The following is a 144,179-nucleotide window of genomic DNA, read 5'->3' on the forward strand; positions in this document are numbered from 1 at the left end:
AGTGGGCATACCTGGTATGAAAAATCATCTTTGGTACATCCTATGATTTAACTATCACTTGATGATACTCAGATCACGGATCAATCTTGGAGAAGACATGTGTGCCTTGTAACTGGTCAAACAGATTGTCAATTCGGGGTAACGTGTATTTATTCTTTACTGTAACTTTATTAATCTCTTTGTAATCGATGCACATTCTCATCGACCCATCATTCTTCTTTACAAATAACACAGGTGCTCCCCAGGGTGAAACACTCGGTCTGATAAATTCCTTGTCAAGAAGTTCTTGTAGCTGCTCCTTTAACTCTTTTAATTCCACTAAAGCCATTTTGTATAGAGCCTTAGAAATAAATGCTATCCCCGGAAGCAACTCAATGTCAAATTTTACCTCTCGATCAAGAGGTAATCCTGGTAAGTCCTCTGGGAAAACATCTGAGAACTCCCTTACCACGAAAATATCCTCTAGTTTACGTTCCTCTCTCGGTGCCTCTTTTATGAATGCTAAATAACCTTGACATCCCTCTAGGAGTAACCTCCTCGTCTACACATCTGAAAGGATCCATGGTGGAGAGCGCACATACGACCCGACAAATATAAACTCAGCCTCCTTAGGAGGTCGGAACACTACCTCCTTCCAGTGGCAGTCAATACTTGCATAGCTGGCTGCTAACCAATCCATCCCCAGAATAAGATCAAAGTCATGCACGTCAAAGATAATCAAGTTAGCAGGTATCAATCTCCCCTGAATTTCTACTAGGCAGTCTCAGATCAATTTACTACACACTACCACTGACCCTGTCGGTGTGACCACTTCTAAATTGGCATCTAATAATTGTGTTTCTACCATGCCCAATTTAATGAAACCCCGAGAAATAAAAGAATGCATTGCACCTGAGTCAAACATTACAATGGCACTATTTGACAAAATGGAAATTGTACCTGTCACCACGTCACCAGCGTTCTCAATGTCGCCAGGAGTTAAGGAATACACCCGCGCCTGGGTCGTACCCCTCAAATAGTTTCTGCGTGGTGCTTGATTACCTCCCTGATGCTGCTACTGTGGAGGTGCATTGTTCCACATCGCGCTGCAATCTCGCGCCAAATGCTTGGGCCTACGGCATCGAGCATCCACCTGATCTTGCCCTGCACTCTCCTGAATGCCACTTGCCACACTTAAGGCAACCAAGGTGTGATGAAGTACCCTGAAACGCTCTACCTCCCATATCCTGTAGTTGGCCTTTGCCACTACCATACCTCTTCCAAGGACCTTGCCTCGCCCTCGTATGTGAACTAGAAGGCATTGGCCTTTTCTTTGGATTCTAAGCTTCCATATCACCCTATAGACTCGTCTCTGCTATAATGGCCTTATCCACCAGTGTAGCAAACTCTTGCACCTGCAGTACAACCACCTGCTTTTTAATCTCCTGCTTCAAGCTCATCTCGAACTTCCAAGCCTTTGCTGGCTCGTCTAGTACCATGTAAGGAGCAAAGCGTGACAGCTCCACAAATTAGGTGGCATACTGCTAAACAGTCAGTTGTCCCTAAGTCAGACTCAGGAAGTCCTCTGCCTTTGCTTTTCTAAGAGAGGCTATAAAATATCGATCAAAGAATACTTCTCTGAAACAGCTCTACGTCATTGCCACCAGTACTAGTCTCTGTTCCTCTAGTAGCTTTACTACTTCCCACCATCTCTCTGCCTCTCAAATTAGTTTAAACATAGCATATAGCACCTTCTGCTCATTGGTGCATCACAGTATGACCAAGATCTTCTCGATCTCCCTAATCCAATTATTCGCAAGAATCGGGTTGGTACATCCCGCGAAAGTAGGAGGATAAAATCTCCCAGCTTAGAAGTGGGATGATCCTGTCCCCAAGAATTCTGCGTAACCTCGGCCATAAACTACTGGGAGAAATCCTGAAATGCCACAATAGAATCACTGCCACCCTCATGGGCAGCTCCCTCACTGCTACTTCCTCCTACAACAACATTACTGTCCTTGGGATCCATCCTGAAGATAGAACCAAAACGAATTTAGAATCCTAATATCCTACCACGTCTAGTGCAATCATAAAACTAAAATGATTACTTTAAATAACTTCCAAATACCAGCCTAAATCTTCTTCTCCTAATTGACAACATACTCTGCCAATTTCATATTCCCACTTAAGTTTTCAAGTTCCCGCCCCTCCGCTCGAAAACAAAACCATCAATGGTATGTTGTGGTTTTCTGAACCCGTTGACTCATCCAAAAAAAACACAAAAGTCCGTTAAGGAATTTCTATCTCTACGCTTATGAAGCAAAACTCAAGATTCCTATTCTACCAATTCCTACCCTTGTCCTACTTAATGCTTTTCCTTCTTCTTCATCTTCTCTCTCTTTTTTTTTTTTTTCCAACAATTTGATGAACAAATACATGCCACTTTGGTATTCTTGCCATTGCTACCCAAATTTGACCATTTTTTTTTTTTTTTGAATCCCAACACAAAAGAAAGAAAATGCAAATTTCACACTTAGTATACACTTGGAAATAAAAGAAAAAGGTAGAAAAATCAGTGTATAAGCTATACTCCAATGTGAAGAGGCATGGATGATGTGGGCATACGAAAAGAAAAAGTTACATGTGTTTATTAGCTCAAAGTTGGCTACTAGGGGTTTATGATGGAAAGGGTTAGCTTGAAAGGCCCAAACATTGATCCTAAGTTGACCTTTGTCATATCCCAAGTATATCCGCCATCTTACCACAAACCATGTAATGATATTCTCAAAAGAAGTGCCCAATTCAACAAATCAATGAACACTTATCACAATTTACTACATTTGAAGGCTCTCAATCCTCTTCAAAACTCACATGAATACTTAAGTAAAAGAATTCTCTAGCTACATGTGTCAAACCACCATCTTACCATAAAGCTTGGATGAGTGCATTAGGGGTTCTGTGAATGCTTCAGCAAAAAAAAAAAAAAAATGATTATGGTGTGTTTGGTGAATTCATGAAGATGGCTATGAATGAGAATGAATACACATGTGAAGAAAGAAAATAGAGAAAACATAAATAAAACAAATAAAAAAAACATACCTGCGTGGTGTGGTCAAGGTTGATAGACCGGATCCACAAGTGGAATGTCTTCCACTTCCGGAGCTCGTCTATCAATCAATGTTGACCATTTAATTTAAAGATCCAACCATCCTTAGGATCCTCTATTTCTATTGCCCCATTTTCAAAAACATTCTTCACTACAAAAGGGCCGGTCCACCTAGATCGAAGTTTTTCTAGGTGCTTATGGAGTCTAGAATCATATAAGAACACTCGATCATTAGGCTTAAATTTTTTTCTCAAAATATTTTTATCATGAGATGCTTTAATTTTAGCCTTATATATTCTAGAGTTCTCATAAGCATCATTTCTCAATTCCTCTAACTCAGTCTACTAAAATTTTCTAAGCTTAACGACTTCTCTTATGTCAAAATTGAAATGCTTAATGACCCAATTAGCTCGATGCTCAAGCTCCACTGGTAAGTGGCAAGGCTTTCCAAAAACAAGCCTATAAGGTGACATGCCCAAGGTAGTTTTGAAAGTTATACGGTAGGCCCAAAGTGCATCAACTAATCTCAAAGACCAATCTTTGCGATCCAAGTTGACTATTTTTTTTTTCTAAAATTTGCTTAATTTCCCTGTTTGTAAGTTCTACTTATCCACTTATCTGGGGGTGGTAAGCAATAGAGATCTTATGTACCGCCCCATACTTTTTCATCAAAGCCTCAAAATAACGGTTGCAAAAATATGTACCCGGATCACTAATGATAGCACATGGTGTACCGAATCAAGATAACACATTCTCTTTGAGAAATTTAATTACTGTCCTATTATCATTGCTCCTACAAGCTGCTGCGTCTACCCATTTTGACACATAATCTACTGCCACAATAATATATTGATATCCAAAAGAATGAGAAAAGGCTCCCATAAAATCAATACCCCAACAATCAAAATTTTCAATCACTAAAACTGGGTTTAAAGGTATCATATTACGATGATACATAACTCCTAACTTTTGACACTTTTCATATGAGCGACAATAAATGTTTGCATCCTTAAACAAGGTGGGCCAATAAAATCCACACTATAGAATTTTTGCAGCGGTTTTTTTCATTGAAAAGTGGCCCCCACAAACTTGGGAGTGACAAAATTCTAAGACTCTAGCAATCTCTTCATTAGGGATGCAACACCTTAAAATTTGGTCAAGGCAGTATTTGAAAAGAAAAGGGTCATCCCATAGAAATTACGTACCTTAATAATGAACTTCCTCTTATCCTGAGTGCTCCAATCCACTGGTATCTCACCTGCAAACAAATAATTCACAATATGAGCAAACCATGGTAGAGAAGTAATAGAAAATAAATGATCATTGAGAAAATCATCCTTGATTGACAAGTGGTCAAAGGTGTCCTCAAATGTGAGCCTCGAGAGATGGTCAGCCACTACATTCTCCACTCCTTTCTTTTTTTTGATGGTGATGTTAAATTCCTACAAAAGTAAAATCTACCATATTAGTCACGCCTTAGTTCCCTTCTTTGTAAGAAGGTACTTAAGGACTGCATGATCTGTGAAAATAATAATAGGAGAACCAATAAATTAAGCATGAAACTTATCCAAAGCAAACACTACAACTAGCGGCTCTTTTTTAGTAGTGGAGTAATTCATCTGAGCACTATTTAGAGTTCTACTAGAATAGTAAATGACAAAAGGCTTTCCCTCCCTTCGTTGTCCAAGAACAACACCTATAGCAAAATCACTAGCATCACACATGATCTCAAATGGTAAAGTCCAATCAGGTGGCTGCATTATGGGTGCCGAGGTAAGCTTGCCAATTAGCATTTTAAAAGCCTCTTAACAAGCTTGTGTCCACTCAAATGGGGCATCTTTAGCTAGGAGGTCACATAGTGGTCTAGATATGGTGGGAAAATTATGTATGAACCTCCTATAAAAACCCGCATGACCAAGAAAGGATCTCACATCCTTTACTGTCTTAAATGTAGGCAATTTAGAGATTAATTCAATCTTAGATTGATCAACCTCTACCCCTCTAGAAGAAATAATATGCCCTAAGACAATACTTGAAGGTACCATAAAATTGCATTTTTCCTAATTCAAAACCATTTCCTTCTCCTCACAACAAGTCAACACGCACTCTAAATTCAATAAGCATGTCTCAAAAGAAGATCAAAAAGCAGTCAAGTCATCCATAAAAACTTCCATGCAATTTTCAACGATGTCACTAAAAATGCTCATCATGCAACGTTGAAAAGTAGCAGGTGCATTACACAATCCAAATGACATTCTATGAAAAGCACAAGTACCAAAAGGACAAGTGAATGTGGTTTTATCCTAATCTTCTTATGCAATTTCAATTTGATAATAACCAGAATAATCATTCAAGAAACAATAGAACAGATGACCAACCACATGCTCAAGAATTTGATCAATAAAAGGAAGAGGAAAATTGTAATGACCCGAAAATTAAAACTATCAAAATAATTAGGAAGTATAATAAATGAAATGGATTAACGGATAATAAGGAAAAAAAAAAAGATTTTAGAGGAAGGAACAGTAGGCCTCATTGACGAATGTTCTGCCTTCGTCAATGAGTGTCCTTCTAGAGATCGTGGACGAACCCCAGTCTCTTGTCAACGAAGAAATCCCAAGAAAGTAATTTCAAACTCTGAATTTCATCGACGGATGTATTTTCTCGTCAACGAAGTCTCTTCATTGGCTCATTGACGAACCCTGCCTTCTCATCGACGAATCTACTTGGCAGCAACGTTTATAAAAGGATCCAAGGTTGCTTCCACGCGAAGAATTCAGGAAATTTCCGTTTCTCTCTCTAAAAGTCATTTTCTCTCTTCTCTCTTCAAATCCGGCCCAGATTCAGCCTGAATGGCTGAACAGAAGCCACTACGGTGTTCTAGGGAAGATTCTCTACACATTTAGTGAATCAGTTTCTTAAACTGGGCTTTTTAGGGAATGCTCCTAAGTTGAGGTAAGGGTCTGAATTCCTAATTTTGGGTTTTTATAAGTTTATTTAAGGTTATTAAGTTGAGAAAATGTAGAAATAGTAGGTTATTTGAGGCTTATCTCATCAAACTAGGGTTTTGATTTAGGGTCTAAGTGAACGTCGTGGGTATCGGTTTAGGGATCCTGCCGGCATAGTTCAAAAGTCAAGGGGAAATTATATATTAAATCAGGTTTTGTGAAATAAAGATAATGAATTATGTTATACTTATTTATATGTTTTTGGGATGGGTTTAAAAATGGCAACCATGTAAATTATGTTTTCTGAGCCTAGGTCTGCTTATTTAGCTATGTAAATGTGAAAATGGACTGATGAAAGTAAAAGGTATTTTCTGGGAAATTATGTAAGAAATGGAAATTATATTTTTAGTATTTAAATGCTAAATGTGGGTTGACTTATTTTACAAGGAATATGTATGAATTTTATTGCTAAATTGTGTGGCATGAGTAAATGTAAGTTCTATGCAAATGTACGTTATATTTATGAGATGCAAGCCAAGTAAGTAATGGTGGAGATGGAAAAGGCTGCGGAGGATTTGAAGTTTGCATTGGTGCTTAAATTTCTTTTTGCAAGGCCATCTATTGATGTCCTTCGGAGGCATATTATCCAATCCTGGGGCCTCTTTGAAGTTCCCATGATAAGTTTCATGGATAACTACCATGTTCTGTTGCATTTAGTAAATGAAAAGGACTACTTCATGCATGGGCACGAGAAGGAAGATGAGTGGCAGGGTTCCATATTCGGCTTTTTAACTAGTCCGTGAATTTTGATGTCAAAAGGGAGCCATCAATCGCACCTCAGTGGATTTTCTTACCAGGTCTGCCTTTACATTTATATAGAATGGACTGTTTACAGAGTTTGGCCACTATATTTGGTCGATTCTTGGGAATGGATAATGCCACGTTATATAGAACACGAGCCACAGGTGCGAGATTATGTGTTGAAGTGGATTTGCAGAAGGATCCTGTGGAGGGTTTTCCGTTGGTGGTAGGACAAAAACTAGAATTGGCAAAGGGTAATATATGAGAAGAGGGGTTTCTATTGTAAAAAATGTTGTAGGCAAGGTCACACTGAACTAGTATGCCGGTTTGGAGTTAAGCCTAAGGATAAAAGGAAGGTAGGTATGAGGAAGGAGGTAGATGGGATGGTTTGGAAAGAAGTGGGTTGAAAAGAGAATATGATAGTTGAAGAGGAAGGTCCTGTTTTGAAGAGTTAGGAACAACGGGTGGAGGAGAAGAAGGATGGAAACGTGAATGGTCTGTCGAAGGTGATTGAGAAAAATAAAGAAATTGTGAATGAGGTTAATAATGTGGGTACTAAAAAAGTAGAGGAAGTTAATTTGGTAGAGAAGAATAGTGGAGAGAAAGCCAATCGTTGTAAATACCAGAAGTCAGGGGTGGTAGGGGTGCAGGTAGAACTGGGAGATTGTTCTTAGTCTATTCAGGAAATCAGAGTTGTTTATGAAGGGAGGAGGGGAAAAGTTAAAAAGGATAAGGATGGAGAGTTGATTTTAGTGGAGGAGGTGGATGAGAGAGAGGGGGAAGTGGAGGGTGGAGTGTGGAGGGATAATTATGATGTGTTATCTGAGGGAGATTTGGAGGATTGATACTCAAAAAGAATATTATTCTGATCCAAGTAATGTGACAGTGGGTGAATCGGAAGGAAGAAATAAAGATGATGGACAAGTGAGAAAGTCTAAGAGGTCTAAGGCAGTACCTCAAAAGTTGAACCTATGATTGACAAAATTATGTTTTGGAATATAAGAGGGTTGGGCACGTCAAAGAGAAGATTGAAACAAACCGTGATGGATTAGAAAGTTTCGATTTTGGCAGTCTCGAAACCTTTTCAAGATATAGAAAAGATACAAAGGTGGGCGATGTATTTGCAATGTACTAACTTTTGCTCTAATGTAGACGAAGGTGGGAAGATTTGGTTGTTCTAGAAAGATGATGTTCAAGTGGATTAGGTGGGTACCTTAAATCAATGTGTGACAGTTTTGTTAACAGATGATAGAGGCTCCCTGCTTCTTACTTTTGTATATGCTAAATGTTATCATATTGAGAGAAGAGATTTATGAGATCAATTTCAGGGGATGTCGAGTGTTGATGTGACTTGGGTTGTTATGGGAGATTTTAATGTAATTCGGTCAGATGAGGAAAGGGTGGGAGATAGACCTCGCTTGGGTTCGTCTATGGCTGAATTCAATGGTTGTATTAATAGTTATGGGTTATTGGACCTCAAATTCGAAGGAAGTGAATTTTCATGGTGTAACGGCCAACAAGGTTTGAGAAGAAGTTGGGCGAAACTGGATAGGGTGCTGATTAATAATGTTTTTTCTATAAAATATGGTGAAGCTAAGACTTCTTTGTTGAAAAGAAATACTTCATATCATTCTCCTATCTTATTACAGCTGTGTGCGAGTATGGAGAGGTATGGGCCAGCGTCTTTTAGGTTTCAGAACATGTGGACGTCACATGGGGATTTTTTGGAAATGGTTGAATCATCTTGGAGAGAACACATTGTGGCGGATTCAGGATTGTGTAAATTGGCAGGTAAATTAAAAAGGTTAAAAAAAAGGCTTAGGGTGTGGAACAAATAGATTTTCGGTCATGTTGGTAGTTTTATTCGAGAGTTGGAGGACAGGGTAGAAAAATATGAGAATTTACTACAGACAGAATACTCGGAATCAGTTGAAAAAGAGTTCCTTGTTTCTAAGGCTGAATTGGAGGTTTGGTACAGAAGGGAAGAGGCTAGATTGGCCCAACAAGCAAAGATGAAATGGTTGATAGATAGGGATCAGAATTCAAAGTTTTTCCATGCTGTGATTAAGCAAAAGAGGCAAAATTCTTGTGTAAATTCAATGACGCTTCCTGATGGTTCGGTGTTAGAAAATATGCAGATGGTCCATGATGAGGCTGTGAAGTATTTTGAGCAATTCTTGGGGCAAAATAGTTTGGTGGTCAAACCTGGAAGATATCATCCATTCGGTAGTTTCTGAGGAGTCTATAGGTCAGCTGAGGGAAGAACCGACTGAGGAGGAGGTTTATGAAACTGTTTCGTCTATTTCTGTGAATAGTTGCCCGGGACCGGATGGGTTTTGGTCTTCTTTTTATATTACCTGTTGGAAGATTATTAAAAATGATGTGATGGATGCTATAAGAGAATTCTTCAGAGGTGATATGTTGCCTCAATATTTTTTTTCCTCTTATATAGTGCTTATTCCTTAGGTAAAGGATCCTCAGTCTTTTGATAAATTTCGGCCGATAAGCCTTTGTAATGTAATCTATAAAATTTTCTCCAAAAACCTTGTTGGTAGGCTTTCATTGGTGATGGGTGATTTAATATCTTTAGAACAAGGTGCTTTTGTGAAAGGGATGAGTATTTTTAAAAATATAACGCTTACTCAAAAGATGACAAAATTATTACATAAGCGGGTGAGAGGAGGTAATATAATGCTAAAGCTTGATATGAGCAAAGCGTATGATTGAGTGGAGTGATAGGTGGTAAATCAGATTTTTAAGGCTCTTGGTTTTCCAAATTGGTTTTGTAAGTTGATTCAGAATTGTATTTTCACTCCATGGTTTTTTGTCATGATGCATAGCACTTATAGAGGTTTCTTCAAGTCAAAAAGAGGCAAGGGGATCCGTTGTCGCCATATATTTCCATCATCATGGAAGAAATTCTTTCTAAATTAATTCAAAAAAAGTTGTTTGAGAAGCGGATTTTACCATTTGCACACCCGTGTGGCGCACCTATTATATCGCATTTAATATACGCGGATGATGTTGTTATTTTTGCTAATGCTGGAAAAAAAAATTTGTTAGTTAGTTAATAGAGGTGATTAAGGAATATGAAAACTGGACTGGCCAAAGGGTGAATAAAGATAAATCAGTTATTTTTTTCTCAAACAAGTTGGGTGTTCAGAGGAAAGGAGAAATTCTTCAAGAGATTGGTTTTATTGAGGGTAAATTTCTTTTTACGTATTTGGGTGTGCCAATAGTGGATGGTAAATTGAAAGGCTGTCATTTTGACCCTTTAATCCAAAAAATCAGTAAAAGAGTTGAGGGTTGGAAAAGTAGACTGTTATCTCAAGGAGGTCATCTTGTTTTGTTGAGACATGTGCTTTCAAGTATGTCATTGCATCTGTTAGCTATTCTAAATGTACCGAAACTGGTGATTAAAAAGATACAAGGTATGTTTGCTTCTTTTTTCTGGGGATTTAAGGATGGAAAAGAAAAAATGAAATGGAGGGCTTGGAAGAAATTGTGTGTTCCTGTGGAGGAGGGGGGCATTGGGGTAAGAGACATTTCGGAAGTGCAACGGTCTTTGTTCATGAAGTTTGGTTGGTATTTATTAACTCAAAATTCTTTATGGGCTAGATTTTTTTAAAGCTAAATATGTGAAAGGAGGACATATTGCTCTTTGTAGATCGCATGGATCAGATTCTTCCTTTTGGAGGAAAGTTCTACAGGGTATGCCTGAACTGTTAAGTAAATCTAAGTGGAAGGTTAGAGAAGGAGATGTAAAATTGTGGTATGAAAAGTTTCTAAATTCGAGACCTTTGTTTGTAGATTGTCCAAATGGTGCACAATCTTATATCAAATTAAAAGATTTGGTTATCAACAATGCATGGGGGGTGGAAAATTTTTAGAGGATTGAGATTTAGTAAAGCGGATGAAGTGATGGAAAAGCTGGGAAATCTTAGAAATTCTTCGGACATTCTGTTATGGCTCCCGGAAAAGGATGGTTGCTTTAATACAAAATCCGCATGGGATGTTATCAGAGTTAGAGTTCCAAAATTTGATTGGGCTAAGTGGGGTTTGGAACAAATGGTAACTGAAGAAAATTTCTATCTGTATATGGAAGGCTACTTTTGAGTACCTAAGTGTTGATAAAAAGGTGAGAAGGGTGGGGGTTTCACTTGTTTCGGTGTGTAATTGTTGTGAGATGAGACAATCAAAAGATTTGGAGCATGTGATAAATAAGGGAGACCTTGCTTCTAAGGTTTGGAGGAAGGTTTCGGTGGAGGTAGGTGTTCCTTTCCTTAGGCAACAAAGTTGGAAAGAAAGAGTCCAAATGTGGTTTAATAGGGCTTCCAGGTTCTCTCAACTAGGTTCATTGATGGGTTTGATTCCTTGTTTAGTAGTTTGGAGGCTATGGAGAAGGGGATGTGTGGCTAGAATGGGAGGAAAATTAGAGAGTAGTATTGATGTGTGACTTTCCATTAAGTATTGGGTGGGATTTTGAGTAGGAACATGACAGAAATGGTTCAATTAAAGGATGCTGATTTTCGGGTATTGTAGAATCTGGAAGTGCAAATTGTGAATAAAAGAATTAAAACTATGCAAAGTGTGAGATGGCTAAAACCGAGGCAAGGGAGGTTGAAACTAAATTTGGATGGGAGCAGCTTGGGGAACCTAGGGCCGGCTGGTGGCGGTGGCATCCTTAGAGACCATACAGGTTCTTTTGTGTTTGTTTTTTCGAAATATTTTGGTTCTTGTTCAAATAATGAAACTGAATTAAGAGCTGTGTTGGAGGGAATAAAGATTTGCAAACATATGGGCCATACCTGTATCAATATTGAATGTGATTCGAATATTGTAGTTAATTGGATAAGAGCCAGGAAGTGCTCCTTGTGGTATTTGTGGGATTTTTGGGAGCAACTTATTGGTTTATTGGAGGGAGTGGATTTTTCGATAAATCATTCGTATAGAGAAGGGAACAAAGTGGCAGATGCCTTGGCTCGACAAGGTGCTATGGGGAGGAATAGTTTATTTACAAATAGTAGTCAACTCCCTAAAGTTAGCAATGGTTTGTATAAATTGGAGAAGATGGGTACGACTTATATGAAGTATGTTTAGCTGATTTGGTTTTAGCTTATGCTTTATGCTGTTTATCTTTTGTTTTGTTTTGTTGTGTGAGGTTTGTTTTGTAGGTCCTGTTTTGTTTTGTTTTGTTTGGACTTGTAACCCGATTTTGGCTGGATGTTGGTGTTGTTCTTTGGGAGGTTTTTAACGTGTTGTCTTTTGTTATCTCCCATTGATTGTCTTGTAACCACGGTATTCCTCCGCCAAAAGTGAGGGGTTATCAATAAATAAATGGAGATTCTGCCCTTCTTTTTTTAAAAAAAGAAAAAAAAAGTAATGCATTGAGAATAAAATATGAAATGAACTATGCTACTTATGTATGTTAATGCAACCATGTAAATGTATGACAGATGAAAGTCGTGTTAGCAAATTCTAGCACATTTCTATGTGAACTAACTTATGATAGCCAAAAGGAGCTGTGTCAGCAGATTCTAGCTCATCTTTATGTGGACTAACAGATGACGGCTAAAGAGCGGTTGTAGTACGAATGAATGAAATGAAAATAGAATGAAATGACAATGGAATAAAATGTGAAATGTGAACAACGTAAATGGGAAAGAGTTACTTAAAGTGAAATGCAATGCAATGTTTAAGTTATGAACATGAACAAATGTGAATGGTTGAATAATGACAGAAAGAATAATATACAGTTTGTACTTTCTTGACTTTTCAAATAACTTTTTCAACACCGCAGGATGTTCTTTATTTGTCTTTGACTTTGTAATGATATCATCCACATTTACTTCAATTTCTTTATGCATTATGACATGGAATAGTGTCACCATGGTTCTCTTGTAAGTTGTACTAGCATTTTTTAACCTAAAAGGCATGACTTTATAATAGAATGCTCATTGTGTAATGAATGTAGTTTTTTATTCCTCTTCTGCTATCTTTATTTGTTTGTACCTAAAAAGGTCATCCATGAACGAAAACAATTTATGTCTACCTGTATTATCTACCAACATATAAATATGAGGTAATGGAAAAACATCTTATGAGATAACTTTATTCAGATTCCGATAGTCAACACACATCCTTACTTTACCATCCTTTTTGGGAAATTGGAACAATGTTAGTTACCCATTTCTGATAGGTGCATACTTCTAAGAAACCTACATCAAATTGCTTCTTAACATCTTCTTTGATTTTCACTTGCCATTTTGGGTGCGTTCTTTTGAGCTTTTGTTTCACAAGCTTGCAATTCGCCTATACTAATATTTGCTGAGTCACCATATCTATGTTTGAACCTAGCATGAAGACCAAATGAATATGTCCTTGTATCTATGGAGCTTCTTTCTCACCTTTCTTGATTGTCAAACATAAAAATGTGAATTCCTTAATATTTTCTTTTTCTTTCTGTAATATTTTCTGAATTCCAAATTAAACGTAAATGACATAGAAAAATGAATTGGAGTGTGTTAATTAATATACATAAATGTGTAAATTTTTTATGCATTGTTCAAGTTGATAATAGACAACCATAATATTGCATTGGTTAATATATCTATGGACTAACCACAACTAATGAAATAGTCAAATTATAGAGAGTGATCACAAAAATGTGGGGGTACTTAGTAACAATGCGATTAAAATTTGAATATTGTAACATTTGAGAAACAATTGTTGAAAAAGAACCTCTTGACTCAGAGGCTAGTTAGAAAGCTAATAGAAGAAGCAACAAGTGGGATGGGTTTGAAGCCCTTATATACTACTAATCCAATCTATGTGATTGGAGATACTATGAATTAGGCTCAATGGAAAATAACAAGTCATTGAGTAGTTTGTTTAATACTATCATTTGTTTTGATCATCCCTACGATTTTAGAATAGTGCAATTGCAACAATTATAAGGTTGAGTTTATCTCTTAATTAATCCATAGCCTCGAGATACCATGAATTAAGTTTAGTGAGTAACAACAAGTCATTGAGTAGTTCATTGAATACTATTATTTGTTTTACTGATCCCTTTGTTAAATGGTATTTAGTTACCTATGTGAATGTGGAATTGGGGGTCACTCCCTATGAAAGTTTATTGGGTTAAAATTTTTTAAAGCATTCATGAAAGTTTAGATATGGTGCGTGAACTATTCATACCAACCAGCAAGATTTTTGTGTGTAGAGATGTTATGCGAGTGATGTGTTTATAGCGTTGCACTAAAAGGATCTGATTTAAGAACTTAACTCACCAAATTCTTGTAGCACACGACACATATTCCCTTAGTGCAATTCAAAAGGAAAGGTATCGTCACCCAATGCATTATATCTCGTGATTACCCAATATTGGCTTTTTTCTTTCTTTCTTTAATTTTTTTTTTCAATTTGATCCTTGTGGGGGGTTGTTTATGTTAATGTTTAGTCGTTTAAAATTAAAAATATATATCTCATGCATATTACTTAACAGCAATTAGTTTTATTTTTTAATTAAGTATATGCTTTTTAATGTTTCAATTTTGTAATTGTTTATAATATTAAGAATTATTTTTATGATTTCATGTTCATTTCGTTTGGAAGTTACTCTAGTTTAGTTTATAAAAGGCATGATTTAACTTCAAACCAAAGAGATGAGTTCTCTTCTACTCTTCTTAAGTTTTAAACCTTTTATGGGATAATCAAACGCCACATATCATGTACTTTGGGTATTTATAAGTGCACATAAAATTGAACTTGTTGAATAATCTCAAAGGTTGTGCATGCACCAACTATATGTATCGAAATATGACCTCTGAATTCGTGAAATCGATTTTAAGGACGATGATCCTTGCATGCCTCAAGTTTTTATTAGTATTTTATTATTATTATTATTATTATTATTATTATTTTCTCCTCCTATTAGTTTGTATAATTCTTACCATCAACCCATATTTAATTTATATATACACGTGCACAAATTAAATAATATAGCTACAGGCAGAGCCAACCCCATCCTAGAAATGAAATCCGCAATGAGTTGATCCATAATGAGTATTAGAGTCCAGAGTTCTTAAAGAAGACTGCCAACTCGTATCCCATGCACTTCAAATTTCAGATATCAACAAATACAAACTATCTGCATATTCACCTACTTTAATGTGAGATTGATAGCTCAGATTACAAGCAATATATAACAGGCAAATGCAAGATTCTTGCAGCACCAACCAACAATGAAACCACGCGCAAGCTAGCATGTGCATAATTTTTAGCTTCTAACCCCACAAGCAAATCTACAAAAGAATAAGCAAACAAATTACGTACAACAATTAAACATCTTTATCGGAGCCACCTTCGCTTTCCTGCAACATATTCATCAGCATTGATATCTGGTTTTGCAACACCGCATTTTCTCTTTCTACCTCAGCACGTTTGCTCCGCTCCTCCAACAGCTGAATTTGCAGATGTTCCAGGCACCGTCCATCCTCTTCCAACTGCTCATTAAGCCCATTAATTTCCTGGTCCTGCACTTAAAGCAGAGGTTTATATAACATGGTATCATCTCTATCTGGCTGGATGTGCGTGCACGTGAGTTTGCATAGGAGGTGATATGTTTGGGACAGCACCTTTCTGTTCATTTCCTGGATAGCGATCCTCCGCATGCTCTCGACAACATCCACATTAACCAGCTTCCTCTTCTTTCCAATAAGCCACCCTTTTGGATAGCAGGTAGAGTCGAAATCTGGGGGAGGAAGTAGCATCTCAGCCAATGGTCCTGGACCATTAATATTCTTTATAGGTTCCAATGGCTCAAAGAGGGCTTTTCGACGCTCAGATAGAATGACTGTTGAGTCCTGCATTTTCTCTTCAGTTGGAGATTCTTCCTGTTTGTTTGGTGTTTTATTGGTGTCATCTTCAGTTATGTTGTCCAAATTCCAGCCACTTGCGGCCAAAGCTACCATTTCAGTTCCAATCATTGTCAATTAACAAATAAACTGCAATAATAATGCATTCAAACACCTCAACATGAAAATCCAGTGTGTCCTCTTTGCAAGGGTAGGAGGGTCATTCTAGTGTACAGTCTTACCCCTGCTTTTATGCAAAGAGACTGTTTCCTTCAAACTACTGAGTGAAACTACTTATTCATCCAAGCTGTATTATCATGGTCAAAAAGCTGGCATCTGTAGTCCATGGTGAACATAACAACCGAGACCTTGACTCAAAGTGAAAAAATAGTGAAATTGACTATTTTCAAGCCCACAAACCAACCCATCTGCAGTAAATAAGCAATCAACCTGCTTGATTCATTGGAATTTATTATAGGCAGTGTAGTGAAAACGACCTATAGTACCATGCACACAAAAATTAAAGGAAAAAAAGCCACATGCGCACGCACAACAATTTTAGATGATTTGCAAGTATCTCTACTGTTGGCCTAACAAGGCTTACAATTCTTATTTTGATGATAACAAATCAAGATAAAATTGATATGGTTTCAAGTTGAACTATTGCAAGAAGCAGATAATAGAAAGTTCAAGTGTTTCAAAGCTAAACTCAATGATAAAAGCTCAAGATGAGCATATTCCATAAAAGCTTGAAGAATGAAAGAGTATTGAAAGCTCAAAGAATGCTTAATGATAAAGGAAAGAACTCAAAGCAAGGACTGTCATGAAGACTTGAGAAACTCAAGGGTTTAGAGTCTTAAGAAAGTCTTTATGTAAGTACTTCATGTAAAGATCAAATATGTTTTCCTAAATTAAAATAATAAAGGTCTCAAATGAGAAGAAGTTTTCAAAGTTAAAATTTAGTTTTCTGAAAGCCAGGTGACTGCCCAACTCAAGCAAGTGACTGGTCATTTTAAGAATTTAAAATATGGTAGACAGTAGGGTCCCAGGCGACTGCTAGGAACCTGCCAAGCAACTAGGTGGTCAAGCCAGGCACCTACCTGTGCTTTGGCAGGCGACTGCCTACCTTCTGAGTTTCAGCTAACCTTGGCAGGCGACTGCCACTTGATCAGGCTATTTAAAACTCCAACGGGAAATTGTTTAAATTTGGTTTCTTGGGCACTACTCTTGTTGAAAACTTGGTACATGCTATAAGAAAACTAGGGGGACAAAATATTAACTTTTAAACATCTATAAATAGCCCCTAAAACAAGATTTTTACACACCAAGAAAATTTCTCAGCAATCAAGAATTCTCAAAGTGCTCTAAATCTCTCTTGTTCACATCTTACTTTCACTACTGAGTTGTTGTTGATCCTAACTCTGAATTTGTGTCTTCAAAGTCTAAATCTTTCAATCCAAGGAAGATAAATTTGGTGATTTAATTCAATCGAGCTTCAATCTCTTTATATTGAATTACATTGAAGTATATTGTGCTAATTATTGTACTAACCTGCTTTGTTTGAGAGCGTCTCTTGTACACAAATTCTTTCCTACTTCTTTGTTGTTTCTAGATGATTCAAGGCTGTTAGATCGTTGTAGCCAAGCGAGGGGATATCATTTGGAGAGGTTTCTCTTCCTGAAAAAGAGGGTTTTGTAAAAGGTTTGCTCCGCTCGGAGGGAGCGTTCATAGTGGAATCCTTTGGTAGTATTTGCCAAAGGCGAGGACGTAGGCTAGGGATAAGCCGAACCTCGTAAAATCTTGGTGTCTTCTCTCTACCCTATACTTTTATTTTCTACACTATATATATTGTGAATGAAAATTGCTGATTGCGGGGCTTAAATAAGAATTCAGAGAAGACTCTTAACTCTAGAAAGTACGTGTAAATTAATCTTTTGCGGAAACCCATAAGGGAGTACGTTGATTAATTTTCGGAAATCTTGGTTAAGTGAGTGCATTACAAACAATCAAAACAGAGCTTGCACATACTTACAGGGTTTATTACCAAAAGCATTAAGTGTTTGATCGATTGATTTCAATTTTGTTGATTGATTGGATTGTTTATCTTTCAAGTACTGTGTTGAGTGTTTGGGTTGTGATTGTTATTTGGTTAACTTAATTAAGTTTTCTATTGTAATTAAAATACAAAAAGTTTTAAAAAGAACATAAATTTTTAATTAACCCAATTCACCCCCCCCCCCCTCTCTTAGGAACGCTATTCTATTTTCAATTGGTATCAGAGCCTAATTATAACACATCTTAAAAAGTAGTTATATAAAGATCTTAAATGGCTCATATAGGAGTAGCTCCCTTCGGAGAGGGCCAATCATAAACCTGACCACCAATCTTTTGTGGACATAATTATACCTTTTGGAAAAAATATATGCAAATTTGTCTACAAACTATGGATTGGAAAGCTTTGGAGGTTGTCACGGATGGTGATCTAATTCCTCTCAAAATAGTAGATGGAAAACATATCCCAAAAGAGAAAAAAGACATGACCGATATAGATTACAAAATGCTACAAATAAACTCAAGTTTTATCAATGCTTTGTATTGTGCTCTAGACGCTAATGAATTTAACAGAGTCATGACCTACAAAACAGCCAATGAGATATGGGATAAGTTAGAAGTAACCTATGAAGGAACGGTCGATGTTAGAGATAATGGAATTGAAAAGCTAACTAGCGAATACAAGGCCTTCAAAATGAATTCCGATGAATCCATAATTGATATGTTTACTAGGTTCACACACATAATAAACTCCCTCAATGCTTTAGGAAAAACTTATTCAACATATAAGATGATCCGTAAATACTTAGAGGGCTGCCGCCTATTTGGGAACCTAAAGCTACAGTCATTACGGAAGGAAGAAACCTTAAAAACATTTCCCTAGATGAACTTATAGGATCTCTTCTAACTTATGAGATGGCAATAAATGAACGAAATATTAACAAGAATAAAAAATCAATAGCCCTCAAGGTAGCCAAAGGAAACTCCAGTGAAGAAGAGGAAGAGTCAAGTGACCTAGATGAAGAAGAACTAGCATTCATTACTAAGAAGTTTGGAAAATTCTTTTAAGAAAAACAAAAGATTTGCTACAAAGTTAAAAGGATCAAAATCTGAAAAAGGAGAAGGTAGTAAAAAGGAAAACAAGAAAGAACCACCTACTTGTTACAATTGTAAAAAGGTAGGTCACATTAAGCCCGATTGTCCACAGCTCAAAAATGATGCCAAAAAGAAGAAAAAGAAGGCAATGAAAGCTACTTGGGATGACACCAGCTCAAGTGAATCGGAAAGCGAAGCAAGTGATCAAGAAATGGCCAACGTATGCTTCATGGCGCATGATGATGAGGTAAATTCCTACTACTCGTCAAATGAGTCTAGTGATAGTTCTTGTGATGATTCTAGTGATAGCATGTCATCATACGAAGAAATGCAAACTGAACTCTTTGCCTTACACAAAAGATTTGTAAGAGTCACAAAAAGGAACATTGCTCTAAAAGAACAAAATGAAGCTTTCAAAAATCAACTTGAGGAATTAAAATCAGTGGAAACATAAAAAAAGTCACACATTGATGAACTAATGAAGAAAATAAATGACTTCTCTCAAGAAATAGTCAAAATACAAGCAAATGAACAAAGTAAGAAAGATTTAGAAATCAAGGATCTTAGAGACAAAATAGAAGATAAAGAGAAAATCATATACAATTTTACCAAAGGAAAAGAGAACTTTGAAAAATTGCTTGGTAAACAAAAGATGACGCTAAATAAGGAAGGAATTGGATAAAATGGACATAAAAACAAAAAGAAAAAGGGTCTTTATATGGGATATTTTGTCAAAGAATCAAAATACTATGCAAGCACTTCCTCAAACAATATCTATCAACACACAACATGTTTCCTATGTAAGAAAAAGGGACACATTAAAATTGATTGTCCATTTAAAAGAAAAGGTGCAAGAGTAAAGAAAGTATGGAAAATCAAAGAAAATAAAGATGAATCAAAAAGTTCTAAAAAGGTATGGATTCCTAAGAATAACATATTGAATCCTTCTTGTAGGTTTGCCTTAGGACAACCACAACAAAGGACAAATGGTACTTGGACAGCGGGTGTTCCAGGCACATGACTGGAGATAGGTCCAAATTCACCTCACTCACGCTAAAAGATGGAGGATACGTCACTTTTGGAGACAATGCTAAGGGCAAAATCATTGGAATTGGTAAGATAGGTAATGAACCCTTCCTTACCATTGATAATGTATTATTGGTAGAAGGATTAAAACATAATCTCTTAAGCATAAGCCAGCTAAGTGACATAAGATTTGATGTAACCTTCAAACAAGATAAGTGTGTTGTTGAGAATAGAGTAAAACACAATGTTTTCTTCACTGCTCAAAGAATTGACAATGTATATTGCATAAACTTTGAAAAGCTAAAATCTCAAAAAATTACATGCCTAGTATCCATGAACAAGGTTAGTTGGTTATGGCATAGAAGACTAGGCCATGCTAGTATGGACTTATTGTCAAGGTTAGCCAAAGAGAACTTAGTTAAAGGACTCCTAATAAAAGGTTTGTTAAAGATAAAATATGTGATGCTTGTCAATTAGGAAAATAAACTAAGTCCAGTTTTAAGAAAAAGAAACCTATCTCCACTAGCAGACCCTTAAAACTTATTCACCTAGATTTGTTTGGACCAACCAGAACACAAAGTCTAGGAGGAAAGCAATATGCTTTCGTTATCGTTGATGACTATTCTAGGTTTACATGGGTACTCTTCTTAACCTCAAAGGAAGAAGCATGCAAAATGTTAATAGATTTATGCAAAAGACTTCAAAATGAAAAAGGATATAGAATTACAAACATTAGAAGTAATCAAGGAAAAGAATTCAAAAATAGAGATGTAGAAAAATTTTGCAATGAGAATGGAATAAGTTACAATTTTCCAGCTCCAAGAACTCCACAACAAAATGTAGTTGTTGAAAGAAAGAATAGGACACTACAAGAAATGGTTACGACCATGTTGAATGAAAATAACTTACCTAAATACGTTTGGGCTGAAGCAGTTAACACTGCATGTTATGTTATAAATAGAGTATCTATAAGATCAAGTTTAAATAAAACTCCATATGAATTATGGAAAGAAAGGAGACCCAATATAGCTTACTTTCATGTATTTGGATGTAAGTGTTTTGTGCTTAATGACAAAGACAACTTAGGAAAATTTGATGCAAAGTCGGATAAGGGTATCTTCCTAGATTATGCAGCAAACAGCAAAACTTATAGAATCTACAACAAAAGAACACTTACTATTATTAAATCAATCCATGTAACATTTGATGAAGCTAATCCTTACACCAAAACAAATCAAATTGATGAGAATGATGACACCTTACATAAACTAGAAAATTTAGACATTGAAGAAGTAAAAGAAGATAAACAAGAAATCATTGAAGAAACTACAAATGATACTCCTACAGAAAATTCTGAATTACTGAAGAAATGGAAATACATAAGAAACCGTCCTAAAGAACAAATAATAGGAGAACCATCCAAGGAGTAACTACAAGATCATCATTGAAAAATCTATGCAATCACTATGCATTTCTATCACGAGAGGAACCCAAAAATATGGAAGAAGCATTAAATGATGATTCATGGATTATGGTTATGCAAGAAGAGCTCAATAAATTTGAAAGAAGTCAAGTATGGCAATTAGTGCCCAAACCTAAAGATCATTTAATCATAGGAAGTAAATGGGTCTTTAGAAACAAGAAAGATGAAAATGGGATAGTTGTTAGAAACAAAGCTAGACTAGTAGCTCAAGCATATAATCAAGAAGAAGGTATTGATTATGATGAAATTTTTGCCCTTGTAGCTAGAATGAAAGCAATTAGAAGCTTCTAGCCTATGCAGCCCATAAGGAATTTAAGCTATATCAAATGGATGTAAAAAGTGTTTTCTTAAATGGGTATATGAATGAAGAAATTTATGTAAAACAACCACCAGGTTTTGAAGACACAAAACATCCCAATCATGTATTAAGATTAACCAAAGCCTTGTATAATTTAAAACAAGCTCCTAGAGGTTGGTATGAAAGACTAAGCAAATTTCTACTTAATAATGATATTTCAAGAGGAAAAGTTGACAGCACCTTATTTATAAAGAATAAAAACAAACACATGCTAATAGTACAAATATATGTGGATGATATCATTTTTGGAGCTACAAATGAAGAATTATGTAAAGAATTTGCACATTGCATGCAAAAAGAGTTCGAAATGAGTATGATGGGAGCGTTGAATTATTTCCTAGGGTTACAAATCAAACAAGCCAAAAGTGGAACTTTTATAAATAAATAAAAAATACGTTAAAGATATGTTGAAAAAGTTTGAGATGGAAGGAAGTAAACCCATAGGAACTCCTATGAGCACCTCAACAAGCCTTGATAAAGATAAAAAGAGAAAACCTGTAGATACGAAATATTATCGAGGCATGATAGGAAGCTTGTTATATTTAACGGCAAGTAGACCGGACATTATGTTTAGCGTATGTATGTGCGCTCGATTTCAATATGCTCCCAAAGAATCTCATCAAATCGTTGTCAAAAGAATACTAAGATGCTTGATAGGAACTATAGACCTTGGATTATGGTATCCTAAGGACACTAATTTCAAAATAATTAGCTATTCCGATGCGGACTATGCAGGGTGTAAAATCGATAGAAAAAGTACAAGTGGAACTTGCCACTTCCTAGGACGGTTGTTAGTATCTTGCTTTTCAAAGAAACAAAACTCCGTGGCCTTGTCAAATGCTGAGGCAGAATATGTAGCAGCCGGGAGTTGTTGTGCTTAAACACTTTATATGAAACAACAATTGAAAGATTTCAAACTTGAATATCAAACAATCCCAATTAAGAGCGACAACGCAAGTGCTATAAATATTTCAAAAAATCCAATATCTCACCAAGAACAAAACATATTGACATTCGACATCACTTCTTGAGAGATCACGTACAAAAGGAGGAAATAAATTTAGAATTCGTTAATACAAATGATCAATTAGCGGATATATTCACAAAACCACTCTCTTCGCAGGCGACTGCCACCTGAGTGTCAGGCGACTGCCATGCTACTGACTTGGTGCCTTTTGGGTTGCCAGGCGCCTGCCTCCTACATGGCAGGCGACTACCTCGCGGCGGGTAGGGTTTTAAAACCCTGATTTTCTTTATTTTAACCTCCATCAAGCACCTGCCATTCCTCATTTCACACCCGAAAGCCTCATCACTATTCTTATACAACCCTATTACTCCTAAAAATTCTTCTAAAATCATAACACCACATCAGAAGCCTACAGTGCCATCATTCAAAATCTAGGGTTTCTCGGTTTCCATCTCCAAACAATCATGCCACGAACAAAGTCGGTTGGAAACGAGGGTTCTTCCTCCTCCTCACGTATCAACAACGATGAAGTTAAGAAATGGCTAACTACCCCTCAAGCCAAAACTCTTTATCGAAATCAAATCGCTTCATCAGAACCAATACTTGGTAAAAATATAAATGTCTCCTTTTTCAATTCTGACTTTCCTGAAATTCTAGAGCTTTTCAAAGAAATTGGATGGGAAAGGTTTATCTTATATCAGGCCAAAGGGCATTATCCAAATTTGGTGAGGATTTTCTATGCAAACATGGAGAAACAAGATGATAGGATAAAAACTAACCTTTTAGGGCAAAGTATACACATCACTCCATTGTCTTTAGGAAAAATCCTTTGTGTCAAACCTGGAGATTTTGAAGTTCAACCTGCAGATAAACAATGGATTATGACACAAGGGTTTACCCCAGAGGAATTTTTACCGTTTGTGATGACCGATGAACCTACCTATTTTGGTAACCCACCTATTTATAAACAGCTGAACCTTCAAGCCATAATTTCGCATAAACTCATTACCTACAATATCCTACCACGCACCGGATCACATGATCATGTCTCCTTTCTCAATTGTTTCGTCATGTGGTGCATTTTGAAAGGTAAAAAGCTGGATCTTCCTAGTCTTATTATCAGATGGATAATTATGAAGGTTGAAGTTCCTCGCATTATTCTTCCATATGCTAGGCTATTGAATATGGTGTTTGCTCATCATAACATCATCACACCATCTTTCAACTTCATTTGAAGAACCCATTATGACATATTTACTGACACAAATCTTAAGTGAATAGGTTATAAGAAAAACACTTAAGGCTGGTTTCACAAAGCTCGTCGACACCTCACATCAGAGCCTCCTCAGCCTTCTGTGCCAGCTACTTCAGTTCAACCAGACACGGATACTCCTTCCTGGTTTCTGCCATTTTACACTCACTATCTAAAATTCAATGAAAGAATGCAATCTAGCATTGGTTCACTTCAAGAAAAGGTTTCCACTGTAAAATGTCACTGCTCCTCCCTTGCTCAACGTGTAGACAAAATTGAGAAGCATGTGGCCCGCTTTTCTAGTGACACTGAATCTGATGAACATTCTAAGGATCGGGAAGGCGATGGATTTGCATCCAAAGATGATTCATAATAGAGTGATTGCTCCTAGTTGTGTTTTGCTATTTTCTCTTATGTATGGTATTGAGTACTTGATGTTTTTATGTATCTCACCAGCCAGCATTTTTGCTTGTTTATTCTAGATGGCTTTAGTATTTTGTAGAACTTGAATATTGCTTATGGTTGTTAAAGCTCTTTGCCTTTTTGATTGATGTCCAAAGGGGGAGAGTATTTGTGAGAGCAAAAGAAGAATATAAATATGTTTTATGCTTTATCTTACAAACTTGGTTGACAACTTTATGCTTGAGAATTTTATCTTACATTCATGCTTATTGAAAGGGGGAGCTATGTTTATTGTAAAGGGGAGTACTTTATGGAAGTATTCTCTCATTTTGCTCCAGATTTGTCATCATCAAAAAGGGGGAGATTGTTGGCCTAACAAAGTTTACAATTCTTATTTTGATGATAACAAATCAAGATAAAATTGATATGGTTTCAAGTTGAACTATTGTAGGAAGCAAATAATAGAAAGTTCAAGTGTTTCAAAGCTAAACTCAATGATAAAAGCTCAAGATGGGCATATTCTATAAAAGCTTGAAGAATGAAAGAGTATTGAAAGCTCAAAGAATGCTTAATGATCAAGGAAAGAACTCAAAGCAAGGACTGTCATGAAGACTTAAGAAGCTCAAGGGTTCAGATTCTTAAGAAAGTCTTTATGTAAGTACTTCATGTAAAGATCAATATAAATTAAATTGAAGCTCGTTAAGAACAAGAAACTAAGAAACCAATTTTCGAAGACCTAAAAATATGCTTTCCTAAATTAAAATAATAAAGGTCTCAAATGAGAAGAAATTTTCAAAGTTAAAATTTAGTTTTCTGGAAGCCAGGTGACTGCTCATTTTAAGAATTTAAAATATTGTAGACAGTAGGGTCCCAAGCGACTGCCATGAACCTGCCAGGCGACTGGGTGGTCAAGCCAGGCACCTGCCTGTGCTTTGGCAGGCGATTGCCTACCTTCTAAGTTTCAGCTTTGAACCTTGGCAGGCGATTGCTAGATCGTGGCAGTCAATTGCCACTCGAATAGGCTATTTAAAACTCCAAAGGGAAATTATTTAAATTTGGTTTCTTGGGCACTACTCTTATTGAAAACTTGGTACATACTTCAAGAAAACTTGGGGGACAAGGTATTAACTTTTAAACATCTATAAATAGCCCCTAAAACAAGATTTTTACACACCAAGAAAATTTCTCAGCAATCAAGAATTCTCAAAGTGCTCTAAATCTCTCTTGTTCACATCTTGCTTTCACTACTGAGTTGTTGTTAATCCTAACTCCGAATTTGTGTCTTCAAAGTCTGAATCTTTCAATCCAAGGAAGATAAATTTGGTGATTTAATTCAATCGAGCTTCAATCTCTTCATATTGAATTACATTGAAGTATATTGTGCTGATTATTGTACTAACCTGCTTTGTTTGAGAGGGTCTCTTGTACACAAATTCTTTCCTACTTCTTTATTGTTTCTAGACGATTCAAGGTTGTTGGATCGTTGTAGCCAAGCGAGGGGATATCGTTTGGAGAGGTTTCTCTTCCTGAAAAGGAGGGTTTTGTAAAAGGTTTGCTCCACCCGGAAAGGAGCATTCATAGTGGAATCCTTTGGTAGTAGTTGCCAAAGGCGAGGACGTAGGCTGGGGATAAGTCGAACTTCGTAAAATCTTGGTGTCTTCTCTTTACCCTATACTTTTATTTTCTGCACTATATATATTGTGAATGAAAATTGCTGATTGCAGGGCTTAAGTAAGAATTCAGAGAAGATTCTTAACTCTAGAAAGTACGTGTTAATTAATCTTTTGTGGTAACCCACAAGGGAGTACGTTGATTAATTTGCGGAAATCTTGGTTAAGTGAGTGCATTACAAACAATCAAAATAGGGCTTGCACATACTTATAGAGCTGTTACCAAAAGCATCAAGTGTTTGATCGATTGATTTCAATTTTGTTGATTGATTGGTGCAAAAGCTCCTCCTTAGTAACAATATTTTACCAATATATATGTTGAGTTCTCCATGGTACCCACATTAACAAGCTGAATATTGAGCCGTTTTGTCCTCTTTGCCTCCATGCAAAACCTTTCCATTTCAGACTTCAAGTGTGTTGGGCTTTTGTGGAGCCTAGTTATGTTTTAATTTGGATGACGACCCGACCTCTATTTAATTAGAGATTTCTATCCTAAGGCTTAGTCCATGGAGCGAAGGCTTGGGCGCAACATATAAAAAGGATTGCTTTCGGGTGATTAGGGTTGGCGTGGTTGTACCAGCGAGAGAGCGAGAGGGAGAGCATTATATCACCGCACTCTCTGTGTTTTCTTCCTGATAATATGGAAATCCCTGCAACTCCGTGGACGTAGGCAAAATTGCCGAACCACATAAATATTGTCTTGTGCGTGTGATTGATTTTTCTTTGGCGTTATTTTTAATCTATTTTGTTTCTCACAGGTTTGGGGAATTTGTTCTTTATTCCCAACAAAGTGGACCAAACATTATATAAGTCACCCCCCAAAAACTGCCTCTACTCCCCCCCCCCCCAAAAAAAAAAACGTAAACGTAAACAGTTGATGTTTCTTTAGTCCTACAAACAGCATCTTAAATGCACTCCATCCACACCTAGCAGTGGGAGTATAAAAAGAAAAATTAAATAATTGGCACTGTTGACACGCCCTGACCATGATCATGAGGTCATTGGTTCAACCGCTCGATGAGGCTCCCCATCCGCTCCCCCTCCCCCTCCCCCTCACCTTCTCCCCCAGATGAGTCCCTCAGATTGTAAAAAATAAAACCAAATTGCTAGCAATTCCAAGGGCGTATATAATGTCCCATGCAAATTGAATGATTTCATTGTTTTTCATGAAGCATTTGCAATTAAACTTTAATCATAGAGAGAACTTGTTCAATGAAGGAAAAGAAGTGTACAATTCATAGCCATAGGTGAGACAGATCCTCCTCAAACAGACAACAATATTAACCAAATATCGACCAGTGCTACCAAGCAGTTGGATATATATATATATATAAAATATCTATGTATCAAACATTGATTCCATTTTCGTAGCAGCTCCCACTTAAGAAAGTTGTTTTTCATCTCCATTTTCCGCTGATTCCGATGTCTGATTCAGAAAGTGGCTATTTAAGAGGCATTGTGGACAGTTTCCTCCCCTGCAAAAATTACATTGACGAAAAACTTATATGGAGCTGAGATCAACTGTTTTTTTTTTTTTTTTCTTCAGCTACTTTACTGCTCCCTTGTCTCTTTCATAACTAGGATGAAGAATTATGTAGGCTTTCCTAGGAGGCTCTTCTGCTGTAATCAGCAAACTTACATGGGTTGTCCCATCTATCACATGTGGAAATCCAGAAACTATCTGATTTTTTAACAAACTTCTTTAAATCCGGATGCTGTTTGGAAAACGATTATTGACGATGTTAGGACCCCTGGTGTAGATGGTTTTCTAGATTCTCTTGGTTCTTGCTTGTGATACTCCGCACTACCCCATTTTTTCCCTATGTATAAGATGCGGGACTTTTCCATATTGCAAGAGTCCTAGGGGCATACATCATCTTATGATTCTACTTTGTATTAGTATGATTCTTTTTTTTTTTTTTTAACTTAACATTTTTGTCACATTGATGTTGTATGTTTCGATGTTAGTTTACTCATTAAATGCTTTTGTATAAAACGAAATCAAATACATGCTTTTGTGACAGTAGGTGGCTAGTCCTCTTTTTATTTTTTAAAAAAATTTCCTTGCTAAGCAGAGAGCTAATTCAATAAAAAAAAATTCATAGAAATTCTCAGGGATTTTAAGTGGTACAGAAATTGACATTTCCAATCAAATAGATTCCTACACCCTGTGTTTGTGGATATTTTTTTTTTCCCGGCAATGTATATGGAGAATTGTTATCCTTTTATGAAACATGGTTTCGTAGATAAATACACCTTATAGGTATTCAAGACATCTATCTCCTAATGCCCTGATAGGTTATCGAGGAAAAAAGTAAGACATGACAATAAACTAAAATTTTGAGCCACAGTTTTTTCATTATTTGGTACCAAAAAAAAAAAAGAACCACTGAACTTAGCCTATTAAAAGTTTAACACTAGTTCACTTACTTGAAGAAAGTTTTCATTTCTTGGGAAACATAGTAGCATGGTAGTAGGGAAAATGTCATTAGGTTATGGTAGTTAGCTTACTTGAACAAAGTTTTCATTTCTTGGAAAACATAGGTGTATAGTAGTTGAGAAAATGTCCTTAGGCTATGGTAGTTGTCTATGGGTTCTTTGGTGGCATTTGTGCTTGTTAGTTGTTATATAAGATTGTATGCTAGGTAATTATATGATGAATTTTTACTGTTTAGAATTACTGAAGATTTCCTGCTTGAGTGCAGTGTACCACTACATGCAGTATGGATCAACAGCCTTGGGGTGCGTTCAATTGAACAAAAGTAGCTTTAGTTTTGAGGTTCTAATTTTGTGAAATTTGAAAATTTTCAGTTCTTTCTTCTTTACGTACAATTATTCTTGTGAATCTAAGGTAAGGACCAGAGGATCTCAATTCGATTCCAGCTCCATTAGTATATATAAAGCAATCAGAAATTAAAATTTATGGGTCTTGGCTCCAATTCCTAGGCCAAGAAGCTCCCAACTCCACACTCCCAAATCTGACACAGGAAAAATTTTATCCAATGTGATACTTGAAAATTTTTAAGTGAAACTGAGGTTGCAAAAGGGCTCCAATTCTCTTGTAGTGAGGTCTAATGTGGATTTTAATAGTAGTAAGTCTCATTTGGCAAGCCAATATTGTATTTCCTTTTTAAGTGTTTTTTTTTTCTTTATTTATTTATATAGTGGGAGTCGTGGTCTATTATATTCTATTTTTTTTCTTCCAATAAATTATTTGTCTTGAGTAATGTTGAATCTCTCCCTCATGTTGTTGACAATAGACAAAATGGTTGCATGGTTAATGGAGCAACCCAGTGACAATCAACATATTGGCCAGAGAAATCAAAAGCTTCTCAATTTCTTTTTGAAGCAATGCATCAAGAGCATTTAATTTATTTATTAAGGCTTGTTGATTTCTTTTTAAAGCAATGCATCCAGAGCATTTAATTTATTTATTAATTATTTTAATTAATAGATTTATTTTTCTAGGTTGATGTCATTACTCAAAGTAGATTGGACATATAGAGTGGTTGGGGCGTGTGATGCAACTTTGAGGCAAGCAAGGACTCTGCCCTCCTTCCCTCCTTATAAATATATTTAGTTGATGACAACCAAAAGAAAAAAAAAAACATTGTGTTCATCTTTTAAAAATTTTTCATTTATTTTTCCATTTTTATTTAATTTTTAAATATAATTAACCCATTGCATTTATTTGCAAACTATAAAGAACACATTCAATATACAATACATAAATGTTCTTAATATTTTCTTTCTATATTTTTTATTATCTATTTTATTTAGGCCCCTCCAACTGTTAAATTCTAGCCCTCATGGCTTCCCATATCCTTGGTTTTCTAGCATTCACTTTTCAGAAGCATAGCAAAAATTTTGCATTTGCATTAACACATTGGCCTTTTCCAATAAATTTGGCGTAGACAATTATTATCTTTGTGCTTTTGGCTTCACCGAAGGCATGCAACATCCAAGGAGAAATGGATAGACCATGCTCATCCCTAACTTAGAAATGTCATCAAACATTGTTATGATAATTTGAGGGCTAGATTTCCAATATTGAAGAAGATGGCTCCTTTTGTATTAATATCCATATAGAGTGAGTGTTCTTGCAATTCAAATTTTATAAGGAATCATTTAAAAAAAAGGGGTGGGGGAAATCATCAAGCCACAAGGTTCCCTGCTTTGTGAGGGTAGGAGGAGAGTTGTAACATTTTTATGCAGCCTCAACCCTGCTTTTATGTAGAGAGGCTGTGTCTATGGACTCAAACCTACAATCAGTCAGTCATGGGGCAACCTTACCATTGATCCAAGTCCTCCCCCACCACAACACTCTAATATTGGCATATGAATTTTTTCCACAATGTGATCAACCTAATACTAATTGGAATTAAAGGTAAAACTGATAATTCTCCTTTGTACTGCTAAGGAGAAATTATTTATGACCAATTTGCGCACACAAATTGCTCATCAATCAAAGCGGGAACAAAGTTGTTGTATCAGATAGTAGCAATGGTACATTTGTTTCTACATGCAATACTATATGTCAGATGAAATGATTTATTTATTAATTATTATTGCTTTTTTGTTAAAATTAAAATGAACTTAATCTAGTTAAATTAGTAAAATGAAAATAATAAATTTTAATTGTCTATAAACAAAATTTATTTTTAAGAATATCGTAATTATACAGAAAAATATAAACATTAGAGATATTATTTTTGTTAAAATAAGGAAAAGATTATGTTTGTAATTACTGCACTATTTTATAACAGCTAGTTTTGTCGTGGTTGTTTCAAAGAGTTAAAATCAGAAAAGCTCATCAATTTATATATTATTTACCACAGAATTAAACACTGATTCCAGTCTATATTGGGAAGTCATTCCAGATTTAGAACTAGACGTTTTATTTTACCAAAAGGCACTTTAGGCGTAAAGCGGGCAATCTGAACGAAGTCAGATTCGGGGGCTGAAAGAAGTTCAGCTATACATCTAGGATTAAAAGCCACAGATAAAGTTCGTAGTGGAACTTAAGAAGTGGGAAAAAAGAATGAGAATATTTGGTGATTGTTGAAGCTGGAAAGGAGAAGCGATATCGGTTGGGAGATTGGATGTGTGAAGGGAAAAAAGGGGGGGGGGGGGGGGAGAGAGAGAGTATGAAAAGCCAGACAACAGCAGCAGCAGTTAGTTCGTGCAGCCCAGACAAGTCAGCAAGCTTCAAACAGAAAATCTGTTATGTATTCAAGATTCTTACATGAATCTGTTATAGCTGTTAAGCTGAGAGTATATATATATATATATATGCAGTTGTATAGTTATCAATTCAATTAATGAAATCAGTTTTTTTTATCAAGATTGATTTCTCATATGGTATCAGAGCTCTATTCTCCATTATCATCTTCTTCTTCGAGTTTTTCTCAAGATTTTCACATTGTTGTGTTCCACAAGCTTCTCAAGCTTCTTCAATGACGGAAACAGTAGCAGCTAATGCTTCCAACACAGAGGCTTCATCTTCTTTACAAGATTCATATAATCTTAGTGATCCTCTGTTCTTGCATCCTGGAGAAAATCCAGGAGCAATTCTCACTTCTCAACCATTGATTGGGGGAGAAAACTATCCTGCTTAGGTAAGATCAATGAGGAAATCTCTAATTGCCAAAAACAAATTAGGATTTATTGATGGATCTTTAACCATATCTTCACCATTGGTGAATTCTCCAAATGCTGTTCAAGCATGGGTTCGTGTTAACAATATGGTAGGTACATGGATCATTAATTATGTATCACCAAAGCTTCAAGGAAGCATTATCTATAAAGATACTGCTTTAGAAATTTGGACTAATCTTCAAGACACTTCCATTCAAGGAAATGGGACCAAGATCTTCAATATTCATAAGCAAATTGCTGAGATTCATCAAGGAGAGCAGTCACTCACTGATTATTTCACTCAGCTCAAGATCTTGTGGGATCAATTGCAGAATTTGAATCCATTGCCTCAGTGTACTTGTGGTTAGTGTGTGTGTGTGGGATCAATCAAAAGTTGCAGAATCTTCAAGCCAAGGAGTCCCCCATGAAATTTCTCATGGGAGTGAATGATGTTTTCTCTCAAGTAATCCTTTGCCTTCTGTCAACAAGGTTCATTCTTTGTTCATTCAGGAAGAAATGCAGAGGTCTGTGCATAATGTTGTTAGAGTTGAATCCACTACTCTAGCAACCAAGAACTCAGGAACTAATTTTAAAGGCAAAGAAAGGCCTTTATGCACTCACTGTGGAAAGTTAGGCCACACTATGGACAAATGCTATAAGCTACATGGTTTCCCACCAGGATTCAAGTTCAAGAACAATAAAAATGTCACTGCTCATCAAGTTTCATTTAATATTGAACTCATTCAAAGAAATAATTCTACTGGAATTAATAATTATGCTTCATCAAAGCTTGTATCTCAAGCTCCAGCTTTCACTCATGACCAATACCAACAACTTTTGACATTAATTGGTTCTTGTTCTACTCCACAATTGCCTAAAGATCAAGAACTTCATGTTGCTAATGTTGTGTCTTGTCCATCAAATGTTGTTGCAGCTAACTACAAGCATTCTTTTTTTTTCTGCTAAAGTTGTTAACAGACAAGCTTATGATCCTCATACATGGGCTATTGATATTGGTGCAAGTGATCATATAGTGTGTTCCATTCAAATGTTAACTTCTTATATTGAGATTTCACATACTATGGTTAACATGCCTAATGGGGAAGTAGCTATTGTTACACATATTGGCACTATTCAACTTTCTTCCCACATAATCCCTCACAATGTTCTTTGTGTACCCTCTTTTGCTTTTAATCTTTTATCAGTGCATTAACCAAATCTCAACCTATATGTTTTGTTTTTCTATCACAATTTTGTTTTCTACAGGACCTTACATGTTGGAGCACGATTGGAATGGGCAAAATGCATGATGGTTTGTACCTATTACAAGATTCGAGCCTTTCTCAAGCCACTGCATCTTTTTCTGATTTCTTTTCTAAGCAGAATCTCAAGGCTTTCTCTGCTGTTTGCTCTTCTTCTCTTTCTTCAAATGTGTTTTCACTTTGGCATTCAAGGCTTGGGCACCCTTCTGATGTAAAAATTCATTCTTTGGGTAGTGTTTTACCTTTTCTTAAGAATTGCTGTAATAAACTTTGTTTTGTTTGTCCTTTGGCAAAACAGAAAAGAATTTCTTTTCCTTTCAATAATAATAAATGTGCCTATCCTTTTGATCTTGTTCATATGGATGTTTGGGGTCCTTTTTCTGTTTTAACCTCTAATGGTCACAAATATTTTCTCACTATTGTTGATGATGCTTCTAGAGCAACTTGGGTTTTCTTGCTCAAAAATAAATCAGAAGTTAGACCACTTATTGTATCTTTCTATAACATGATTCTCACTCAATTTGGCACCAAGATTAAATCAATTAGATCTGATAATGCCTTAGAATTTTGCTTTAATGATTTTTACAACTCTAAAGGAATTATTCATCAATTGAGTTGTGTTTACACTCCACAAAAAAATTCAGTTGTGGAGAGAAAGCATCAACACATACTTGCTACTGCTAGGGCATTACAAATTCAATCCAATGTTCCTCTCTCTTTTTGGGGTGATTGTGTCCTCACTGTAGTCTATTTAATAAATAGACTTCCATCCCCTTTTCTAAATCATAAAACACCTTTTGAACTTCTATTTCACAAACCTCCTTCCTATTCACATCTTAGGATTTTCGGTTGTTTGTGTTATGCTACCATTCTTAGTCCTCATAAACACAAATTCACTCCTAGAGCAAGAAAGTGTGTTTTTCTAGGATATCCCTTCAATGTCAAGGGTTATAAACTCTTTGATCTTGATTCTCATACAAATTTTTTGTCTAGGGATGTTGTGTTTCATGAGTCAAGTTTTCCTTTTGCTTCAAACAACTCTTCTAAATGTGACAATCTTATTCCTTTACCTATTTTTCCTTCTATTCCTCATTCTGAGTCTCCGACTATCTCTTCTTCTTCTTTACCTATTTCTACTGACACCATTGCTCAAATTCATCAAGATTTTGATGACAATATTCATGAATTTCCTAATACACATGGTGTTTCTGATACATCTGACCAGCCTATTATTCTTAGAAGGTCTACCAGGCATACTAAACCACCATCTTACCTTGACGCTTATCACTGTAATCAAGTCACATCAACTGCCATTCCAAGATCTTCCATACATGCTTCAGGTACTTCTCATCCCATTCAATCTTATTTGTCTTACAATAACCTATCTCCTTCATGTAAATTTTTTTGTTGTGCCATCTCTTCCATTTTTGAACCCATTTTTTATCACCAAGTTGTTGGTAACCCCAAGTGGCAGGCTGCCATGGATGCTGAAATTTCAGCCTTGGAAGCTAATTATACTTGGACTGTTACTTCCTTGCCACCTGGTAAGAAGCCCATTCGTTGTAAGTGGGTATATAAAGTGAAATACAAATCAGATGGTTCTGTTGAGAGGTATAAGGCCAGGTTGGTTGCCAATGGTTTCACCCAAAAGGAGGGACTAGATTAAATTGACACTTTCTCACCTGTTGCTAAGATGGTCTCCGTCAAAGCTATACTTGTTGTGGCTACTGTGAAAGGCTGGTTTCTCAGCCAACTTGATGTAAATAATGCATTTCTTCATGGAGATTTGAATGAAGACGTTTACATGTCTTTTCCACCAGGTTTTCACAACAAGGGGGAGCAATCTCAGGTTGTTCACAGCCAGGGGGAGCAGCCTCAATTGGTTTGTAAACTCAAACTATGGTCTTAAACAAGCTTCTAGAATGTGGTTTTCTAAGTTCTCAACTGCCTTAATTGATCTTGGTTTTGTTCAATCCAAGACTAATTACTCTTTATTCACTAGGCAACAAGGAGATTCATTTATTGTGTTCCTGGTTTATGTTGATGATGTTCTAATTGCAAGCAATGATCAAAAGGGCGTTAAGGAGTTTAAAGTTTTGTTAAATCAGAAGTTCAAGTTGAAAGATTTAGGGAGTTTGAGGTATTTTCTTGGTTTGGAGGTAGCAAGAACAGCCAAGGGCATTTTCTTGTGTCAAAGGAAGTATGCTCTAGAAATGAAGGTGATGTGTTAAATGATCCAAGTCAATACAGAAGATTAATTGGCAGGTTATTATACTTAACTATTACTAGGCCTGACATTACATTTGTTGTTCACAAGCTCAGTCAGTTCATGGCAAAACCTAGAAAGCCTCATTATGCGGCTGCTCTTAAGGTACTTCATTATATTAAAAATGAACCAAGGAAAGGAGTATTTTTTTCTACAAAATTAAAACTCCATGTCAAAGGTTTCAGTGATGCAGATTGGGCATCATGCTCAGACACAAGACAATCTGTTACAGGATATTGCATCTTTCTTGGAGATTCATTGATTTCTTGGAAATCAAAGAAACAAGCTACTGTGTCAAGGTATTCAGCTGAGGCAGAGTACAGAGCTATGGCTGTAGCAACTTGTGAAATCATGTGGATTCTTTATTTGCTAAGGGACTTGCAGATTAGGCATGATAGAGAAGCAATGTTATTTTGTGACAGCCAATCAGCTTTGCACATAGGGTCCAATCCAGTTTTCCATGAAAGGACCAAACATATAGAGATTGATTGTCACATTGTAAGGGACAAGGTGTTGGCTAAGGTGATTAAACTGAATCATGTGAGAACTCATTGTCAATTGGCAGATTTGTTAACTAAGGCATTGGGTTATAAACAATTTTCAGAATTACTATCCAAGATGGGACTGTTTAACATTTGTTCTTCATCAGTCCATCTTGAGGGGGAGTATGAAAAGCCAGACAACAGCAGCAGCAGTTAGTTCGTGCAGCCCAGACAAGTCAGCAAGCTTCAAACAGAAAATCTGTTATGTATTCAAGATTCATACATGAATCTGTTATAGCTGTTAAGCTGAGAGTATATATATACAGTTGTATAGTTATCAATTCAATTAATGAAATCAGCTTTTTTTTTATCAAGATTGATTTCTCATAGAGAGAGAGAAACTGGTATGCTAACTTGAACAACTGAAGTGACATGGGACTGTAGGGAGCAAAGCTACAGCACGCCAGAGCTTATTAATTTCTCCATCTGACGCTACATTAGATTATCAGAGATTTTTATACGAGAGAGAGAGAGAGAGAGAGAGAGAGAGAGAGAGAGAGAGAGAGAGAGAGAGAGAGAGAGAGAGCATTTCAAGAGATGGGTTGTTCAAAAAATGCAAGAAATACCATCACAATTCACAAATTAAGCAACAATTGAATCATGCAATTGAATCAATAACAGATATAGCTTAATGGCTGTGTCTAAAACCAGGCAAATTTCAGACATGCACCACAATTCCTCAACAATCTCAACCCAAAAGGGCGCAGAGAGAGAGAGAGAGAGAGAGAGAGAGAGAGAGAGAGAGAGAGAGAGAGAGAGAAATGAAGTGAATACCTGATCTCTTGCGAGACTTCCAGAATACCCGCGTTGAAGAAATAGGAGAGAAGCCTTCAATAGTTCCCTCCACCTTCTCCCGATGATACTTCTTCAGTGGCTGCTCCATTGAAGAAATGCTTTATCCTACCCAATTCACACAACCCAACATCAGAGCCTCTGCACAACCTCTAAATGAAATTGCAAGGAGAGAGAGAGAGAGAGAGAGAGAGAGAGAGAGAGATTGGCCCTGCAACTCGCCCCGGCTAGCAGCTTTTGAACGGAAGTCAATGATGGTCCACCTAGATGACGTTATGATCAACATTTTGGACGGTTCAGATTTAATATTTGGTAGAAGATTTTATTGCCGAAGTTGTCAGTTAGTCGGCACTGTGGGCTCCCACGCCATTGCTTGCATTTAGAGCATGCACCATTTTATAGATATATATATATACATATGGTTGAACCCACGTGCAACGCACGGAGTATTTTTAAATAAATAAAAAATTAATTAAATTATTATATTATAGGAATTTCAAATTTCTAACTTTACAAAGTATTGATATTTAGACAATATTTGGTAGATATTTTCGAGAAAAATTAGCACAAAATTATCAAAAAATAATTAGATATTTTAGGAGAGAGAAAAAAAAAAAAAAAGCCGTTGCAAAACTAAAATATGCATGTGTGGGAGGTTAAGAAGGAAAGAGGGGAATGAAATTGTTTCTTTCAACGACTTGGCAAACATCATCAAATTATTATCGACAACAACAAGAAGTTTCAAGCCTCATTAGGCGAGGTTGGTTACATGAATTCTCTTTTTCCAATTCATCTGATCAAGAACATTTTCTCTACTAAATTAAAAACTATTAAATTTTTTCTCACTATTTCATTCTAAGTTATTTTAGACTTACCTTTACTCTTCTTGGTGTCAAAAACAATAACTAACTCACTTCTCCTAACAAGTGTTCTATTAGACCTATATTTAAATTCCCAAACAATTTAAGCAATCCCTCCCTTACCTTGTTTTCCACCAGTGTTATGCCTAGATATTGTATATATATATATATATATATATATATATATATATATATATATATATATATATACTCGTTCTTTAGTTTTGACGGTTTTTACTTTTTGTATATATTATTTCTTAGTTGCACAACTTTTTGAACCATAAAACATAATTGGTCTTATATTCATCTTACAAAACTTTCCATCTTATAAAACTTTCATTTTAATTTTAAAGGTATCTTAAAATCACACATGTATGACGCACTCCTTTATTTTACTTAACCTACTTTAATTCTATGTATTACATCTTTTTTCAATTTCCCCTTCCACTTGCATGATAGATCTAAAATGTTAAAATCTATTAGTGTTAATAATTTTTTTAATTATCAAGTTTAATCTTCTCTCCACTCCTCCTTATGTTACTAATATACATCTTTTTTATATTATGTAAGTCATGTAGTATATATTTTATACATATATTTAATATTATATATACTTTTTCTAAGGAAGAATTAGGCACCAATATATTAATATGAAAAGGGGTGAAAGAAAAAAAAAAGGCGTTTCAGTCCACTAGAGTATACGATTGAGCAACTATCATATAAACAAGCAAAACTATTAAAAAAGTAATGACAAAATTGATCTAATATATAAAGATGAATTCAAAGTCTTTTAACTCCTAAGCAATTAAATTTGAAATCCAAAAAATAATTGCCTAAGCCAAATCAAGTTATCTTTTCAATATTATGAAGCACATTAATCATTAAACTCTGAAGGGGAGTTTAGGCGCAACGATATGATTTTCGACGTGTGACCTGAAGGTTACAGGTTTAAGGCGTGAAAACAATCTCTTGCAAAAATGTAAGGTAAAGTTGCGTACCATAGACCCATTGTGGTCAGCCCCTTTCCCGAATCCCGCATACGCGGGAGTTTTGTGCACCGGACTGGCCTATTAATTATTGAACTCTGAAGTAGTTGTCATCTATTCTCCTATGAGCTTTTAACTATTATCTCTTAGAAATCCAAAACCTTTGAACTCCAAGCCTATAATTGCAACATCATTAACAACTTGATTTGCAATCAAATCAAAGTAAGTTGGTGTACCTTCAAAAATCAAATCATTTCTAGCTTTTTAAGAATGATAAATTGTTATTGCCCAAGTCATTTTACTATTTCAAATTTTCCATATAAGATAATCTTGTGAGATTATCATCCCAATTAGCAAAACTCCTTGTAGGTTTAACTTCTTATGTGATTTTTGATAAACTTGTCTCATACTGCACATTCAAAGAACATGTAACTCCTTGTTTTAGTGTAATCTTCACAAATACGCATTTTGCATCATTACATTTGCCTTAAGCTAAAATTCTATCTTTAATATTTAGTCTATTAAGCATAGCTAGCCAAGCAACAAAAGCATGCTCCAAAATACTTATCTTTAGCCAAGCAACATTAGACCACAAACCAAGACTTTTTTTTCTCTAACACAGTCTCATGCTAAGTGAAATTATATATATATATATATATATATATATATATATATATATATACACGCACACACACATATTCGAGTTGATTTTAGAGTTTCAAGAACTTGTAAATGAATTGAGTTCGAATTTAATAATTTTGAAACTAATTAAGTTCGAGTCGAATTTCAAACTTAACAGTTTTGAGTCAAGTTGAGTCGAATTCGAGTATGCCACTATATCGACTCGGCTTGACACCCCTAGGGGTGTAACCTGATGGAGCCTAGGATCAACACAATGGTTACAGTTAATTAGCCTACAGTCTAGCATCTAGAAATAATAGCTACTGCTACTTATCATCATCACCTATGATTTTTTATTTTTTTTTTGTTGCTTAAACTTTAATTGATCATTGAGAACTTTCCATCATTCCTTTTCTAGCTTTGAGAACCTTAATAGTATAGTATTAACTATTAATTGATGAGTTCGTTTTCTATTTTGTGGTAATTTCATTCCATAATATATTCATATTGTACAAAGGAGTTTGATTTCTTGGCTAACCTACTGTATTAGTCATTTTAATTTTAATTTTTTTTTAAAATTATCTTCAAATTAATTTTTCTAGATTATATTTTTAAAATACAAAAAAAAAAAAAAGGAGAAAGTAATAAGAGGAGAATAGATCTCACATCTAATAGCATATAAATACTTCTCTTATTGGACACAAACAATATCCTCTTTAATAACGTCCGAAAAGAATAGATTTTCTATCACATGCTTGGACAAATTCGTCACACAATTGCCTGGAGAGGTTCTTCGTCTTGTAACCATGGCTTTTGTTTAGGTGAATCAATGATGGCTCGTGATCTTGACATAATATGTCAAGCTGTTCCCTAATGTTTCAACATTTAATGCTTGAAACTACAGTTTTAAGACTTGAATCGAACCAACCGGATCCGGCCACAATGGGATCGAATTGAATTTTGAATAGCTCCATCATGTTTTTTAGGCAATAGCTCTTGGTTTGAAGTTGTGTTACAGCTTGGATTTTGCATACTTCATCACCTCGTCATCATGACTATTAATATCAACTGTGGAGAGATACCAACAATTTCAATTGAATCCCCAGGCTGCGAGATCAGGAGAGAGAGAGAGAGAGAGAGAGAGAAGTAACTCTACAAATAATTAACTGTTGTGAAACAACGATAATAAAAGAGGAAAAACCAAACATCGCGGAAAAGACAATTAGAGAGGGAGAGGGATGATGTTTGCCAAAGGTTTTTCACATAAGACAGAGACATAACAGAATTTTTATTTTCTTGGCCGATTGAAAAGACTAGACTGCAGTTTGCACGACAGAAATCCTTCGCTCGGTATCCTTATCCATCCTTCCCATAATTCGAACGTATGACACAACGTACCTAGATTTTTTTTTTTTTGGATGATTGAAAAACCTGAATCGCACAATGAAAAATATCACGTCTTCCACCTCATATCCCTTCCCATCCCCCGGGTTTGAGTATGGATCTTTAGAACCTTGGAAGCTCCAGCTCCTATGCTTAGGATTGGCAGCATGGGGCTACAAGCCTCGTCTTCCACCCAACCATCAAGTGGAAGGATTCCAATACGTTAATGGATCATAAAAGAACTCTCATGTTCACAATCCTTGGCCCTCGCAACACATACAAACAACAAAACAGTGAAGTTTAGTGCCTTGTTTACCATAATCCCATGGCCATTCCCGTTCAGTGCTCACTCAAATCAGACAAAGCAACTGTTTCTTGAAAAAACAGGTTCACATTACGTTTACGAAAAAATTTAATTAGGTCTCACAAACATGCGCCAGCCACATGAACAATACACTCCCCAAAGAGGAGAAAAGAGGACATTTTTAAGAACATTTACCAACTATAGATTGATGCTGAATCTTCACCCAAAACGAGGGAGAGAAAAAATGGTACACAAGGGGCTTCTTTCAGTAGTTACACAAAAAACTGAATTCTTCAGTACCAACATAAATAACCAACATTAATACACTCTGGATCATTTAATCATTGGAGCACAGTGAAGTCATTCGTAACCTACATAAACAAACTACATCTTGCGACAGTATAGGATGACGTGAACCAGAATTTCTCTGAAGAGATGTTTCCTGGTAAATGACATATTCCTGTCATAGAAGCTTGCCACAGATAGTACTCAAAAGCCCAAATCCACCTTTAATTCAAATGATATCAGTTTTTTCCATTGTCAAATCATCCCATCCCAATTTGGAAGACATGAGACAATAATCAGGTCATTCAGATTTGAACATCCTTCATTTGCAGTGACTGAGTTGCCCTTCAGTGCAATGCAATCCAATGAAACTCACTTCACTCGTTTTCTTCTCTCCCTGTCCCTATCTCTGCCTCTATCCCTGTCGTGATCATCCCTTTCTCTACTTCCACTGTCCCTTCCCCTTTCACTTTCTAGATCATGAGCTCTGTCTCTGTCTCTCTCCCTGTCACGGTGCCTTTCCCGATCCCTATCCATGTCATTTTCCTTCTCCCTGTCTCTGTTTGATGACTTGCGCTGTGGACTCTCGCTTCTGCTCTGACTACGGTGCCTCTTTCTTGAAGACTCACGGACGTCATCTTTCCTGTCCCTCCTCTGTAAGGATCTCTCTGCAGTTTCAAGAATTCAGAGGGGGCAAAATCATTAAACATCATTAATATAAAATATCGAGTACTAATTGCTAGCGTCCATAAATTTCATGACAAAATTCATGAGAGAGAGAGACGCTACAAACAATTTAAATACAAGACAAACATCAAAATATATCAAGAGAACTGCAAAAATGATGCTCTCTGTCCCTGCTAAATCAGTTTACCTTCTACTTCACCTTATGATTATATAATGATTTGAAAACTTCAATGAAGTATTATTTGAATGTAATTTATTATCTCTTATCGTTATTTAATGCACTCACTGCTCACAAAGTGTGATTCTAAAATTTGGAGTTACATCTTATACACCATCTATGCACAAGAGAAGGGCATGGATCCTTGACGTAAAATAATCAAAATATGGGTCGAGAACAAGAAAGCTAGTAAGCCTACAGACGCACCATAAATGATGATGGCCCAATACACAGGAAAACTAAGGCTCTTATAATTTTTGCTGTGAATTTTCCGCTGGAACACTAAAATCAATGCATCTTACAACATTCAAATGACAGGACTTTTGTCCAGTTTTTAATAATATCATAAAAAATTTTGGAGACAATGGTGTTGGAAGAGGCATACAGATAAAATTAACACAAATCCATGCACGCAATTACAATGGATTAATTTGATATTGAGAAGAAAAACATAAATAAATATAATTAAAAAAATCTAAGTAGCAAAATTCATTTATAGGCATGCACTGATTCTCCCACCCAGTGAAATACCTCACCCTTGGAAGCATTTCTAAACATGAACACCCTTTCTAGGCTATGTTTGAAACAATAAACTAATACTATGCAGTTATACAAGAATGAAGGCATGAAAACACATGAAACTTTATGGATTGATCTGTACTTAAGCCTCATGTTGCTTTCAAGTATTAAGAGAGTGATGCGACTAGTTTGCATCTTGAGAAATTGAACCAAACAAGAATCCTAATATCTAATTTTCAAAAGTTGATCGACCTAGAGAAAAGGACTTAGGGTAATGTCCAATGTATAAAAAATGAGGATGATAGTGTCTTGGTTAAAGAAGACACAAAGATGGCAAACTTACTTTAATAAGTTATTTAATGAAAACCAAGTAAAAGACTTGAATTTAAAATTGATAAATGAGGAAAAAGCTAAAAAATTTGAGATTTACTCACAAAATTAGAGTTAATGAAGTTAAGTTTGCATTAAGAAAGACGGTTAGCATCCTAGTTCAACTTTGGAAACGGCTAGGTGATAACAGAATTATATGATCAACTAATTTATTTAACACAACTACAAAAATTGAGAACTTTAATACCTATACACAAAAATAAAGGAGATATTCAAAATCATAATATTTATTGTGGAATTAACCTTATGGGTTATACAACGAAACTATGGGAAAAGAAAATTAAAAAAGACTAAGGCTAGACATAAGGATCTCAAAAAATCAATTCGATTTTACTTTTATGTCTGCAAGATTGACAACATAAACTATTTATCTTTTAAGATTAATGGAAGAGTAGAGGGACTTTCACATAATTTTTATTAGCTTAGAGAAAGGGTATCCAAGGAAGTTCAATGGGAGGGTCTAGGGAATTTCCAGTTAAAATATGTGTACATCAAGGATCTACTTTAAGCACTAATATTTTTGCAATAGTGATGGATGAACTTACTATAAGTATACAAACAAGGTTCCATGGTCCATGTCATTTGCATATGATATTGTCTTGCTTGATAAGACTAGGGGTGGAGTAGAACCTAAGTTGGAACCAAGGAAGAAGTTCTAAAATCTAGAGGGTTAGTATAAGTAGAAATAAAATAGAATATGTGAAATACAATTACAATCATGGTAGGATGAATATTGGAGAAAAGATAAAGCTTGATAGTCAAGAAATTAGCAATACTACTAGATTTTGATGCCTTGGATATGTTATGCAAGATGAAGGATAAATTGAAGAAGATGATACACATAGAATTAAAGCGAGTGAACTGGTGAAGTGCTTCGTGTGTGTTTGACATCATAGAATACTCCTAAAATTAAAAGGAAAATTTTATAAAGCAGCTATAAGACCAACTATGCTATATTGATTATAATGTTGGAAAACTAAGAAACAACATATTCAAAAAGTAAAAGTTGTCGAAATGAGAATGGAGAGGTGGATAAGTGATAAAAATTTAAAAGTTAAATTAAGGAATGAGCATATTCGAGGAAAGTTAGCAAAGCGCCTGCAGAAGATAAGAATTTAAAAGCATAGCTAGGGAGAACTTGATTCTATTCGGTTCACTTATGGCCTAAACGAACATCCCAACCATATTACTTTTATCATACAAATTCTGCACCGAAACCGAATTGTAAACCGTCGATTCAACAAAAACCTAAACCATCAGTTCAACAGTTTGATTCAGTTATTTTCATCTTTTTATATTTTTCATATACAAATTTAACTCCATTAAATCCAAGGCTTGCTACGTTATAATAGCCTTTGTCTTGGCACAAGTAAGTCTAAGCTCAACTCAATGGAAGGCACGTGACTTGGAGGTGCAGTGGTAGAAAAATAAAATAAAAGGAGAAGCTGCAGCCTACAGCAACACAACACTAAAATAAAGACACACACAGAGAGTAAGTGACTTGTCCAGATACTTGAATTCATCAAACCCATTAAGTTAGAATTATAGAGAACTAGGAGCCAGTAACTTGGAGAGAGAGAGAGAGAGAGAGAGAGAGATGAGGGGGGAGGACAGCCCTAGTTACCAAGAGTGGAGCAAGGAACAGAGGGGTTGAACTGTTGCCTTTGACTTGGGGGTGATTGTGTTTTGAAACTGTTGGGAAGACAAGCAGTGGAAATAATTTCTTCTATAGATTGGGCTGCTGTCGGCACCAAATGGGAGAATAATGTCATAGAGATTCAAAGCAATATAGCTCATATTATTTTGGAGCTGTTAGGGACACTAGAAAAAAGTGTAGGACTTATATGCAATTTGGTTTCCTGTATAACCAGCAGTTGGCTTATGCAGCTCATTACTAGCATCAAAAAGGGAAGAAGTTTCTAAAGGAGGCAACCTCCCCCACGCTTGCTTCCGAGCCCCAAAATAAAATAGAATTTAATTCTGGCCTCTCTCTCTCTCTCTCTGAGAGGAAAATAGATGGAGGATGGAGAGGGACAGCTTCCAACTTCCACAATCGGAGCTACGATGGTGGTGTGACGATCAGACAGCAGCAAAGGTCTAAGTTCTCCAAATTTTTTTTTTTCTTTTATGTAAATAAAAATAAGTACAGAAGATAAAAAAGATGAAAAGGGGATTTACCTGATACTGTGTGAAATATGATGTATAATATATGTTAAAGGTTATATATGTCTTTTAGTATTATTATTACTGAGTGTGTTAGTATGTTAATCAGTGAGAGTTGGTAAGGGTATTATTGTCATTAGAATGTATTTAAATTTGTATTATAAATAGAGGGAGAAGCCTATCTTCAAGTTAGGTTATTCATTTCTAATCAAATCTTAACATGGTATCAAAGCAAGGTTACCAAAAGGTCCTAGGCTCTAGTCTTGTTGCCTTTGTTTATTATGTAGTGCTTTAAAAAATTATTGTGTTCCCTAGCATGGGTGTTATTTATCATGTGTTTATCTCTCCACGTGCTTCTTGGCCCACAACCAAGCTTAAGCTTTTAAGTAAAGTGGCAATCTAACATGGTAGCAAAGCATGATCCTCTCTAAACCCTATTTCCCTCAGCTGTCGCTGCAAAACACCATTCTTGCAGCTGTTCTTCCCTAATCCTCCTCCATCCCATACTAAACAGAAACCCCCCCCCCCCCTGGCGACAACCCACCCCACAAAACCCCATCGCCTGAGGGGCCCCCATGCACCGATCAAATGCCGGCAGGGCTGAGCCCACACACTGGCGCATGAGAACAGTTCTGGCCACTTTTTACCTTTTTTTTTTTTTTCTTCTGCCATGCTCTAATTCCTTCTTTAGACTATATTATCAAGCTGTTTGGCCAGTTTTTTGCACAAAAAAACAACCTTTTCGACCATGCACTCGCGGTATTCCGTTAATTTCTGTTCAGGGTTTGTGAAGGCTTCCTTGTGAGTTTTTTGGAGCCATGGCAACATTAGTATGTTCAGTTGTGAGGCTGTGGCGGTGCTGTATCCGTCAATGAGTTGTTCACCTTGTCCGTGGTTGCGTTGGTGCTTCACATGGTTTGTGATTGTTCTGATTATTGATTGTTCTTCTTGTCTTTGGTACGGTTGCTCTTTGTGAGTGCTGTGGCAGCGCTATATCCATCAGTGAGTTGTTCACCTCGCCTGTCATTGTGTCAAAAGTCGGTGCTTCACATAGTTTGTGATTGTCCCGATTAGTTTTGCTTGTTCTTCTAGTTTTTGGTGTGATTGCTGATTTGTGAGTGTTGGGATGGAATCTATGAATCCCAAAAATTTGTTTCCTACATCGCTGCCACAAATAACGACTCAAAAGTTCAAATGATAGAACTATGTTTGATGGTCTAAAGTTGTTTGGACTCATTTAGCAGGATTAGGGAAATCTGACCACTTGCTCCAATCTGAGTCTTCCGATGAGAAGAGAAAAGACGTGTGGGTTTAGGAAGATACCCTGATTGTTTCCCTTTTATGGAATTAGATGGAGCCATAGATTGCACGAACATGTATGCATCTAGATACGTGCAAGGAGATTTGATTTTATGTCAAATTTCTTTACTCCAATAACATTACACATATGTATGATTCATCCCAGGAGTACTTTTAGTTACAAGAAGGAGATAGGATCATGGCAGATTATTTTGGAGAGATGAAGCATACCCATGTGGAGCTTAACATCGTCCAACCTATAACTGCTAACATTCGTGAGATGCAAAAGCAAAGGGAGCAAATGACAACTCTTCGTGTTCTAGCAAGCTCGAGACCTGATTTTGAGGCAATTCGGTCCCAAATACTCAATAGTGTCGAGCCGCCACAATTTGTTGATGTTTATTCTTGTGTCCTTCATGCTTCATTTAGCACGCATTCTCCTGTTCTTGCATTTGGCTCTGAGAGGACAGCCTCTGCTACACATAGTGATTCTAGTTTTCTACCAAACAACTGCAAAAGTTATCGCAGTGGTTTGAGTAGTCATGGTGGTATAGATGGACGAGGTAGATATACTCCTCGCAGGTGCACTCATTGTGGACGAAATAATCATAGTATTGAGTAGTGTTAGGATCTTCACAGCAAACCTTCACGTGTTGCCAATGCAGCCTCCCCTAACTTTCACACCTTTGGAGGCAACCAATGCAGCCACCGCTGACTCCTCACCTTTGGGGTCGAGTGGGGGACAACATACTGTCTCTATGTCAGATGAAGAATATTCCAAGTTCCAGCAGTATCAAACATCACAACAAGCTTCTCTTCCCATTGCATCTCTTGCCCAATCAGGTAAGCACACAATATGCCTATCATCCAGTACTTCTCGTCCTAGTCCTCGGGTCTATGGACTCCACTACCGTTGATCATATCACAAGTATACCTAGCTTTTTCTCCACTTTTCAATATCTTGTAAATTCACCTTGTGTTACTCTTGTTGATGGATCCACTAGTGTAGTCAAGGGAATTGGGATTGTAAATCCCACTTCTTCCATTTCTCTTCCTCCGATTTTATATATTCCCAAATTTCCTTTCAATCTTATGTTTGTTAGAAAAATTACTAAATACAAGAATTGTTTATTGACATTCTTCCTTGATTCTGTGGTTATTTAGGATTTTAAGACGAGGAAGATGATTGGTAGAGAGCGTGAAGGTAGTGGACTCTATCACTTTGAGCTGCTATCTCCTTCTACCGCCTGCACTACTGCTGCCACACCTTTCCAAATTCACTGTCGCTTGGGTCATCCTTTATTTCAAAAGATAAAACTTGTTCCTCATTTGAGTTATGTGTCTAGTCTCAATTGTGAGTCTTGTCAGTTGGGAAAGAATCATTGTGTTTCTTTTTCTTCCCGAGTCAATAAATTTATGTTAGTTCATTCAGATGTATGGAGTCCTAATAGGGCTATGTTCAAGTTGAGGTTCAGGTACTTCGTAACCTTTGAAAATGATTATTCAAGAAAGACTTGGTTATATTTAGTAGAAGATCACTATGAGTTATTTCATGTATTTTGTGCTTTTTGTGCTTTTTGTTCTGAAATAAAGACTCATTTTGGTTTGCCGAATACTTTGAAGTGATAATGCTAAAGAGTTTTTCAGTGCACAATTCACTACTCATATGACTCAATTTGGTATTGTTCATCAATCATCTTGTGTCCACACTCCTCAACAAAATGAGATTACAGAGCAAAAAAATAGACATCTTCTTGAAATCGCTCGCACATTACTTTATCAAATGCAAGTACCTAAAGTGCTTTGGAGTGATGCTGTACTTACTACTTGTTATCTAAACAAAAAAATGCCATCCTCTATTCTTAGTGGTAAAATTCCCTACTCCATTCTCTTTTCTAGTTCACCTTTATTTTCTCTTCCTCGTTGTATATTTGGGTGTGTGTCCTTTGTTCATCAATTAACTCCTGGGGTGGATAAGTAGGATCATCATGCAATAAAATGTGTCTTTCTGGGCTACTCGTACACTCAAAAGGGATGTCGTTGTTATAGTCTTGTGCTGCATCGCTTCTTTGTTTCTGTCGATGTTACCATCTTTGAGTCTACACCTTACTACACCCAATCACTAAGCCTTTTTTAGCTCAATGAGTCTCTTCCTTTGCCTAATCTTCCAAATTCTACATTGTTGTCCTTGCCCAACCAACCATCTAAGTCTCCATGTAGTTCAAGTCCTTCTCCTTGATCATACTAATTTGCAGGTGTATTCAGGATGGCGACTCCAAGGAATAGAGTCCCCTCTAGCTTCTACTACCACGCTTGTGGTTTCCTCATCCGATGATCATACTTCCCATGATGTTGATCCTCCTATTGCTGTTCGTAAAGGTAAACACACATGTACTCAACACCCAATTTCCAACTATGTTTCTTATGACTCCTTATCACCCTCCTATTATTGTTTTGTCACCGCTCTGTCATCTACTACCCTTCCTAAATCTGTTTTGAAGGCCTTAGCCCATTTTGGGTGGAGGGATGCTATGGTTGAAGAAATGAATGTTTTACATGACAATGATACTTGGGGTACCTCTTCCTCCTGACAAGTCTGTGATTGGTTTTTGTTGGGTTTACTTTGTGAAAGTCAACCCTTATGGTTTTGTGGCTCATCTAAAGGCTAATCTTGTTGCTAAGGAATACACTCAAGTATATGGTCTAAATTATTCCGATGCTTTTTCTCCAATTTCCAAACTTACATCAATACACATGTTCATCTCCTTGACCACTACTTGCCACTAGGCTTTGCGTCAGTTAGATGTAAAAAATGCCTTCTTGCATGGTGACCTCGAGGAGGAGGTTTATATGGGACAACCACCTAGGTTTGTTGCTTAGGAAAAGTCAGGCTTAGTGTGTCGGCTCAAGAAGGCTTCATATGGTCTAAAACAATCATCCAGAGCATGGTTTGGTCGTTTCAATGTTGTAGTACTTAGAGTTTGGTCTTCGACTGTGTTGTGGTCGTGGATCATTCCGTGTTTTATCCTCATACTTCATCGGGTAGGATCCTTCTTATTGTTTATGTGGATTATTTTGTTATTACAGGTGATGATGATAAAGGTATTTAAAGTCTCAAACTTTTTCTTTAGAATAAATTTCAGACCAAATATTTGAGACTGTTGAAATACTTCTTGGGTATAGAAGTAGCGAGATCTCGCATCGGAACTATTGTGTCACAAAGGAAGTATGTTTTTTATCTGTTATATGAAACTGGCTTGATGGATCTAAACTGGTTGATACACCCATGGATCCTAACAGCAAGTTCACATATGAGTGATTTGTTACCTAATCCTGGACAATACCAGAGACTCGTTGGAAAGTTAAATTATCTCACAGTTACTCGGCTAGATATATCTTTTGCAACAAGTGTTGTGAATCAATTTCCAGATTCTCAAATGACAAGTCATTGGGACAAAGTAATTCGCGTCTTCAAAAATCTCAAAGGTGCACCTAGGAGAGGTCTTTTATACCGTGATCAAGGTCACACTTATAACTATGGATATACAAATGTAGATTGGGCTAGATCACCTTCCGATAGATCCACCACCGAGTACTGTATTTTGGTTGGTCGCAATTTGGTTTCTCGAAAAAGTAAGAAACAAACTGCGGTGGCAAGGTCAAGTGCTGAATTAGAATATGGAGCTATGGCTCACACTAGTGAACTTGTCTGGTTGAAGAACATGTTGGAAGAATTGGGCTTTCCGAATTCTTAGCCTATGAAGTCTATATGTGATAATCAAGTTGCTTTTCATATTGCTTCCAACTCTGTCTTTCATGAGCAGACAAACCACATTGAAGTTGATTGCCACTTTGTTTAGGAGAAACTTGGGCAGAAGCTTATAAACCGCTTAGTGAAGTTGGACATGCAATTTGTTGATTTGTTTACCAAAGCGTTGGGGGTGCTCGGGTTAGGTTCATTTGTAACAAGCTAAGAGCTTATGACATTTATGCTCCAGCTTCACAAGGAGTGTTAAAGGTTATATATGTCTATTAGTATTATAATTATTATTGAGTGTGTTAGTATGTTAATTAGTGAGGGTTAGTAAAGGTATTATTGTCATTAGAGTGTATTTAAATTTGTATTATAAATAGAGGGAGAGACCCATCTTCAAGTTAGGTCATTCATTTTTAATCAAATCTTAACAATATATACAAAATTAATATATTACATTAATTATTTCGATTTTTTAGTTTTTTTACAGTTCGGTTTTCTATTTGAAAGCCAAACCTCAAACCAAAGACCGAAAAATCAAACCAAATCTGATTTTTTTCAAGTTTCAGTTCGGCTTTTGGTCTTTTGATAACTTTTGCACACCCTTAAGGATAGTGTTAGGGGGTGACAATGTAATGTGGGTTAAATGCGGAGGAGAGATGGCTTTACATGTATTCTACAGGAATTTATAATGGATATCTGAATTACTTGTGACGATGCATGTATGGTTTTTATTTGAATGAAATAAAACAAGTAGTCCTTTTCATTGTCATGTCTTGTCGTCTGAGACTGAGATGTATCCTATTGTGTTATGAATATCCTTTGTACTGAGTGTCTTGCCTATATGCTCTATTGTCGTTTATCTAGACACAGCTCTCATTTCTAGTGGCTGCTGATACTTAGTTGGTGCTCATGTCTGCAGGGTTGAACTTGTGTTTATCAGTTGACTCGGTTGGGGGAGAGCTCTCGACGAGTTCTGCACGGACCTTCATTGAGCCTAATTTGGGGGTCCGTGACACAGCTTTCAAAGAAATTGCCATGGACGTGTAAATTGGCAAAAAAGGAAATATGTACCTGACCCCACCTAGTGGGACATAAGGCTTGGTTTATTGTTGTTGTTTATAGACCTAGAGGAAGAAGGTGGCTTATAAGTGTCAATAATGCCATGACGAATTGAGCAACTTAGGGAAAAATGATGCACAATGGAAACCACGATTGAGCTAATTTTTTAACTATTGAATTAGTGAGGCCTATTGGGGTATATGTGAGGAACATAAGATTATAAGCATCCTCTCACAGCCAACATTTGATTGTATAAGCATATAAGAGGAGAATCAGAAAGTCACGTCACATTGCAATTTTGATCCTAGAAGGTTGCATTTTGAAGCACCAAAAAATTACAGTTTTTCTGTAATTATATAAGACTATTTAGAAGAGTAAAATAGAATTATTTTTAGTATTTATAATCATTTTCTTATTTTTTAGTTCATTGGTGATGCCTCAAGGGGTAAGAGATCTGAGTTAACATAAGTTGTAGCTTAGAGTCTTGATAAACTATCAGATGTGAGACAAATAATATTTTCAATGATGCAGCATTTTATTCCTGATTATTTACTTAACACAAAAATTTATTGCTTTAAATATTAAAGTTTACGTCATGTGCACTCACTTCAGACTATCATCTCTTTGTTCCCTTCAATTCTTTACTAATTAACCTTATGGAAATTAGTTTAGAGAATTTAATTAGTAAGAGAGAAATCACTGAACTGGAAATTTGTAAATGTTACAATTTAGCCAGTAGAACAGTTTTTAAATCATTCCAAATGGTTAAAAGCACAATATATAGCAATAACTTGAATTCTACAATTACCAAGGTTTTAGACGAGCCCAGGAGTTCAAGTTAAAACTAAAAATACGATGCCAAACACACTGCTAAATTGAAAAAATAGCAATGGAACATCTTCGCTCTTCAAGAGCGAAGATTATGTTGGTTAAGCATTAACCAACACTGATTATGTTATAATGCCAAAAGATATTAAAATTCCATTTCCTTAATGAGTACTTACTGCTCCATGGAACATCTTCGCCAGAATCTGACAGCCCATATTCCAATAAAAGTCGTTTCCTGTGAACTGCAACTTTCCTTTCAATTTCCTCTGAACTTTTAATTCCTCGCTCTTCAAGAGATTCACGATATTGTATCAAAGCAACTTCCAAGCGTCTCAACTTTTGCCTGTATGACACAACATGGTCAGGAACCAACAGGGTAAATCACACCACCAGCTACATATGTTATACATGGTGACAAGAATAGGAACAGAGGTAACATTTGGTTTGCAGAATGCCTATTCCTAGCAATAGAGTTGTTACAAAAGAATGATTTGATTATTTATACAAAAAATAAATAAATTATTACTAGAAGTCAAACAACAACACAAACATTTTTATCACTCCATAATAAGGAATAGATAAGTAATAACTATTCCCAAATTTTACCATAGGAATGCCTATTGCTTTCTCAATTCCATGCTGAAATGAAAAATAAGGATTAAACAAGGAATAACTATTACTGAGTGAAAAATAAATCCTAGGAACAGCTATTCAGGGAACCAAATGTAACATAAATGAAAATGAAATCCATATTGCATTTTAAAATCACATGTTACCCAAATTGGGGCAATTGGAAAAAAAAAAAAATTAAAACAAACCCCCCAAAACAAAATTAAAGAATAAATATAAAATTGAAACAAAAATATAGGGATCAACAAAACTAACATCCCCCACTTAATGAAGAACTAATTAGAGCAACTTGAAAATATGAAAAACTAATTAGACACAAAATAAACTAATTTTATTTCCAAATGGTGTCCAATATCACCATCTCCAAAATAAATAAAACTAAGGCATCTAAGTAACAATGGAAGAAAAATCAACCTCTGCTCTTCATTCATTCCACTATCAGAGTGCGATGGAATGCTTGCTTCAGATGCAAACTCCAACTCATCAGCCTTACCAGAAGCATCAGCAGCATTCTCACTTCCAGACGAGGAGTAGCTCAATCCCAGACCTCTAACACCTCTCTTTTGCTCATCATCACTCTCATCATCCTCACGGGCCCATTTAGAAGCAGGCAGAATGGGTTCAACTTTTGCCTTCTTTTCAAAGACATTCAGTTCAGGCTGTGGAACTGGAAGACCAGGGGCCAAAGATACAGAAGCTTTTGCTTGTGACCCAATCTCATCCTCACCATAGTGATTCCATCCCAACAATCCCACTTGCTCCTTTTCAATATTTGTTTCTGTTCGACCACTAGAGTATCTACTTGAACTTGCATGGCTCTGTGCATACTTTAAGTCATCATCTAGTTCATAGCCCCTCTGTTTTTCCGCTTCTTCCAGACTAAGCAACCGTGCAACCATCATTTCTCTGCCACCAACCAGGGATAGTCCATTGTGTCTGCAACGTCTTTCCAACTCAGCCAGCGGAAGATTTAACAGCTCCTTTGTAGCTGCTCCTTTGCCCATTGCTAATGCAGCATCTTGGTCAATCTTATCCCCATCACCCATATCTTCAGAGCTTGCTATCTTTTCCAATTCGGGAGCATCACCGCATATAGAATGGAAAGGGACGACACCAGAGTTCCCAGACCGAAGAAAAGTGGCCCGCAAACCATTGACATATGCATCTGAAAACAGAAACCAATCTGCCCACACTTGTAGAACTTTAAGAACTCGTTCCTGCAGGACATCAGGTCAATAACATATGATATTAGAAACAAAAGAAAAGTAAATATGACCTCCCCTCCAAACAAACAAAACTTAAAAACATGAGCAAAAAATTGCAGGACAAAAGAAAAAGCAGGCACAAAGCAAACAGAAATTACAGTCTGTGACCTTAAGGGCCTCAGCAGTAATCCTTCCAGTTATACTACGATACAAGTCATTAAAGCTCTCCATTATGTCAGGTAAAGTTGTTTCAAATTTGGTGCGATATGCAGATGCATTCTTCACAGGAGCACTGCTATTATGAAGAACATCAGAGACAAGCATGAGCCTTGCAACTTTAGTAGGTATAGGTGTTTCTTTAAGGGTTAAAGATTCGGTTAGAACTTCAACAATCTGCAATGATATAGAATCATGTAAGCAATCAAATCACAGAGGAAAATAATTATTAAAAAAAAAAAAACGAAATCAAGCCTTTTTTTATTTTTATTTTTTTCTTTTCTCATTCATTTTCATATTCATGTGGAAGTAGAGCCCAGCTAATACTTACAAAGATGAATACATATCTCCCAGTGACTCATTACAAATTGTGCGTGCAATTAAAAGTTCAAACCAAAAAAAGAAGTCCAGTAGATGCAATTGATAATCATTATGAAAACTTTCATGCTGACAGGTGAATGCATATAAATTTTAGGAACTTCAACTAAGCAACATAACAGCGCTATTAATTAGAATATCACAGAGTACCGTCAATGTAGCTTAGAACACAAAGTGGTGCAGATATAATGATCACCTCTCCAGCTGCATCTGCATTATCCAATGCAAAACCCATAGCTTCCTTTATCTGATTCCTCTCTAACGTCAAAGCACGTAGCATATCCTCAAATTCATCCCTTTGTGGATCAGTCAGTGTTCGCTCTAGCTCCACACGCTGTAGAAGTTAATGCGAAAAAAGAAACATTTAAATCAGGAATAAAAAAGCATTCATTTAGAATGAGACGTGGGCAGAACCACAATATCCTAGTTGCCAAAAACTAACAAGATTCACGCTGCAAAATGCAAAACAAATACCCTGCTTCTTCCCGCAGCAAATGTTGTGCCAGACTCCTTTTCATGCTCTGGACTTCTTGCCACAGGCAGAGGGGGTGGCATCCACCTGGTTAACAAGAAGCAGTAACAGTTACATGCTACTGGGATGTATCCGTTCACCCAACTTATTTTAAAGAATATATGGACACTGCAAGATATACAGGCATCAGAAAATAAAATAGTAGTAAATTATACCTCCCACTTCCTGTTATCATAATAAAGGGCTCCGTTCGCCATCTCTGAAGAGTATCACCCTGCATTCATGCATGCACAATAATTCTTCAAAATGCTTTCTTTCCCCACATAGAGATACACATGATATATGGCCAATTGTAGTTTAACTCCTTTAACTCCACTTGATAGAATAATTTAACAACTTAAATCTTTTATTGAAGCTGAAGGAGAAATTGAAGAATACATAATACTTAAGAGTTAGAGCAGGTTGGGTAAAATGGAGAAGTGCTCATAATGTTGTGTAATCATTAGAATACCCTTAAAATTAAGAGAAAATTTCTACAAAACGGCTATAAAACCAGCTATGCTATATGGATCAAATGTTGTGCAGCTAAGAAACAACATATCCAAAAAATAAAAATCGTTGAAACGAGAATACTAAGGTGGATGAGTGGTTTAAAAGATAAATTAAGGAATGACATATTTGTGGTAAGTTAGGAATCATACTAAGCACCTATAGAAATAAGAGATGAGAAAAAAAAATTTGGGGGGCCGGGGGGGGAGGGGGTGGGTTTGTTTGTTGAGGAGGTCATTTGAGCACCTGCAACAAAGGCAAAATAGTGAACCAATAAGGAGTGATCTAGCTACTATTAGTGGCAGTACAAGTGGTAGGGAGAAGACATAAAATAAGTTGTAATTAAATGGTCAGCAAGGATTTAACGACCCTCAAATTTTAGGCAGATATTGCCCAAGATCCTATAAATTGATAGAAAAGGATTCATGTTGCCAACGTCACCCTGTAGAGCTTAAGGCTTGGTTTGTTATTTATGGAATAGTTTAATAAGTCCACACAAAAAAATGATCTAATTTGATTTCTCTAACCATGCTAATAGAGCGCCCTAACACTCTGTAAACAACAAAAGACAAAACTGATTGTTAACGCTCAGTTCCCATCAGATTAAAAAAAAATGTCATTAAACCACAAGTTTTGACTTTTAGAAATAAATTTTGAAATTGGTAAACGATATCCTGCAACTGAAATACAGTATTACATTGCAATAATAAAATATTACAACAGAGAAAACTTTATAAGGGGTTATAATGGTCATGGCACATATATAATGCTAAATAGCAGCAAAGAAAAGTAGAAGAATGTTTTATGAGTAAAATCATTTTAGTTTGAAACAGCAAATAAAAGTTCCATAATAATACAAAGGCAAGTAATGCATGTCTATTTATGCACAACAGGATGTATGTGACTACCTGAGTAAACAAAAATATATATTACAATGATCATTGAAAACATATCAAACACTAGCCAAAAAAACTACAGTTACAAGAAAAATTAATGAAATTTTCAATTAAAAAAAAAATTTATCTATACCACTGCAAAGGCATGTAATGCATGTTGATTTATGCATGTAGCAGCGTGTACCTGAGCGAAGGAATATAGTCTCCAAACATAATAAGTATGCTCCTTAGATCCAAGCTCAAACAAGAAATTGAAAAGAGGATTTCCCCGACCTCTCTCCATTATAGCTTGTTCAAAAGCACATCCCCCATCAAGAACATAAAGAGCCATTGTATCAATCATGTGACGAAGATGATCATCCTCAGGTGGAATAACCATTATATCAGGAACATTTGGAGTAAGAACCTAAAAACACAAGTAAAATCATCATATAAAAAGTACACCAAAAATTAAAATAAAATAAAACGTTAAACCACAAGTCTTTTTTGTAGGTCCCAAAACATGCAAATACAGGATAGTTAAAGAAGCTGCACTGGAGGGGCAGAATGTCACTCAGGATTCTCAGAATTACACCAATTACTGGGGGCCAGGGGCTACATTGGAGACCAAGGACCCAGTGAAGAACCAAATGTAGCTGACTGTAAAGAATGGAATAGGTTGTACTGTTTTCATGAAGGGAGCTATTGCGCATCATCCTCAAACAATGCTGGTCAGCACTTCAATTCTGATACTGTATTGTCTGCTCAGTTTGAAAAAATTGAGTGGGGGGAGAAGAGGGCAGGCAACTAGGGTTCCTGGTGTTACAGTGATGGGAGAAGATGAGTTGTGTACTTCTGGGCTGGCAGCTAATTTTTGTTTTTGGGAATGGATATTGTATCCATTTTTTTTATTTTGATAAGATCCAGCTTTTGGGTAGATTTAATTTGCCATTTAGTTAGACCCATCAATTCGCCAGCTGCTGGGATCATTTTTAAGTGCAAAACATGAGGTTTCTAGCCCGACAGGTCTGGATTCTGAAGTCTGAAGGCACAGGGCAGCGTGTTAAAAATAGAGTGAAATATTTCCAAAAATCTCAAGGCTCAGTTAAGCAGGATGGTCTAAAAGCCCAGGCGCAGTCTCTGCATTAAGACTGATCAGGAAAATATTCAAATGATTCTGCTATAAAATCTTTAACGCAGTTGGGACAGGAGAAGGCTTGCGTGTGAGATTCATCTTCAACCCAGGTGAAGGTTTCCTCAGCAGTAAAAGGTAACCTCACCAGAGAGAAGTATTCTGATTTCTGATTTTCCTCAGGTGAATGGAAATCTTGCCAGTAAGGAAGTTTCTGGCCCCGAGTTTTGTAGAAAAATGATCAGGCAAATGGATTTTAGCGGAAGGTATCCAATGTGAGTTTCTTAGGGAACGAAGTAGAAAACATAATGCTAAGGGAGCAACAACAGTTCGTGACACTTTTATTACTAACAGGTTTCGGTGGAGCCAAAGATGATGAATAAAAGCATGCCTCACGGTGCTGGAAATCAACCTTCTTTAGCTAGGTCCAGAAAGGTTTATATTCATAGAAAGGCCATGCTGGTGGGTTTTTTCATAATCAAAGTTTCAGATGGAAAAAAACAACTTAATTGAGAGCTGCATACTTCAAAAATAAATAGAAATAGTAATGGTATCTTCCTATTATGGAGGGATGATGAGGCTAAGGAGAACGATTTGATATTGAGTTCGCGAGTGATAGCCTTCTCTCTCTGTTTTTTTTGAGATCAACAAAGAACTAATAAAAAAATACAACCAGAAGGAAGGACAAAAAAAACAAAAAAACAGGAGGATGGGGAATAGGAATCTCAGATAATACAACAAAAAAAGAAAGAAAAGAAATCAACAATACAACTTTAATGGAGCATAGGGCTCTAATCATCACGAGCCAAGCTCGTTCAGGGCATTATGCTTGCTTGTGACCGCTTATCTTGTGTACGTGAGATGGGTTACCATCATGTAAATACCAGTATGGGTTTTACTGCTTTGAGGATATTTATGACCTAGTGTAAAATGGGAGTATGACTCCTCGAACAGTCTGATGTTTCCTAATGCCAGATCTAAAATAGCATATAAAGCTCTTTTAGGAGAGGGTGAGTGTTCATCAATCTAATAAAACTTAATAGCATTTTGTAAACATGTTTAACCTACTTACCTCCCTTATTAAACACATGTTGCTTATGGAGGTGTTTGTAAATTAATTACGTTGCTTCAATGTTTACCGCTTGCTTGTCATTTGCTTTCATAAATTGCATACTGCTTTCACTTACATTTCATTTACTTGCTATGAATGTGTTCTGCTAATAAATTGCAGTAATCTTTGGTTAACAAGTTAAACAAGACTGCTTTAGTAAGTGCTGCATGGCACTTCACAAGTTGTTATATGCTCAGCCCGTCACAGTTGGTATTAGAGCCCGGTTACTTGCTACATGAATTCAGTTGCCTTCTTGTGGGAATGTGTTAATTAGTGTGCTAGAAGCGCAGGCTGACACAACCAACAATGTCACCATGGAGATGATCAAACTTGTTGAACATGTTGATACTTTGAAGGGATCACAAACACATCAACAGAGTTCTATGGTGGAAATATCAGAGGACTTCCACCATGCAGTAGATACTTTGCAGGCTCAGATGGCAAATCTGACTGCAAAAGTGAACTTGGTGGTTCTTGTAAGGGGAAACTCCAACGCTACGGAGTATAGAAGGACCAGGGTGCCAGAACCCAGAACTTGGGGATGCCTGTGATGATAAGGAATTGAAGAATTTTTTATTTGATATGGAGCAGTACTTTTGCGTGACAAGGACCAACTTGGAAAGAGTAACCACTACAACAATGCACTTGATTGATGACAGTAAGATGAGGCAGCAACCAAGTATGATGAAAATTGAGAATGGACATCGTGTCATTGATTGTTGGGTAGACTTGAAGAGAGAGCTCTAGGCCAAATTCTTTCTTGAGAATGTCGAGTATAATGCTCCATGTAAACTGAGAAACCTCAAACACAATGGGTCAATAGGAGTACGTGAAACAATTTTCTACTTTGATGTTGAACATTCGAGACATGTCGGAGAAAAAAAAAAGTTGTTCTATTTCCTTAAGGGGTTGAAATTGTGTGCAAAGATAGAACTTCATCGACAAAGAGTTCAAGACTTGCCTACAGCATAAGCAGCTGTGGAGCGCTTGATTGACTACGCTAGAAAGAGTTTCACAATGTCAAAAGAGAGTGGCAAAGGTGGAAACAACAAAGTCTTTCAAGAAGGGCAAGCCCAAAAATAGAGGAGCCAATGACAAGGCATCAACTTCCAAAGAAACTTTGTTGTCTCGATCATTCAACAAGGTAGAATGACATGCTTCTTATATCGAGGCCCCCATAAAGTTGTTGAGTGCCTTCACAAGTCATCTCTCAATGCCTTACAAGCTTCCATTGCGGAGGGGGCACTACAAAATGATGAGGATGAGGAAGAAATACCAAGAATGGGCGCAATGCGATTAGTGAACGCATTGGATAGGCAGACAAAAAAGACAAAAATTACCCAAGTTAAGGGGTTAATGTTTGTGGATCTATGAACCAATGGAAAGAGCACCTATGCTAGGGGTGTGCAATCAGTCGGTTCGGCCAAGTCGGCCAATTAACCGAATTAATCGATTTTTTTCAGTTAACCCTCCATTTTAACCAAACTGACCAAACTACACTCCTTAACCGAACCGTACCCGACCAAACCAAATTTTTGGTTCGGTTAACCGAATTTAACCGAATCAAATTATAAGTAATCATGTAAAAAAACATTGATTGTATAATTTGTATACTTTTAAAATTAAACTTAATTATTTATATTTAATTATTAATAAATTACATAATTCGGGAATTTTATGGATTTAGGGAATTATGGGAACCCTAAATTATATAATTTATATTTAATTAGTAATTAATTACATAATTCAGTTAAATCGGTTAACCGAAACTCACTTTCACCATAACCAAATCGAAAATCGAATAACCGAATTTACCAAATTATAAAACCAAACCGATCCAAATTAAAAATTAATCGAACCGAACCGACTGAATTTGGTAAGTTAATTCGGTTAAAACCAAATTATGCTCGCCCCTAACCCATGCTATGATTGATATTGGGGCCACTCATAATTTTGTTTTGCAAACAGAAAGGGAGAGACTCAACTTATCCTTAAAGACGAATTCAAGATGCATGAAAGCGGTTAACTTTGTAGCCCAACCAAACAAATCACTATGAAGCTTGGACAGTGGACAGAGCATGCAAATTTCACATCCATGAGATGATTTCCAATGATTCTTGGAATCGAATTTTTGAGAAGACAAAGATGATTACAATGCCATATATTGGTTCTTCTTGTTAGATGGAAGGCCACCCTTGCATAGTGTAAGTCGTTGCAAATAAAGGTGACGACGAGAAGCTCATTTATGCCATGTAGCTTCAGAAAGGATTAAGGGTGAACAAACATATCTTGCCACATTGGTGATAAATGAAGTAGGCCAAGAGCACATGCCTACTGTCATCCAAGTTGTGTTGGATAAGTATAAGGTTGCTATACTAGACAAGCTACCAAACAACTTGCCTCCAGGATGCGGTGTGGAGTATGAGATAGAATTGTTACCATGAATGAAGTCGCCTACTAAAGGGACATATCAAATGGCGCCCCTAGAGTTAGCTCAGTCAAGGAAACAACTTGATGGGTTATTGGAAGCAGGTCATATACATCCTTCCAAGGCACTATTCAAAGGACCAGTGTTGTTTCAAAGGAAACATGATGGCAACATGCGGATGTATGTGGACTACCGCATGCTCAATAAGGTGACTATGCACAACAAATACCCTATTCCATTGATTGTTGATTTGTTTGATCAACTAAGCCATGCAAAGTACTTCACCAAACTTGACTTGAGGTCAGGTTACTTTTAAGTGAGGATAGCAGATGAGAATGCACCGAAGAAGACCTGTGTGACACAAATAGGACATATGAGTTTTTGTTGACGCCATTTAAGTTGATGAATGTACTTGCGACATTCTACATCTTTATAAACTAAGTATTTCATGAGTAGCTCAACAAGTTTGTTGTGGTGTACCTGGATGACAGTTGTCTACAGTTCTACTCTGGTGAAACATAGAGCAACTGCAGGAAGATGTTCGACAAGTTGAAGGAGAAAAGTTCGTATGTAAAGAAAGAGAAGTGCTCTTTTGCTCAACAGAGCATCAAATTCCTAGATCATGTGATTAAGCAAGGTCATATAAGGATGGATATGGAGAAGGTGAGAAATATTCAAGATTGGAAGATCCCAATGACAGTAAAGGACTTGCATTCCTTTCTTGAACTTGTCAACTATTACATAAAGTTAGTAGAGGGGTATTCGAGGAGAATTGCTCCTTTGTAAGAGCTAGGCGTGAACATAATCCGGTTAAAACCGAATTAATAGAATTAACCGACTAAATTTGGTTGGTTTGGTTCGGTTAAAAATTTATTCAATTCGGCTCGGTTTTCATTTTTGTTGAAATTCGATTTTTGGTTTTCGGTTTGATTTTTGGGTTTAGTTAATTCAGTATTAATAATAAATAATTATATATATTATATATTAAAATATTTTTTATATATCATATATATACTAAAATTTTATATATACATATTATATATATTATTTATATTTTATATATATTAAAATATTAAATCGATTAAAATTGGTTAACCGATTTAACCGAAATTCGGTTCGGTCGGTTTTGAATTCAATTAAATTTGGAATTTCGGTCGGTTCGGTTAATGAGATTCTTTAACTGAAATTTTTCAGTTAATATGGTTAATTAACTGAATTAATTGAATCGACCAAATGCTCACCCCTAGTAAGAGCTATTGAAGAAGGGTCATGGGTGGAACTAAACAAAGAAGTTATAAAGAGTCTTTGACAACTTGAAGAAGTCATAATGAGAGGTCTAGTACTTGCTCTTCCGAACATCATGAACCCTTCAAGATACAGACAGATACATCACACTATGCCCTTGGAGGAGGCCTGTTACAGGAGGGACATCTTGTTGCGTATGAGAGTTGTAAGCTTAATGAAGCCAAATGGAAGTACACAACTCAAGAGAAGAAGATGCTAGCGGTGAAACATTCTCTTCATGCATGGAGACATTACCTATTTGGGTCGAAATTTGTGGTGAAAACAATAACTTGGTTGTTTGCCACTTCTTTACACAACCAAAGTTATCACCCAAGTAGGCTTGTTGGGAAGAATTCTTGGCAGAATTTGTTTCTTACTTGAGAACAAGGTGGGGCAGATGAACCAAGTTGCAAATGCACCGAGCAAGTAGGCCAAGCTTGAGGCCTTACAAATGGTAACACACTTTACAGTAAGGTTGCCACGACAATGCAGGAGTACATCAAGGAAAACCTTGTCAAAGATCCAGTTACCCACAACCTCATAAAGCTGACGAAAGAGGGCAAAGTGCCCTAGTTCTGGTTAGAAGACGGATTGCTGATGAAACATCGTAACCAGCTCTTTGTACCTAGAGCTCGAGATCTAAGAAAGACGCTATTAGTGTGTCATGACACTATGCGGGTAGGAAATCCAAGATGGCATTGCACGTTGGCATTGCCGCAGCAAACATATTACTAGCCACATATGTGTGATCATGTGGTCAAGTATACCTGAACTTGTCTCACCTGCCAACAAGCGAAGGTGAAGCGGTAGAAGATTGTAGGGTTGTTAGAGACCCTATGAGTACCAACCAAACCGTGTGGTCTCTCATTGGACTTCATCACCAACTTGCCCAGAGTGGGAGATGCAAGGTCTACTTGTGCTTCTAGCCAAGTTTTAGAAGTACGATACTTTCATACCTACACCGAAATAGCACTAATATATTTAGATATCTTGGATCTATTATGCAAGCCGAGGGGGAAATTGAAGAAAACATAGTACATAAAATTAAAACAAGTTGGGTAAAATGGAGGAGTGCATCAAGTATGTTGTGTGATCGTAGAATACTCTCAAAAATAAAAGGAAAGTTTCATAATACGGCTATAAGGTTGGCTATGCTTTATGGTTCAAAATGTTGGGCAACTAAGAAACAACATGTACGAAAAGTAAAAGTTTTTAAAATGCAAATGTTGAGGTGGATGAGTGGTATGACATTAAAATATAAAGTAAAAAATGAGCATATAAGCAATAATTTAGGCATAGCACCAATCGAAGGCAAGATAAGGGAGGGATAGCTTAGATGGTTTGTGCATTTGAAACGCAGGCCTAGTAGACCACCTGTGAAGAGTGAGTTATAATTTCTAGCATGAAAAAAGGGTAAAGGTAGGCCTAAAATAACTTGGAACAAAGTAGTGAGGAAGGATTTAATAGCCCTTAATCTAATAGAGGAAAACGTTCTCGATCGGGTGAACTGGCGAAAAATGATTCATGTAGCTGACCCCACCTAGTGGGACTAAAGGCTTCTTCTTGTTGTTGTTGTTGTTGTTTTGTTGTGCTTCTCACTTTTGTCTTTCCCAACTTTCATAAATCATTCTCATTATACGATATAGTGAGTTGGGGAAATTATTATAATGAGGATGATAATGATACAAATTTATTATTTTTTTAAAGACTCATAAGAGATGCATTAATTAACAATTTGAAAATACTAACTTGTTAGGAAAATATTTTATTGTAATAATATTAGCAATTTGATATTTATAGTCTATATTTTTCAACTTCAACCTTCTTTTCTTCTCTAGTTATTGTATATTTGTACTCTTCATATGTTTTATTTGTCTAATAGATTAATGGAATGTATTTTATAAATTAATTTATCACAAATAAGAATTTATCACGCATAAGAATAATGTGAAAGTATAAATACACACATGGACGTAATTTTTTTGATAATCATGGCTTAAAACAAATGAAAATTTATTGCCTTTACCAAACAACTTAGTTAAACTAAAGGATCCAAAATACACTAAAACTCTTTCTAAGAAGAGTTGCTTAAAACATACAAATACACTAATATGCACAAAGTTGTGCATTCTTGAAAAAAATTATGGTCATCACACCTACTTCCCATTATGTAACATCCGCTACTCCCGCTTCCTGTTACAACCGCACCATTATGTTATACAGCCCGCTACTGCAATTTAAAACTATAAGAGAAAGGCTATGTCCCTCATTCCCCTTGCAATTTTCTAGTGCGTTTAGAGAGAGAGGAACAGGCGTTTGTTCAAAAATTCAATCTCAGCAATCCAAAACAGCAGAGAACACTAGTTTACTGCGGTCAATAGCTGGCATAGTGAGATGGTAACATCCTTCAGGGTCAATAAAGTTTCCTTTAATTATTTTATTTTTTTAAAAGTAGAATTATTAAAATAAATAGCTGAGGGAAATTTAGTTAACCTACCAACTCAGAGTTCTGATTTGGGACAGAAGTGACTGGTGGACCTGATGGACCAGACAAGATTACAGTGGCCCCCTGACAATCAAAACATCGTGTAAGTTTGAAACTCAGAAAATAGAATTAAAGGAATAAAATTAAAAATATGCTGCACTAGTAATAATGACATAGTGTGCAATATAGAAATTTTAAGCTAAATCTTCCAACTGAATAAAAAATAGAAATCCATGTGGAAAATACAGCAAATATTTACAGTTTAAACAGATGCAAGCAAATAGTAAATAAATGAAAAGAAATCAAAATTTCAAGTTGCAAGATTTTTTAAGGTAGAATTATTACTGACCTCCTTACTCCTAATAGCCATGTGTCCCGGCGGGGGAGCAGGCAGTGCTTGTGATGGGAGAGCAACTGATTTACCCCATCCAATCTTCAGTTCGTATTCATAAACCACCACCCCTGCAGCAGAGAAATTCTCTTTCAATCCCTTTTTTATCTTTTGCACGCCACATTATATGTTATACGCATTCAACAAATATATTGAAGCAATAGCTCCAAGCTACATCAAGGTCACAAACTATTGAATTGTTTTATTCAATCACAGGACATTTAAGGATCAAAGGAACTGGATTTAATCGATATGAATGACACTTCAAGAAAAGAAAAGCAGTATGTGATTTCCACAAATGATCTATTTCTGACTCTCTGAGTCTCTCCCCTGGCTATCAATCTCACAGATTTCTTTCCCAATTCTCTAAGCAATTTCTTAACAGAATAATTTTGGGACATCATGATAAGTACTTTTGCCGGAAATCAGGGCAGATTGGAGGCGAGTCCTTCAATCTGAGACTGGAGAAGGTTGGTCTTGGTCGACTACAAGCAAAACATTCTTAAAGACGATCGAATTTTTGGGGAAAGGATCATTCCATCTTCGTACATTGGGGTTCAGGCCTTTGGATCGAGATTTTGTGGTTGCATTGAAATCAATTGCTGATCCAGTGAAAGGAAGGTTCACATGCAGATATTTGATGCTTTGTAGGAGGAAAAGAGATTTCAATGGAATGGAGTGGCAAAAGGTGTTGCTAAGCCACCATCTATCAAAAATGGGGATTTTTGTGTTTATCATGGTAATACGCTGATGGCATAGGGGAAGAATCAGCTGGCTGGAGTGATTGAAGGGTCGCAGCAAGGGTCTCCAAGAGCATCATCATGGAGAAAATGGCTTGGTTGGTCCTGGTCTAGAAGCAATAGTATTATGGAGTTGGCCAGGTATTTATTTTTTAGTTTCATGTTGAATCTCTGTAAGGCTCAGCACACTTCTCGTACCAATTTAAAAAAAAGGGGAATTATAAATGGGAATACCTAAAAATTAGATCTGTGATGGAGGGATCATTATGCATTGCCAATAGGGCTGCTATGCGCGGGGGGCGGGGGCGGGGGGCGGGGGAGGGGGGGTTGGGGTGGGGGAAGAGGAGTTTTTGTGGTTCAGTTGCTTCTACAGTTCTTGGGCAGCAGTTCTCTCTCCAAAAGGAATTCTTCAAACTCATCTTTGAAAAACCAATAACTTTCAAAGCAGTTAGACCTGTTTACTTTTCTGCTTTGACTAAGATTCTGAACCACAACATGAGGGGAGCAGTCGTGCTGTCAAGGGGTTCAAAAAGCATCTTTAGGTGGTTGGTGGTTGTGGGAACTTAAGGAACAAGCAAGTCAGAATCTTAATGATGAGTTCAGAGTGCAAGATGCCAAAAGGAACAAATGTTAATGTCAAGCAGAGAGGATGGAATTATATTGTCAGAAATAATGGCAGTGATAGGTCTCTGGATGCTAGAACCTATAAAGCAAATTGATAGGGCAGAGTCTATTAAAAAGTTTATACTTGTCATATGGCAATCCAGACAAGCTTTAAATGAGGAACTTCCTCGATGATACTTGAGTTAATTCTGATGTGTGGGTGAGTAAAAATTTAAAACTAAATACCCATGCTAGTTTTAGCATTGAGGAAACTTCGAATGTTTGAAGGTGGAATCAGATGAGAAGACTAATCAGAAAAGGAAGGGGGGGGGGGGGGGAGAGGATAAGTCTAACAATGAGAATGATTTTGATAGTGGTTTTCTTGTGATGTCGGTTTATTCCTGGATGAGTTTCCTGAAAAATATGGGCATGTTTTAGATTCCCTTGATATAGTTGGTGACATTTCTCATGTGCCAGTGACTCTGCTTGTAGGTATAGAGGGTGTTCTTATTTTTAAGGATGATAGTATGGGTAAAGAAGCATCAAGTGACCATAGTAGCCAGTAGGGATCACATTTCAATTACCCGACTCTCCTTTGGTCAGGATTAATGGGAAGGATCTTGAAGCTCAACAACTTATAGACAAGATAAGAAGTGGTTGTCTGATCCTAGGGGACAGGAAGTTTGACTGGATTGGGGCAATATTTTAAGAAGTGAAGGCATAAGACGAGGCATATTAACCCTTGAAAGGCAAGGCATAAGCCTTAGGGCGTTGGGGTAAGCCTTTTGAGGATTTTATTTTTAGATAAAATATGTAAACAATTTACATTCATTTTAAAAACTAAAAAAAAAATTAAAATTAAAAATCATAAATATAATGTAAAATAATTTTTTTTAAAAAGCATAATTTGCATACTACTCTTTGGCCAATCAAAAATTTCTAACTTGAATTCATTAGGTAAATCATGACAAGAGATAGCCATAACATTACAAAGTTATGGATGAGGTGATAAGTCTTAACAATGAGAATGATTTTGATAGTGGTTTTCTTGTGATGTCGGTATATTACTGGATGAGTTTACCGAAAAATATGGGCATGTTTTAGATTCCCTTGATATAGTTGGTGACATTTCTCATGTGCCAGCGACTCTGCTTGTAGGTATAGAGGGTGTTCTTATTGTTGAGGATGATGGTATGGGTAAAGAAGCATCAAGTGACCATAGTAGGGATCGCATTTCAATTACCCGACTCTCCTTTGGTCAGAATTAATGGGAAGGATCTTGAAGCTCAACAACTTATAGACAAGATAGGAAGTGGTTGGCTGATCCTAGGGGACAGGAAGTTTGACTGGATCGGGGCAATATTTTAAGAAGTGAGGGCATAAGACGAGGCATTTTAACCCTTGAAAGGCAAGGCATAAACCTTCGTGCGTTGGGGTAAGCCTTTTGAGGATTTTATTTTTAGATAAAATATTTAAACAAATTACATTCATTTTAAAACTAAAAAAAAAAAAATTAAAAAAATCACAAATATAATGTAATATAATTTTTTTTTAAAAAGCATAATTTGCATACTACTCTTTGGCTAATCAAAAATTTCTAACTTAAATTCATTAGGTAAATCATGACAAGAGATAGCCATAACATTACAAAGTTCAAATTATTTCAAGATCTAAGACACAACTCTCAATTATTTTGTGAAGGTTAAGGTTCAAGAGTTTTAGAAATCAACTCATATTATAACATTTATATAAACATTAAAATTTACAAGCCAAAACTAACTTGAGAATCACACTTTTAAAATGCATGAGCCTCAACTAAAAGGCACAAAAGGTGCACCTTTTGTACAAACGCACAAGTCTCAGTGTATAATGCATTAACCATTTTCGGATTTGGTATTTTACATTGAGCCTCAAGGTGTTTTGAACCTTGATTGAGCCTTTTAAACCATTGGATGGCGGTAAGAGTAAGGTTTAGAAAAGGTCAGCGTGAACCAGCAAAGTTGAAGTGTTCAATTAAATACGATGGGAAGGGTTTAAAAAGGGGTTTCCTCATTTAATCATTTGTTAGGTTTCTTTTTCTTTTTTTTTTATTCAATTTTTTCTTCATTTTTTCCTTTTTATAAGGACCTCTAGTCCTCAGTACGTAATTCCTTTTTCCTCCATCTTAATACATTTCCTTTCAGTTATCAAAAAGAAAAAGAACCATGGGGTTACCAGAACATACTCAAAACTGAGGGTGCTTCTTGATCTAATTGCACAGGTGAATTTTAAATCCCCCAGCTGATTTCAATATATTATTAAAAAAAAAAAAAAACATTATTGTGTACTATTTGATTCTCAAGGAAAAATAATGTTCCATTAAAAAGTGGAAAGTCACTGTTATTTCCTCCAAAATGTAAAGTTCTTCAACGAAGCCACTTTGTAGCTGAAGATAATCACTATATTTGCTTGATGAAGAAAGTACCAAAAATAACTGACAAAATGTAAATAAAGATCACCATACAAGAGCAATTACCATAAAATTATGTTACCAATAAAAATGAAAAAACCATAAAAAAACAAACCTTGCATTTCATCCTTTGCAGCCTGTCCATCAGCTCTGTTCATAAAAGCTACAAAACCACAGTTTCTTTGTCGCCTCCGTTCCTCTTCTGTCCTAGGCCACATTATCTTTACACTAGCAATAGGCCCAAATCTTCCAAATGTCCGCAAGAGAAAATTTTCATCAACCTGAAGTAACAAGTGTAACAAAATTTAGACCAACATTTCCCAAACAACAGAGCATTAAGCAACAACAACGGAAGATGATTAAACATCCAACAGAGTCTAACCTGAGGTGAAAGATTCCCAACATAGAGATTTGTAGTTTGAGGATCTCCATCATCAAATGACCCAGGAAGCTTTCCACTTGGATCAAAGTCATCAGGTAGCTCATCAAAACGACTAGACAACTGACAAAAAGTTCATTTAAAATAATGCAAAGAATTCAGAGTCAGAACCACACAGAATGAAGGTGTGTCTTCAATATTCATACACAAATGAGTTTATTATCAGAATTTTAATAATTAAAAAATACGAGAAGCAAATCTCAAATCAGAATCTTTAGGTGCATTCACAAACACATACAACAAAGAATACAGAATCACACAAGATCTTAAATTTCAAAAAGTAAAAGTTGCCGAGATGAGGATGCTTAGATGGATGAGTGGTATAACATTGAAAGATAAATTAAGGAATGAACATATTCGTGGTAAGTTAGGTGTAGCTCCTATAGAAGATAAGATAAGAGAGGGACGACTCAGATGGTATGGACACTTGCAACGTAGGCCTTATAGTGCACCTGTGAAGAAGAGTGACTTAGTTACTGTGGGAGGCAGTAGAAGGGGTAGGGGTAGACCTAAAATAACTTGGGAGGAGATAGTGAGTAAGGATTTAATATCTTTGAATCTATCAAAAGAAATGGTCCATGAGCGCATAAATTGGCGGAAAAGGATTCATATAGCTAACCCCACTTAGTGGGACTAAGGCTTGGTTTTGTTGTTGTTGTTGTTTGTTGACTAAAATTTCAAAGCTCCGAAATATGGAAATTTCGATTTCAATGTCAATTTTCTTCGATTTGAAAAAAACAATGAAAATTAGTAGTAAAGCATGGAATTGTGTTATGAAACTTTAGGAATAGTTAATAGACATAATAATGTATGTTTTAGGACTAACATACTGCAAATTAAATACATCTATGTTGTGTATGAGGTACAATAGTTGTATTATAATACATATATTAAACATATTAGGTTGATATAATGAAATTCATAAATCAATTAAATATGATTAAATATACAAATAAAAATAATTTAGATATGAATGGTCAAATAAAATGTTGTTGAAAGTTTAATTTTTCATGTAACTTCAATATCCTTTGTAATAACTAATAATATTTTGTTTCAATAAAAAAGAAATAAGATAAATTAGCAGAGAAATTTCACTTTTTTGTTTAAATCTCACATTTTAATTCTAAGGAAATTGTAATCTATAGTTAAAATTTCAACAAGTTTTGCTAAAATTTTGAGATTTTGATAAATTTCGGATGATTTTCCGAAATTGCGATGGATATAATGCAAGATGGAAATAGACTGCCATTTCAATTTCAAGAGTGACAGAAAGCGGAAATTTCAACAGAAATTTCAAAATTTTCTTGGAAATTTAAGAGCATGGAATCACACTCAAATCAAAGTTCCTTTCAGAATCATACTCAAACCACAATCCATCAATTTGCTTGCACACATCTGTACTGTCAGAAGTACCCAAATGACAGACTCTTGCATGTGGGAATATTTTTTGGATTGCAGCTTGGCAGTGCATGCACACTGCAAACACACAAAATATGAATATAAAATGTGCAAGAAGCCATGCACAACTGCTTCGGAAACATAACTACATAAGCTCATGCTGCTCATCCCTTATCAAACTCAACTTTTTATTCAACATATTGGGGAAAAAAATAGCATGAGAAATTACTTACAGAAGAATTATCATTTTGGCGCACACCACGCCATTGTTCACGTTCTTGATTTCGCTTCTCCCTCATTTCCTGCTCATGCTTCAGCTCCTCCATAAAATGATCTATGTTTCGTGTTTTTCCTTTATCTTTCTCCTTTGTCTTCTCCTCCTCTTTCTAAGAAGTTGTAATGCATTCAGGAATAGTGTCATCAACAACAGGATTTTATGCACTACATATATAAAATAAATAAATACATAAAAGCCAATAGCTTCTATCAAGCACACTGACCTTCCTGTCAGATTCTTTTCCCTTGGCTGCCAGAGGTGGTGGTATAAAAGATGGAACATACCTGCATAAATAACAATTAAAATAAAACAAGTTCCATACTACTAGAAATTATCCATCACACAATAGATTCATAAATCGGAACCAAAAAATATAGTGATACATAAATTTATTGATGCTATAGCTTTATATCTAGCTAGGCTGAGGCCATATGTTTCCTCAAAAGCAATAGCAAGTTGAATTTTCAGGTGCTTCCACAAGATGAACAACTATGGCAGTTTGTATCCTCAGTTCCTCACGGAATTTGCATTTGAAAATTTTAATGAACAAAGAATGTAAACCAAAGTTAGTAGGTGTTAACGAAGAGAAAAAGCTCGCATACAGCTCAAGACTAGGGAAAGGCATGGTCAAAAGACAAACGTAGAAAATTTCGATCCCAACTGTTTCTTTGGCAGTTGGCACTAAGCAGAATCAAACCTTGTCATCAAAAATATCAAACTAACTCAAAAGAGAAAAACAACCCATTTTCTAACAAACAGCAGCTTGGTTATTATAGACACAACATCTCACCACTCCCACTCTTCAAACCTCAATATCACAAACACAATTAAAAAAAGGATAGTCCTGCTTTAAAGGGGCAAAAAAAAAAGAATGAGCATATTTGCTCCAAAATAATGACAAAGAAGAATCGAGTAACAGTTAATAATAATTCCCAGCAAATCAAAACCCTGTCAATCATTTCACAATATTGAAATGGTGGCACGACAGAGAGAGAGAGAGAAAGAGAGAGAAATTAACCAGTGAGGAGAAAGAAAAGATAAGAGATTAGAAAATAAAATGTATTCCCAAACCCTAAGGCACACAACTCAATATTTTTTGGACAAAATGGGTTTGATATTGACACAGGATTTAAGGTTGCATTGCAGAAAGTGCAAGAAAAAGAAGGGCAGAGAGAGTTGAGGAAATTGGTGTTCTCCATTAATTACAAAGAAAAAGACCTAACGGTTTCATAAATAGTAACTTTACTTCTTAGATTTTGTTTTCGTTTTTGTTGCGAGGACTTGACCTCTTCCTCTTAGATTGTGTTCATTTTTTTTGACAACAAAATTTCCTTTGCTATCAAAACAAAAGAAAAAATAAAACATCAAATAAAATCCACTCTATCATTCCACTTAATCTGTGCTCGTAGTCATGTCTTCATTTACTCTTTGGACCCACCCCCTATCCTCGTAGAATCACCAACTTAACCATTTCTACTCTATGACAGCATTAATTAATTACTGCTTTTAACTCTCACCTATTAGGGCATGTCATACATTGCCCATGCATGTTCTGAAAAACAGTCATGCAGCCATATTTAATTTATCCCTTAGTCAACAACAATCAGGAATAACTTAGTGAAAATCGGATATAAAATGCAACCAAATCCTGACTTCTAATCGCTTTGTATTGCCTTTGCCTTCATATCTCCAACCAAACAGATAGATATCTTGTAATTTCTTTCCTATTTTTCAACCATACAGGACAAAAACTTAATAGAAGATTAGGAACTTAAACAAACCAAACTTAAATCAATTCCTGCATATACCTTGGGCATCCAATGAAACTAATAAAAAACCCCTTCAATAGAATAACAACAGCAGAAATATTCTGCTCCAAATAACACAACCAAGCCTTCATATTTGGTGAAAAAGAATACTTTCCTAACTCATCATATAATTTCAGAAACCTTACCTTTTGTTTTGAAATAAATATAAACTTTCTTTGAGATTCAGTGATTCCATAATATTCTTCTACACTCATCAGGTTTTTTTTTTTTTTTTGAGATGCAGAAGGAAAATTTATTGATAATGAGATGAGATGATACAAAAGATGAGGAAACCACATCCTCCTAGAAAATTAAATGGAGAAAAAAACACCCTCCATTAAAAATAAAAATTACATCAAGAGAGCTCTCAAATCCAGTGCAAATCACCCAAAATATTCACACAAAAATCCTAAAAGGAACAGTCAAAAAGAAGCCAGAAACAGGACTAACCGGCCCACCTCCACAACTCATATTCAAACATCACCATCAGCAACCATGTTCTTCACCTTCAAACCCACAAGGTGAATCAAACCTGTCTCCATCCTCCAACATCTCCATGTCCAAACCCAAACACCAACCTCACCTTCATCTTTGTTAACAAGACTTGAAAGTAAACCACTCCCTTTACCTGCAATTTCTGACTTCCATCTCATTATCTGGAGTACTTCATAAGTTCAATAAAAAAGATCTTCATTGTGGCATCCTAAGCCATCTTACCACAAAATAGATAGCATGTCTTAGACCACTGCAACAGCATACTCCTCACTTCACTCAACACTTTCGTCACTACCTATGCCCAATGCCAATATACAAACCAGATCTTCACGCATTATCATGTTGCCTGTGTTGCAAGTAGAGACCATCTATACCGCAAACAATACCATCCCTATACACACAGGCACACACATACAAACATAGGCATACAAGTGCGCATACGCAGATGCATTTAAAAATGCTGCAATTTCTAACCCACAGAATCCTGGTTAAACCATTTTATTAATCATGGCATCCTAAGTCATCTTGTCACAAAAATTGATAGCATACACTTCAGATCATAGCTATAAAAATGGGTCTGGAATGGTCATATTGTTCATTATATAAGAGTATGCAATGGTTGCAATGGTGGCCTCCTCAGATGAGAGACCACACAGTGATATCTAAGAATCCCCTCAAAACAGAAGCGTATTGACCAATATGATTTGTTATGGCACCACAACACCCATTACAGACTGCTAAAGATGGTAACACACCACTACTTGGTCAAATGAATGCTTTTGACCCCACCTTATTTGCATGTTTTCACACTTTTTCCTATACTAAAGCTTAAAAAACTCAATTTGGAGTTTATTTACTTAATTGGCAATTTTCTTTGAAAAAATATTTAAGGCTTTTTTTAACTTCAATATTTAATACACATTTCTTTAATAACTAGCTTTTGTTTCTCATTAAATTAACATATATATATTTGCATATCATTCAACTATCATCTAGGTTTCTTTTCCCATAACTTTATAAAAAGAAGAAAGGAATTACAAAGGGAAGGATCAGAAGTACACGCAGAAAAAGAAAAGGGGAAAAAACTTCTTTTAACAGAAAATGAAAGAAAGTTACAAAGAATGGAGGACAGGACATACTCCAAAACAAAAAAACAAAAAAATGCAAAAATATTTACATTAGAGCCCCTCTCCAACACCTCATCCATAAAATTCATAGAAAGAAACCCATAGAATGAGCCCAAAAAGGAAAGCAAGGTACATAACACTATCCCGTAACAATGAAAGGGATTTGTTTTTTCCAATAAAATCACAATATAATCAGTGTAAAATGACTTTGCCCTAATTTCAAAAAAACACCCACCACTCCCAAAGCGCACACACATAGGAGAGTTTTATCACAAAAAATTCTCAAATTCTTACTAACCAAATACACCACACATTAAAGCACAATCCCATAAAATACTAGCATCTTCCTTCAGACAAAACCTAAAAATCTAATAAGAAACAGCTCTTCCAGAGTGCATGGACCAACCCAACATTCTTCGTCAACAATGTCCATTACCCCCAATTGCAAAAAATAGATGGGCATTTTTCTCACTATTCTGCTGGCACAACACATAGATCAGGCGACAAATCCTTATCAGTTCTATTCCTCTACAAGCAATACTTGGTATTGTGTTATCCAAGATCATGCACCAAACAAAAGTCTTGACCTTAATGGCAAACTTAGCCTTCCAAACAAAATTTTTCATGAAAAAAACCGCAATCATTTCAGGACTTCACAAGGTAAGATTAAAAATTTACAAGAGAAGATACCAAACCTATCAAAACACCAATTCTCTTGTCCTGAAAAATATGAAAGTGATAAGAATCAAGAATCGATCTCAAAGAACTAAACACATCTAGTTCCCTATAATCACAAGGGCCAAAGGGAGTGGAGTCTACATGGTTTCCCTAGTAGATAAAGGCTGCAGGGCTTGGATTGGAGTCTCAATGATACTACCCCCGCTCAGTAGCTTCAGAGGCCTTTCAAAGTTGAAGAAGTTAGAGAACAGTGATTTTTTATTTTTTTTTTATGATAAAAGAAGAATTTCATTAATAGAATAAGAATATACAGTAAAGAGAATAAGACATCTCTTGACAAAGTCTGGAAAATCAAAATAAAAAACACAAAGAAACAACTTCAAGACTAAAAAACAAGAGAGAAAAACCAGCACGAACTAATGCTCCAACACATGATGCCAATTGTGCTGAATATCAGAGAAGCTCATCCCCTTAAAATTACCTTGTCCCACACACCAAAGAGAATGCAAATAATGCATCCTTTCCCAAACAAGCAACTGAGACGACATCTTCCTTAGAAAAATGTGCGCATTAGTTAAAAAATAGTGGTTGATATATGTACGAGAAAGCCCCTGGCTCTAATGGTTTCATGATGACCTTTTTTTCCATAAGAATTAGGAGATGTTGCAAGAGAATATTACGAGTTTTTTGGAGGAATTCCACAGAAACAGGATGAGGGGCAATAGTATGAACTCCACTTTCTTAACCCTCATCCCTACAAAGAGTTCATCAAGGGTCAGGGATTTCAGGCTGATAGACCCTTATAAGATTCTGCCTGAAGTCTTATCTACGAGGCTGAAAGAAGTTTCAGGAGATACAGTGACCACGACTCAGTCCACTTTTATTAAAGATATACAGATTATCTTGGAAGCAAATGAGGTGGTAGACAATGTGAGGATGAGCAAAAGGGGGTTCATCTTTAAGCTGGACTTCAAGACAGCTTAAAATAGAGTGAACTGGGGTTTTCATAAAGTTGTGTGTAGGTATGGCTTAGGGGTCATATGGAGCAAATGGATTAGAGGTTGTCCAACCTTGATCAACATTTCCATCGTTGTTAATGAGCGCCCATAAAGTGGCTTAGAGCTTCTTGGGGGGCTTAGGCAAAGGGAACCGCTGTCTTCATTTTTGTTCACCCAAGTGGTGGATGTCCAGAGCAGGATGCTCCCACATGTGCAGCAATTGGGATGATTAGGAGGCTAAATGTTGGCAAGGAAGAGGTGGAGGTGTCTCATCTCCAATTTGCTGATGACACTACAATGCTTCTCAAGGACAATGTTGAGAAATTCTGGAAGTCAATTGTCTTCGTTAAAAATTTTCGAAAGGACTTCAGAATTTAAAATCAACTTGTCCATGACCGGGGTAGCAGGCATAAATGTGGAAAGCAGGGATCTTGAGGGGTTTATGGTAAGTTGCACTATTGTGGATGACCACTATCCTGTCTCAGCCTCTCTCATGGAGGAAACCCTAATTCCATGGGTTTTTGGGATCCTATGATTGAGAGCGTCAAAAGGAGCTGGAGGGTTGGAAAGGGGTACTTTTCCTTAGGGGGTTGTACCACTCTCACGCAAGAGAGAGGTGAGGATCTTTAACAGGATGCTAACTGACTTTCTCCAATCAGGTTGCAGGGAGAATAGAACAGATCAGCTTGTTAGCCAGCAGATTATCACTAGATCCAAATCAGATGGGACCTGGGGAGTTGAGAATGTGTTTTCCAAAAACATCACTTGAATTGAAAACTGATTGGGGAGGTTCCCTTAGAGGCACCCCTAAGGGGTTCATAGGAATGAGTGGGACTCTAGAGGAAGTGGCTTTTGTTTCTTATGCTAGTCCATGGAAGTTTGTCTTAGGTTGCTAATATTTGCTTCCCACTAACCCGTTCAAAGAGGCCAATGCAACTGGGTTTGTCTTGGGAGGATGCTTGGGTGGGCGAGAGTCTGTTGCAGTTAATGTGCCTCATTTGTTTAACTTGTCTTCCCTTCTCAATGCACCTATCCATGCCTTTTTCTCTTTCAAGGGGGCGCTCCTTGGGATTTCCACTTTTTTAGGAATTTCAGCAAAAGAGAGGTTGACAAGATTACCATTTTAATCAACACCTTGAATCGTTTTGCACCGTCGAGGTGGGGAGATGAGAGTGGGTGGGTGACTCATATCCTACTACAAGCAGTGTCAAAATTAAATTAAGAATGAGATCCTAAATGGGATCATGGGAAGAGTTGCCGAAGATTGGATCAAGGATCATAACATTTTAGATATAAAATGCATTTACATGTTATTTTTCATAAATTCAAAGATTATAAACCTAAAAAATTGTAGAGTAAGTTGTCAAGATAGGAAAATAATAAGTAGAATAGCTTTATACGGTAAAGCCCTTATATAATGGGATAAGTGTTCAAATTGTTGCATTCCTAACTCAATCAAACCTACTTATAATGAAAAAGACATACTTCAACGCCAATCAATCAATAAACACCTATACCACATGAACATCTAATATTTATCAGTGTTTTAAAAGGCGTTTTTGAGGCGTTTTGGGACAAAAACGCCTCAAGGCGTATGTGTAAAGGCATAAATCCAATAAAGTGTACGCCTCAGCCAAAAAACCACGCTTTTTTACGCCTCATATGCAAAGCGTACACCTTTCGGTACTCGTAAGTCCAGAACACAAAACACACTAAAACCCTATCCTTCCTCTCTCTCCCGCAAAGCTTCTTCTCCTCTACTCTGTCGCCAAAGCCTGACGAAGCCCTCGCTCTCTCTTTGAAGCCTGGATGAAGCTCGATGAAACCTCTGCTCTCTCTCGAAGCCTCTGCTCTTTCTCGAAGCCTTTGTTCTCTCTTTCGAAGACTCGATGAAGCTCGATGAAGCCTTTGCTCTCTCTTTTGAAGCCTCGACGAAGCTTGATGAAGCCTTTACTCTCTCTCGAAGCCTCTGCTCGAAGCTTACGCCTATACGAAGCCTCTACTCGAACCTCAAAGCCTCTCTCTCTCAGTCTCTATCCAACGGGTCTGACCATATTATTTTTACAATCAAGTGATCAACCAAGAGTTGACTAAATGAATATTAAAAATTATTCCCATTTTCTCATGAAAGTTGGGTTCAGGGCTGGAGAAGTTTCAGGCGTCTCCTAAACAGCCCCTTAATAGGCTAGAGAAATTTGTAATTTGGCCTTTTCTCTTCTGTTTGAAAACTTATGACTTATTTTTAATACTTAAGAATTATATTATTATTTTTTTCTCCATTATTCTAATATTTTTCTCATTTTTCTATTATATATAATTTTTTTATTTATTAATTATTTTTAAAAAAATACAATACCAAAATGCTTACGCCTCAACGCCTTGAGGCTTACACCTCACCTCGCGGAGGGTAAAACGCCTCGCCTTTTAAAACACTGATATTTATTAACAAAAAAAATACCACCACCAACAAGCCTTAGTCTCACAAGGTGGAGTGAGAAACAAAAATCCACTTCTCTCCATTCTGCACAATGCAGGGGAATATCCTCCAAAAGTTAGTGTTTTTAAACACTTAATATGCAGGCATACCAAGTCTACCCCTCCCCTTCCTACTGTCAGTCCACAGTAATAATATTAGCAAGCTCAGCCCTCCTCGTTGGTGTATTACTTGGCATATGTGACAAAGTGCCCAAAGCACCATCACCGCCCCTCCCTTATCTTCTAGAGGTGCCATCCTAGCTTACCACGAATGTGTTCATTCCACAATTCATATGCCAAGCAGAAGCATAACTAATCTTACATTTGACCAACTTTCCTTTTAATTTTAATGGTATTGTATAATCACACGGCATGCCCAAAGAACTACTCCATTTAGCCAATTTGCATTAACTCTACACACTGCATATTGGTCAGTTTCTCCTTTAGCTTGCATAATAGATCCAAAGCATTGAATCTTTTGGTGTTACGAATTTCTTAATCATTTAATATTCTCTCCAATATTCCTCCTAAATGTGACTAAAATTACAAATCATGCATTCCTTCTTAATTTTTGAAAAAATAATAAAAGAAGAGGGGAGGGCCAAAATAATGCCATTTTGGCTCTCTTCTTCCCAAGGATTCCCACACACCCCTCCGGCGAGCAATTTTCTACCAGATTACCAATCTTGTCAAACTCTTAAGAGTCTTAATGGCTTTGTCTCCTCCGTTCCCCTATAAAAAGCCCCCCAAGCTCCACGGGAGCACGAACAGAGACATGAACACCCACCCCCCCCACCCCCCAAATTCTCTCATGGCCACCCCCTTCCCCACAGCCAAAACCCCTCTCCCCTCTTCAACTCTCTCCGCTGCCTTTCCCCTCAAGCCTCTCTCCCTTTCCAGCCTCAATTTCTGAAACTCAAGCTTCCAACCACCTCCCCTGCAGCTTCCTATACAAGCCCCTCCTCTCCTGTGTCGGTGTGTGTGTCAGCACGTGCATGTGCATGGGTATGTGAGATCATGTGTGCATGTTGCTGTGTGCAGCCAGAAGGGAAGGAGAAAAGGGTAGGAGGAAGATGATGACTAGCGCCACCCCCCCCCCCAAAATAGTAATTTTATTTTAAATTTTATTATTATTATTACTATTATTAGTAGCAATAGAGTAGCATTAACAGTAGTAGTATCAGTAGCACTATTATTATTAGTAGCAGCGCTACTACTACTACCACCACCACTTCTACAACTCATTCTTCTTGTTATTATTATTGTCTTTTTCCATCGTTATTATTATTATTATTATTCCCCAAAAAAATATAAAAAATAATAAATTTTTTAACGATGTTATTATCTTGATAAATAATATATATATATATATATAAAGAAGTTTCATTTTATGTTACAATTATTGTATTTTCCCATGTTTATTGTTGTTGTTGTTGATGTCATCATGGTGACACCAAAAAAAGATGAAGAAATAACAGAAATCACAAAACTTATCAAAAATGCATAAAACCATAAAAATTCCATCAAAAAGCAAAATTTAAAAAAAAAAAAAAAGAACTAGAAAAAAATTAAAAAAAAAAAAAAAACTCAGAAAATCCCAAAAGATGAGAATAACTATTTGAAGCTCATTTTTTTATGTTTTTGTAGCTTGCATGTCATCCAGCATTCTTGGCCACAATTTGTACTCATCTTGCATGTGTGTGTATTCAAAATGGGAACAAGGAATGGCCTCACAGGAGAATAAGACATTTTCTTAACTAACTCTGGAAAATCCAGAAAAAACATAAACAACCTACAAACTGAAGAACAAAAGAGAAAAGACTATCACTCTACCTTAGTTGTTTGATCACTACGAAAGTGGGGCTTGTTACCATCAAATATTTTCGCCTGATAAGTTGGAGAAGTGTTTACAAGTTTTATCATTCCAGGTTCTTGCCTCAAGACTGAAAAAGGGAAATCCCATAAGTAATTTGGCAGGACTAGCATCCCTTTGTTGAATGGAGGCAAATTATGGGTGCTGCCCTTATTGCTTTGAGAATTGCAGATAGTCACTCCATAGCTGGAAAAGGAGCAGTTATTTACAAACTTGACATGGAAAAATCTTTTGACGATGTTTTTTGGGACTTTCTTTTGTACTTCCTAAAAAAAATGGTTTTAATAACTTATGGTGCAAATGAATTGAGCAATCCACTACCACAACATCCTTTTCAAATCTCATTAATGGCTGCCCTTTGGGCTTCTTCTACTCCCAAGGGTTTGCGACAAGGAGATCCCCTATCTTCCTTGATATTCATCATTGTAATAGAGGTTCTTCATCTCTTTTACAAATTGCCACAAGAACAAGGCTGTTAAAGGGGGTGAGGGTGGAGGGGAATGGTAGGAAGCTGAAGTTTCTCACCTCCTCTTCATTTATGATACCATGATTTGTATAGCTTACTTCTTTGCTTTGAAGTGACTCTCTTAGATTGAAAATTTGGGGAATAAGGAACTTATCCCCATAGGAATGTGAATGACATTTTCTTGGATGGTATCATGGGTTGCAAGTTTGGGACCTTTCCTTTGTGCTGCAACATTTGGACTTGGGGGTGGTTTGACCACATCAACTTGGATGGCAGCTAAGAGAGAGTGGTATGAGATAATGGATTAAATATTCAATGGAGCATCACTAATATGTTTTTTTTTACCTAGGTGTGGTTTGATTGCGTAATTACTATCGATTAATTGGTCTTTAAGCTTAAACCTAGGTAATCAATAGTCTTAGTTTGTACAACCAAGATAGGGTTTGGGAGTACGGTTATGCAATCAGTGCGATCAAGCAAGACTCGTGACTCTTTCATCTTTATTTAGTTAGTAGCATCTATATATTCAATAACCCACCCTTGTAAAGGCTATTCTCACCCAAAGATTCTTAAAAGGATAGCATTGCTCCACTTTCCATGTTGATTTTTAAGTTTTTCAATTTCCAAAAGAAAGATGTGTAAAATAGGCAAACAATAAAACATAGTGTCCGATACAATTATTGATGTAACTCAAAGTGATTGAACTAGATAAACCGCCACTTTCTTCTTTTATTATCCAAAAAAAAAAGAGCCCTATGCAAGTGGAAGTCTCAAGAGAATTCCATCCTGCTTGAGGTTAAAAAGGAAGAGATAGCTCCATTCCATAATTAAGAAATCCAAAACAAATTATAAAAAGAAATGCAAAGCGTTGAATCCCCCACCAAGATGTCTTCCCAAAAACAAAGGAACAACATCGTCCACAACGAAAATAGTGTAAGGAATGAAAGGAGAATCAACCTGCAAAATACACCTTCAAGGATTCTCAAAAGAACAATTTAACCCAAATTTGCATCCCTCTCATTTACCTGCAAGCCAAATCTACTTTTAATAACTTTGGGGCAAAGGGAACTCTCCTTTCAGGGAATCAAAGCCATTACCAATTAAAGCAATGCTCTTTGACACCCACTTCTTAAGACCCAAACCCCCTTTCTAGCACTGCACACAAACTCCCAACTAACCAAGTGATCTTCTTCCCTTTAACTTTAGACCAAAGAAAATATCTCATGTCTCTCTTAATGTTCTTAGTTACCCTACTAGAATTCTAAAAATAGACAAAAGAAATAAAGAGGGATACCAGAAAAGCAAAGCTTGAATAAGGGTGATACAACCACCTAGAGAGAATAAAGCAACCTGCCACCAACCCAACCACTTCCCTCTCCACCACAGGATCCCGAACCCCATAGACATGGGACTTCCACCCAAAGGAGATAGAATACCATGCCTGGCCAAAAAAACCGACTCCAAAGAACAAGAATCATTTATATTAATAATAATACGAGCAAATCCACTCATCCCCTATTTTAGTTTGACCTGCTCTAGCAGCTGTAAACTAGGAAGCAAATTTTAAAATGACTCCCTACTTCCAAGGAAAAAATTATATCATCTACAAACTGAATATGGAACACTACACCTCATTTCCCACCCCTAATGCTCTCACAAAACCCCTTTGAACAGCTCTATCTACCAATCTAGTCAAGACATCAATCACAAGAACAAAACGGGAGAATATAATTGTGCAACGTGTGAAAGAAAAATGCACTTGAATGGAAAATAGAAATAAGAAGTTATTTGGCATCAACGCAATTATTTTAATTGATCACTGGGAACCGTATAAAGGAATTGATCAAAGTTACTATATTGCAACACCTAACTCAAAGTTGTGTGATGTTGTGATAAATAATAGTCTCTTTTTTGCCTAAGGCATGTCTCCTCTTACTTGGCTGTGTGCTTCTTCCCTGACTGCTCTGTATGTTGACATATTGAAGTAGTATGCACATTGCTCCTTCTGATATTAGTATAGAATTGGAAAATCACTTTACACAAGTTTAGCCAGCCATAGCCAGTCATATCTTTCAAGGAAAGGAAGGAAATCATGTGTTTCAGAAATGTGGAAGACATTACTCGAAGAAGAATATGTACCACTGTAATACTGTGTTTTTCATTCAACAAGAAAACGTCATGAGATTTATAAACATCATCACCTCTTACGACTCATTGCCCCATTTTTTCTCAAGCACAATCTCTCTCTTTATCTTGCTTCCTCCCTAGAAGTGCAACTCACTTTACCAAATTGACAGTCCACAATTGAGAAGCTCCTTTACTATTTATTCTGTGTAATTTCTTTGCAACTCTGGTTGATGAGCTTGATGCTCAAAAAAATGGTACAGCTAAATCCCAGATTGAATCTCCCTCATGTCAGCAGCATCCTTCTCAGATCTATCATCTCTAGATTGAGAACCCATTTAAATACACCATTAAAGTGAAGACTGAGCTGCGCCTTTCAAAGGAAGCTGCTTCGATGGCCTTAATTGGAAATTGTCCAGATAAGCATCAAGGGACTGGTCTGTCTTGACCTCTGTGATTCACCTGCTATTGAGTTGTGGGCAAACCCCACAAGAGCCAAATGACCTTCCCATATGAATGTAAAAGGCCTCTCTTGTTGCTGGGCCACCAGATTATGTTCATCTTTTTTCTGCTTTTCAGCTCATTCATTTAAACTCATGGCTCAGCTTAAATTATTGATCTTGCTGTTACTGAACCCTGATTCGTTGGGCTGTGGACCTGCTTAAGTATTTTTTATTAATGAGGTGGTGATTGAAGTTCATGTTTAACTTGCAGTTGGAGGGGTGGATTAAGAGAGATGTACCTCTGGAGTACTCTGTGATTGTTGGATACTGAATGAACTAGAAATGGCAAATAAGTGAGAATGATTCAATGTTGTTAGAGTTGGGATCCTATTAGTGATGCAATGTGAGATTTGAGCGCTCAAATTCATCACATTCGGCATTTTTCAGATGTTTTTTCCAAATTTTTTCCTATTTACTTGGTAATAATCTAGTGGATTTCAGGTTTTATTTATCAGGAAAGAAGTATCCTAATATGATCTACGTTTTCTTATTTTATTTTCTTGATTCCAAACATATTAGGCCTATAAATACATGCTTGCAAGAGTTATTATTTGTAGTTAATGTTATTGATTGAATTGGAGTTTTAGGGTTTATCCCTTTTTGTGAGGACATAGGTCCTGTGTCAACTTGGTACCGATACCAGCCAATTGCTGCACCCTGACCATTGTTCAACCACCATCAACTGTCCTTCAATGATCACACCATCATTGTCTTGAATGCCACTGTCAAGATATGAGACCTTTCACCAGCAGCCATGAACCTGCCAGAGTCATTGACTTGTTGCTTAAAGCCAGAGACCCCAAAAGCCCTTGAATCAGGTTGAAGAGTGGTGCACAAACAGAACTTCACTGCCCGAATCTTTCAAGTGATGACTGATTGAATTGCTTGTCTCCCAAATTCCCAATCTGCAACAGCTACCTTCAGCTTCAACAGTTGTCAGAGTGCCACCAATCTTCGTCTGACCCACTCTTCTTTCAAGTCAAGAATGAGCCTCTCCAGTCATCTTTCTTTTGGCACTCATGCCATTAGAGATGGCAATCCACTCCCCTTGTCTCCCCATCCCATAGTGTCACGGGCTCAACACTTCCACACCTTGCCTAGTATTATGCCGCACTAGTTATAGCAGACTAGCTTAACTAGTTAGCCAAAAGTACACCGTGGTCTCACCACATGAACAAATTCACAACCATTGAATATAAAGTTAAGTGGAAGTAGTAAGCAAGCATGCAAGTAAATGAGTCATCATGCCTCCATAGGCAATGTGTGTTTATTGAAGGCAAGTAAGCTTAACACATTTACAATAGTTAATGAGTTATGCAGTTGGGTCGATGAACATTCGCTTTCGCCTAAAGAGTTTTCTATGCTATTCTAGCTTTAGCACTAGTAAACATTAAATTGAATGAGGAATCATACTCCCATTTTTTACTAAGGCATTATCCTACTCGAATAAATCCTATGCTACTATTTACATGATGGCCACCCATCCCATACACACAAAACAAGCAATCACAAGCAAGCATAATAACCTGAACAAGCTTGGCTCATGACACACAGCCTCACAGTAATCCTTCCCTACCAGATTGAGAGCCCTTCAATCATCTTCTCAACTGATCCCCCTGTAGAATCCCTCACGTCACTGCAAGTTGACCTCAATCTTTAAACCCATTGACCTAGCTGGGCTTGGTTTTTATAATTAGCCTGCTCCATTTAACTCTTCACCAGCAGGACAGCGACCCAATGGGTTCTGGGGCCCTACACAAACCATATATTCAAGAGTTTTGTTATCAATAAAAAGGTATCCTAGTAGTATCTAGGTTTTCTTATTTTATTTTCTTTATTCCAAGCATATTCAGCCTATAACTATATGGTTGCATCAATTAGGCTTTTAGGGTCGGATCATAGCATTGGATAATTGGATCATAAGATTCTACCGAGAAGAAAAATAGCATTTGAATTGTTTTTAAAAAATTGCCAATTAGCATTTCAAGGATTCCTAAGATGGTATAAAGGTTTGGATACTAAGACTACTCTTCGTAATATTATTTGGTTGAACATACCTAAATTTTTGAGGATTGTAAGCTGTATTGAATGGCAGAAATAGATTCATATGCCAGATCAACATAGCCAGAGTGTGGGACTTAAAATTAGTCTTTGTAATGTTATTTTAGGGTTGTGGACTTAATAAACATGTTTTGATTGCAGGATGCTGATATTGGATGTGGCTCTTCTTGCTATTCACAATGGTAGGTGCAAGGATTAAAGAAGGAATCTTGGGGTGATTTGAAAGTTAGATATTGAAAAAGCTTAAGACATGTGAATTCTGATATAAAATGTATGTGTCAGAACAAACATTTGGGCTTTGAGTAGAGTTATAGGATCAGGTAATGCGTTTATATAGTGAAATTTATTGGTCTGAAAGAAAGACAAATTTTGGCTTCGAGATGATATCTTGGATTGAGTGAAATCTTGGTATTGGTGAATGGTTCTCCGAATGCTTCTCTCTCTTCTAGACTTGTAGTAGAGGGTTGATGCAAGTGGTCCATGCAAGGGGAACCTCTTTCCTCTTCGCTCTTCATTCTGGCAATCTGTTGATGGAAATGTCAAGAAAAATGCTCATAAAAGTTCAGGAGACGTGCTGCTCGAGGGTGTAGTTCTGGAAATTTGAGTGTACAGGTCATAAAAATTTCACACTTATTTGCAGATGGCTCTATTATTTTTTGTAGTGCAGTGGAAGAACTAATTCTGAACCTCAGATGCATCTTACTTGCCCTGTAGGCCACATCAAGACTCAAAATGAATTTGGGACAGTGTCATTATTGTCGTGCGAGGGGAACAGAATGGACTGACTTCCTATAATTTTGGTGCTTGGGCTGGTGCACTTGCTTTGTCTTATTTCAGGAAGCCATTTAGGTGTAAAACCGAAGGAAATAGAAGTCTTAGATCCTTCCCAGCTCATGTCAGCAACGATTATTCTCCCAGGTAGAGACACAAGAGAGAGAGAAAGAGAGAGAGAGAGAGAGAGCTCGGTTTTGGGGGGTGGCAGTGGTGTGGTTTATACCTGGATCAATTCTAGATAAGACCAAGTTTCTGGAGGTTGACTTTCCTGTGTGTTTGCTAACATTGCTGCCACGGCTTATGTCAAGCCACTGTCCAATTTTATTTGAATTGTTGGGGTGTTTGCAATGGTAAAACTCTTTAGGTTTGGAATGTATTGCATGAGGGTCTGGAAATCTGGTGGCAAAAGAATAGTGGAGGCAGCTTTTCGTTAGAGGGAAAGCATGCTTTATTTTGACAGCATATGTAAAATTTCTGAATGGGGAATTAAAGGTGCGGAATTGGGAGGTTTTACAAAACAGAGATCAGCTGAAAGAATTTTTTTTGTTGGAGGAAATCAGCTTGCTGGACTATATGGAGGTAAACTGCTAAGATTGGTTTTGTTTGCAGAATTTCAGATGCCTCCTCTGGAATTGCAATCTTGGCAATCCTATACCCCTGACTAAGATGCCTCATGGGAATATTTGTTTGGTTTGCATAATAAGATATTCAGGAATCTGCACAGCCCATGATTGTGTTTGGTTGAAAATGGGAATCATTCCAGGTATTTCAGTAAGATTCACATGCGTGTCTAACAATATATGAAGAATATTTATTTTCAAAACTTATAAATATACTATTTTAATATGATATTATGGTATAGTATTATCATTTTTTTAATGAAAGGGAAAGAAATATATTTATAGAGAAAGAAACAGGATGTCAAGCTTAAGGAGGATCAGAAGTCCTCAATAAATAAATATATATAGATAGTAAATACAAAAGTAGCAAAAGAAAATAAATGTAACACAAACTAGCTAAGAAAGCCCCTTTTTAAACCCCTGTCAAACAAAACATTTTTCCTTGAGGATTGGTCAACCATCAATTGCTCTTGTCCAACAATAGTTGAGCTTCAACGCCCTTTTTATTAACCTCCCCTTGGGAGAAACATGGGTAGGCAGAATTTCATTCCCAACCTGCTCATTTACCTACTGCCCTATATCCTTACCATCATTCTCAAAGATATTAAGACTGTCTAAGCCATCAAGCAGATTTGCCTGCATTCAGGAAATATCTCGAACTAAATCTGAGTAGTCTGAAACATACCCAAAATGTTCACAAGATTCATCTGATAATAAGACACTATTGCATGAAAAACTTCTATAAAGATCATTTCCATTACAATACTCATCATTCCCATTTCTTTTTATCCTTAACGCAACCGTTCAAATTATCCTTCTCACCTTTTTCAACATCAATTCCATTCCTTTGGAGTTTCAACAACAAAAACTACCATAAGTGTTCCTCTTAAGAGATTTAATCACCTTCACCTCATAATTACTTCGATTACCATGCAGAGAGTTCACCATAGCTCCCTCCATTGCTGCCCAGCAAGTTACATTTTAATAGACACATCCTTATCAATCCTTTCCCCCTACTAACAAAGCTTATTCCAACCATTATTGCTCAATGTCTCTTGAATATTCAACTTTTCAGTGTGTGTGTTTCACAGTGTTAAGGTGGTGAGACAACTAGATCTATCTCATGCAAGATGATGCACGGAGGTTGGGGGTCTTGGAAAAAAAGTTGTTAATCCTGGTACTTAATGGAGAACAAAGACAATCTGAGAGTCGCTGAATACCGTTGGGTGAGAAGGGTTTCCATCATCATGTAAGTGGATGAGTTGGACTGGTTTCTTACCTCATGGGCTGATTCCTGCGCCAGCAAGAAACCCCTCTCCTGGCTGAGAAGGAAGAGGAAAGGGGAGAGAACCCTTATGCTCCAACTGAGGAGGAAACAAATCCAGTAGGTTCACAGCTCTGACAGAGATTGACACAGATGGATGGAGTTGTATTGACTTTTCAGAAGGCTTAATGCCAAGGTGTTGTGTAAGATCACAAAAGAAACAGAAGAACTGGGTTGTTGAATTGCTCCTTGGATCGACGAATTGCTCCTAGAATAAAGCAAAAAGCTCATGAACCTGTTCTTTTGCAGAGATCTCTGGTCACCTCGCCACCCTACTCTAATGACGAAGGTGTATCCATTCCATGAAAAAAGAAAGAGCCAGAATCCTATAGAAACAGCATGTTCGCGTCCTTGCTGCAGCCACTGCATCAGTCGCCATCAGGACAAGCCCTGCAAAAACAGTGACCTTGAAGGCGACAATGATGCCCTATGCACTCATTAGTGGAGGTTCTAGAGGACTTTGACATAGGCAGACAGCTGAATCCAAATTGGTTCAAATTTGAAAAGGTGGGCTGTCCTTCCTGAGATTCAAAGAATTCAGTCGCTTTAAGGATTTAGCAATATTTTATTCTTAGGCTCAACCCCTTCCTTTCCTTTCTTCCAGCCAAAATTGAATCACTCTGACTCCTTATTTAAGGACAAAGGGCCAGAGGACCTTCCTGATCTTTCCTACTATCTTGGGCCTAACAAGTTCCCTGTTTCACCTGAGGAGGTTGATGCCCATTGTACAGCACACCTAAGCCCTCTGCAACAAAGAAGCTGTCCACACTGACTGACTGAACAGAGAGGGAAGTGCCTATTCTGATGCTTAGGCAAGGAGTTTGTGTGATATCAGGCAAGTTATGAAAACCCCTTTGCACCGAAGCTCTACTCCAACTTAGCCTTGATCCCAGTCAGTGACAAGGTACTCTTGAACTGCAATCCAGTGGACATGCAATTGCCAAAATTTTAAGAAATTGGATGCCTTGACAATGATGGTAACTGGTTCAAGGGTCAAACTTTTATTTTTGTTCTGAGGAATATCAAAATAGTAAGAAAATACACTGAAGCCTAGTTCAATGGTTCCAAGGAAAAAGCTGTGAGCCTTTCCCATGAAGTTAGAGAAAAAAAGGAGTGAGGAAGGCAAACAAAATTATAAGAGGAATGTCAGCAGCTGTAAGAAGAAGGATACAAGCAGCAAGGCCTGCAGCCAGGGTTATTTGCTGGATTTATGATGTTAAGATTTAATGTTTTTTTAATGTTAGGGTTCTTAATGATAAAACTGAAAGGTCTATTGTGTTTTTTTGAAAGAACAGATAGGATATGTAATCTGCCTGCAGGAAACCAAGTTGGAAACTCTTCACAAAAGTCTCATCCCCAGCATCTGTGGATACAGTAACAGCAGCTGGATTTACCTTAGGGCTGTCGGCCGTTGCAGTGCTGCAGGGCCCCCAGTTATTTGGAAGAAAGATGCAGAGGAGTTACTTGAGCGGACAAATGGAGCCTTCACTGCATCCTGCCTCTTCAGGAAGTTGGATGACAGCTTTCCTTGGCTTTTTACTGGTGTCTAGAGACCAGGTGGAGGACCTTCCAGACATTTATTTTGGAATGAGCTTTTTGAAGCTAGAACAAAATGTGATGCTCCTTGCGTTATGGGAGGAAATTTCAACATGGTGTTATTCCCTCGTGAAAGGAATGCGGAAACGGTTGAGAATTCAAGCTTGAAAGACTTTGGGACTTAATGTGAATTCTTGTGCTCTTATTAACCTCCATATCATTGTGTGCCCTTTTACTTGATCCAACTTAAGAGAGTCACCCTTTTTTCTTGAGAATTGACAAGTTATTAATCTCAGAAAGTTGGGAGTATTACTTTCCCGATTTCAGCCAAAAGCTCCTCCTTAGGCCTAGGTCTGACCACTACCTGATTTGGCTGGACCCTGGTGGAGTAAACTAGGGACAATCCCTTTCACTTTGAAAACATGTGGCCTAAACAAGAAGGCTTTGGGAAGGTTATCAAGGAGCGGTGATCTGCTCTCTATTTCGAAGGCTTTGCAAGCTTTGTAATCACTTATAAGTTGAAAGAGAATAAAAGAAACTCAAATGGTCCATGTGAAAAAAGGTGTCATGCTCTTCTCCAAGCAAATTTGGATGCTCTTAAATCTGATTTGTCAAGGTCTTGATGAGTTCCATTCTACTGGAGATTCATGGACAGCATGAACGAACTAGCAATCCAATACATAACGCCAATCACACCAAATACCATAAAAGCTCACCCCCTTAAAATCCATTGTCCCACACACCAAAGAGAAGCAAAATAATGTATCTTTAACAAACCAGCACCAGAGCCAACTTTTACCTATAAAAATGTGTGCATTATGCTCCATCCACAATCCCCCAAAAAACTGCGAAAAAAAGCCAAAGCACTGCCCTTTCCCTTTCCCCACCAAATCCAAAGCGTAGGGCTCTTAATGATAGAGAATTGATAGAGCTCTCTTCTTCGTTGTGCTTTTTGAAGGGTTGCATCCTATTGGCAAGGACTTTCAGTCATGGATCCTTGATTCTTTGGGGAGTATTCTTGTTTATCTTTCTTTTAGTATTTAATCCATGACAAAACATGAATAACACCTAGTGGTATTCTACGTGTACAAGCACTCTTACATAAACTAATACATCTATTCCTACATGAACCAATTCTCGGTATAGGCTTTGCCATATTTTATTATTTCATAAATATAAGTCAGAGATATATAGATAATGAATTTTCTACCTCGCTATACCATTTAGAAGGCTAAAGTCTGCTCTAAGATTAAGGCTTTTATTTGGTTAGTTGTTCTTAATAGAGTTAAACACCAACAATCTCTTGCAGAGTAGGAGTCGTCAGAGGTCTTCCAAAGCTTTATCTCCTGTTGAATAATTGGGTAAAACGGAAGACCTAAACTCAATGATAGGTCTCTCCCTTTATTTATAATGTATGTCAAGTACAATAGGAATTACCATAATATCCTTACTAACTTACACTTAATACAAACCAAACTCTAACAATTGATAATAATGCTAAATGACTAAATAACCATTAACACTCCCCTTCAAGCTAGAGCATATATATCATATGCTCCTAGCTTGCTACAAACGAGCTTCACACGGGCACCTCCCAAGGCTTTAGTGAACAATCAGACTTCACATGAGTGGTGGTAATGAGCTTCTATACAAGTTTCTCTCGAATAAAATGGCAATCAACTTCAATGCGCTTTGTTTGCTCATGGAAGACAGGGTTGGAGGCAATGTGAATAGCAACTCGATTATTACACATCAACTCCATAGGCTGAGAATGTGAAAAACCTAATTCTTTCGACATGTTCTTTAGCAAAACAAAACCACAAGTAGTGTGCGCCATAGCCCTGTATTTTAACTCAGCACTCGACCTGGCCACCACAGTTTGTTTCCTACTTTTCCAGGACACCAAATTTCCACCGACAAAGATACAATACCCAGTTAAGGATCTTCGGTCGGTCATAAGGTGACCTGGCCCAATCTACATCTGTATATCCTTGAATATGAGTGTGACCCCGATCCTAACATAAGAGAACTTTCCCAAGTGCACCTTTGAGACATCTCAAAATGCAAATTACTGCATCCCAATTACTTGTTCTCGAGAAATCGAGAAACTGACTCACAACACTTGTTGCAAAGGATATATCTAGGTCTGGTGGCTGTGAGATAATTCAACTTTCCAACAAGTCTCCTGTACCGACCTGGGTTAGGCAACAAATCACCCATATCTAGCACTAACTTACTATTAGGATCCATGGGTGTATCAATAAGTTTGGATCCCAACAGCCCTATCTCATCTAAAAGATCAAGAATATACTTTCTCTGTGACAATACAGTTCCCGTACAAGATCTCGATACTTTTATACCCAAGAAGTAGTTCAATGGTCCCAAGTCCTTGGTCTGAAACTTACTTTGTAGGAAAAGCTTTAGGTCTTGGATGCCTCAATCATCATCACCAGTGATCATAATGTCATCCACATACGCAATAAGCAAAATCCTACCAAATGGAGTATGACGATAAAAAACAGAGTGATCTACTGCACACCGATGAAGGCAAAACTCAAGTACTACAGCACTAAAATGGCCAAACCATGCCCTTGGAGATTGTTTTAATTCATATAATGATTTCTTAAATCAACATACTGAGCCTAACTCTCCCTGAGCAACAAACCCACGTGGTTGCTCCATATATACCTCCTCATGAAGATCACCATGTAGGAAAGTATTCTTCACATCTAACTAATGTAGAGGCCAATGACAAGTGGTGACTAAAGAAATGAACAAACGTACTGAGGCAAGGTTTAGCGACCAAAGAGAATGTGTCTGAATAATCCAAACCATACACCTGAGTATGCCTCTTAGAACAAGGCGGGCCTTCAAACGATCCACATAACCATCAAGATTTACTTTCACAATGTACACTCAGTGACGACCAACCACAGACTTATTACGAGGAAGAGATACCAAACCCAAGTATCATTATCATGTAGTGCACGCATCTCTTCAACCATTGCTAACCTCCACCCAGAATAGGATAGGGCTTCAAAAATAGATTTTAGAAGAGCAACAAAAGACAAAATACTAACAAAACACTAATAAAAGAGTGATAAGAAATCATGACAAACAAAATTAGAGATCAAATGTTGGGTATAAGTGCGTTTACCTTTTCGAATAGCTATAGGAGGATCAACATCACAGGAAATAAGATCATCCGACGAGGGAACTAGAGGCACAATAGTAGAAGCTGGAGGAGGCACTTCCCCCTTGAGTAGCCATGTGTATACCTACAAATTGGGGGGATCCAAGCGACAAGAAGGACTCAAATTGGATAAAGATGTTGGAGGATTAAGCACAGATACTAGGTTTGCATCTAGAAGGCAAGGTAGAGGAAGAGACTCACTAAGGTCAACAGAACTCAAGGAATCCTAGTAGTATGGTGTAGACTCAAAGAAGGTGACATCAACAAAGACAAAAAATTGATGTAAAGTAGGACTATAAAATCGATATCCTTTTTCAGTATGGGAATAGCCCAAAAAGATACATTTGATAGCACGAGGATCCAACTTATCCATTCCTGGAGTTAACTGATGAGGAAGGAAGAACAAAGAAGCCTTAGAGAAGATAACAAAATATGGGATTTTACCGCCAAGGGCAGAGGATGGCATTTTATTGACAAGGGAGCAAGCTATGAGCACAACATCACTCCAAAAAACTTTGGGGACATTTATATGATACAATTGGGTACAAGTGACTTCAAGAATAAGTCTGTTTTTCAGCTCTACAACCTCATTTTGTTGCGCGTGTGGGCACAAAAGGACTAATGAATCATACCTGAGCTAGTCATATAAGTACTAAATTAGGTACTAAAGTACTCCTCAGCATTCTCGCTACAAAGTATCATAACTAGCATATCAAAATTGAGTCCTTATTTGGGAACAGAAGGCACAAAAAATATCAAACAACTCGGAACGATCTTTCATTAAATATAACCAAGACATCCTAGAGTAGTCATCAGCAAATGTAACAAAGTACCAAAACCACAACTTTGAAGTGACACAACTAGGACCCTAAATATTGGAATGGACTAGCATGAAAGGACTAACCACTCATTCGTCGACCTGGGAAGCAAAGGGAACACGATGATGCTTGCCCAATTGACAAGACTCACACTCAAGATTAGACATTGAATTCAATGTAAGAACTAGTTGTTTCAACTTGTCCAAGGACAAGTTACCAAGGTGACAATGGATTTGAAGTGGTGTAGCTGCGACTGGGCAAGCAATGGGTGGAGAAGGCGACTCAAAGTAGTTAAGTCCACGAGCCTCACGTCTTATACCAATTGTCTTTCTCATCTTCAGATCCTGAATAACCACAGAATCAAGAAAGAATGTGATAGAACAATTTAGTGACTTTGTAAGTTTACTAACTAACATGAGACTCAAAGGAGATTAAAGAATGTATAAAGTAGAAGAAAGAAAGATGGAAGGAGTAGGATTTACTGTTCCTATCCCCTTAATAGAAATAGCGGACCCATCAGCAAGGGTTACTTGAGGAAGATTTTTAGAATACTGAAGATCAGAAAAGAAGTTGGTGGCACCTATTATATGGCCAATGGCAGCAGAATCGATAACCGAAGGACTAGTAGGAAGGATGCGAGATGACATACAGACTGTAGGATTGCCTTTCTGGGTAAAAGATGCAATGTGAGACGATGCTTGTTGAGACGATTGATACTATAGGAACCTTGCATACTCTTTCTTTGATATAATCACAGTACGCGACTCACTCAAACAAGTGATTAACGAAGGACTTTGGGATTTGCAAACTCCATCCCAACATTCACAAACGTAGACGAATGACCATAAGATTAATTGTTGGAACAATCAGAACAACCACGAACAAGGTGACCAACCATGAACAAATCACAAATAAATCAGTACACGACTGCCATAGCACCAAGAAACTTAGACACAGCCCCAAGAAAGCAACTCGCGGCACTGAAACAATTGGAGAAGTGAACCACTGAAACTACCATGGAGAAATCACCAACTAATATAACACTGCCATAGCCTCTAACACACCATGAAAAAGAAGAAGAAGAAGAAGAAGAAGAAACCAGCTAATGAGCACTGTCACTGCTCCAAGAAAGTCACCAATGACTGTTCTAATCATTTCCCTATTTTCTATGTGGGGTCCTAAGTGTTTTTTTTTTGAAAATTATGTGGATCGATCTTCATTCCTTCCACTCATTGGTTAGGGACACTTGCAGTGAGTATTCAGTTAGGCGTGGGAAGGAGTTAGATTAATGAAAAAGCATAGGAATTTGAAAGTTGTTTTGAAGAAGTGAATTTGGAGGTGTTCGGAGATATTAGGGTGCAGAAGACCAGAATCTTAAGTGATTTGGACATTTTGAATAGAAAGAGGAAGTTGAGGGTTTATCTAAGTTAGAGGTCAGGTAGCTAAGTAGGCGGATTTGAAAATTGAACTAGAGGAGATAATTCTGAATGAGATCAGGAGATGGAAGTGGGGGGAAAAAAAATCCAAAAAAAAAAAAACTAAATTTAATGTTTTTTTTTTATAACACGGGAACTGCAGCTACTATCGCACCATTTTGGACACTATGGTGCGGCACCAAGCCCAAGGGGGGTGAAAGCCGTCCTGCCATTGACGCACCCCTGGTAATTCACCGAGGTAAACTCTTCAGGGGGAATCAAACCCGTGACTTTGGGAGGAGGATTGTAATACTTGATTTTTCCATAGAATGGCTAACGAAACTGTGAGATGTAATAATATTACATAATTGGTGGTGGCGCAATGAGGGATGCTCAAATGATAGAAGATGAGGTGATTAGTTTGTTTTAGTTATCTCTATAGTATTATACAGAGGAGGACGTACTTAAGCCTATTATTGAGGGGCTAGCTTAGAGTCTGATTTCTAGTCTTCAAAATCTTGAGGCCATTTGAGGAAGAAGAAGTTAAGGCAGTGGTGTTTGCTTTTGATAAGGATACAGCTGCAGGTCCAGATGGTTTTAGTATGGCTTTTTTTCAGGAGTGTTGGAATCCGGGAAAGGGGAATATGGTAAATATTTTTCTTCAGTTTTTTTTGGGAATGGGGTATTGGCTTGTGGGGAAGAGTGTTAATTCCACCTTTATCACCTTGGAGCCTAAAAAAAAGCCATTCTGCTTTCAGTCTATTGGTTTAGTAACTAGTCTTTATAATATTATTGCTAACATTCTTGACAATAGGCTGTGTTTTGTGCTTAATGACACTATCACACATGCTTTTGTAGTTTGGATGGGGTGTGGTGTAGACAAATTGTAGATGCAATTTTAGGAGCAAATGAGGAGGGAGATTATGTATGAGGAAAAAAATAAAAGGGATGGGTCTTGAGTTGGATTTTGAAAATGTTTACAAGGAGGTTAGTTGGGGGCTTTCAAACAAAGTTCTCACCAGAAAGGGTTTGGTGAGAGATGGGTATTCTTGTATGAGAGGCTGTTTGTCTAATGGCTAATGCATATTTTCTGGCTTCTATTAATGGGGAGGCAAACTCCTGGTTTAGGTCTTCAAGTGGGGTGAGGAAAGGTGATCCTTTATCTCCTTACTTGTTTGTCATGGTGATGAATGCATTGAGTAGATTTTTTTTTCAATAACAAAATATGACACATACATGTGTGTGTGTGTGTATACACACATGTAGAGAGAGAGAGAGAGAGAGAGAGAGCATACAAACTAGGCAAGGATACAAGATTCTCGAAAAAAAAAAAACAAAACAAAACAAAACCAAACCAAACCAAAAAAAAAAACAAAAACAAAAACAAATTAAAAAAATTAAAAACTAAAATTAACCAAGAAAACCCCCTCTTCAAGCCCTTCCAATCATAATTCACCAAGCACTTCAAATTTTCTAATCCTCTGACCATTCTTTACCTTAGATTTGCCACGATCAAGCTGGGTTTCCTCACAATCAAACAATTGTAAATTCAGCTTGCCCAACAAAATCTGAGTTTGAAAATCCTTCCCAGAAGTCTCTTCAACTAGTGTGGGTAAAATTCCATCATCACCCATTTGCTTATTATCCATACCATCATTTTCAAAAAATAATAATCCCCTTCACATTCAAAATCACTAATTCCTTCACTTTCATTGTCTGAAACAAACACCCCCCCCCCCCCCCCAAACTTTTTTTTTCCCTTGCACATATTCAAGGTCTTAGTCCAAAAGTATGGAAATTTCTATTCTAGTGTCAAATTCAATTTGGATTTGAAAAAACAATGGAAATCAGTAGTAAAGAATGGAATTCTCTTATCAAACTTTAGAAATGGTTGTTAGACATGATAACATAAGTTTTAAGACTAATACATTATGAATTAAATACATCTATGTTGTGTATGAGGTGTAATAGTTGTAATATAATATACGTATTGAACGTAGAGCTTTAAAAGGCTCAATCGAGGCGAGCCTGAAGGCAAGGCATGCTTAAAATTTCTTGAGACTCAATCTAAAATACCAAATTCCAAAAAGGCTAACGCATTACATGCTGAGGCTTACGCATTTTTACAAAAAGCACGTCTTTTGTGCCTTTTTAGTTGAGGCTTACATTTTCTAGCATGTTAAAATAAAGGAGATATTCAAAATTGTAATAACTATCATGGAATTAAACTTATGAGTCATACAATGAAACTATGGGAAATGGTACTTGAACAAAGATTAAGGTTAGAAACGAAGGTCTCAGAAAATCAACCATAGAAGCTATTTATCTTTTAAGAAGATTAATGGAAAAGTTTAGGAAAAGGAAGAGGGACTTGCATATGATATTTATTGACCCTGAGAAAGCATATGATAGGATACCTAGAGAAGTTCTATGGTGGGTTTTAGAAAAAAAAAGGTGTATGTAGTAGGTATACCGATGTCATTAAAGATATGTACGATGGAGTAATGACTACTGTAAGGACTATAGATGGAGAAACTAGAGAATTTCCAATCACCATAGGTATACATCAAGGATTTGCTTTGAGTTCTTATCTTTTTGCTTTAGTGATGGACCAATTGACTAAAGAGTATTCAAAAGGAGGTCCCATGGTGTATGTTATTTGCAAATGATATTGTATTAATTGACGAAACTAGGGACGGAGTAGAGGCTGAGTTAGAATTATGGAGAGAAGCTTTGGAATCTAGAGGCTTTAGGATAAGTAGAAAGAAGACAGAATATATAAAATGTAATTTTAGTAATAAAAGGCGGAATATTGGAGACAAAATTAAACTTGATGATGAAGAAATAAATAGCACTTGTAGATTTCGATACCTTAGATCTATTATACAAGCTGAAGGAGAAATCGAAGATGATGTAATGCATAGAGTTAAAGCAGGTTGGGTAAAATGAAGAAGTGCTTCAAGTGTGCTCTGTGATCGTAAAATACCTTTAAAATTGAAAGGGAAGTTTTATAGGACAGCTATAACACCAGCTATGTTATATGAATCGAAATGTTGAGCAACGAAGAAACATAATATCCAAAAAGTAAAAGCTGCCAAGATGAGAATGCTTAGATGGATGAGTGGTATAACATTGAAAGATAAATTAAGGAATGAGCATATTCGTGGTAAGCTAGGTGTAACTCTTATAGAAGATAAGATAAGGGACGGACGACTCAAATGGTATGGACACTTGCAACGTAGCCCACATAGTGCACCTATGAGGAAGAGTGACTTAGTTACTGTGGGGAGTAGTAGAAGGGGTAGGAGTAGACCTAAAATAACTTGGGAAGAGATAGTGAGTAAGGATTTAATATCCTTGAATCTATCAAAAGAAATGGTCCATGATCGCATAAATTGGCGGAAAAGGATTCATATAGCCAACCCCACCTAGTGGGACTAAGGCTTGGTTTTAGTGTTGTTGTTGTTGTTGTACAAAAGGAATGTCATAATATGAGTTTATTTCTAAAACTCTTGAACCTCAACCTTTCCAAAATAAAATAACTAGACTTTTATCTCGCATCATAAAAATAGTTTGAACTTTGCAATGGTATAACTACTCTTGTCATGCTTTATGTCATGTATTCAAGTTAGCAATTTTTGAATGGCCAACAAGTATTTTGCAAAGTACATCTAGTTTTTCTTATTTACATTATATTTGTGATTTTCTTAACTTTTACTTTCTTTTAAATATATATATATAATTTATTTAACAAACTTTTATCTTAAAAATCAAATTTTCAAGAGGCTTACGCCTTCGCCTTTTAAAACATTTGAACAAATTCATAAAATTATATTTGTATTAAGCATATTCGATTAATATAGATGAAATTCAAAAATCAATTAACTATTATTTACAAATAAAGATAATTTAGATATGAAGGGTTAAATAAAATGTTGTCACTAATATCAAAGTTAAATTTTTCATATAATTTCAAAAGCCCTTGTAATAATATTTTGTTTCAATAAAAAAAAAAAAAGATAAATTACGAGAGAAATTTCACTTTGCATCCTAATCTCACATTTGAATTCCAAATTGTATAGCTAAAATTTCGATAAAATTTCAAGATTTTGGTAAAATTTGGATGCTTCATTGAAATTTTGACGGAAAATTTGTAAGATAGAAATCAACTGCCATTTTGCTTTCAAGGGTGACGGAAAGTGGAAATTACAACAATTTTATAGAAATTAAAAACCAAACACAAATTATCCCTCCCAATACAAACACCCTTCCGAGCAATTGGCACTTCCAATATACATAAATTTCCACCTAAATCTCTCTTGAGAAAAATTTCCAACTAAATCTCTCTAGAGAACTTTTCTAGTTTTCTCTCCAGAAGAATCTTTATTATCTTCAAATTTTTCCCCATTTAAAAGCTCATCTACACTTCCTTTCAACGAGCATAAACCTTATGATCCCCATAATTAACAAAATTTACTCTCGTACTAGTATAATTTCCCCCCGAAAAACAACTTTCTAGGAGCCTTCCTTTTTTCATCTCCAGTAGACAGCCCACTGGATATCCTCTCCTCTAGTGGAGAAGTTTTTCCATCTAAGAAAACAAAATCATCAACCAACCCGAAACTACTGTTGTTAACCTCTTGGTCGCCACGAACTTGCTTCGAATGCGAGCATTTAATGTCTTGATTTTGTCCAAAGCTTGATCAGTTCTAGGCACCTCTATGAGAACCGAAGAAGGAAATTGGGTATCGTTCACAATAGGTTGAAGATCCACTGTCACGTGCTATGCTCCTGTGCTTTAAAGGGATTTTGGGCCTACTCATTAACATGGTCTAGCAAGGAAACGGCAAGGTCTTGCTCCTTTTCATAGGTAGGGCCAAAAAGTTTTCTTCAAATTGAACAAGAGCCTATTTAATAACCTGGCCCAACCATGATTTACAGACCCCTGCTCTTAACAAAAATTCAGCCCGAGTCCAAAGAAATCATCAGAGATAAAATCTAGGTCCACACCATCCAGCCTTCATCGCCCCATCTTCCACAAAGGAAACCCTAGCCGCCTCTGAAATCGTCGATTCTCCACCCAAAACCCTAATCATCTCATCTACTCCCTACAATGAAAAGCCAAAAACTTCCCCTTGCATCTCCCCTCCACAACGAACACAAACCTAATTTGGATTTGAAGACACCATCTTCTAATGGAGTATCTAGTCAAATCTTTCCTTCTCCTACGCCTTCGATTCTCCCTCAAACCACCTAACTCTCAGACCGATTATCACAAATTTTGCCACTCCCTTCACCATCAGCACCAGGAAGAAGAGACTTCACCATAGTACTAAACTCCTTCCCAAATGAAATCTACCCATCACCTTCAAACACTCCAAGAACAAAAGCACAAAACCTCTTACCTCTCCAAACATGCCCAAAGCCTTTGAAAACCCCTACCAAACTCCCAAGGATCAACAAAAAGCCATTAGAGAACCATTTTGCCGCACCTACCAATAGCCATAATTGTTAAAATCGCAACTTGAATCATAGAATCATACGATTCTATGATTCAAAATCACCCTGATAATCTAGCTCCCATGAAAAATCGCATTTCAATAGAATCATTGCAGAATCGTACCTAAATTGGTGGAATCATGGAATTGGAATCACGAGTAGAATCGTAATGATTCTACAATTCTTGCCTGGAATGGGTCTTTTCCTTCTTTGGGCTTGAATTGTAAGGCCCAATATGTGTTTTCACTGTAAAAATGGGCCCAAAGTTTTTATATTAAGCCCAAAATCTTGAAATCTAGGGCAAAATAGCTCCCAGCAGCTCTATTCAACAGCTTCGGCGTTCAATTCTTCGATCAGCACCAAGGCAGCAATCAGAAAACCCTTCAAGCACTCTCGTCTCCCTCTGAATCTCCTCTCTAGTTGACTACTCCAGTAAGGCTGTAACAATCTTGTTCGTGTTCGATGTGCAGTTCAGCACTCTCCAGCAGCTCTGTTTGATCAGCAGCTCTCCAACAGTTGAGGTGTTCGATACTTCAATCAGCAGCAAGGCAGCAACCAGCAAACCCTTCGAACACTCTCGTCTCTTTCTGACTCTCCTCTACTCTAGTCGACTACTTCTATAAGGCTTCAATGTGCAGTTCAGCACTCGACAATTGGCTCTTCAGTCGGCACTAAGCTCTGATTGTTCTTTGGTGGTCAACTCCTTTCTTCAGTCCTCCTCTCTCTATCGAACACCTCAGCAGTCAGCGGAGCCAGCACTCTTCCCTCTATCAACTCCTTCCTTCCTCTTCTTTTTGCAGTTGTGCTTATTAAGCTTATAGTTTTAAGAATTGTCATAAAAATTCATATACATTTATTTTAAATATTTTTTAATTAAGCTTATTAATTGACTTCTTAATTAAGCTTATTGTCTTAGAACTGTCATAAAATTCCATATACATTTATTCTAAATATTTTTTTACACTGAAAGTAGAATCTTACAATTCTCAATCCGATTCTACGATCCGATCCTGCAGAACCCCTCCAACGATCCTGTGTAGAATCCCGATTCTGACAACCTTGCTGATAGCCTTACCCACCTATTGCCAACCTAATTTTTCTCAAGAACAAAGAAAGTGCCATAGCATTACCCACCTAACCAACAGAGAACCTCCACCACTTTATCCAATCTCAAATCAAGGGCTTTCCTTTTGATCTGGATGGAGCAAACCTCTAAAGTCATAATCTAAACCAGACACATGGCACCACAAGAGTAACTGAGAGTTAGGCAAGATCCACGAGAGAGAGAGAGAGAGAGAGAGAGAGAGAGTTCATCGTGATATTGGGTAAAAAGCTTCACAAAACACTTATCATAGATAGGGCAGTGGATGGGGATTCAAAAAGGTATTCGTGTAGGAAGGGAGGGGGTGGCAATGTCCCATTTACAATTTGCCAATGACACTATTACTTTATTAGATGATCATGAGTATTTCTTGAACATCATTACTATTTTGCAGATCTTTGAAAGGATAGGTAGTAAACCCCCTGTGAATCCGCCTAATTCGGCAAGAACCAGGAAGCTGGCTAGGTCAACCCCCTCTTACAAGAAAATTTTCAGACTCTGCATTTTTAACTGAATCATACCCTCCTTTCCTTAGCTTTCAATTTGTGTTTTAACGCCTAAAAAAATAATTTATTTACTAAGAAAATAAGATATATACACACAACAAATAATACACATGCACGCATGTAAACACCGCCAACCCAACTTAAAGTGAGTTTTTAACTAAATCAAACCCTATTCTCCTGATCTTATAATATTTGTTTTACTCCTAAAAATAATAATAAGTTTCAAGAAAATTTTAGAAAAATAGGAAAAAAATAGTACAAGCATATACTGAGCTCTTCAAGAGCATAAGTACAATTGCATACATGCCCTGCCCAGATCACTGATCTCATGGCACTGGATGTGTTACATTCTCAGGCAAAAAAAATAGTACAAATATTATCTTCATTGTCACTAGTGATTGTTTTATCCTTTGGCTTTAGTTGCCTAACATACGATTAGGAGTATCAACTTGGACCCACTGGTCGAACGGGTCCAGGTTTTAAAACCATGCGACAAACATCATATTAGCCATGCACTTAAAATATTTTAAATCTAATTCATGCATTCTGTGTCTCTCTCAATATTTTTAAAGTTTCATCTGGATCCAGAATTCCATAAAAATTTCTATGTTTTGGGACCAGTTAGACTTCTCTCAAATTCTCAAAGCTGATAAGAATATTCACTGTTAATATAATTTGGGTTACACCGCCTCAAAGGACAAGTCTGTAACAGTCAAAAACTTAAATTTCGGTTTGATTTACACTCTCCAATCATGGTGTTGAGATTATCACAATACAATGCATTCATGTAACTTTAAATAATTGAACAGGGTGTACAGTACACCTCTCACAATTTCATTCTATGCAAAGCCAAAACTGTGAGACAGTGAAAACATTAATAACAACTAAAAAGCTTTAGGACTCCAATTATCAAGAAGGATTACAAGTCTAGCATCATGAAAAGGGATCAATTACTACTTTCATCTTTAAGAGCATGTCTAAGCTATTGTGTTACTTTAGATTCTTCATACAAGCTGCCAAAGGCTACTGCCACGGCAAGCTTCCGCAGGTCACAAGAAGCCTTCAACACATATGCTCTCCACCTTTTTGTCCTTAAATTACGATGTCTCAATTTTAATTACATTTATACTTTAAAAAGTGGAAATTTAGGAAAGGCTAATTTTCCACTTCCAAAACCATATTAAAAATATAATATGCGCTAAAGCTATAATATAATTAGCAAGGCCAAAACAGTCAATTGCACTGAAAAAGCTTTAATTGATGGCTTTACAGTCATACATAGTGGTTAAAAGGCGTATCAAGGCCAAAAGGGTACTTGGGGCCTAGGCACAACCCCCGAAGGCAAGGCGCATATTTATTAAAATTGTGTACAATGCCTCATATGACAAATAATTGATCTATGAACACATTATCAGTAATATTTGAATGTTAAAAATACCAAAATATTCAATACCAAACATAAATGCATAGAAAATTATGACTACTAAGTACCAAGTACCAGTAACTTCCAGAACTATGCAAGTTCATCAAGATTCCAGTCTCAAGATATAACTAAATAAGCAGAAGTAAGCAATGTTCATTATGTTCATAATGTAAATTCCAGAAACTTGCATCAGAATAAGCAGCTGCCAGCAGGAAACAAAAAAACAAATGACAGCAGACATCTAAGCAAATTAAATGCACCGGCATTCAACAATTTAAGAAAAGTCAGGAAAGTATATTCCCAACAAAACGGCAAAAAAAAAAAGGACACACTTGGGTCTCAGGCTGAGGGGCATAGATGCTCCAATGTCTGAGCATACGGTCATCACTCACTCATTCACCAGGCAGAAGAAAATAATACGCCAAGAAGATGAAAGACAGAAGAAGAAAGAACCTGGTCTGAATGGCTGACTTGGTCAAGAATCAGAGAAGAAGAAAGTCACAGTTTGTGAAGAACTGTAGCTTCAAGACTCCTGTTTGACCTAGTCTAGATTGAGAACAGAAGAAGGAAGTAGCAAAGACGAGAAGAACTGAGCACCTAGTCAAGATCAAGATTCGAACTTTTTAAGGTTCAGAGAAGATTATGATGACAATGGTGACAATTTACCTGCTGTTCAAAAAGAAAGAAGGTTTGAAAATTCTCAAAGAGCTGGTTCGAAGAGTCTTTCGTGCTGCCCAAGGCTCCAGGTAAAGGAGACTTAAAAGTGGGGAGGGGGGCTAAATGGCCAAAATTCACGAGGCGCACCTCTCTGCGCCTCTCGCCTCAGTGCATCATGAAGCTCGCCTCGCCTCACACGCCTTAAGGCACTAGTCGCCCCCTCGCACCTAGGTGTGTCTGACTACTACGGGGGCATATATGTGATGATGCCACACTAGCATTGAAGCCACAGACCATGCAATGCGGGCATTCAAATTAGAGCTGCAATCAATCCAGGATTGCAGCCCAGGGCGTAATTGAAACAATGAGACCTACATCATTTCTGTTACCTTACAGTAAATTTTTAAGTGTTTTTTCTAGCAATAACTTAGCAAACACTAATTAGGATTCTAATCACTCTTAGGCAGCCAACCAAAGAAGAACAAATAACAGTAAGAATTCTGCCCACATACATTCCATTAAATGACCATCCATCAGAAATAGTTTATTGTTTGTGAGCCATAAGAGGTCATAACGATGCTGCAACATAAAAATCTTGGTTTCAAATTTACAGATTCAATTCTAGTCACAGAATATAAAGGCATTAAAGGGGAGCAAAAAGAAGATGAATGAACAAAAAACTTATAATGACATACCATATAACATCATTCTCAGCATTAACACCTATTATCAGTCGTTCCAGAAAATGTTACTTAAGAAACAGTTAATTTATCTGATTTCCCTTTGAGCTTTCCCAGTTTTTTCACAGTTACAAAACTAGGCAAAACAAGCTGCATCTAAGGATATTATCAGAACATAAGTTCCTACTTATGAGTTATGATGCCTTATCAAACGAGCATTGTAACATGGCTAATCAAAAGCATTGTTTACCTACTCCCCTTCTTTGGAACAGATACCCCATCTTTGGCCTTTTCACCTGCCATCCGCGAATGAATAAAAATGCCCATATTTTTATTAATGTGTCCCCATAATAAAATTAACTCATCCATAGTGCGAAAACAAAGAAGATATAAACATGACTCTGAATACATTTATAAAAAATAAAATTCTAAATTTAAAAAAGAAAAAAGGGAGAGGATGGGGACTGGGGAGGTGAATACGAAGTTCCTTAACCACACTAACCTTCAGAATCATTCTTTAATCTCTCATTGGGATTGATTGTTCCTCCCCGAACAAAAGCCTTCGAGCCAGGTGTGGTATCCCCTTGAAATGACTCCACGAATTCCGCATATAAACGAGCTGTTTCATCCTCTGCTCTCTACAAAATCAACAATGCATTGACATGCTTAAACAACCATACATAAAACCAATTAATTCAAAGGGGTCTATCACAATAGATACCTTTTTCTTTGCCTCTTCCTCCTCTCTGTGCTTCTGGAAAGGTGTCTTTTTCCGTGTAATGGAGAAAGAACTCATCTCTTCGTCAAATTCTAAGAAACAAAATCTCAAAATGCATATTATAAATCTCAAAAACATACGCATCCAAATTAAAAATACATTTCATAAATGGCAGAAGGAATGCTCCTAAATACAAAACTCAGGATAAAAATCTTTTTCAAAAAAGTAGATTCATACTCGAAGAATACACCATGCTAAAAATATGACTCAAAATTAAAATCCATTTAACAAACAATGCATCAATTCCCAAAACTCAAATGCATGTCACAATACTCTTAAAAATTATGTTTTCTCACCAAAACAGATCCAAATTTCACTAAAACCAACTAACTACAAAAAAGTGAGAATTGGTAAGTTTGGTCTTTGGATTCTTCAGGGATAATTTTTGTGAACTTTTCTTTTCTCATCTTACTAAGATTAATTTGATCTTTCCTCTCTATCAGGGTGTTTGGGAGGTAAAGTTCCTTTTAAGATAAAGGCTTTTGTTTGGCTGGTGGTCCTCAATAGAGTTCACATCAATAATCTGCTGCAAAAGAGTACGAGACCTTCTACTGCACTGTCACCAGATATGGGTTTCATGTGCGGAAATTCTCACTTCTTTATTCATTTTTCATTTGCTTGGAACTCGTGGAAGTCTCTTTTTGGATGTTCAGAGGATTATGGAGGAATGTCCAAATTCAGTAGATGATATGTTGACTATTTCTTTTGCAGGTTTTGGAGAAAAGTATAAGAGTGCTAAAAGGCTATGTCATGGGGAGTTTAGCTGGAAGAGAATGCTAGAATTTTTACCAGAAAGGTATTATCAGTGGCATTTATTTGGGGCAGGATTCAACACTTGGCTTCTCTTTGGCTTATAATGCAGAGCCAGCAGGCTTTTTGCAGTTTTCAAAATGTTGTCAGAGACTGGAATGCTTTATTAAGATGATGTTTTTATTCTTTTGTTTTTCTGTGTGAGGACTACTTTTTCTCCTTTTTCTGTTTCCATTTCTTCCTCAACTTTTCAATAAAATCTCTTTTTCTATCCAAAATAAAGAAAAAAAATCTTTAAAATCAAACACCAATAAATATAAATCCCTTCTTTGCTTCGAAGCAATGCCTAGTTGGAAATTAGTTCAGGAAAGAGTGAGCTTACTCCCATCGGGGATGAGGATGAGGCTGAGGCCAGATTCTTGGCTGGTATCATGGGCTGCAGGCTAGGAACATTTCCTTTTAACAACTTGGGGCTTCCCTTCGGTGCAAAGTTCAAGGAAAAAAGGGTTCGTGAGCCTATTGTCATGGTCTTAAATTTCCACAAAATTGTCGAAATTTCCCTCAAAATTTCCGGTTTCCGTCACCCTCGAAATTGAAATGGCAGTTGATTACCATTTTGCATAATTTCCATTGAAATCTCAACGAATCATCCCGAAATTTATCAAAATCTCAAAATTTCAGCGAAACTTGTCGAAATTTTAAATATACAATGAAATTTCCTTGAAATTCAAATAAGAGATTTAGGAGGGTAGTGAAATTTCTCTCTTAATTTATTTTATGTATATTTATCGAAAAAAAATATTATTACAAATGCTTTTGAAATTATATGAAAAAAATAAACTTACAGCAGCATTTTATTTAACCATTTGTCTAAATTATCATTATTTGTATAATAAATAATATTTAAATGATTTATGAATTTCTTTTGTATTAGCTGAATATGTTTACTATACATTATCTTACAAATATGTTTGATACACATACTACATTACAACTTTTCCACCTCATACACAACATAGATGTATTTAACTTATAATATATTAGTCCAAAACTTACATTATTATGTTTGTTAACCATTTCTAAAGTTTCACAAAGAATTACATGCTTTACTACTGATTTCCATTATTTTTTCAAATTGAAATTGAAATTGACATCAAAATTTCCGTACTTTTGAAGCTTCAAAATTTGAGTCGAAATCGAAATTTAAGACCTTGCCTATTCTTAAGAGGTTTGACAAAAAGCTGGCCTGATGGAAACAAAATTCTCTCTCTAAAGATGGATGACTTAACCACATTAGCAGTGCTCTCTCTAATCTCATGGTGCACTATATGTCCCTCTCTTCCCCATTTTAAACTCAATGACCAACAGGTGGGAAGATATTCAGAAAGAGAGACCCTTGGGGAAATACAGGGGATGTTTACAATTACAAATGCCACTTGGTTAAACAAGAGTTGTCAAGCAACCTATTCAAAAGGCAGCTTGAGTCTTAAATCTATGGCCTTTCTCAACAAATGGCTTTGGAGATTCATGAGGGAGAGGGAGCTTTTTGGGAGAAAGGTTGTCACTTCAAAATGAGGATTTCTTTCATCCATTTTGAAGTTGGAAATGGAAACTTCTTTTGCCATGATGCCTGGCATAGCTTCTCTCCACTTAGCAATCTCTGGACCTTTTTAGCCCATAAAAAACATGCACAGGTGAGTATGCATGTTGAACACTCCAAAAATGGAATAGACTGGAACATTCCTGTTGTGAGAATTGTCCATGACTGGGAGCTTGACTCTTCTACTGATTTCTGTAGCTGCTTACGTGCCAATATCCATCTTCAAACCAACCCAAATGTCCCTAGGTGAAGGCTTAACAAAAATGGCTACTTCACAACTGGCACAGTATCAAATTTTGACAATTTCCCCCAAATTTCCGTAAAAATTTCAGATTTTGGGAGAGTTCAAAACAAAATCAGAGTTCAGTTTCTTTTTTTGCAAAATTTTCAAAAATTTAGAAATTATAGGAATTCCGACCAAAATTTCATAATTTTAAAGTAAAAAGTGAAAAACATGAGCAAATGTTGGGTTTTTATTTTGTTTCACAATCCTCTATTCTGATATTTCCCAAGGTTCCATTCATAGTTTCCATATTTATTATAAGTTTCCAATGTTTCTTTAGTCAAACTGAAATGCCCGTCAATATCAAAATTTCTGTCAATTTTTATGTAAGTTGAGACACTTGAATTCCATTGAAATTGAAATTTTGGTTCTCAACGTTTAGTTCCTTCTAAAAGAAGTTGGACAACCCTCCTAAGACCAGGATCAACTTCCCCTGAAAGTCTATCTGGAAATCTCCAACCCCCACCAAAGTAGCTTTTTTCTGCATGTGAGGCAACTTTGGGGAAAATCCTCGCTGTTAATAATCTTGGGGCATAACATGAAGAAGCTGAATCGGTGAATCATATCCTCTAAAGACTAAAAATATGTGGAATTTGGCTACTACTCTGTCCAACCAAGCACAAGGCTTTAGCTAAAGAAATAAGAAAGTGGGGAAAGTGAAGTATTCCCACAAACAATGAAAGGAAAAAACTGGACCTTGATCCCTCCAATCCAACCACTTTATTGGGTAGTGTAGAAGGGAAAGAAATGCAAGAGTCTCCTAAGGAACAACTACAGTCTTACTAGCATGTTTAATGGATTTTATGCGTTGGGAGCATATACAGTCTTGATTTTTTTACATATCCTGGGATGCAAATCATTTCACAGTTTTTGTATCTATAGTCATTTTTTCGTTCCATTGAACAATGGCAAGGAAAAAAGCATTGACCTTGATCCCTCTCACCAATTTTTGGGTGCATTGACCTTGATCCCTCTCACCAATTTTTGGGTTGTGCAGAAGGGAAGAAACAAAAAGCCTTCAAAGAAACAATTACATCTCTTACTACCACAGAAGATAGATGGCTCACACCTCTTATTGACACAATTCCTGATGTTTTGGATATTCTTTCACACAACTGATTTTACACTTTTGTATCCATCAGTCTTTTTTTGCTTGTACTTGAGAGGGAGGGGCTCTTGGTTCCCTTTAATGAATTCTCTCTTTATTGTTCAAAAAATCTCCTTCAAATTGAGAATCTAAAATTGATCAACCAAATTAGGCATTTGAGCTTGAGCAGAACCCAAAGGACCATTCAAAACAACAAGCTAAAGTACCAATGGGAACATCAATCTATTATGAATAATAAAACATGTCTACTTTTTATTTAAGAAAAATATTAAGGAATGGAAAAGAGATGGAAAACCATAAAAGGAGGATAAACAATCCTGTTAAACAAAACCAAATTTGTCAAATCAAGATTTGAATCATGAATCGAAATTCCAATTTTGGGAATCAAGAATCAAGAATCAAATCGAATTGTAAGATTCAGACCAATTTTTTTCCCAAAATCAATTCAAATGACATGCATATATTGATATACAAACAACAAACAAGATAGTACAATACATTTAAATTTTGACAATAAAGAAATATTCCATGTAAACAAATGAAACTTAAAGGAATGAATCAATAAATATTAATAAAATGAAATATTGACAAAAAATAATAAAAAACTGAATTGGTGTTTAACAACAATTCAAAAAGAATGATATTCATGCATATTCTTTCTCAAATTAAAAATTAAAAATAATTAATTAAAAAATGACAATTAAACAAACTCCTAAAAACCCAACTTTTGAATTCTTAACAACACAATGAAACATAAGTACCACCTTAGCCAATGAGTGTTCTGCCCCTTCTTCTAAATGGTAGAACACTATACTCCTCAAAGAGTGAAGAATGGCTTTGTAAAGGCAACACAAGACCTTAAGTTCTATTTTCCCTTTTTTTTTAGCACAAAAGACAAGGAATGGAAGGTAATCAATTTATTTAAAAAACAAAAAACAAAAAAAAAATTTGGTTTTAAATTAGTTGTGTGACAAGACACGATAAGTCTAGAATCGTGGGAATCAATAGATTTAGATCAACTCGTTAGATTCATATGGTGAATCAATAGATTTGCCAATAATTCAACTGTTTTTAGATTTGATAGCAAGATTTGAATTGCTTTGGTGTGGAAGTGATATGAATCCTATGTATTGAATCACAAATCATAAGATTCTAACAACTATGATTACCAGAAAAAAGAAAAAAAGCCATAAATGCATAGAAAACCAAAATCACTAAAACAATCATAAGAGAAAATAGGCAGGGCTGAAAACAAAAAACCAAAACAAAACAATCCCTAACCAGAAAAATAGAAAAAAAGTGATCATGAAAAATGCATTTTCTTCTTCTTGCTAAACAACCTAGAAAACAGGACAAACAATAGACTACCACAGTCTCCCCGCATATAGCCCCCAAAATCTCTAACAGCAATTGACAAAAAAGCCTCCAAAGAACTAGGCACACCCAACACTCACCAAACTAACCAAAAGGCTCAACTCCAAGTCTCCGAATCATAGAGCAACGAAAAAATGGATGAGCATGAGAGTCAACACTAAAATAACACGTCACACACATCAAAATACAAAGCCTTGTAAGGTTGTAAGGTCCTCTAATCTGGATTGCTCATGTTAACTTTATTAAGAATGGTCATCCACATAAAAGCCTGAACCTTAAAAGGAACCTTAGCTAATCAAAAAAGAATTATAAAAAATAAATAAATAAATACCCAAAGTTCAAATCCTAACATGCCCTGCATAGGAAGGTTGAAAACAACCTAGCAAACTAAAGAAGCAAACAATCTAACTGATTATTCAGCAGTGAAGCAAACATATTAAGTCTTAGAACTTCAAGAGGGGGTCAGAAGGGAAGGGCAAGGTTGGTAACCAATGAATCTAGCTGAACCAAGTTAAACACAGTGGCTGATATAAATCAGTATGACCAGATATTAGAGCTTTAGGGTGTAGCAATAGGCAATAAGCTTCTTTTGGGGTGTTGCAACAGATATTCACGGGCAAGAGGACCACTTATTTTATGCTTTGGGTAGGGTTCAGTATTGGCCTATTGTGGGCTTTCAAAGCAGGTTGTTTCAGAGGAGTGTCTTTTTCAGACTTACGGTGTTATTGTCTAGCACTGCTGTTTTGATAGTTTTCCTTTTTTGTTCTTATATCTTCTAATGAGGATTTCTTAAGCTCTTTTTTCTACTGTATTAAATCTCTTCTTTTTCTATTAAAGAAAAAAGGATAAGCCCAATTGAGCTTAAGAGGATTCTAGCGATGGCCACTGGGTCCAGGGCGTTTGCATTGTTAATTCAGTATACTTTTTGGATAAACAAATTAAGTCAAAAAGGATTTTGCCTTAGCAAACCGACTGAACTGCAAGAACTTAGCCAAGTAAGATATTTTTCCATTAATGTATTAGCTATAGGTTAAAGAGCCAAATTCATTTCCAGCTACTTTCCGACGTTTTTTCCAGAAACCAAACAGATTTCCCAGGCGCATAAAATAGAAAAAGAAATCCAAACACATAAACACAAACCATAGAGTTTGAATCGGAAAAGAGCCCTAAATGCCTTAAATCGTAACATAAATCAAGAAGACAGTCCAAGAGAAGGAATAAGAATCCAAAAAAAGAATCTAAAACCCTATATGATAATCCAAAAACAATTAATACATACCGGATATGAAAGAGAAGCTGGAGTTTGAAGAGAGAGCCAGAGAAGAGCTGGGGGCAGTGGCGGTGCAAAAGAGACAGAAAAAGGAAAGGGCATAGCAGGAGAGCGGAGAGCGGAGAGCGGAGAGCGCAGAGGGAGCCTAGGCACTGCGACTGCGAACAGATCAGTGTGGTGAACTAGGGCTCCGGTCCTCTACTCCAAGGTGAGGTGACTCCGGGTTCCCGCTTCCCAGTTCTCGCATTCAGTCTAGGGAGGCCGGCGTTCGACTAAAATGACATTCATATCCTAATGCTTTAGGACACTCAAAATAAAATTAAAAATCAATCTGTTTTATTTTGTTGGTACCACCAATAATGTGACATATGAGTTGGTGCAGCCAATGATATAAAAAAATTGTGATAATAATGGGACTAAGCCTTAAAAATACTAATAAAATGGCATATGAGGCATAATCAAATCATCACATTGTTAAGTAAGATGCCGAAATTAGCGTATTAATACACATAGAAACGTTAATCCAGTTGAAATTTTAATTTTTCAAAAAATGTGAATTAAAGTCAAATCATTTGATTCGACTAATAGATTTTTAGACTGATATTTAATTATCGGTCAAATTGAATTGTTAAATTTAATTTAAAATTTTAAAAAAATTACCAACTGCATTTTTCTATAATCGTGTGAATTTTAAAATTCAAACATCAAGAACATTAAAATGTATAAATTTGTATACTTTAATTTAAAATCCAACCTAAGCTTAAAAGCATCTACCCATTAATTGAAGAATTGAACAAAAAGAAAATCCATAAACAAAACTCTAATTTTGGAAAAATAATATAAAAATAACCAGTAAAAGCTCTAAATTGTTGAAAAGCAATTTGAATTTAAATTGTTAAATACTATATAATATATTTCTATGTAATGTATTTATTCAATTCGTTTAATTGTTAATATTGAATTAGCCTTAATAGAAATTGAGTTGTCAATTTAAAAATTTGAAAACTCTACATCGAAATCGAACCACTTTTTTCGAATCAATTGTTATTCAGATTTGCAACTTGGTTTGGTTTTTCTTGTCTACCTCTAGTTAGAAGCTCCAAAAATTACATGTTCTCAACAAATATAGTGGTGTGACAAGGATCAAAAAATGGACAATGCTTACTCTTTTAATTTATATATTGAATCTCAACTATTCAATCTATAAACAAAAGATCTTTACAATGGTTAGCAAGAAACAACAAATGATGAATAAAGTTGCAACTTAATTTCTAAATGCAATGCGTGGTAAGTACAAAATTCACTTCCACAATACCAAATTTCATACCAAAATTAAGCCCTTCACTGTATTACACAACTTAACATTCAAAGAATTACAGATCCCCAAATTAATAAACTTGATCTTAATTCCTTCATAATCTCTAATAACCACCCTCTACTAGCATAACCAATAATATTTAGTTGCACCATCCAAATTATTTCTAACCCAAGTTACACGAGGCCTAAATATATGAACCAATCTCTCTATTTTAGAAGACTCACAAATCAATCCATCACCCATGTCCTAAGCATTCATAAAGGTATAAATCTAATTTAGGTATAAGAATGGGAAAAGAAATAATACCATGCAAGTATTTATATATCATGTGAACCCAAGAAGATGAGAAACCAACTTGAGTTTAGAAAGTAGGTCTTTGAAGTGCCCGAGCTTATAGACTTTGGTGAAACCATCAGCAAACTAATCTAGAGAAGGATGGAATGAAGGTGCATCATCCCATATGCAATAAGTTGTTGAATAAAATGACAGTTAGTCTTAATGTGTTTAGTGAGCTTATGAAACACGTCATAGTGGGAATAACACTTTGATTGTCATCGTAAATATTGGCGGTTGAAGAATGAGGAATGCCTTTGACTTGTAATAACCAACAAAGTTAGAATTTCTTGAGTTGAATCATCAAGAGTGCTAATTTATCCTATAGTACTAGAAGGTAAGCATTTACTCTTTTTTGCTATGCCATAAAATCAAAGAGTCCCCAAGAAAGGAGCAATATAGAGTATTAGTTGTTAGGCTTTCTAGCTTAGTCAACATTAGAGTAGACTTGCAAGATAAGAGAAGAAGCAATAAGAAAATAAAGACTTAGTCCTTTGAATATAACAAAGGGTACAAAAGATACTTGTCCAATGTGTGGTGCGAGGAGCAAATGTAAATTGACTAGCAATGTGAGCCACATAAAGCTATTTCAAGATGAGTAACAATAATACAGATAAAACTTTTGACTAGTTGTTTGAAAAGTGTTAGATCTTGAAGAGCAATGCCATTAGAGACTAGGAATTTTGCATTACATTAAATGGGGTACGGAGGCAACTTTATTGTCCATCACTTTGGCTCAAGTGACAAGATTGATAGCATAGTTACCCTAAGTCAAAAAATAATTAATGATCTGAGGATACTTCAATGCTAAGAAAATAGTCAAAGAGACCCAATTCGTTCACGTTAAATTGCTGATCAATATACTATAGGAGATTTGCAATGCCCTTAAATTCATTGTTAGTGGTGATCATCTTGTCAACATAAAGCAACAGAAGGACCTAAATTTAGCAAATGGTATAAAAAAGAAAAAAGAAAAAAATGAGCTAGTAGCACAAGCATTGGAGGCAAAATCAAGTCAAGAGATAATAGTGAGCACATAAGACTTGCTCGAGTCTATAATAAGCACAACGAAGGCAGCAAACTTGGTTAGGTGTATGTACCTATCTTTGGAGAGGAGTCATATATACTTCTTAAGATAAATCACATTCAATAAAGCAATACTGACATCCATTTGAACTAGTTTCATTGATGGGTAATAGTAGCAGCCAACAAATTTTATAGAAGTAAAGCTAGCCACCAAAGCAAGCATCTCATCATAATCTATGTCATATTCCTAAGTGAGTAATTTGGCAACGAACTAATCTTTATAGTGCACAAAAATCATCTAATTAAATCTTAGGGTGCATTTAGTATCGTTGTCATTTCCAATTTTTAATTTGCACTTCCTTTAGATACAAAAATGATGGAAAAAAAAAAAACATGTTTGGGAGCACTTTTTTGGAAGCTCCCAATAAATATGATTTCCTCTTTTTTTCTAGAAAAATGGAAAACCACAAAAAGTGGTTTGCATTTCGTTGCACAATAAGGGCGAAGGCAGTGATTCAAAGAATACATGTAAGGGACTTGGATCTGATTCCTAGCCTATACATTTTTTGCATTTTTGTGTTTGTTTTATTTCTACACCTAGGACTTCTACAAAGCCCTTAATTCCTGATTTGCGCAACTCTTCATCCCTTATAAGCCCTTCTCGAGTTGCCTCTTTGCTCATCTTCAGTTCTTCGTTGCACCATGATTAAAAGCTCCTATTGTTGCACAGACAATAGCCCATCCACCATTAACAACTTCTCGCTCCATCTCTGCTCGCTTTTGGTATTCCCCTTCCTCAATCTCTTGTTTTAGTTTTTCTTTCTTTCTCCTCATTTCAAATGTTTTTTCCTATAATATTTTTTTGGGGACAATATTCAACTCCTTCCATATTTTGTTTCAACTGCACCTATGTTTTTTGGGGACAACCTCCTCTTTACTTATCCAGGGCTCTATTTTTGCATCTTGGACAAAATTGGTATTTCAATAGTTCCAAATGTTTTTTTATTTATTACTATGTATATTGTAAGTATTCTGATGTTTCATGAGAATATAAAGCATATCAAAGTTGATTCCCATTTTTGAGAGAAATGTTGGGATAAAAATTTTTTTAAAAAAAAGAGAGTGACACCTCCTATTATTTATTAATATACCCCCACTTTTTGCGGAAGAATACCGTGGTTACAAAATAAGTAAAAGGGAGAATACAGATAAATAAAATAAAATCCTCCCAAAAAACAATACCAACAACCAATCGAACCAGGACAGCAGATCTAAACAATGCTAACTAAGAAAAAGGTGTTTTTTTATATTATACCTCCTTTTGTTGCTTGCTATACTAAGGGTCGGATGATACTTAAAAATATCTAGCTCGAGGGTGAGTGTGTGGTTATAGGTTATTTGTTATTTTCGCCCTATTTTTTGGTCAATTGAAAATGGGTTTGCATGGTGTTTTTTTCATCCATTTCACACTTGTTGCTCCATGGCTATTAAATTTGAACATAGAGCTTAATTAGAATATTTAAAAGAGGAATGCAAAATCACTTGTTTTGTAACTATTATATTAAGAAGAATATCCATTAGAATATCACTCATTTATTGAAAATCAATAGAAGTTTCAACACTTAAAAAGAAAAAATATAAAAAAATTTCCAGTTGGGAAGTAGCCTTTGCAAGATTGTATGCAAATTGGCAAAAACTACAAGTATATACAACGTATGGAATTTCGACGCTAAATGTTTGATATATATTGATATGCTCCAATTTCTTATTGTCGTTATAATAGCATTTAATGTGAGCTTAACGAGGCATTTGATTCATTTATTGAATACAATAGAATATTCAATTAAAGGAATTCCTCATAGTCTTGAAATATGTATATAGTTTTATGAGTCTAGAATAATAAAATAATAAACATTAGATAAAAAAATTAATCTTATATGCTTCCATTGATCTCAGCTTATTATCATGATAGATAATTTATAGATTTCAAGTTTCTAGGTCATTGTTGTTCACTGTTATTGCATAGAAAGATTGCCCTTATAAATGGTCATTTTTGTAATTTATTGGGCGTTTTATGGACACTAGATATTTTTAACCTGTTTGAGCTTACAAATGTATGTGCATATATGATTTTATGGACATTACAATATTTGTGTTTTGCTTGTTAGCATTTACGTTTTATGTTTTCTTTGCACCTTTTCTTGGGGGCCACATTTGGAAATATACTTTAATTGCTGTCTATTCTCCACCTGTACATAAATTTATTTTATTTTTTATTTCCTAGTTTTTTTTTTTTATAAATCATTGTAGTTGTATTTAATCATATTTTATGGGCATGTTTGATGAAAAGAAAAGCATATTTGAAAAGTTAAAAGTTTTTTAATGTAAGCCTACTACTGTCATGCTCGTTGTCGAAGGAGATTGATAGTTTTATACCAATATGATATGCATTCAATGATTTTCCTAAATTGAGAAAAAATAGTTTTTTTGGGGTGTATAAATGATCTTACTTGACATTTATCATCCATATTCTTTTGTGCAGGTAATATTGTGAAACAAGATCTAACATTAGAATGAATGTTCATCAAAATGACTTGTTTAAGGAGCTTGGTGAAGAATACATAGTTATTGGAAAAGGAAGGAACACAAATACCTCATGATTCATCTGAGAAAATACATTGATATTCACATTCTCATAATCATATAGATATATAATACAAGCTTTTATGAGCTTTAAAATCATTTTTCAAGTTTATTCATTTCCAACACACATAATTACCCTCGAAATTCCTGAGAATAGGGAAGATTGCCCACCTATATAGATAGCTTCCCTCTGCCCTAACACGTTATGCTGCTAGGAATGACCACATCTGATACCTATCAGGGCACTCACCTTACTAGTAAGCCCTCAAGCGGAGAGTTTCACTTCACCTCAATTATTTATTTTATAAAACACACACTCTTTTATTTTTCATAATCATTTCCCATTTTTACTCATTACATATCTATGTATACATTTATTCACATTTATGCACTTTACATAATACATTAGATCACATAATTCCAATTCTCAACACATTCATGATTTCCATACCGTGCATACCTCCCCAACGGCATCAATAGGAATCTCACAACACAATTTTCATATTGAGCAAAATATGATATTACCCCATCGTAACTATGCACCATGACTCGCAAGTGTAATGAAATTGCTCGAAAGATATGGAATGATTATAGTAACAAACATAATGAATTTCAGTCATAAGTGTAACTTTGTTGTAATATAAAACTATGTTATTTCCATTTTTTCTATTGATTGATTATTCCAATTTGTAATAATGTATAGACCTATGATGATTTTTTATTATCTTTCAATGAATGTGTAATTGTTTTCTTTATTTTGGCACATCCATTTCAGATAATTAGGGTTTTATAAGAAGGCATTATTATAATCTCAAAAAATAGGAAAAAAAATTTGAAAACAAACAATCAAGTAGGTTTTCATGTCTTATTTTCAATTTAAGGAGAAAATTAAAATCAACCAACCAATAAGGCTTTCAGTTTTTGTTTTTAATTTCAATGATTGACCCAAACAAGATGACATTTTTCAATTTTTAGTTTCTGTTTCTAGTTTTCAGTTTTTATTTCTGATTCTTGTTTTCGAATTTGTTGACAATGATATCAAATTACCCCCTTAATTTGTAAACCTATTAATAACCAATAATATATTTCCCAAGAGGCACATCAACAAGAAATATGACAATGTTTGAATGGTTCAATTTTGAATTGAATTTGAATTACAAATACATGGGTTTGTATTGCAATTTTATAGAATTCCGAATGTATGGTTTGGCTTAACAATGGAAGTCTAAAGTAAATCCAAACTTATTATTTGGATCAACTTAAGTGATAGATATGGAGTTAGACATGTGTAATTTAATTTCTAATCATCTTATGAGCAATCAACATGTAGTTCTTACCATTGAAAAAAAAATTGAAATTATAAATGACAAAAAAAAGTCATAAAACAACTTAAGGATCTAATTTTCATTTTCCATAAAATAACACACCAAAATTTTCACACTCCAATCCAAGAAAATATGATAAATGTTGAAAATTATAAAGTTAAATATTTCATAATCCAACATCAGCCACTTTGAAACTAAACATGCTAAAAAAACTAATAATTGTATGTATGTATATATATATGTAAAATACATATGTACACCACCAAAAATTAAGAGTCGAGCGTTAGTCAAAGCATTTTCATAACTCTATCAATTAAAAACTTATAGATCATGTCGATGATGATGCAACAATATGTACTAACTTCTTAACTTTTTTGGAAGCTCAAGAAGCATTTCGAATTTCCTTTTATCGTGTATCAAAATATCCACCTTTTTAGAGTTGGTTTTGATCAAACTCCAAAACTTTTTTTAGCTTATCTAAAACCATTTGAGTAGTTGTTGTTATTGTTGTTTTTGTTGTTTCTTTTTTTTTTTTTTTTTGCAGAAGGTAAATTACTCATAAACTTGGTTATTGAATCAATTATTCATTGTAAAACTATCGTAATCATATTTGAATTCCTCTACTTCTTCTTTGGTTGTTAATTCATTGAGGTAAAAGCATTGAACCTTCTTACTCAACATGTAGTTTCCAGAACATTTGTCTTCTCCCCACCAAATTCTCCTTCATCAAAAGTTTCATAGTTGACTAAGATTATGCTTCGTTTGCAGAATGTCTATTCTTAAGAATAAATTAATTTTAATAGGTTAGTTGCAATTAGTTATATTTATAAAAAAAATAAAAACAATGTGAAACATTTTATGAATCTATAATTAGGAATAGATAAGGAATGACTATTCCTAAATTTTATCATGGAGATGTTTATTCCTTTCTTATTGCATGTTGAATAAAAAAATTATGAATATATAAGGAATAACTATTCCCTTAGATTTCCAAAATTTAAACCATATTCTAACTTATTCCAATGAATAGCTATTCTGCAAAACCAAATGAGTCATAAGTCTTCATGTGCCATTATAGTGTTGTCTTTATAAGCTATTTACGCTCCCTCCCCTTTAGCTATACCTTGAAATACAAAGTATTAATTTTGCACACTATTAGTGACTATAAGTTGTTCATCTCAATTTTCAATGTGAATTCCATTTTAGTATGGCTTCACCTTAAGATGTTTCTACAAAAAAAAGTAATCAAATGCAAACACGTGACTATAAGTTGTTTATAATTATGTTGATCATTATTGAATGTAAAACTTAAAATAAAAACTATTAATTTTGTGCACTTCTCAAAGATAGATAAATGTAGACTTCTCCACATATATTATATGCATAAACATGAAACAAAAATTTAGGTTTCATAAAGAGAATTCGAATCAACGTTTGCCAATTTGTGTAGTTCTTATTTAGAATCTAACTCGGTGAGGAGTGGGGCAACCAGTAGTAATTAAAATTGTTTCTCCAAGTCTTTGAAAAAGAATTTGGGATTTGATGCATATAGATCAACATAATTATAACTAAAAAAGCTAAACAAAGATTGAGCTCAATGCCTATTATGGCATAAGTGATGTTAGTAGATAAGACCTTTTTTTTTTTTTTATGCTAAAAGAGGGCGACACCTCCATTTATTTGTTAATAAACGCTCACTTTTGGCGGAAGAATACTGTGGTTACAAGATAAGCAAAAGGGAGATTACAGAAAAATAAAATAAAACCCTTCCATAAACAACACCAACAACCAACCAAATTAGGACAACAAAACTAAACAAAGCTAACTGAAAAGCAAGGTGTAGTCCCAAGAGGGGGGGAAATTGGATTTTAAAAATTTCTTTTAATTCCTTTTAAGAATCCATAAACTTCTTTTATTTCTTTTAATCAATTCTTGACTAGTTTGTTTAATTTTTCAATCACACAAGAACTTAGTTTCTTTTATACAATGAACAACACACCTATGTAAACATCCAATTAACCAAACCAATCATCCACAATTTGAAAACAAACAACCAAACCAAGATTAAAATATACAACACTTTGGGTAATGTAAGAACTTAAGATGGTTGTTTGTTTATATAAGCCCTATGGATATGAATTTGAACCAAGCCATGTAGTGAATGATAATTTATGCTTGTTGATATGGATTTGATTCTTCAATTTGATTTTCAACAAAACATTCACAAACACACTTCTTCCCAATGTTCAGCTTTTAAATAAACTTTCAGTTTAATAAGTTGAGGATGATCAACTAACGTAATCCCTTTCGGTTTCCACAATCAATGTTGATCAAACCAAAATAAATTATCTTCTGGTCTATTTAACAATCAAACACTCAGAATTTAGAGTTATATAAAACATTCACACAATTCATAAACTTTTCTAAAAAATAAATAGTAGGGAAGAGAGAGTGAGACCGAGATTTTTATGAGATTTGGCTTATACCCAACCTACGTCCTCACCTTTGGCAAACCACCAAAGGATTCACTAAACTTATTCCTTTACTAGGCGGAACAAACCTTTACACACTCCTTCAAGCTAGAGCCTGCCTCTCCAAACGATGTATCCTCATTTGGTCACTCCTTCAAATAGGTTAAAGCCCGCCTCTCTAAGCAATATCCCCTTACTTAGCCAACGATCCAAACAATCCTTAGAATTGTCAATCTACAAGATACAAATCAAATAGACGTACAAAGAATTGCTCTTCAAAGGGCTAATTAGTACAACAATTCAGCACTATAATATACTTCAAAGTAAATAACAATATGGAATTTAACTTGAAATTCAAGGAATTTTTCACCGTATGATTCTTTTAATGATTGAAAGATTTAGAATTTGTAGCACAAGATTGGTGATTGAATCAGCAAGACCTCGGCAAATTTCATAGACAAGATGAGAGTGAAAGAGCCTTTGAGTGTTGAGAGCAATTGAGAGAATTTGATAGCTGAATTTGATTCTTGGTTCTTGGTTAATTAATACAATGATCTTGAGGCTTATTTATAGACTTGAAAAAGTATGTAACTTGATCCCCAAGTGACTTGGAGTATTCCCCAAGTTTTCACAAAGTTTGAGCCCCAAGCAATCTCATTTAAAAAATTTGTCCATTATAGAAATTTAAAAACTGTTGCGTGGCAGTAGACTAGCTGTTTTGTCAGTCCCCTGCCTAACTATTTTTAAAGGGGCAGTAGGATGGCATTCGCCTGCTAGGACACAGGCAGTCGCCTGGCTTGACCACCCAGGTGCCTGTCATGGTTCATGCAATCTATTGGTGGAACACAAGGCTGTTGTCAACTTCGAGCACCCTTTAGTCTTTTGATCATAATCTGTGCTTTGAGTTCTCTTTATTACTGAGCTTCAATGATCCTAAATTTGATGTGAGCTTTCAAGATTTATCCCTCTTGATCTTTCAATATTGCTTTAGATTTTTGGGCTTCATTGATCTTTGAGCTTTCTATGTTGATAACTTGGGCTTTCATCGTTGAAGTTTTTTCTTTAATATCAATGCTCTCATGATTTTCAAGTTCTAATCCATGCCTCAAGGTTGATATAATCATCCTTACTTGAAGTACAAGCTTTCATGAATTCTTTAACCTTGCATTCATCATTGAGTCCTGAAAATACATCACTAAACAAAGCATGTTAAGTTCTACTTGTTTGTTAGCATCAAAATAGGATGTTAAGTTTTGTAAGAGCAACAATCTCCCCCCTTTTGATGATAACAATCAAGAAGCAAAAATTGGAGTGAGCCTTAAAAAGACTCCCCCTTTCAATAAGTATCATCTTAATAATATTTATAAGATCAATATTAATTTCAAAAACTCTTTTACAATCATGCTCATCACTTCATTTTACAATCATGCTCATCACTATCAAATACTTCTCCTCCTTTTGATATATATTATGTTCATGCTCAAGTTTTGTAATACTATGCTCAATTTTTGCTTTAAAACTTCTCCTCCTTTTGATATCAATCAAAAAGAAAAAAAAATTAATTAAGTTCAAATAAAGTCATATTTTGAGCATATCGTTAAACACGCATATCAAACATGTGTACACACTCAATTTATTATTTTTCAATATAGCATGTGTAGTGTGTTTTAATAGTCATATCTTTTCTAACAGCTTTTTCCGTTTGACATTATTCAAGATACTAATTGTTAATTTTATGATACCAATTTAAAATTTAATTCATGATATCAATTTAAAAATTAATTCATGATACCAATTGATTAATAAGGAAACGATAATAATATAAGCAATAAGTCATAACACTCCCCCTGAATTCAATACATTCAGTTTTGTTACCAATATGCTTTTATTATCCCATGTTTCAAAACATTGATTCACATCATGTATCAAATATCAATATCATGTCAATATCATCAATGTCATATCATGCTCATAGATATAATCATATTTGTCATGCTAAAAAATAAATTGAACTTTTAGATTGTGATACCAAGTGAGCTTTTAAATTTTGATATCAATTAAAATATTCATGGATACCAAAGTCATTATCACATCATACATAGCTCATGGATACCAATATAACTATTATATCCTTCATAGCTCATAGATATCAATATAAAGAGCAGTAAGTTTATCCATGTGATTCATCAATAGCATGCATGGTCAAGAATTAATTTCATATCAAAATTCATGCTTATGCTTAATAATCTCATGCTCAAATTTTCAACATAGTGAGCCATAAATTATCAATATAAGTCAAGTCATACACATGTAGCACATAGCATATCATATAGACATGTAAGCATGTAGTATATAGGCTTTCATTCTCAAATATCTTTTTCTTAATCAAGGTACTTATGTAATAAGCTCATTTTGATATTTCTTAATATTTTCTTAAGTTAAGCCTTGTAAAAAAAAAAATCATCCTATGATTTTGGCCAACATTGTCATTTTGAATTTGTTATAATGAGCTCTTTAAACTCATCTTTAAGTTTTTCTACTAGTTCGTTTGTTGATCATGACTTAAGTTACTTTCTCAATTTTTAAAGGGGAATGACTTAATACATGAAGTTTTTCGTTTATGAACTAGTCTTTCATCTTGGTACCCATACTTTTTTGGGTCCGGTTGGTTTAACAAGGGATGCTTCTTTTGCTCTCCATATTTGTTTAGTCTTCACACCCTTTCATTTAAATGGACATTCAAACTTTATATGTCCTTTTTTCTTACATTGATAGCATATGGTGTTAGTGTAGGCATTAGAAGACGTGCTAGCATAATCTTTGGATGCTTTTGAAAAATATCCCATATAAAGATTCTTTTTGTTTTTATTTTCAATTCCATTAAATCCAATGCCTTCTTTGTTTAAGGTCATCTTTTGTGAACCTATCATTTTATCAAGGTTTTCCTTTCCTTTTGTGAAGTTATAAATGATCTTTTCTTTGTCTTCAATTTGATTTTTGAGATTATTTATCTGTATTTCTTCCTTGTCGTCAACCCTCTTTAGTGATTTCTCTAACTCTTGAGATAACTTTCTTATTTTATCCTCTAATTCAGAAATATATATGTCTTTCTTATATTCCGTAGATGATAGGGATCGATAGTCTTCTGTCATCTGTTCATTCTTGCTTTCTAATTTCTTAATTTTTAAGTCTTTTTCTTTTTTAACAAGATTTTTAGATTCTAACTCCTTTGCCATGACTTCATTCTTACTTTCTATATTCTTGATTCTTGAATCTTTTTCTCTTTCAGCAGTTCTAAGGGATTCTAACTCTTTCATTATGCCTTCATTCTTATTTTTCAATGATGTGTTTTGTTTAGTTACTTTGATCAACATCAAATGTACTTTGAATAGATCATTTTGTAATTCATCATACGATGACATACACTCATCATTGGATTCATTTGATGAATCACTACAAGAATTATTTAAGGATTTGGATGAGGAGCCTTCCTCATCGTCTTATGCCATAAAACAAGTATAAGCAACCTCTTGGTCACTTGATTCATATTCCGAACTACTTGTACTCATGTTGTCCCAAGTAGTAGCTTTCATGGCCTTTTTGTTTTTCTTCTTAGACTCTTTCTTAAGTAGTGTCCATTCAAGTTTTATATGTCCAGCTTTGTTGCAATTATAACATGTAGGAGTTTTATTTTTTGATTTCTTTTTGCTAGTTTCTTCTTCTTCTTCTTTATCTGATTCAGATTTGGATTTTATTTTGAATTTATCCTTTCTTCTAAGAATTCTTGCTAGCTTTTTGGATATGTAGGTTTTTCATTCATTTCTTCTTCACTACTAGGGTTTTCTTTTGAGACTTTAAAAGCTATTTATTCTTGGGCTTTGGTTTTTCCACTCCTTTCATTCATTGTCATTTCGTATGTGAGGAGAGAACCTATAAGTTCATCTAAAGAAGTGTTTTTTAAATTTCTACCTTCCGTTATGGCAGTGGCTTTTGGTTCCCATATAGGTGGTAGCCCTCTAAGAATATTCCTTATCATCTCATAAGTAGTGTAGGTTTTTCCTAAGGCATTTAGGGAATTTATTATGTGAGTGAACCTAGTGAACATATTAGTTATGGATTCATCCGGGTTCATCCTAAAAGCTTCATACTCGCTTGTGAGCATGTCAATCCTATTATCTCTAACATCAATAGTGCCTTCATAAGTTACTTCTAACTTGTCCCATATTTCCTTAGCCGTTTTGCAAGTCATTACTCTATTAAATTCATTAGCATCTAAAGCACAATATAAAACATTCATGGCATCAGAATTAACTTGCAGCATCTTATGATCTAAGTCTGTGTCACATCAATTTTCTCCTTGGGAACTTGTTTTCCATTGACTAGTTTAAAGGGAATTTGGTCACTTTCTATGACAACCTCTCATGCTTTCCAATTCATAGTTTGAAGATATATTTGCATTCTCTTTTTCCAAAAAGTGTAGTTCAAACAACAAAAGATGGGCAGCCAAGTTGAAGATTGTCCCTCTTCAAAGGGAGCTATGCCTAAGTGAGCCATTAGGATCTTTTTATAGCTACTAATTAAGATTTGCCATAACCCCCCTCTGATACTAATTGAAAAGTAAGGTATAGTCCCAAGAGGGGGGGGGGGGGAATTGGATTTTAAAATTTTCTTTTAATTCCTTTTAAGAATCCTTAAACTTCTTCAATCACACAAGAACTTAGTTTCTTTTATACAATAAACAACACAACTATGTAAACATCCAAGTAACCAAACCAATCATCCACAATTTGAAAGCAAACAACCAAACTAAGATTAAAATATACAACACTTTGGGTAATGTAAGAACTTAAGATCGTTGTTTGTTTATATAAGCCCTGTGGATATGAATTTGAACCAAGCCTTATAGTGAATGATAATTTATGCTTGTTGATATGGATTTGATTCTTCAATTTGATTTTCAACAAAACATTCACAAACACACTTCTTCCCCATGTTCAGCTTTTAAATAAACTTTCAGTTTAATAAGTTAAGGATGATCAACCAACGTAGCCCCTTTCGGTTTCCGCAATCAATGCTGATCAAACCAAAACAAATTATCTTCCGGTCTATTTAACAACCAAACACTCAGAATTTAAAGTTATATAAAGCATCCACGCAATTCATAAACTTTTCTGAAAAATAAAGAGTAGGGAAGAGAGAGTGAGACCGAGATTTTTACGAGGTTCGACTTATACCCAGCCAACGTCCTCGCCTTTGGAAAACCACCAAAGGATTCACTAAACCTGTTCCTTTACTGGGCAGAACAAACCTTTACACACTCTTTTAGTAGGCTAGAGCCCACCTCTCCAAACGATGTATCCTCGTTCGGTCACTCCTTGAAATAGGCTAGAGTCCGCCTCTCTAAGCAATATCCCCTTACTTAGCCAACGATCCAAACAATCCTTAGAATTGTCAATCTACAAGATATAAGTCAAATAGATGTACAAAGAATTGCTCCTCAAAAAGCTGATTAGTACAACAATTCAGTACTATAATATACTTCAAAGTAAATAACAATATGAAATTTAACTTGAAGTTCAAGGAATTTTTCACCATATGATTCTTTCAATGATTGAAAGATTTAGAATTTGTAGCACAAGATTAGTGATTGAATCAGCAAGACCTCAGCAAATTTCGTAGACAAGATGAGAGTGAAAGGGCCTTTGAGTGTTGAGAGCAATTGAGAGAATTTGATAGCTGAATTTGATTCTTGGTTCTTGGTTAATTAATTCAATGATCTCGAAGCTTATTTATAGACTTGAAAAAGTATGTAGCTTGATCCCCAAGTGACTTGGAGTATTCCCCAAGTGTTCACAAAGTTTGAGCCCCAAGCAATCTCATTTAAAAAAATTATCCGTTATAGAAATTTAAAAACTGCTACGTGGCAGTAGACTGGTTGTTTTGTCAGTCGCCTGCCTAGCTATTTTTTAAGGGGCAGTATGGTGGCAGTCACCTACCAGGACACAGGTAGTCGCTTGGCTTAACCATCCAGGCGCCTGTCATGGTTCAGGCAGTCTACTGGTGGAACACAAGGCTGCTGTCAACTTCGAGCACCCTTCAGTCTTTTGATCATAAATTTTTTTGCATAACTCCAAATTTGACGTGCTTAGTGTAAAACCAAAGCTAGGTGAAAATTCTACAACTTTCATGTTGAACACTTTTTAAAATAAGGAGTTTTGGATAAAGAAAGATGCACCTCAATGCGGATGTAAAAAAATTAACAGCATTTAAAAAATCCTCTTTTTGGTGCTTTTCATTCCAAAAATGATTCTAACCTTTTTGAAATAATTTTTGACCTTATAAAAATATTTTCCAAGTATGTTAAAAGGTATCTAGGTCCACTAAATTAACCTAAGAGCTTCATGTATTCTTATTGAAATTATTTGAAGTACTTACAAAGCTCTTCCTAAAGACTCATTTGACTCTTCTTTGCTTTGAGTTCTCTTTATTGCTGAGCCTCAATGATCCTAAATTTGATGTGAGCTTTCAAGATTTATCCCTCTTGATCTTTCAATATCGCTTTAGATTTTGAGCTTCATTGATTTTTGAGCTTTCCATGTTGATAACTTGGGCTTTCATCCTTGATACTTTTTCTTTAATATCAATGCTCTTATGATCTTCAAGTTCTAATCCATGCCTAAAGCTCGATATAATCATCCTTATTTGAAGTACAAGCTTTCATGAATTCTTTAACCTTGCATTCATCATTGAGTCCTGAAAATACATCACTAAACAAAGCATGTTAAGTTCTACTTGTTTGTTAGCATTAAAACAGGATGTTAAACCTTGTAAGGCCAACACTAACAAAGAAGATAGAGACACAAAAACAACCCTAAACAAATCAAAATTCACCAAACAAAACTTGAGGGTTGAACTAATGACGAACGGAAGTGAGACCCCACCTATCCATCCGAAGAATACCTTTCAGATAACATGGTAGAGGGTGTTGTTTTTTGTAGATTATATTGTTTCCCATTTCTCCTTCTTTAGCAAGAAAATCAGCTACACTATTGTCTTCCCTATATTGATGTGTCCCCATGACGTTTACTCCTTCTAGGCCTACCACGAGCTCCTCCCAAAAATTCTAAAGATACCACAAAGTACATCTACCTTTTTGAAGCCAATCAACTACAATTTGCAAGTCACTTTCAATAATCACATTAAAATATTGCAATCATTTGCACAAACGAATTTTTTCCCTTATTGCTTTTAATTCCGCACCATTATTCGTACCATTGCCAAAATATCTTGAAAAAGCCGCTTTTACCATGCCATGGCAATCCCAAATAATTCCTCCACCTCATGAAGTACTTGGATTGCCCCCTACAGTTCCCATCATAATTAAGTTTTGTCCACCCTGCTGGAGGTTTCCAGACCTATCGTAAACTCTCTTACGCTTAATTTGAAACTCGTTCAAGATCATAATGTCCAACTTCTTCAATTTTTGAAAAGAATTGGTGCTCTCAGCTATAAAACTAACCCAGAATCAAACACTTCTCCACATTTTATATGCACTTTGATAAAATCCTTCCATTCTCACTTTACATCTTTGATTCCAGAGGCACCACGTAATCAAACACGGAATCAGCCCGATTCAAATAGATGATTTTCGAGTATAGTGGAACCAATTTGCCATTCTGTTTTTTTAGGAAAGGGATCGTTGGAAAGGAATCCCTAACGCCATACTAGCCCAACGCCAAGCCTCTGAAGCCACCTCGCCTAAAGAAAGAATATAATCAATGTTTTCCTGACTTCTCTGTAAGCAGCAATCACAAACCGAAGCCATCGATATTCCTTTGGCCTGAATTCTATCATCTACAACCAAGCATCTAAACCAGGCTCTCCATAAGCACATTGAGATTTTTCTAGGCAATAAAGAATGCCAAAACCAGTCATTCCACACAAAATTATCACTTCTACTCCTCACTGCCTCCCAAGCCATTTTTGTAGAAAAATTACCGTTAGGGGCAGACTTCCTGACGAAAATATCCTGCCCACTTTTTCCAACTAGCACCTGATGCAAAATTTCCATTGTTTTATCGGCACCAACTAATTCCAGTAATAAATCAGAATTCCAATTATTATTTGGCTAGTAATCCTTAATACACAATTTATTGTTCACAATATCCTCAGTGCTTACAAATAACGGGTCTGATGACAACTACCTATCGAACCAAAAAGAAGAGTTCCCACCTCTCACTAAAATTTTAACATTATCCATAACTTCCGAAATGGTGGCCATAATTGATTTTCAGAACCGAAAGTTATTTGGTCTCTCCTTTCTTATTAATAAATGATCATTTCTACAATTTTTAACCCTGAAAAAAATATGCCCATAGATTATTAGAAGTAAGCAATCTGAAGGCAAATTTCATGAGAAGAGATTTCTGAACTTCCTTAAGATCTCTCAGGCCCATACCCTCTTCGAAGGTAGGTTTACAATTTTTCCCTTAAGAGCGCCAATGAATCTTCCTTTTACCTTCCACCTCTCGCCATAAAAAATTAGTAAGAAGAGAGATAATGCAAGAATATGTGACCTGCGAAACCTTAGTAATAGACATGCTAGACAACACATGTCTTAATAAAATCAATCTTCCGCCTTGCGAGAGCAGCTTAGATTTTCACCCTACAATTTTCTTTCAAATCTTCTCCGCAAGAGACTCCAATGTCCTGGAAGACAATTTTTCAAAAACCAAAGGCGCACCTAAATATTTAACTGGAAATTTACCTTCCATGAAACCCGTGATTCTCAATAAACCACGTTTCCTAACAGGAGTGATGTATTTCGAAAGGAATAATGCTGACTTTATCTTACTGATTTTTTTGACCCGACCACTTCTCATACATTTCTAGAGCGTAAACCAAATTTCTAATAGACCTCTTCCCAGCATTTGCAAAAATAAGAATATCATCTGCATATCGCAAATGCGAACCCAATGGGGCCCCAATCGGATGATTACATTGACCAATACGACTTGTCTCATTGTTTTTCCTAAGCAACCTTGTCAAAACCTCCTCCATTATGATGAATAAATAAGGAGAGAGTGGATCCCCTTGTCGCAAGCCTCTCGTAGATTGAAAAAACCATTTAAAGGTTCCATTTATCATAACAGAAAACCATGGGGACTTCACACAATTTTTTATAAGCTTGCAAAACCTCTTAGAGAAACCCAAAAACCTTAAAAACCTCTAGAAGAAAATTCCAATTCACTATGTCATAAGCCTTAGCCATATCGAGTTTTACCATCACATTACTGCCAGTCATTTTTTTGTGCAAAGAATGAACCATTTCTTGAGCAAGCATAATATTTTCAAAAATACTAAGACCTTTATTATTCAAAAGTAGGTTTAATTTAAGGAGCCAACAAGTTAAACTACTGCAAATTAATGCCAATTTTGGTGACTCATTTATTTATTTATAATCTAATTCAATCTCTAGTAAGAATTATGTTTTTTCCTTTTCGAAACAAAAAATTATTGTCTAAAGAGAATAAGTACTTATATTAATTTTATGGGAGTTGAATGAATTTAATATGGTGGGAAAGAAACAATATGTCTTTTACAAAAAGAAAGCAAACTAGTGAACGAATTGTACAGGATCTATGAGCATATATATATATGTATAATGATTAATTGATAAATATGTGAAGGTTAATGGATATTGCAATAAATAGAGTAATTCCTATTGCCAACTATGTAAGTTAAAAAATGCAAAAAAAATGTATGTAATTTAAATCCCTTTTCCTTTTTTTTTTTAAACTACATTAATTACTTATTTGTAGTTCTAGAAATAAAACCAATAAAAACATGTATGCCATTACTAGGTTTATATATATTAGTAGAATTGCCTTGTACCATAAAAAAAAGAAAAAGAAAGAAAGGCTACCTAAAGAGAGAGGAAACTAACTAATTAATTAGTTTTGATAAAACTTTTTTCATAGTAAATATGTTTGGAATACCTAGATATTAGAAAGCGTAATATTGATTAATTAATAATCCTCCCTCAAATACAACAATTACTTCATCCATCCTTCAATACCATAATAACATTAGCCTATTTTCATGTTGATTTAGTAGCACTAGTAGAACAAGAAAAAGAATCGAAGCTATCCAGAAGAGAATAAAATAAAAATCCATTGTCTTTTGCTTATTATCGTGTTTAGAGGTTGTGATTGGTTTGTTCTCTAGCCCTTTCTTTGATTTATTTTTGCATCCCATTTTTTAGGCTAAAATGTAAATAATATACACAAAAAACGCACATATAAATAGACATATAAATGTATATACACACAACATGAGACCAATTCTCATATTTGACATCACAAATAGTCAATTTATCGTAATGTAAGGTTAAAATATCATGAGAAATAGTCAGTGTATCATAACTTGAAAAAAATAATTTAGAAAATATGAGAACATAACAATTTAACTCAAACATAACAAGTATGATTGTTGAAACTATCATATTAGATCAAACAACTTCTAGTTTTGGTATGTTTTGAAAGTCATACATGAATTAAGTCCTATGACAAATTTATGTTGCTCTGAAGAAGATGTTTTTTCCTTAATAGCAAATTAACTCTCAAGTTTGTGCAAGCTTCTCCCAATCCAAAAAAAAAAAAAAATGAATAATTAAATAAGCAATTATTTAAATGTAATTATGAATAATAGTGAAAACGTTAGGATCTAATAGTGATTGAACTGCGACGGTGAGCAATAACTAAACCTATGAAGTTATCTCTCATTCTATTTATAAATTATCACACAACAAGAAGGATTTACCAAACTCACTGCCAAATGAGAAATTATTTATAAAAATCGCTTGTGTAAACAAACGAAATTTGTATTTAATACTTGCTACTATAGAAGAAGTTCAAATATCATTTTTAATTAGCACAATTTTTTTCTTATACGATCCCATAAAAATCCTAATTTCACGAGCATAGGATTCCCAAGATTATGATGTTTATTTTCCATATCTTCAAACAATTCCAAACATTTTCATTGTTGACCATAAATCCATACTCACTTAACATCGTGATGATCACATTCCACACATTTTCCAAGCATGTGCATTATCCAACCTAAATCTATCATTAATTTGTTCTACACTAACTGATGATAATATAACATTAGACTCAACCGTCCATGAGAAGCACTTGAGATACTTCTCTTTGTCAATTGAATCTTTTGATTGAGAAGCCATACTTTTGAAACAAGTAGCTAAAACTTATATTTAGAAGAAAAAAGAAAAAGAGACACAATAAACATTCGTATTCTACTTTCAAACTAGGAAAACGAAGATAAAAATTAGTAATTAACATGACATTTTATGACTAACACATGAAGACTTAATACATTAAAAAATAAATCTAAAATAATAAAAAGAAAAGTATATTTGTCTAGCTTGGCAATCACTAAAGGCCAAACCATCCTTCTTTCTTGTCCATTTACTTGTTGTCTGGACAACTCTAATGTGCTCATTAACTTTAATAATTGGATTAGTTTGATAGTTTGCTTCATCTTGCTCAACTTCATTATTTTCTTCCATTTCTTCACACTCTAAATCAAGATCAATTTCAACTAATAATAAATCATTAGGCTAGTGGATTCACACAAAATTATGAAGGATGACACATGCACTGATAATTCTCACTTGCGACTTCAAATTAAATAAAGAAGGTGTAACGACCTACCATAAATATTTTTTTAACATTTAATATAATATTCCTGATATCTTGTTCAGCAGATAAAACATGATCAACCTGGACCCATGTGGACCAGGGATATACCTGTCATACAACTCCGATACCTAAGCAGCGAAAAACATAAAATTGTATACATGCCATTATACACCAGAAATCATACCAGAGTTTTAAACCTATCATATACATATACACATCCCAAAAAAAAACCAAAAAGTGTCCTAGGGTCATAACCCAAAAATCCATCAAACCCTAGCACAACAACTTACCCTTCTGACAGGGTAGGACAGACGACCTCTAACGCTGCGGAGCTCTATCCACCCTTTTATCTAGGTCTCCTAAAATGTTTATGTAGCTGGGGTGAGACACCTCTCAGTAAGGGAAATAAACTAATATCAGTGTGTGGCAACATGAGTAATTTCGTGTTATACATATAACCGTACATAAATCATATTTGGAAAAACTGTCTGTATCATAATTGGATAAAACATAATTTATCATAACATGGTATAACATACTGAGTTTCTATACATGAAATCATCTTATGTAACTGTACATGAAATAACACCCTGGATGGATAGCTGGCTGGTATCAAGTCTTACCCTCATATGACTAGGTAGTGCTGCCCGAAGGCAGGACCTAGCAACGACTAGCCGACCACGCTAGATCAATATAAGTCTGTAAGTACGATGGGTCTGCCCCTCCTGGTTTGGACTACTAGAGGGACACATGCACTACCATAAAACCACATCGACTGTCGTTCTCCCACAATCCCTTATAGTGTGTGGTAGCACTAACATATACATGATCGTGAACATATAGCTATGGTACTGTGCTTCATGAAAGCCTAAACCAAGCCATCTGGGGTTCTGATAATATATAGTAAACCTCAAATAATGATACATAGTCGTTTCATAATAATATCTGTTAAGATAATATTTTCATGAATTTTTGCATATCATAACGTATAAACCACGACCTTTGCGCCAACATAGCATATCATATAAAACCACAACCCTTACACCGGCATTGTATATCATGTAAAAACGATTGCCCTTACGCTGGCATATTATATCATGCAAATCACAATATTCTGATATAATACAATTTCATGAAAATTTTACTCATGCCACACAAATATGAATAAAGTTTTTAAGCATAAAACCTGATCTAAAATCATATTTCTTGATAAATAACATTAAATCCTTTTTCCTGTTCAACAGTAGTATTCCCAAACATTGTGCTAATACATACCTAATTTCAAAAAATAAATATTGTAATATGGTAAATAATTTCATGAAAATTTCTGACTTAGTTTATCCTCTTACCTGACTTATTGAAAAGCCCACAAATTACTCCAAAATTACACCCGTGGTGTTCCTAGCTCAACACCCTAAAATTTACATTTCCCCCCAACAAAACTTCTGTATGAACTCATCTAATACCTTTCCCCAGTACAGAAATACCAAATACCTTAATAAAAATTAAAATAAGTAACTTATCCAAATTTTGGGATGGTGCCCAAGCTGGCCTAACCAACAAATCACTCCAGTAGATTTGTAGAAAATCTTCCTAAGAGTAACGTGGTGGCTTCGGATCATTGAACTGGCGACGGACGAAGCTGGAATCGAAGAGAGAAGGTGAGAGAGTAGTAGGAGAGAGGGAGGGAGGGAGGGAGGGAGGGAGAGAGAGAGAGAGAGAGAGAGAGTTTCTGAAAATTTTCTCATAGGAAAAATGAATTCTTGGCCTTTTATAGAATTGTTATCCACGTGGCCTCGTCGACGAGTCACATCTCCTCGTTGACGAGTCCAAGTGATAGTCTCGTTGATGAACACCTTCTTCTCATCGATGAGTTTCAGGCTCTGGAAGAAGTTCTCTCAGTAATTTCTCTTTGATGAGGCATGAGTTCCCGTCGACGGGCCGAAGGCCCTGCTAGTCAACGAGCACTTCTTCACTCGTTTACGAGACCCTACTGAATTATTTTTTTAAAATTCCTCATCTCTCCCTTTCTTTTATTATTTAATTACTATAATTCTTTGGGTCTCTACATTCTCCCCTCCTTATAAAATTTCGTCCTCGAAATTTATTATCTGTATTGACACCATCCTTTAAAGGAAATGGCTACTTATTTTTTCACTTACCCTCACTTGTGGCGGAGGAATACCGTGGTTACATACAAGGTCCTAGGAGATTACAAATACATAAATTAGAATTCTCCCAAAACCAAAATACTACCTATTCTATAACCTATAATACTACTCAGATATATATTTCATATTCTTAACCCATACTACATTTACTTTACTCATATACCTAGTGCTGATCTCCACTGAGTAAGTGTGGGTATTTCTGTCGCATTTCTTCTTCCAACTCCCAAGAGACTTCTTTCAACGCATGATTTCTCCATATGACTTTTACTAGAGGAATCTTCTTATTGCGCAATTCCTGATCTTTCCTGTCCAGAATCTGCACTAGTACTTTTTCATAAGCCAGGAATCTTTGAGCTTTAACTCTGCATAACAAACCACGTGGGAGGGATCTGAGACATATTTCCTCAGCATGGAAACATGAAATACATCATGCATTATGAACAAAGCTGCTGGTAAAGCTAGCCGGTAGGCAATTGACCCCACTCTTTCAAGTATCTCGAAAGGGCCAATGAACCTAGGGCTCAACTTACCCTTCCTCCCAAACCTCATAACTCCCTTCAACGTCGCTATCTTCAGAAACACATGGTCCCCAACTTCAAATTCCAACTTCCGACGGCGAGTATTGGCATAGCTCTTCTGCCAACTCTAAGCTGCACAAATTCTTTCTTTGATGAGCCGGACTTTTTCATAGGCTTGTTGCATTATTTCTGGTCCCAACACTCGCCTCTCACCCATCTCATCCCAGTATAGAGGAGAACGACACTTCCTACAATAAAGCGCTTCATAAGGTGTCATGTCGATATTAGCTTGATAGCTTTTATTGTATACAAACTCTACCAGCGGCATATACTGGGTCCAACTACCCCCAAAATCCAGCACACATGCCCGCAGCATATCTTCTAATATCTGAATCACCCTCTTAGTTTGGCCGTCTGTCTGAGGATGAAATGCCGTGCTGAAAGATAACTAAGACTACAGAGCCTCCTGCAAGCTCTTCCAAAACCATGACGTGAAACGTGGGTCTCGGTCTAGCACAACATGTGATCGTACTACCTCCTGAATATATAATTTCGCCAGTTTGTCCATGGAGTAGTTGACTTTAATAGGAATAAAGTGAGCGGTTTTCATCAATCTATCAATGACCACCCAAATAGCATTTTGACCATGTGGTGCCGGTGGTAAACCCATCACGAAGTCCATAAATACATGATCCCGCTTCCACTCTAGGATATAAAACGGCTGCAACTGGCCCACCGACCTCTAGTGCTCAATTTTTACTTGCTGGCACATCAGATATTGCTATACAAACTCGACAATTTCCCTTTTCATGCCGCTCCACCAATAAGATTCTCGCAGATTCCTACACATTTTAGTACTACTCGGATGAATTGTGTACAAAGACCTGTGAACCTTTTCTATGATCGTCCTCCTGATGTCCATATCTACAGGCATGCACAACCTGGAATGAAACCTCAAGGACCCATCATCAGAAATATTGAATTCCTCTCCTTGTCCATCTTGCACCTTAGCTATCAGCTCTACTAATTCTACCTCATCTCTCTGAGTGGTCTTAATCTCTTGTAGAGTAGGTTGCACCACTAGGTTGGCCAAAAATGCTTGAGAATCATTCTCTACCAACTCTACACCTAACCTCTCTAGATCCATCTAGATCGGATGCTGAACTTCCATAGTTGCCAGGGCTGGTCCTACTGATTTCCTGCTTAAAGCATCAGCTACCACGTTTGCTTTCCCTGGGTGGTAACCGATAATGTAGTTATAATCTTTAATAAGTTCCAACCACCTTCTCTGTCTCATGTTCAACTCTTTTTGAGTGAAAAAAGTATTTAAAACTTTTGTGATCAGAGAATATCTCACATCTCTCACCGTATAAGTAATGCCTCCAAATCTTTAACGTGAATACCATTGCAGTTGATTCCATATAGTGGGTAGGGTAGTTCTTTTCATACTCTTTCAACTATCGAGAGGCATAAGCTATAACCCTACCATGTTGCATCAATTCATAGCCGAGCCCTTTCAAAGATGCGTCACTATAAATGACATTACCATCAACCCCTGACAGAATGATCAACACTGGTGCAATAACAAGCCTCTGCTTCAATTCTTCGAAGCTTTGCTCGCAATCCCTATCCCATTCAAACCTAACATTCTTTTGGGTCAGACGCGTAAGAGGTCCTGATAAAGCTGAAAACCCCTCTACAAACCGACGGTGATAATCTGCTAGTCCCAAGAAACTCCTAATCTGCTGAACGTTCCTCGGTCTGACCCAATTTAACATTGCCTCAATCTTGCTGGGATCCATTGCAATATCATCCCATGAAATAACATGCCCCGAAAACGACACTTTCTCTAGCCAAAATTCACATTTACTAAACTAGGTGTACAACTTCCTTTCTCTAAGCTTCTGCAGTACCAGTCCTAAGTGCACCTCATGCTCCTCAAAACTCCTTGGATAAACCAGTATGTCATCAATGAAAACTACAATGATCTGGTCTAAATATTGGTGAAAAATTCTATTCATAAAATCTATGAATATAACAGGAGCATTTGTTAGACCAAATGTCATAACTTGTCACGCCCTGAACCCTGAAATGGGACCCATGGGTGAAAATGTAACTTAAGCTGTCCATGTATCATACAAATCATCCACAGATACAGTACAAAGGATGAGGGTCCGACCTCGTGGGGTTCCTAGGCACCCTAAACAAAAACACAATCATATACACAACAGATAAGGTCATTCTATACATACATATGCAGTACCACACCAGAGTCTATACAAGAGCAAAGACAGGCTCTATCATACAACGTACAATTGGGTGCCCAACACATCCCAAAATGGCAACCCATAAAAACACAGTCTTAGCACTTACCCAAGCGCTAACCGTAGTACACCGGCCACTACCCTCCCTACACCAGGTCGCTAGTTTCGGTTACTCGAAGGACCTGTAAAAATGTATGTACAGTAGGGGTGAGACACCTCTTAGTAAGGAAGAATACATGTTATATCGGTGTGTGGCATTTGAGTGTTATCATAACATCCTAACATGCATAGTTTGATAGTCAAAACAATCAAAACTAGTCCCAGTATTTTCAAAAAACAAGCAATACAATCTGGTGTCATCACTCCTTTCGGCTTGAAGCCGGACTGTCTAGTGGTATTTCACACCCTTCGGTAAAAACTGGAAATCTGGTGATATTTCACACCCTTCGGCCAACGCCGGCAGTCTGGTGATATTTTACACCCTTCGGCAAACGCCGGTAACTTGGCATAGCATCAGCGTTGAACCGGTGCAGATCTGGTGTTCGCATACCCTTCGGCTCGAAAGTCGGCCAATCTAGTGGTATTGTGCACTCTTCGGCAAAAGCCAGATTTTCAAACATGGAACAATTCGGAACCCCGTTCCTATTTCACCAAGATACAACATATGCATGCTTATATAACCAAACAAACCACACCTAGTAATCTAAATTCACGGTTTTCCAAACACTTATAGTTTAAACAAGTCAAGGTGCGTCCATTCTTATAACATAGTATAAATCAACATATACATTTGGTTTTCAGCAAAACCAGGGATGTAGCCCGTCACCCCCTTTTTCCCAAAACTGTAATTATGAAAAACCCATAGTTTTCCCCATTAGATCCCCCCAAGTAGCCAAAACACACACAGGACCGTGAACCACAGTTCTGCCGAGTTCGATTTCAAAAATAACCGATAATAATTCCCCTTACCTTTTCCCCGAATAGCCAATCTCGAACTCTAAGGTCCCTAAACAGTGAACCGAGTTCCAAAACCTACAATCAACAGTACAGAATATACTCACAACACTATTCCCTGCAAAACTACCGGATTAGAATTGAAAACCGAGCCTTACCTTGATTTTAAGCTGAAACCCAAAAATCTCCGAAATGAGATTCCAATCCATAGAACTTGTAGAGAATCCTTCCACAATCCTCGTGGTAACTTCAGATTCACGATTCTAATGACGAACGGTGAAGAAATGTAGAGAGATAGAGAGTAGGGAGAGTTCTAGAGAGAGAGAGATATATTTATATATATATTTGAAGTTTTCTTAGTTGAGAAGTAAAGAAATTTCTATTTATAGCCCCTTTGACCTGGGCAAACTCGTCGACGAGATGGTGTCCTTGTCGACGAGGCTCTATAGTCCTCTTGTCGACGAGGCTTTATAGTCCTCTCATCGATGAGACGGGATCACCGGTTCCCGAAACTCCTCAGCTTCTCCTCTTTGACAAGCCTCTGAACTTTGTCGACGAGAGATGCATGGCCTTCGTCGACGAACTCTAGCTTCGTCGATGAAGCCTATTTAAATACCAATTTTACCCCTCTCCTATTTATTTAAACCTATTTATCAAGGTTCAGGTTCTTATAATCTCCCCCCCTTACAAAAATTTCATCCTCAAAATTTGCCATCTCTCATTCACAAACTCATACATGGAATACATATACACGAAATACCGACAAGAAACTGGCGACTACAACAGTGCAACCCCATTATACACATACACATATATACCCTCACTTATTGCGGAGGAATACCGTGGTTACATATATAACTGTCTTAGGAGTTCACAATACACACACTCCCAACGACAAACCACCTATCCCAACCCAAAGTAGGATAACATACAAGTGCTTAAAAAAACTGTGGATACTTCCAGCGTATTTCCGTTTCCAGTTCCCTAGAAGCTTCCTCAACCTCGTGGTTTTGCCACAATACCTTTACCAACGGCATCTCTTTAGTATGAAGCTTCGGAACTTTACGGTCCAGAACCTGAACAGGTATCTCCTCATATGCTAAAGTATCCCCAATTTCCAACTCATCGTAACTGATAACATGTGATGGATCCAGCACGTACCTCCTTAATATGGATACGTGAAACACATCGTGGACCCTCGAAAGTGCTAGAGGTAATGCAATCCTATAGGCTACAAGACCCACTCACTCAAGAACCTCGAATGGTCCGATATACCTCGGGCTCAACTTGCCCTTCCTCCCAAATCTCATCACCCCTTTCATCAGAGTGATACGCAGAAATACCTTACCCCCCACCTCGAACTCTAAATCATGGCGGCGAACATCTGTATAACTCTTCTGTTGGCTTTGGGCTAACTTAATCCTCTCCCGGATCAAACCTACCTTCTCAGACGCCTGCTGCACAAGTTCAGGTCCTAACACCTGACGTTCACCAACCTCATCCCAACACAAAGGAGATCGACACCTCCGACCTTACAATGCCTTGAACGGGGCCATCCCGATACTAAACTGGAAGCTATTATTATAAGCGAACTCTATAAGTGGCTTAAATTGTATCCAGCTACCACTGAAGTCTAACACACAAGCTCGTAACATATCTTCCAAGATCTGTATCGTCCTCTCCAACTGTCCATCAGTCTGGGGGTGGAACGCTGTACTGAAAGTAAGCTTCATCCCCAGTGCCTCCTGTAAACTCGTCCAGAATTAAGAAGTAAACCTCTGGTCTCGATTTGACACAATGGACACCGGTACCCCGTGCATTCTCACAATCTCATGCACATACATATCAGCTAGCCTACTCAAAGGATAGCCAACCTTCATCGGTATGAAATGAGCAAATTTCGTCAATTTATCCACGATCACCTAAATAGCATTCTGCCCGTGAAGTGCTGGCGGCAATCTGGTCACAAAGTCCATGAAAATATGCTCCCATTTCCACACCGGAATAGACAAAGGTTGCAACGGCCCTGCCGGCCTATGATGTTCGGCTTTTACCTGCTGACACTTCAGACACTGTTCCATGAACTGAGCAATCTGCCTCTTCATACCAGATCACCAGAAGGTCTCGCACAAGTTACTAGGATGTACCGTATACAAAAAACGATGCGCTTCCTCCAGAATCTTCCTTCTAATCTCATCATCGTTCAGAACACATAACCTGGTACCAAACCTCAGCACACCTCCCTCAGAGATGTTAAACTCTGTAGCCAGTCCTTACTGTACCTTTTCCATAACCTCTGCCAACTCTACATCACTAGCCCGCGTGGCTTTTATACGCTCAAATAAGGTCGGTTGGATCACCAAGCTAGCAATGATCACCAGGCACTAACTCTATACCTGATCTCTCCAAATCCCATCTAACATGACACTAAGTTACAACCGTAGAAACAACCGCAAGTCCCGACTTCAGACTCAACGCATCAGCCACCACGTTGGCCTTCCCCCAGTGATAACTGTTCATGCAATCGTAGTATTTAATCAACTCTAGCCACCGTCTCTGCCTCATGTTCAACTCATTCTGTGTAAAGAAATACCTAAGACTCTTATGGTCAGTGAAGATCTCACACTGCACCCCATACAGATAGTGTTGCCAGATCTTCAGTGCATATACAACAACAGCCAATTCCAAATCATGCATAGGATAATTTTTCTCATACTCTTTCAATTGCTGAGAAGCATAAGCTACTACCTTACCCTGCTGCATAAGCACACATCCCAAACCTTTCAGAGATACGTCGCTATAAATCACAAACCCTCCATCCCCCGAAGGAATGGTCAAAATTGGAGTAGTAACTAGCCGGTGCTTCAACTCCTGAAAGCACTACTCGCAATCACTGGTCGACTCAAACTGGACTCCCTTCCTGGTTAATTGAGTCAGAGGCCTAGATAGTTTGGAGAACCCTTCCACAAATCGACGATAATAACCTGCCAGTCCCAGAAAACTCTGAACTTCCTACACATTTTTCGGCCTCACCCAGTCAACCACAACTTCAATCTTGCCAGGATCAACCGATATACCATCCCCAGTAACCATATGGCCTAAGAATGCAATCTGACTCAACCAGAATTCACACTTCTTCAATTTAGCATACAACTTCTTCTTTCGCAGAATCTGTAACACTAACCTCAAATGTTCCAGGTGCTTTTCCCTACTCCTCGACTATACCAGAATGTCTTCAATGAAAACCACCACGAATCGATCTAGGTACTCATAGAAAACCCTATTCATTAGATCCATGAACACTGCCAGAGCATTCGTCAACCCAAATGGCATGACCAAGAACTTATAGTGGCCGTATCTGGTTCGGAAAGCAGTCTTTGCTACATCCTCCGCTCTAACCCTCACATGATGATATCCTGACCGCAAGTCGATCTTCGAAAAGACCAGCGTCACCTGCAACTAGTCAAAGAGATTATCTATACGAGGTAAAGGATAACGATTTTTCACAGTCACCTTGTTAATCTCACGGTAATCAATGCACATCTGCATCGATCCGTCCTTCTTCTTCACAAACAATATTGGAGCTCCCCAGGGTGAAACACTAGGTCGAATGAATTCCCTGTCCAGTAATTCCTGTAACTGCTCCTTCAACTCCCATAGTTCTGCTGGAGCCATCTGGTACGGAGCTTTAGAGATCGGTGCCTTACCAGCTTTAGAGATCGGTGCCTTACCAGGCAGCAACTCTATCGTAAAATCCATGTCAAGATCCAGAGGTAAACTGGGTATATCATCTGGAAACACATCCAGGAACTCGCTGACTACCCGAATATCCTCGAGCCTCAACTCATCTCGTGGCGGTTCCTTTATACAAGCTAGGTACCCCTGACATCCGCCAAAGAGTAGAGTCCTCACCTGCAATGCCGATAGAATCTGTGGCATCGAACGCACACACGATCCCATGAATTCATATTCCTGCTCCCTAGGAGGTCTAAACACTACTACCTTCCTGCGACAGTCGATCACCGTGTAACTGGAGAACAACCAATCCATCCCTAGAATGATATTGAACCCCGACATGTCGTATACCATAAAATTTGTCGGTAGCAGCTTCCCCTGAATCCCCACTGAGTAGTCTTCCAACATCTTCCCACAGAATGATACACTCCCAGATGGCATAGTAACAGACAACACTTCGCTCATGACTCGGGTCTTAAACCAACACCGTCCCAAAAAATTCACAGATACAAAGGAATGGGTTGCACCCAAATCAAACAAAATAGAAGCTTTATTTGAAAGTAACGATAAGGTACCTGTCACCACTTTCCTTGCATGCTCAGCGTCCACTAGAGTAAGAGAGTATACTCTGGCTGGAGCTGTATTCGTCTGAACGGTTCCCCGAGGTATTTGATTTCTCCCTCGGTTCACACTAGATACAGGCACGTCTCGCCTCGGTACATGACAATCACGAAATATGTGACCTGATTGGCCACAATTGTAGCAGTTACCTCTAAACGACCGGCACTCACCCTCGTGCCATTTGTGGCATCTGGTACAACATCCACGAGTTTGGCTCCCCTAAGAATCCCAATGCTTGGTATTCTGGCGGTAGCCCGAGCCCTTGTTCCTCTTTTTCCATGATACCTGATGAGATCCTATTTGAGAACTAGAAGGTACTGTCCTCTTCCTCGATTCCTGATCCACCTCATCCTCTCGGATACCGGTCTCAATCACCATGGCTTTATCCACCAAAACCAAGAACTCGCGGATCTGAAGCATACCCACTAGTCTGCGGATATCCCTCCTCAGGCCTTTCTCGAACCTCTAAGTCTTCTTATATTCGCTCGAGATTAGACACGGCACAAATCGGGACAGCTTTATGTACCGAGCAGCATATCCTTGCACCGTCATAGTTCCCTGAGTCAGAGTAGAAAACTCATCTGCCTTCGCATCATGTACAGAAGCCGGGAAGTATTTATCGAAGAACACCTCCTTGAAACGGCTCCATGACAACTCCTTAGAATCGGCTCTCTGCTTTTCTAGCAGACTCATCGCAGTCCACCATCGACCCGCCTCCCCAGATAGCTGGAGGGTGGCATAAAGGACTCGCTGCCTATCCGTGCAGTGCAGGACCTCCAAAATCCTTTCCGTCTTCTCCACCCAGTCCTCTGCCATCATTGGGTCAGGTCCTCCAGAGAACGT

The 144,179-nt window shown here is 36.4% G+C and overlaps 2 protein-coding genes across 3 annotated transcripts; both read right to left on the minus strand.

Annotated features, from left to right (window-relative positions):
* Positions 1–14,917: 14,917 nt before the first annotated feature.
* On the minus strand, positions 14,918–36,871 carry LOC131144236 (protein HEADING DATE REPRESSOR 1). The gene is made up of 3 exons (XM_058092757.1): positions 36,479–36,871; positions 15,474–15,802; positions 14,918–15,371 (listed from the first exon to the last, which is right to left on the minus strand). The coding sequence occupies exons 1-3, from the start codon at positions 36,585–36,587 to the stop codon at positions 15,177–15,179; spliced, it is 633 nt and encodes a 210-aa protein (XP_057948740.1). The 5' UTR covers positions 36,588–36,871; the 3' UTR covers positions 14,918–15,176.
* Positions 36,872–40,828: 3,957 nt separating this feature from the next.
* Positions 40,829–112,544, minus strand: LOC131144928 (protein RRC1). 2 transcript variants are annotated; one of them, XM_058093890.1, is made up of 18 exons: positions 112,244–112,544; positions 105,793–105,881; positions 105,574–105,709; positions 105,322–105,367; positions 71,140–71,200; positions 70,873–71,025; positions 69,185–69,304; positions 68,918–69,083; positions 64,969–65,081; positions 64,632–64,703; positions 56,385–56,606; positions 54,971–55,029; positions 54,758–54,842; positions 54,480–54,617; positions 53,858–54,082; positions 52,899–53,701; positions 52,031–52,197; positions 40,829–41,603 (listed from the first exon to the last, which is right to left on the minus strand). In XM_058093890.1, the coding sequence occupies exons 2-18, from the start codon at positions 105,865–105,867 to the stop codon at positions 41,308–41,310; spliced, it is 2,937 nt and encodes a 978-aa protein (XP_057949873.1). In that variant the 5' UTR covers positions 105,868–105,881; positions 112,244–112,544; the 3' UTR covers positions 40,829–41,307. The 2 variants fall into 2 exon arrangements, with proteins under 2 accessions (XP_057949873.1, XP_057949874.1); XM_058093891.1 differs by lacking the exon at positions 53,858–54,082 and having other exon boundaries at positions 112,244–112,516.
* Positions 112,545–144,179: the final 31,635 nt, after the last annotated feature.

This window comes from Malania oleifera, chromosome 12 (assembly GCF_029873635.1).
Source record: "Malania oleifera isolate guangnan ecotype guangnan chromosome 12, ASM2987363v1, whole genome shotgun sequence".
In the NCBI taxonomy this organism is placed as follows: domain Eukaryota; kingdom Viridiplantae; phylum Streptophyta; class Magnoliopsida; order Santalales; family Ximeniaceae; genus Malania; species Malania oleifera.

Bases quoted from the DNA above. Each gene is read 5' to 3' on its own strand.
- LOC131144236 (XM_058092757.1), bottom strand. From the start codon at position 36,587: ATGGAGCAGCCACTGAAGAAGTATCATCGGGAGAAGGTGGAGGGAACT. The intron at 15,803-36,478 runs GTATTCACTTCA...CTGAAATGGTAG, and splicing joins GAAGTCTCGCAAGAGATCAG to CTTTGGCCGCAAGTGGCTGG. The intron at 15,372-15,473 runs GTGCTGTCCCAA...CTTTAAGTGCAG, and splicing joins TCCAGGAAATGAACAGAAAG to GACCAGGAAATTAATGGGCT.
- LOC131144928 (XM_058093890.1), bottom strand. From the start codon at position 105,867: ATGAGTTCTTTCTCCATTACACGGAAAAAGACACCTTTCCAGAAGCAC. The intron at 105,368-105,573 runs GTTAGTGTGGTT...CGCGGATGGCAG, and splicing joins ATTAAAGAATGATTCTGAAG to GTGAAAAGGCCAAAGATGGG. The intron at 54,843-54,970 runs GTATAATTTACT...CTTGTTAACCAG, and splicing joins ATGATAACAGGAAGTGGGAG to GTGGATGCCACCCCCTCTGC.